The sequence below is a fragment of the Hakea prostrata genome, chromosome 2 (assembly GCF_041222555.1).
Source record: "Hakea prostrata isolate BN-2017 chromosome 2, UWA_Hpros_2, whole genome shotgun sequence".
Lineage (NCBI taxonomy): Eukaryota > Viridiplantae > Streptophyta > Magnoliopsida > Proteales > Proteaceae > Hakea > Hakea prostrata.
In genome coordinates, this window is record NC_142601.1 from 12,701,187 (window position 1) to 12,844,292 (window position 143,106).

At 37.1% G+C, this 143,106-nt stretch overlaps 13 protein-coding genes across 14 annotated transcripts in view; 9 read left to right on the forward strand and 4 right to left on the reverse strand.

Moving 5' to 3' along the window:
• Window positions 1-9,629: 9,629 nt before the first annotated feature.
• On the forward strand, window positions 9,630-14,132 carry LOC149023802 (putative CoA ligase CCL7). Its single transcript, XM_089144292.1, has 6 exons — window positions 9,630-10,683; window positions 10,883-11,072; window positions 11,169-11,314; window positions 11,437-11,504; window positions 11,596-11,698; window positions 13,756-14,132. Exons 1-6 carry the CDS (start codon window positions 9,664-9,666, stop codon window positions 13,867-13,869), a joined length of 1,641 nt encoding a protein of 546 aa, XP_089000418.1. The 5' UTR covers window positions 9,630-9,663; the 3' UTR covers window positions 13,870-14,132.
• Window positions 14,133-31,954: 17,822 nt separating this feature from the next.
• ABCB1 (ATP binding cassette subfamily B1) lies at window positions 31,955-39,241 on the forward strand. The gene is given in 11 exon segments (XM_089144293.1): window positions 31,955-32,863; window positions 32,947-33,001; window positions 33,095-33,270; window positions 33,363-33,563; window positions 33,769-34,028; window positions 34,117-34,433; window positions 34,560-34,783; window positions 35,820-36,193; window positions 36,318-37,032; window positions 37,134-37,235; window positions 37,237-39,241. Coding segments are annotated over 11 exon segments (4,080 nt in total). The 5' UTR covers window positions 31,955-32,410; the 3' UTR covers window positions 38,440-39,241.
• A 1,670-nt stretch (window positions 39,242-40,911) lies between these two features.
• On the reverse strand, window positions 40,912-46,360 carry LOC149023804 (zinc finger (C2H2 type) family protein). The gene is made up of 3 exons (XM_089144294.1): window positions 46,079-46,360; window positions 45,924-45,986; window positions 40,912-41,157 (listed from the first exon to the last, which is right to left on the reverse strand). Exons 1-3 carry the CDS (start codon window positions 46,270-46,272, stop codon window positions 41,055-41,057), a joined length of 360 nt encoding a protein of 119 aa, XP_089000420.1. The 5' UTR covers window positions 46,273-46,360; the 3' UTR covers window positions 40,912-41,054.
• A 5,197-nt stretch (window positions 46,361-51,557) lies between these two features.
• LOC149023805 (glycerol-3-phosphate dehydrogenase SDP6, mitochondrial-like) lies at window positions 51,558-70,804 on the reverse strand. Its single transcript, XM_089144295.1, has 7 exons — window positions 70,276-70,804; window positions 67,628-68,101; window positions 60,612-60,943; window positions 54,541-54,701; window positions 53,939-54,197; window positions 52,319-52,616; window positions 51,558-52,231 (listed from the first exon to the last, which is right to left on the reverse strand). The coding sequence occupies exons 1-7, from the start codon at window positions 70,640-70,642 to the stop codon at window positions 52,224-52,226; spliced, it is 1,899 nt and encodes a 632-aa protein (XP_089000421.1). The 5' UTR covers window positions 70,643-70,804; the 3' UTR covers window positions 51,558-52,223.
• A 7,697-nt stretch (window positions 70,805-78,501) lies between these two features.
• LOC149023806 (uncharacterized) lies at window positions 78,502-84,397 on the forward strand. Its single transcript, XM_089144296.1, has 9 exons — window positions 78,502-78,798; window positions 79,680-80,034; window positions 80,114-80,207; window positions 82,106-82,228; window positions 82,317-82,365; window positions 83,281-83,380; window positions 83,515-83,576; window positions 83,738-83,796; window positions 83,926-84,397. The coding sequence occupies exons 2-9, from the start codon at window positions 79,883-79,885 to the stop codon at window positions 84,028-84,030; spliced, it is 744 nt and encodes a 247-aa protein (XP_089000422.1). The 5' UTR covers window positions 78,502-78,798; window positions 79,680-79,882; the 3' UTR covers window positions 84,031-84,397.
• A 4,916-nt stretch (window positions 84,398-89,313) lies between these two features.
• Window positions 89,314-91,729, forward strand: LOC149023807 (heavy metal-associated isoprenylated plant protein 3-like). Its single transcript, XM_089144297.1, has 5 exons — window positions 89,314-89,424; window positions 89,521-89,674; window positions 89,956-90,179; window positions 90,543-90,630; window positions 90,974-91,729. The coding sequence occupies exons 1-5, from the start codon at window positions 89,416-89,418 to the stop codon at window positions 91,348-91,350; spliced, it is 852 nt and encodes a 283-aa protein (XP_089000423.1). The 5' UTR covers window positions 89,314-89,415; the 3' UTR covers window positions 91,351-91,729.
• Window positions 91,730-100,018: 8,289 nt separating this feature from the next.
• On the forward strand, window positions 100,019-109,735 carry LOC149023808 (vacuolar protein-sorting-associated protein 33 homolog). Of its 2 annotated transcripts, XR_016171569.1 has the most exons (6): window positions 100,019-100,211; window positions 101,731-101,925; window positions 103,507-103,571; window positions 104,348-104,459; window positions 108,883-108,938; window positions 109,036-109,735. XR_016171569.1 is itself a non-coding variant. In XM_089144300.1 (4 exons), the coding sequence occupies exons 1-4, from the start codon at window positions 100,116-100,118 to the stop codon at window positions 104,361-104,363; spliced, it is 372 nt and encodes a 123-aa protein (XP_089000426.1). In that variant the 5' UTR covers window positions 100,019-100,115; the 3' UTR covers window positions 104,364-108,693. The 2 variants fall into 2 exon arrangements, 1 of the variants encoding a protein (XP_089000426.1); XM_089144300.1 differs by lacking the exons at window positions 108,883-108,938; window positions 109,036-109,735 and having other exon boundaries at window positions 104,348-108,693.
• A 15-nt stretch (window positions 109,736-109,750) lies between these two features.
• On the reverse strand, window positions 109,751-111,404 carry LOC149023809 (Ribosomal L18p/L5e family protein). Its single transcript, XM_089144299.1, has one exon. It carries the CDS (start codon window positions 111,298-111,300, stop codon window positions 110,923-110,925), a length of 378 nt encoding a protein of 125 aa, XP_089000425.1. The 5' UTR covers window positions 111,301-111,404; the 3' UTR covers window positions 109,751-110,922.
• A 167-nt stretch (window positions 111,405-111,571) lies between these two features.
• On the forward strand, window positions 111,572-118,353 carry LOC149023810 (ABC transporter F family member 1-like). The gene is made up of 6 exons (XM_089144298.1): window positions 111,572-111,801; window positions 111,944-112,172; window positions 112,741-112,814; window positions 112,891-113,101; window positions 113,777-114,011; window positions 116,834-118,353. Exons 2-6 carry the CDS (start codon window positions 111,948-111,950, stop codon window positions 117,886-117,888), a joined length of 1,800 nt encoding a protein of 599 aa, XP_089000424.1. The 5' UTR covers window positions 111,572-111,801; window positions 111,944-111,947; the 3' UTR covers window positions 117,889-118,353.
• Window positions 118,354-118,441: 88 nt separating this feature from the next.
• Window positions 118,442-119,700, forward strand: LOC149023811 (acylphosphatase family). Its single transcript, XM_089144302.1, has 2 exons — window positions 118,442-119,098; window positions 119,194-119,700. The coding sequence occupies exons 1-2, from the start codon at window positions 118,796-118,798 to the stop codon at window positions 119,458-119,460; spliced, it is 570 nt and encodes a 189-aa protein (XP_089000428.1). The 5' UTR covers window positions 118,442-118,795; the 3' UTR covers window positions 119,461-119,700.
• Window positions 119,701-120,039: 339 nt separating this feature from the next.
• Window positions 120,040-124,658, reverse strand: PUB14 (plant U-box 14). The gene is made up of 4 exons (XM_089144303.1): window positions 123,901-124,658; window positions 122,519-122,635; window positions 121,870-122,283; window positions 120,040-121,785 (listed from the first exon to the last, which is right to left on the reverse strand). The coding sequence occupies exons 1-4, from the start codon at window positions 124,174-124,176 to the stop codon at window positions 120,691-120,693; spliced, it is 1,902 nt and encodes a 633-aa protein (XP_089000429.1). The 5' UTR covers window positions 124,177-124,658; the 3' UTR covers window positions 120,040-120,690.
• Window positions 124,659-137,115: 12,457 nt separating this feature from the next.
• LOC149023813 (protein SMALL AUXIN UP-REGULATED RNA 54-like) lies at window positions 137,116-137,529 on the forward strand. The gene has a single exon (XM_089143358.1). It carries the CDS (start codon window positions 137,116-137,118, stop codon window positions 137,527-137,529), a length of 414 nt encoding a protein of 137 aa, XP_088999484.1.
• A 5,524-nt stretch (window positions 137,530-143,053) lies between these two features.
• LOC149023814 (protein SMALL AUXIN UP-REGULATED RNA 54-like) overlaps window positions 143,054-143,106 on the forward strand; it is a 414-nt gene continuing 361 nt past the window's right edge. The window contains exon 1 of the mRNA XM_089143359.1: window positions 143,054-143,106. This exon is cut by the window's right edge and continues 361 nt beyond it. Coding sequence (XP_088999485.1) covers window positions 143,054-143,106 — 53 coding nt within the window.

Below are 143,106 nucleotides of genomic sequence, written 5' to 3' on the forward strand. Positions count from 1 at the left end.
ATATAAGATTTTAAGGATATAATTGACATTCAATATAATTTCTAAAAATGAGGGTAATGTCATATTTTTTAACTTCTTAATTTTAATGAAGGGCAAAATAGACATTACATATTTGATGTTAACAACCACTTAACACCGTTAGAAGTGAGGGGGCAGCAGTAATTTCATAAAGAAAGAGGTTTGATTAGTAATATAACCAAAGTACAAGGGGGCAATAGTAATTATCCCTAGATAATATCTAGGTGCTATTCTAGTTGAGTTAAGGATTCACCTGAGAAACAAACATGTTAGATCCAATCAAAAAACAAATTGTAACAAGAAACATGAATTGCATATAATGTCCAACTTGAGTTTCTAAATCGGTATAAGTATTAAACATACAAAATATGTGGAATTAAAGATTCCAAAACAATGACAATGAAATAGAATTTTATTATTGAGCTTTACTATCAATACAAATATAATGAAGCCATGAAAATGCTATCCTAACAAATCAATATTACTAAGAATAATAACCCCCCTCTTCCAAAAAAAACAAGAAAAGAAAAAATCCCTAACGTGACATATATCTACCTCTTAAGACCTCTTGTTCGCCATAGTGAACCTTAATAAACTGAGAGAATTTAGAAAAAGAACTATTGACTAAATGGCTTCTCTACTTGTGTGAATCCATATGATAAGACCCAAGTCAATAGATAAGTTGCAAATTCCTACAAGAAATTAAAAGGGCTTTTAGATATAATTTCAGATTTTTGAGAAATTTTTATCAACAACAGAAGCAAATAAATTGTCACAACATACCATGAAATCATTGAGATGGATGAAGCGGATAAGTTGTTGATCCTTGTGAAGAAGCAAATGTCTACATCTGTGACAATGAAAACATGATATTGATGATATTAAAAAGTTAATGTTAAAAAAAAAAAAAAACCATAAAATCCAAAGAAGTGTATTGAACCGTGTTAAAGCGACATGAACGGTCCCTGATAGTCTTCCATTGCTTGTAGAGTGTCATGTGTATTCCAAGTAGCCATTGAAGATGGTTGCTTTGATGTATATTTCAATTGAATGTTGACTTTCTACCTGCTCATTAGACTTCACTTTTTTCTTACTTTTGTCAATATTTTTAGTCCAACCCTTGTGCCTTTTCTTACAAGCTTTCTGACTTTTTTTTCTTCAATATTATATTTATATTATCCTTATAGTTTGCATCCACTTAAAGCTTTCACATTTTGATTATTTTCAATTAAATCTACTAGTTGTATACGTAACTGTTTTGCACATTTTTTGGCAATCTCAGAATCTTTTGTTGAATTAGAGGCATGACTTGTCAACTTAACCAATGTTTGACAAAAAAACTTGTAACGCTATGTGTGACTCAAATTAGTATCTTCTATAACTTATTTTCCTTTATTGGTGATTATTGTCCTCCACCAATAAATTTCTTCCTCCCCCTTGTCCATCTTCTTAAAATATACTTCTTAGGAATAAACTTTATTTCTAGTATGTCAAATACTTTCAAAACATGACATCAAAGAATACCAAATGTCTCAAATTTTTTATAAGTGCATAATATTGATTATTCACCATGATTATATGTAACTGTATATTTTCCTTCTATAAGATTCTCAACTTCATCTCTTAACGAATTGTGTACTCACTAAAGACATCATCTCCATTACGAAGCACTAATGAGCAAGCACCCTATCAGTTATATTCGTCTTCAAACTTTTCAAATATATTAGGGGTGTAAACTTTTGCTACTTGTATCACAATTGGTGCTTTTGATTTCAATCTAGGAAGTGAATTCATTACTTGAAATTTATCATTCAATTCATTGATATATTTGTCATCCACTAACTGCTCAAAATGATTAAAAAATTGTACTAGATCCAAATTTGTTCTCAAATACCTCTTCAAATCAACATTAATACTTTCAAGTTGTTTGCTCCTCACACCTAGTGTGAAAGTATTTTTCATATAACAAGCTGCCCATTTTTCTTTAATTCCATAAAGTCAATCTAACCATGAATTATTTTGGACTTGATAATCATCTTACAACTTTTTCCAAGCATTTTCAAAATTTTCTTCAATTTTATAACCATAAATACACTTCGTAAAATCCTTGAAAAATGATGATCCATTTTTCATTAGATTATCAAGACAAGTAACCCATTTTTCATTATGTGTCATGTATACAATCCATGCCTTGTTTAAGGTAAGATTTCACTAATAACTTTTGACATTGATGCATCTTGATCAGTAAAAATAGTTATGTGTTTTTTTTGACAATTTGCTTTCAAGAATGCCTCAAACAACCATTTGAAAACTCAACTATCTTATCGTATAGCAGTATCGCTCCAAAAATATTCACACATTTACGATGATTGAGCCCACAAAAATACCAAATGGCCTACACTCTTTATTTGTGGAAAATGTTGTATTGAATATAACAATATCACCAAATAATGTGTAATCAATGATCATCCTTGGGTCTGTTATTTGTTCTTTATTATCTAATTGCAAATCATATATAAATGATGGATTAAGTTCAGTATGCTTTTGAAAATATGCTAACAAACTCCAAATATTACCTAAGCCAAATGTTGTTGGTGTTTAGTTAGAAAATAATTTTGTATATCTTCCCTAGTATAACCTAGGTTTTCTTCCCCCCCCCCCTCATCTTGCTTGCTTAATCAAAAGATTATAATTTGCTTTGGTTCTGATACCAAAGTCATCAGCCAAATCTATTGCATATGCAATGACATCTGTGATTTACTTGGGGATTGCATTAAATGAGTAGTAACAGGTTTATGAAGTAAATGATTGTGATTATCATAAAAAAACTCGACATTCATAAAGCCCATTATCCAACCTAGAAATACACATTCTTGCAAGACATTCAGTTCTAGTTTATGCACGAGGCTTGATTGTGCAATTATCTCTCTTGTCCTTATCCTGATGTCCTTCTTAATTACATGAAAATCTCCTTTACTTCTACCAAGAAAAAAAGAAAAGAAAATCTCCTCTACCCAAAAAAAGAAAAAATCTCCTCTACTTTATAATTGTTTTATCTTTATTACTCTTATGTGCATAATCTCTCTTAATACTAAACCAAATATTATTCCATATTGATTGTAAAAATTGTATGTCTCATTCGTTGAAGTGAAAGTCAAATCTATCCATGACTTATAATCAACATAATTATCTTCAATAGGTGAAATCTTTGGATTTTTCATATCCAATGCAATTTCACAAAAGCTACAAAAGTAATATTCATTTAGCATTATATAATTAATATTTTAAATAAAATGAACTATTTTCATAAGATACTTGTTATAAATTAATATAAATAAGGGGGTATGCATAAGAAAGCTTAGGTTATATTTGGATTATCAAAATAGTAAATGAAAAGGCATGTTCTACCTGAAAAAATAACAATGGCATATGACTAAGTTTTAGTATATATTTTATAAAGCACAAATATTGTATCACCAATCCAAAAAATATTATTATTTAAAAACTAACAAAAACTAAAATAAAATAAAAAAGAAACTTTTCCCATTTAATAAAGCTCCATTCTCCACATAGAGGTTGTTAAATGTATACTTTTATTTAAAGATTTTTTACATGTGGGTCCCTTAGTGGACCATATAATGTTGGGTCCCCTTAATCAGTATTACGTGTGGGTCCTAAGTAGACTAACATTGTTAGCCGCTGTTAAATATATTCAAATTTTAAACATAAAATAACAAAATTGGCCCTCATGTTAGTTAATACATTGTGTTAATGTATGGTTTTAAAAATAGATAATTGATCATTAAGTATTAATTATATGGTTATTCCAGAAGAAGAAAAAAATATACAATATTGAACAATGTATAAAATACACATGAGGGTCATTTTGGTCATTCACAAAGCTTGAAATTTGAAAATACTTAATGGCAACTAACATTTGTTACGACTTGATGAGGACCGACACATGATATTGCACTATTAGGGGACCCAACATTTAATATTTTGAAACATTTGGTGGACCCATCACTAACGAAAACATATTTATAATATATATTTTTTTTATACATAAACGGGGTATATAAAACCCAAATCAATATATGAGTATGATTTGGTTAAACGATCCACTTGAAGGAACTCCTCTATTACTTGAGGGGGTTCTGAAATATGATGTTTGATGTGTTAGGAGACTCCAATGTTGTTGTTCTCTTTGCCATCCAATCGGCATTACCATATTTGAATCTCTATTAGTATGAGTAATGATGATATTTCCATGCAAATCATACCAACTCTCGAATCGCATTCACATTTAATCCAATTTGGGGAAATCATCCTTCCTTGATGTTGAAGGCACTAATTTCAATCAGTCGGTTGCTTATGAAGAGTGGATCCCTTAGTGGACCATAAACTAATATTGGGTCCTCTTAATACATTGTGTTAGCATATGCCTACTCAGTAATAGTTATATGGGCTTAGTTCCAAAAAAACAAAAAAATTGTCGGCAATGCACAAAACCTCCGAAGTACACCATCTGAGGCATTTTGGCCCTCCAATTTGATTGAAATCTTCTTTACCAACTTTAGCATCTACAATGCATTTTAGCCACCATTCCGTTGGTCTTTTCCACTTTGCCTTTCTTCTAACACTTCGTGATAATGATTGTGGATTTTAGTCCCCTGTGGGGACCCCATGTAAGTTGCTTCTATTCAAGTGAGATTTTGTTAGAATAAGATGGGGAAAGGCCACAAACAAGGAACTTGTGGTAAATTTTGTTCCTTTGGCGCCCAGGTTGGGGTCTCAAAGTTGCAGCTCTATGTGTTTCTTTGAGAGTTCTTACTACCTTGGTCTTATCAGAGCTGGTAAGGTCAATTGATCATTCTTCTCTCATCTACTCTGTTTTCTATCTTTTTCTTTTGGTGGGTCTGAGTTTTGATTCTTTGTTTCTTCTTACAGCACAACAAATATGTTAGGATTCTGTCAAGGGAATGGAAATTAATCTTGTGGAGATTTCACAATTCCTTCTTATGAATACTGATCTCGAGACTAATGGGTCTTAGCCTACAATGGTTCAGGATTTCCGTCAGAAAATTCTCACTTCCAACAACATTCTTTTTGCATCACCGGAATACAACTACTCATTTTCTCATAATTCTCTGCTCTTTCTCTTTCTTTATGAACCTTAGCTTATGGGTTTTTCTATGCTTGCTTTTCTTTTAGAGCAGGAGATGAATCTAGACGATCAAGAAGGGCTGAATGGCTGGTTTGGTTTGGGAACACTAGATTGAACCTAGCTTGCCATGGGCTATGGAGAAGTCACTTGGGATTTTTTGACAATCCCAGGGCCGCTGAGTGGGAAAGTGAATGGAGCAGTGCAAACTAATGGTAAAGCTCAGTAATAATTTGCAACTTTGAAGCTCACTTAGTGTTGATGCCTTGGTGTTCTTTCCCCAGTGATACCATATGTGTTTGGTTTTTTTCTTTTCTTTAGAATATTTTGTTTGACAGTGGCTGATTTCAATTTGGCATGGAATGTCTTGGGTTGAAATTAAATGAATCCAAATTACTCTATAAGATTGGAGATTAAATTTATGATTGGATTTTGCCCCAAAAGTATTTTGTCCTCTAAGTTATTCTCATAGTGCTTTTGCTAGATCATGGGTAAGTCTTCCAGTTTCTACAGAAATCATTGGGTTTTAATGAAATTTCTGTAACTTTTTCAAATGTAAGAGAACTCATAATTGAATATTGTGAATTGATATGGTGGTGGCTTAAATACGTTACAATGAAAAAAAAAAGTATGATATCAAAGCCTTTAAACTCAGCCAAGGTGTATTGCATGTTTATGAAGGACAGAACTAACAGGGCAAAGCCTTCCAGACAAGGACGAATTGGTTTTAAACCATTAGATCTGCTCAACTCATGTGACAATATGCTAGTTCATGAGGATATCTCTAGATAGATAAGTGGAGCTGGTAGTTTTTGTTCAACCCATTTTAAGCATTTCTCAGTGGAAGGCTATTGAAGATTTTCACTTTTGTTGGCAAACTAAATAGATAGGCTTTATTGTGCTCTTATTTCCATGAAAAATTAGTAATTACCTATCATTCTGCATTGGGTTGCATATATATTTTGATAGGTGATTGTTTCTTTCTGTCCATATGAATCTTAAAAATACACATTGGCATCACTTTATCCTAGAATCTCAAAGTGCAAGCTAACCTATCAATGCATGGCAATGGTAAAACAATTTGAGCATTCTTATCTAAGTCTATATAACAACTTAAGGATCAATCAATAACAAGAAAAAAAGAAAAAGAAAAAAAAGGAAGCAATTTCTTCAACCGAAGATGCTTTTTAATCTATACAGAACAATAAAAGGAATGCAATCAATAATACAAGAAGGAAATTCTTTCATACCTGAGGATTAAACAATCGATAATGACAACGACCTTCACTCCGGCAACTGAACATGACGACTCCGACTCCGGCAATTGAATATCTCTTCGTTGACTACGGTATAAAAGACCGAGAGACCAGAGCCCTCGAGGAATGTTGTTTGTAAAATAAAAATAACTCAAAATTCTTAACTAATTAATTAAACTAAATGAGCGGTCCTAATACATACATCTAAAACGATCGAATTGAGACTAAAAAATAAAACAAACATAACCTAATCATTCATCATCTAATAAATAAATAAATAAAAACACATAAATAAAATGAAAAAAAAAAAAATGCGAACAATAAATAAATAAATAAAAGGGAAGTGATCCGAGTGTCAGTTCTGGATCGAGGGAAGGGAAGTATAATTATGATGACTTTGAACGTGGACCCTTTACCGTAGCTTACAGTCCACCGATCAGGGGAACATATATTAAAGAGAGAAAAATTGCATAAAGTAAATAACAAAGCAATAAAAAGAAAAGAGAAACCTTAACCAAAGAGAGGCACGACTGTAGGCATTTTCGATCAAGGATTCAGGGGGAAAGGAGAACAATAAACGAATGCTGAAAAAAATTGCAGAAAGCAAATAACAAAACAATAAAAGGAAAATGGAAACCTTAACCAAAGAGAGGCACGATTGTAGGCATCTTTGATCAAGGACCCAGGGGGAAATGAGAACAATAAATAAATGCTGAAAAATAAATCCCAAGTTAAGAATATAGAGGGGTATACAAGCAGGAATTGAGGGGGGGGGGGAGAAGATTATTGGTGAAGACTTGCATCTTTGAATCTCGAATAATAAAAAAAACTTAAACGAACAATTTGAATCTCAAACAACCCTAACAACTAGATCTAGAATGATCTAGATCTGCAATTGCTAGACCTAGAGAAAAATGAATCCTCAAACTTGAACTTGAACTTGAAATTGAAGTTGCATTACATAGAAAAATTGAACCTAAACATTCAATCTAGAAACTAGAATCCCACAAGCAATCAAAGAAAACTAGAAAAAGCTTAAGTAAACTAAAGAGAAAGAAAAATATAGACGGCCTAAAATAAACTAAAAATAAAAGAAATGTATACTTCTCCAAAGCTCCAAAAACATTTTCCATTGGAGTATGCTTTCTTTTTATAGAGTAATTTCCTAGATTACATGGGATATGATTCTTGACATAATTTGAATTAAACTTAGCGTTCCTAACTGACTCAACCAAGGAGGGTTTTGAACGAATTGACTTAGAGAGATCAAATGCACAATTCCACCGTTGGATTTGAGGATCAAGAAGTCGTGAAGCTCGTCTCGATAGATCAGCTTGATTGGACACCGGATGACCATTCGATGAAGGGCTTGATCAAAACTGGACAGAGACACTCAAAAACGAGATTTTTCCCTCTTCTTTCTCTGAATAGGATTCTTTTTCCTTGTTTGATCAAATTCCAAATAGAAAATAAAATATTGAAGCATGAAATGATTCATTTTCTCCATGTTTTTGACTTGAAGAAGCTTTAAGAGTGCACTATAACTTGATGAATAAGACTTTCCTTTCTGGAGTGGAATACAATCCAACTTGGTTCCATTAGGACTTTCTTTACAGAATTTTCCAATAGTACCTCTGTAGATTTGATTGATAATTTATCATCTCAACTGTAGATCAAAATTTGCTTATTTATTTCTAAAATATTTTGAAGTTCGCCTATTATCACATATTTAGCCCATCATGCTCCAGATCAAGCCCATTTTGCACTTGAGAATTTGAACGGATCTCTAGACGTGTAAAATTGTATGTTTCAACTCCAAATGTTTGTTTAAATTTTGCAAAGTCCTAAAGCTACAAAAACAACATAAAACCCAAGGTAACTCCAATATAAGTGTGCAAAATGCATGTTTTATGCCCTAAGATTTCACACATAAATGTGCTCGTCAAAGGTTATGGTTAAAGAAAGTGATATCAAGCTAGATATATATTGTACTTGGTACTCCTAATTAGAGATGGAGTTGGAGTTGGATTATGTACTGTAATCCTAATTGTTTTCCTTGAGAATTCGATAAATTTAGGTTTTCCTTCATAACGTTAATGATCGAATCCATTCCTCCCTTGAAAATCTTAAGTGGTGTAGACGAAATCAATTGTGCAATAAAAGCTTAAATCTCAGTTTAGGTTCGAGATAGAAGAAGAAATCGATTTTCAACCGAGATAGAAGACGATGCAGAGAAGTTCAATAGATTTAGGTTTTCAATTTTTTATATATTTTTTTAAACTGAGTACAAGATACCCGTTTTGGTTTAACTATGTCGGTTCATTCATCCAGACCATGATCATCGTTAATGGTTTATAAAAAATAAGCAAAGAAAGATTGAACAACTGTGATTTAAGATAGTGACATGTGGCGGTCATCCAGAGTGGCCGCTCGATCGCCATGAGGTTTTGTGCTACAGAGGATTAAAAATCCGTGCTTTCCCTAGTGACTTTAGATTCAAATAATCTTATTTTTTTAACCCAAAAAAATATTATATCTTTTTCAATTTCCTTACGTTGTACGGATCCTTGCCTGGATCTTTTGCATATATATTCAACTAGACTTGTAAACGGATCGGATTCGGCTCGGATACATCAGTATCCGAATTCGAATAGCAAATCCGCTATCCGAATCTGGAAAAAAATTTAGAGAAGACATCCGAATTCAAATCCGAAACTTTATCGGATATCTGATAATAATCCGGTCCTATAACCTATCCGATTATTGATTGATAATTGTCACTTTTTTATATTTTTTATTAAATTTCTAATTCCGATTACTGAATACCGCTATCCGAATCCGATTACCAGTATCCGAATACAATTATCATCAATTTTTAAAGAAAAAAATGTTAAATGCTTTACTCTATCCGATAAATTTTTATCTGGATATTATCCAATCCGATAAGCAATTATCCGAATCCGATTGCTTAGCGGGCGGATACGGATATTTTCCGGTAAGAAAAATACAGGATACGGATACCATTAAACGAATATGAATACGAATTTGGACTTCCGAATTTGGACTATCTATTTACATATCTATATTCAACCAAATTGCACGAGGAAAACGACAACACTAAAATAAATTATGAGATAGTGTCTGACTATTAGAGAGAGTGTCAATGTCAATCTTCTGTAAATAAGCTAATTCTCTTTCTCAGTCATTCTCTGCGTTCATTGATCAATGGAGAAATCGAAATCAGGCTATGGAAGTGATGGGATATACAGATCTCTTCGTCCTCCGGTGTTCATTCCCGATGACCCAAACCTTTCAATGGTTCCTTTCCTATTCAGGAACTCCGATTCTTATTCCGGCGAGCTCGCACTTGCCGACGCCGATACCGGCGAAACCCTCACATTTGCTCAGCTCAAAACCATGGTTGCCAAGGTCGCTCATGGTCTTCTCCATCTAGGCATAAAAAAAGGCGATGTTGTTCTCATCTTCGCTCCTAATTCGATCCAATTCCCTCTCTGTTTCCTCGGCAGTGTTGCAATTGGAGCCATTGCCACCACTGTAAATCCTCTCTACACCACCACAGAGCTCTCCAAGCAGGTCAAAGACTCTCATCCCAAGCTCGTTATCACTGTTCCTCCTCTATGGAACAAGGTCAAGGGCCTGCGTCTGCCGACGGTGATGTTAGGTCCTCTCAATTCCTCGCCGCCGAGTTTCTCCGGCGCCGGCATTTCAACTTTCTCTGAACTTGTCAACATGGAGAAAAATCCCAACTTGGAATTGCCCAAAGCTTCGATCAAACAGACCGATACGGCGGCGCTCTTGTACTCCTCCGGCACTACTGGGACGAGTAAAGGCGTCATTCTTACTCACCGGAACTTCATCTCTACTTCTGTCATTGTCACAGCGGACCAGAATTTCTTCGGCGATGATCATAAGATATCTCTCTGCTTTCTTCCGATGTTTCATGTATTTGGGCTCTCCGTCATTGTTTTTGCCCAGTTGCAGAAGGGCAAGATGGTGGTCTCTGTCGGGAAATTCGATTTGGAAAAGGTTTTGAGAGCAGTGGAGAAGTATAGGGTGACCAATATGTATGTTGTTCCACCAGTCATGATTGCTCTGGCCAAGCAAAATTTGGTCAGGAAATACGATCTCTCCTCTCTCAAGCGCATTGCTTCTGGTGCAGCTCCTTTGAGCAAGAAAATAATGGACGAGTGTTCCATGAACTTGCCCCACACCACTGTTTTTCAGGTAGTACATTTGCGAATTCCCATTCAATTTGCGAATCTTGAAATTCTTTAGGATTGCTGCATTTTACTCTAATCAAGAACATAGGATTCTGATCGGAATGAATAGAAAAGCCTAAAACTGAAGATCAGAGACGATTCGCCACCGATTTTAGAATGAAAATTCTATTTTGATATGAGTTTCTGATGTGATCTTTGAACAGGGTTATGGGTTGACTGAATCATGTGGAGCTGCAGCACTAGAGAACCCAAATATAGGAACTCGCCATTCTGGTTCATCTGGGCATCTTGTTTCAGGAGTTGAAGCAAAAATAGTTAGCATGGACACACTGAAGCCTCTTCCTCCCAATCAATTAGGGGAAGTATGGATCCGAGGACCAAATATAATGCAAGGTATTGTGTTGAAGCCTCTTCTTGTGCGTTTTAATATTAGCTTCATTTCTTCAGAAATCCACTCATTTTCAATGGTAACTTTACGAAAACCTTCAGGTTATTTCAACAATCCTGAAGCCACTAAGGCAGCATTAGATGATCAAGGTTGGTTACATACTGGAGATCTTGGATACTTCGATGAAGAAGGCGGGTTATTTGTTGTTGATAGGATAAAAGAACTCATCAAGTGTAAAGGGTTTCAGGTGAGATCTATTCTATTACTTCCTCTACTCATTTTAAGCTGTAATCAAAAGGCATTGCAAAAGAACTTATGAAAATTATGCATACGTGTTTTTGTTCTTGATTATATCTTTGATTCTGTTAGGTTGCACCAGCTGAGCTTGAAGGAATTCTTCTTACGCACCCGGGGATATTAGATGCTGCGGTTATCCCGTAAGTTGTAACCATTGATGAATTCTGAAAGATCTGTAAGGATAATTTTATATGGTGATTATTGATAGTGGATATTTTTGTCACTCCATAGATTTCCTGATGCTGAAGCTGGTGAGGTCCCAGTTGCATATGTTGTCCAGAAACCCAAAAGCTCATTAAGCGAGGAAGATGTTCAGAGATTTGTTGCAGAACAGGTAGGGGAAAATATTATACAAGTGACTAGTGCGGTAGTAATTAAATGGCTACAGGTTATTTGGTGGCAATTTAAAAAACCATCACCAATTAAGTAGTACCGGATTCTCACACCTTCTTTCTCTTTCTTTTTCTTTCTTTCTTTCTTTCTTTTTTCTTTTTCTTTCTTTTTTTTGGTACCGGTGCTTTTTTAATATTGTGAAAAACACTTAGGAAATAATGACGTCGAGATGGTCAATCCCGCGACCTCGATTCCGCTGAGGTGTGCGCATGGATCTTTACCACCCAAACAACTGAACCACCACTAATAGGGCACTTTTTGTAGGGTCGCCTTTACCTTCCTGGCTCTATTTTTAGATGATTTGTTAGGTTTTGCTTTGGTGTAGGGGAAAAAACGTTAGGTTGGACCGTTTGGGGAGCACTTGCTGCCCATTAATAACGGTTTCGGGCCGTGCGGTTTGGGTCGGGTTGACTAACGGTTCCGAATTGGTCTACAAACGGTTGGGAAAACACACTGTTTGGAAATAAATGGATCGAGATCTGAAATCATATAGCATTAGATTCTTTTCAAATCTCGTGTTGGGTGTTCATCAAAACTTCTACAAAAAGTAAAAATTATAGAACTAATATACAAAAGAAAGCTAACACTTGATGAATTTTAGAAAGCTAGCACTTGATGAATTTTAGTGTGTTGTATTTGCTTATTCTCCTTTCCCTTTTTGGCTGTAAAAATAGCAAATTAAAGATTTCAAAGAAAACACTGCTAATTTTATAGCCGCTTCTAAATGGTGAAAGCTTTGATAGCTTGTTGTTTGCATATTCCAAAGCAAAACAATAAGAAAACAAAATGGAAACTTAGGGGTTTCTTGCTTTTACTTGAAATTCATTGTATGTATTTATGTATCAATTGGTGTGGTCGGGTTCAAGCGATTTCAGAAAATACATCGCAGCGGGCCCACACGGGCTAGCGGCTAGCCCAAACCACGGGCTGAGGTTGTTTAGCCCAAACACAGCCCATAAGCCGGGGGGCAGTGGGTTATAACGGGCCGGTCACAGTGCGGTTTACCATGTCTTGGGGGCATACATGCAATTAACCATGTCTTGAGATGCTTTTCTTAAATCCCTTGTAGCATATGTTTAATTTGTGTAGTTGGGATTTAAGAGATTTAAGAAAAATACATCTCATGTCGCGCCAATGGCGCGTTAATTGTCCTTGGGAAGCAAAATACTTATTCGCCACAATGCTACCATGTCTTGGAGCTCCAATGGCAACATGTCTTGGGGCTGCAATGCCACCATGCCATGCCCTTAGATCTTTCTTTCATGTACAAAGTATGAATTCAACCATTTACTATCTTACACCAAAATAATAATGATGAACAGAGTTAAATAAAATAAATATGGTAATTTTTATTTAGACCACCTAGTCCTAGGGTTTGACTCATGTCAATTTTAGTTAGGAAAAAAAAAAAAACATTTTTGCATTCTTACCCTTATGATATTTAGAAAAAAAAAAGAAAAAAAAAAGATACATCATATTTGTATGAAATGTTATAATGCTATTTTGATTTTCTTTCTTCAACTTACTCCGATTTTGAATAGAGGTATGCAATATCAATAATTTAGCATTGGAGTAAGCTTTTGACTGATTTTATTACCAGTTGAATAAAGAGAATTAAAAAATTAAAAAAATATTTTGATCATAAAAATGATAGTACGTCCTTAATTGAAGTTTTTGAATTACCATAGGAAAATATTAATTTTTTTTAAATTAAAAATGACTTACACAAAATCTTAGGGAGTCTAAATAAAAATTACCAATAAATAAATAAAGAAAATCTAACACTACTAAAGAATCGCAAGTTATTTTGTTTGCCTATGGAAAAATCTACTCTTAAAGCAAAAAAGAAGTTGGTATTTATAAAGAAAGTAGTTTCCGTTGGAAAGTATAGCCTGCTTAGCACTCTCATATATCTTATTTATTTTCCCTACTTTTGAAGCATCTTACATTTTTCCATCAGACAAACATGGCCTTAATCAAATTTGTTTCCTCTTGCAGGTTGCTCCCTTCAAAAGATTGCGTAAAGTAACATTCACAAGTAGTGTTCCGAAATCAGTCTCTGGAAAAATACTTCGCAGAGAGCTTATCCAGAAAGCCAGATCTAACCTATGAGAGATGTCAATAATGAGAAGAATTTGAGAGTCTCTACATACCACTCAGCTGTAATGTATGGTATAACTATACCAAATGATTTTATTAATAATATTTAAAACAACAGGGAGTAATTAATATATCTTTTTCATTTCAAACCCAGGGAGAGGATTGCTCATATTATCCACATACGAGAAAATCCTAGACATCAAAGTTCAGCATATCTTTAGAGAGGCTAACAATGTGGTAGATGTAAATAAGAGGATTGCAATCTATAATATGTTTTCCAGCAGCATCATTACAAATGATAGTTTCCAAACCATGAGGTAATCCTCCTGAGTCAAATTGTATCTCACTAGGAGTTTGGAGTAACCCTACCAGTAAGTCGGCTTCTTGGTTCAACTCATGGACATGGTGTAAGATGAGGTAGTCCCTGCAACTCCGTTGAAGCGTGCGAATGTTATCAACCAAAGAATTAACATTACCAGGGAACTCTATGGGAACTCAAGATCATAAGAATGGCCTTGCGAGAATTAGAGCGGATTTGAAGTCTCCGAGCACCTCTTTGTAAAGCTAGCTCTAAACCCACATTTATAGGAGTAAGCTCCATAGCTAAAATTCGGTCCTCATGGACAGCACCGGCAGTAGTGAAGATGACAACACCATTGTAGTTCCGCCACAAGCAACTAGTACTCCTCGCATAGACCCATCACAGTCCACACTCAACCAACCAACATCTGGCAGTTTCCATTTCAATACTTTAGGAACCAAAAGTTTCAGATTGACCACAATGCTCTACTTATTAAAAAAGTCTCTATTTCGCGTGTTATCAAGAATAGGCTTAGAGATGCTGGTGAAACGTTCCAATAATCCATAGTAATTTGCCGAATGATGCCAATAATTAATGTTGTGACTATTAAGTTGAAATATACAATGGTTCCTTTCTTCCCACAACCTGTAAATGCAACAGTAGAAGGAGAATTTTCTAATGCTACTAAATAGATCACTGGCAACAAAATGATCCACCGCCCACTACAATTCTTCATGCCAAGAAGCTTTGGGTTGTAAGGAGAAACCATTAAGAGAGAGGACTAACTTCCACACCTCATTTGAGTACACGCAACAAAAAAACAAATGCAATTGAGATTCAGCCTCATCACCCCCAAAGAGCACAAGTTGTGTCAATGGGATTGTTCCACGTTGTGATCATCACCTTGGTGGGTAAACAGCCAAGGGCAGCTAATCAAGCAATAAAGCTAAAGCGAGGGTGGCAATGAGAACCCCAAATAAGACCATGCGAAGGGACATTATTATATCTTTTTCCCATTCCTTATTTTGTGCATATAATTTCCGCCTAGGGTTTTAGGGATACATTGAAGGAAGGTATGGCCATTATCCTTTCCCTTGGCTCAATGATGCATGTTTGATGCCTTGTGTCTTAAGAAGCATAATAAATTCACTCTCCAAAAAAGAAAGGGTTTTCTTCCATACCCTAAGGAAAGTCGTTGCACTGAAATTAACCTTATATTTGGGCCTTGGAGTTGGCCTCTTGGGCTTAAGCCCAAATTAAGGAAATGTGTTTCAAAATTTTACTTATAAAACACATGATGTGAGAACATAAATAATGGTTTCCATTTTAATAATGGGCCACTAATGGATTGGATCAAACCAATCCAAAACCAATAAGTTTTTCATACACAAGCCAATTAGTCTCGAATTGATCTGATTCAAGTCTTAGATTTGAAATCTCTGGATTCATATAATCAAACAGGCCCTAAGAAAGTTGAGTTTGAAAATAAGAAAAATTTTCTTGAGATTCTTAATTTATAAATCCTCATTAAATCCCTTACAAATGGTTCCTCTTTTCGTGGCACCATTCACGTTTGACATGCTTTTTGTATTAGGTTTTTATCATTTTTTTTTCCATTGAATTCTTGGTACCTTTACATTTTATTTTATTTTTTTAATTACAAATTAAAAAATCAAATCAAATAAGTAAAGAGAATTTTCAGAGAATTATCCCCTACAATCCTAAGAAAATCATAAATTATAAATAAATAAATAAAAGATTGCAAAATCAAATGAAGAAAGGAAATTTTCACACACTGATTTCATGAAAATCACAAATTAGAGATCACCAATCAGAAAATGAAAGAAAAAAAAACCCAATCTAAACTTGCTTTTATTTAGAGATCATAAATAGTTACTTTCATATTGTAAACTAGAAAATCTCTATTATAGGAGTATCCTTCAAAATTTCTTAAAAAAGATATATAGAATATCTTTGTATATTCTTTTCTTCCCTCCATGATCTTTGCTTTTATTTTTATTATCAAAATCTTACCATCTCCCAAATAGTTTCTCACCAGTTACCAAAAAAATTCATGTCGTGTTCTCCTTTCCTATTATTATACTGTTTGGCCTTTTTTTTTTATTATTTCTCTTTCTATTCAAAGATCTAAAATATTTTAGTTATTAAAACTGCTACCAAACCTTGATGCTTGATATTCAAAATGCTTGATATTCAAAATAGCAAGCAGTGCCTTAAATCTTATCATTCTAATCCAATACCTCTTTATTTTCAATTCCTAGCAAAGATATATTATCCAATAATAATCTTACAATTGCTATACAAGTAGAAAGTCATAACTCGAGAAAAAAATAGCTTTGAATTTGGCCTTGTTTCTTGCTCTATGATAGTCCTAAATTCGGACCGGTTTGATACCTGAAAAATTATAGTTGTTTGAGGAGAGCTCTTCTAATGTCTTGTATGATCTTCATCGTCTTCATTATTTAGTTTTTCAAGGTTCCTGTGATCCATGGAGCCCATTCGGAAACTGAATTGGTTGAAGAATGGTTTTAGAAAATGAAGGTTGGAGATCATTGGTTGTATGCTGTGTCATTACAGTCACAAAGTTGAGTCAAATTTGCTTTTTAAACAAATTGAAAAAGAAAAAAAAAAAGGCTTTTTGCTTGTTTGGCATTTTCAATTATAGTTTGATGTCTTCCCTTGTAGTGAGTTTTTTCCTAATTTTTTTTTTTTGCAGAGACTAAATGCATGTTATGTAAGAAGTGAGAATTTCCTATGTGATTAGTAGCTATATGGTTACTTTCAAAGCTTTACAGAGACAATTTCAAAGGTTGCAATATCAAAATCAATATGGTCAGCCAATCCAAATTACTTTTTGGGTTGCTACCACCCTTTGCGTGGATGTTGTTTCTAAGCATGCAATCATGTTAGTATTTTACTTCATCTAAGAGTGGCTATAAGACTAAAATTGGAATTTCAAGAGATCTATTTAGTATTATACTTCTTCTTCCTTCCATAACAGGTATTTTGTTTAGATGACCTAATCGAACTCTTGCTATGAAGAGTACTATAGGTGAGGTATGGTTGGAACCCTAATCTTCGACTTTATTTCACCCTTTCTTGAATTTTACGGTTTGTGGGGCCTCATTACTTTTAATTCAACATTATGGAGTTAGGATGTGTAGATTACAACTCATCAAGGTCATATATGAGGCTTTGAAGCTTTAACAAAGTGAGGATACAATTTGCATTTGATATTTATTAATATTAACTACATGAATTGTAGGTGGATATGGCCTATGCTTCGTTTATTGAAAGATTTCAATGGTTACTACTGAATTGAAGAAGTATGACCTCACAACAGCAAGTTACATGAAGAATCCTTTAAACCACAAGCTACGGCATATTTTGAACCATGAGTTATAAAAGAAAGTCATTTTTTCCTTGATAGGCTTGCCTTGTAGATTATTTATTTATTTTTGTTTCTTTCTATAACTTTTTTCCTTCTTTTGATGGCAGGTTTGATTATTTTATTGGTGTACTTTTCCAGGAAAGATCTAACGAATTGGGCAAGATATACATACAACAACTTAAATATCTATGATAGTAATTAGTAAGTGCTTACTTGCTAATGTTGGTTGATTATGACTGTCATATGTGAATTCTTGTGTAGAAGGAAAACATTTCTACTTTTCTTATTGTAATTAGCAAAGGAGAATGATGGTTAATGTTTCAAAGGAAAATTTTATAATTCTTTAGAATTACAACAAAAAAAACAGATATTTTCCTATTAAATAACCAACTTGCTACACTAAATGCGGAAGATTGATGTACGTAGAAGATGGCATAATAACAATAAAAGGTGAAGTTAGATTCACCATGAAACAACCCCCAGTAATAAAATTTTCATAAGGATGGCTGAATCTTTTACCAAACTACATGGTAATTGGTAAGTGGTAATTATTTTAATAGATTAAGTTTAGCTAAAGATATAAAATAAATTTCAAATTATTGACAATTGATAATGGAATTAAGTAGAATATTGTTGGATTACTAGAGGCATGACTCCATTAGAAGTTGTTTATGAGTTTCTTTTGGGAGATAGAGGTTATTTACAGTTATCAACTATGAAAAATTAGGATCCATGCATATAAGGATCTTTATTTATTTTTTATTTTTTAGGCTTTAAATACAAGACACATATAGCAATATTTTGGCATATTATCAGTATTATAAATACATAAAATTTGACATAATTATCAATTATTATCATACATTGATCAAATAACGATTTTCTAACCTAAAAATTTAAATTTCAAAGTGTGTTAGTTTCATTTTTAGAGATTATTATACTCTAAAAGTTGATGACAACAAATAGTACCATTCTAGGTGTGTACATGTAGCAAACAATTTTCTACATTGTCGCTGAAAAACCCACTTGGTTAAAAAATATTCAATATCTCTGTTTGTTGCACATGTTTAAAAATATATGGGATCATGTGCAATTTGTAAAACCAAATACCTAATCACATGAACTTCTGGTGAATAACATATGTATGCAACCCTACATGCCATAAGTTTCGAAATTATAAAACCTTCAAATACAATAAAACAAATAAGAATACTAACAAAGACACACCTGACACTCAATACATGTAGAACTGACATAGGATTCCCTTAGCTGTAGACCAATTGATCAACAACCAATTAAAAGAGTAGAAAGAACGACGTGCATTTGCACGTGTGAGTTCTAACTATAAATATACATATATAATTTATTTTTTATATTTTATTTTGGGTACAAGGTGATTTCATTCCAAACGGCGAGAAAAACAAAACGGTTCTTGGAAACAGAGCTCCATTAACCATTGATCGGTTGAAGGACAAGATGTCTTGCTTGCCAAGGACACAACCAAACTAGCTAGACCATCTGCAATAGAGTTAGCAGATCTAGATCGATACATAAACCATAGATCAGGACTTAAACTTATAATAGGCACATAATATCCTCTACAATGGGAGCTACATCCAAAGGATAGGGGAAGTTCCTATCATTGATGGAGTCCACCAACGAGGAGGCATCCACTTCAAAGATCACATCCTGCATCTTCAAATCCATCGCAGCTTTAACACCCTTGCGCAGCGCTCAGGCCTCACCTAGAAAAATTGAAGGACAGTTGACAGGATCAACAATAGCAAAGATGGGTTCCCTACATGATCTCTCAAAACGATACTGATGCCACCTACATGAGAGTCTTCATGGAATGAAAAGTCAGAGTTGATCTTGGTGACCTAAGGCGGAGGGGGTATCCAGCATTGATATCTAACATTACCACTGCCCTCAACAACATTTCTCCCACGTTGATTTGGCTCGATGGCTTAAGGTACTCATTAAAAGCTCGCTGAGCATTGCAAACACCACATTTGACTCTAGCTTCTCCCCTTTAAAGATCAAACTGTTTCTAGCAGTCCACAGAGCGCAACATACAAAGCAAAACAAGCCAAAGCTTTCCTTTCTAACCCTCTTATCCTGAAAATGCCAATTCCTCCAACCACATAAGACCTGTTGAATTGAAGGTTGTGACTGAAAGGGAATGAGGTGAGAAAGACCAATCCCAAACCAATAGGCTCTAGAGTAGTCACACCTAAATAAAATGTGATCTATTGAGTCCTCCTCAAACTCACTACGCCTGCAAAGAGTATTAACCGGAACCTGTCTTTTAGCCAAATTCACCCATGTAGGAAGCCCCTCTACAGCAACCTTCCACATAAAATTTCTGATCTTAGGGAAGCATTTACCATTCCAGATCAACTTCCATATTTGAGAATCCATTTCCTTCCATTTTTGCCTTCTCAAAGAGGATGCTTCAGAGTGCTCCAGGAAGTCTCTTCTATTACACAACAAGTGATAAGCCCCTTTGACTGAGAAGATTCCATTTTTATTGGCCCCCATCCAACTGAGTCCACCACAAGCAGGGATTTAAGCTGAAGCTTGAGAATGGCCTCAGCCTCCAAAGAAGAGAACAATTGGTAAACCACCTCCCTCTTCCACCTATGAGAGTTTGAGTCAATGAGATTAGCAACCCAATGTATGTTGCTTGGGGGAATGAATCTGAAAATCTGGGAGGCTGAGGACACAATTAGAATCCCATATGAGCGTATTACAACAATCCCCAATGTAATGAACAAGTCTCATTTCCAAGACATCTCTACCCTTCAAGATACTATGCCATGCCTAGGATGCATTTCTTCCTTTTCTTGCCTCAAGAAAGGATCTGTAAGGGAAATAGATGGCCATCATAAATTGGGCCTACAAGGAATGAGGGTTGCTCCATAGTCGTCAAGCTACTTTGGATAGTAAGGCTCGATTGTGGAAATCTGGGTCTCGGAACCCAATCCACCTTTTTCCTTCGACATACACATCCTCGTTCAAGAGATCCAATGCATTTTCTTCTTGTTCTCTTTTTTGCCCCAGTATAAGTATGTTAAATTTTTCATCACTTCATTATGTAGACTGGCTGGGAGAGCAAAGTGAGACCCTGCATAAGTAGACATAGAAGACACCACAGATTTGATTAAGGTCTCCTTACCCGCTAGAGATAAAAGTTGGTGTCTTCAACCTTGCACCTTCCTGACCACCTTGTCCCTTGCTTCCTTAAACAAAATAGATTTCAAAACTCCAAAATCTGCAGGCAGACCCAAGTATTTGGACCGATATATATAGAAGCTTATGGTTTTATTATCAAAATTTGCATGGTCAGGAGCATTTCATTTTGAAGATGGATGGAATCATCTGACATGCTGACATAAAAAGCTGCTGAGCATACACACAATTTGCATATCCAACACTTTTTCAGTTCTTTTGTTAATCTAAAAGAAAAAGGTGGAGGCAATTTAGAGACATGAAAATATCTGCACAGTTTGCCCAAGTTCCTGCTTCACTTTCTCTTTATTCTTACTGATCTGCAACCATTTCTGAGATTCCGGGAACAAGGAAGAAAGCTTTGTTGGAGTATCAGCTAGAGAAGGTACTAGTAAACAGCTAGAAGATGCTTATATTTTGAGGATTTAAGTCAGAAATAGTAAGTAAAAAAGCTGGGTAAAATGTCTCTTCTGCTGGAGAACAACATTTTCATTGCTTCTTAGCTGTATTTGGCCTTTAGAAAGTGACTCTTCATCGTGTCCCCCACAAACCTTTATGATTTCATGTCTGTTTCTGCAATTGCTTTTACTTGTACATGTTAAAAGATAGAACTGGAGCACCAATGTTCTTCAAGGCCTTCCCCTCATCTCCAGAGAGAAAGATGCTCTATCTCCCCTACCCTACTCACTTGCCCATTTTAAGCTCTGCACAGGATTGCAGAAGTTCCCTGTCATCTTTTATCTTTTATCCACCAAAGTTCTTCAAGGCCTTCCCCTCATCCCCAGAGATAAAGATGCTCTATCTCCCCTACCCTACTCACTTGCCCATTTTAAGCTCTGTACAGGATTGCAGAAGTTCCCTTTCATCTTTTATTTATTATCCACCAAAGTGATTGAAATGTTTTTGGGAGTTTATAGTCCCACATCCGTTTCTTTTATCCACATCTGATTTCGGGAGTTTATTTACTGCTTGCATTTTCCATTGGATTATAAAGTTTGCATCAGCTTGAATCATCCATATATATACACTAATACACCCTACTGATATTGAACTAGAAACTCATACTCTTTGAATCATGATCCCAAATAGTTAACTGGGGGTACTACCAGTTTCTTTGTGTTAGCAGAAAGATATGAAGCATCTGAAGTTCTGAATTATGGTCAGAAGTACTCCAAGAAAACTTTATTAGTAATCTTTGTTCTGGTAATTGAGATAATACCTAGTATGGAACCTTCAAGGTTTAATTTTGACACCCAAAAAAGGTCCATGCATATGTTTGAGATTCATAGGATTTAATTATATACTCCAGAAAATGGCTTGTCTGGTACTTACGTCGATCAATTTATGTGCAATTTTCCTTTTGCACAAACTCTTTAAGCAGAATCACAATTTGCATCTCAAAATCACTTAAAAGTCTCTATCAAGAATGAAACTTCATTTGCACCTCAAGATATGTAGGTTAAAGCTAGGTTTTTCATCTCGACTAGGTAGATGCTGGTTCGTGACCAAGACAAGAAGTTAGGTGTGTTTCCACCTTTGCCCAGCCCTAATGATTCCTCAAGCTTTGATCTTACCCACTCTCTATCTCTCTCTTTGCATGATTGAGCATTTTTCAGCACATGCATGGGCCAATGCCTGCTTCTTCAATTATCGTTCCACTGGTTGTTGACTTGAAATGGGCTCTTCTAGATATATAGAGAAGGTCTCAAAACCACTACCTTTTTTCCTCTTTGGATTAGCAAAACAACAATTTTGGAGTGTTCAAGCACATATATTATAGTTCACGAGCACATCAGATGTTGCACCCAGAAAGCAAAAACATGGCACAAGGTTTTCATGCTTGAATGGAAAGGTTGTTTAAAGTTTCATTCATTATACTCTGTGAGTCGTGAGGATCACCACTTGAATGGGACCTACTATGTTAAAGGTGATTTCTTTTCCAACTAGGAGGAATAAAGTGACATACCAAAGGACTTGTTTGGTTGAGTTCTGCGGTGTTGCACAGATTGAAATCAGATTCGAATCAATCAGACTTGGACAGAAGTACAGAACCCTGGAAGTTGAAATCAAGAAGAAGAACAAGAAGAAAGACTGGGTTTGTGATTTTCCTCATGAAAATTTGAATTTTAGATCTTGTCACAGAAACATAGAATCTCACAACCTGATTATTTGTTATTTATTTATTTTTATCTAAAGCTATTGGAAGTGACGTATAAAGAAAGCCTAATAGACCATTTGCTATTGTTGGAGGTGACCCATCAAGCCCAAGTCGTCATCTTCCTCAAAGGCCCTGTTTTCTTCTTTCCTTCTCTCATCAGAGAAACAACTGTTAGCTAGAGATGGACTATGATGAGTTGAATATTGCCTATTGGTATTAGTATTACTGCTCATCCAAAAAGGAGGTGAATAATTTAGTATGGCCGGAGTGGTTGAGAGAGAGAGCTATGGGTTGATCATCGCATAAGCTAGAAAGAAATATTCGAGGGTATTTATTTGGCATAATAGTCAGTGGACCACTGTCATAACCTAAGATTAAAGCATTCAAGCAATCTGTAAGTAAAAATTATTAGGGTAAGGTAGTATAGAAAAATTGTCTATCTAGACTCTGCGTGCGTAGAAGCCTTCAGCACTAGGTTCGCCACATTTTTGTACATATGGTTGTTATGATGATGTCGCAGGTCTAGCCAAAAAATTGATACTAACCTGCAAAATTAAAAAACTTAATCCAGTTCAGGGCTAATTTGACCAAGGGCTACTCGATGCGCAAGCAACAATACCAGACAACGGATCAGGTTAGGGTCGTGGGTCTAGTGCATGATTGCTAGCTGGACTTGCACTAATTTTATTGTCAAAAATACTTTATATGATGAGGACAATTGGATGGTGATGAGCAATGCTAACCAGGCCATCTCCAAGGAAAGCTAATTTGGTAACCTCCCCTAAACTATAAACCCTGAACTCTTACAATGGGTATAAATACCTAAGACTAAGGCCAAGCAATGGTACACACTCCAAACCCTCAAATTCTCTAATACTTCATTGTGATTCCACATCTTTTCATTGTTGCTCATTGCCTAACTTTACCATCAGAGGTGGCCCGTTGTTTATCCTGATCAGCATGTTTTGACGTTTATTTGTGGTTCTTAGTAGATTCTAGGTCTACCTCAAAATCAATTCATTATGATCTTACTGTAACCCAATTAATAGGAGGGTTTGACCAGCGATCCAATAATGTTTTGTATTTCTTCTTTTTATTTATTCAGTTTGTTCATATTTATCACGATGGTTTCGTTATGACCTAGTGATGGTAAGTTCGTGATGTGAATCAGATTTGCCATATAGTGAGGGTATACGAAGGTTTGGATGCTCGGCCGCTCGGGTGTAAAGGGAAAACATCTAAGCAAATTTAATGTGTTGGAAATGACAAGGTATTTTTGAAAATAAAGAAATATCGTTTGAGATACTCAAGACAACTTATCAATGGCTTGATGTCAAAAACTTCCACATAAGTAGCATCTAGGGAGTTAATTTTCTGCACAGTTTTATCCCAACATTTTTTGCAAAGAGACTATTTGGATATGTTAATCTTTGGCTATCTACCAACCATTGCACCAAGATCCGTCCTTTTTTATGGGTTAAATAGAAACTGAAGATGACTTATATGTTTTTTTTTCTTTTTTTTTTTAACTTTTATGACTTTCAAATAGAAGTGTTGTAAAAGTATAATTCATGTAGCCAAGCCATTTGTATGGGATAAAATAGAGTTGTAGTTGTATCTATGATAATGCTTGCTCCAAGAGATATCTTTGTTTTCCACTAAATAGGAAAACCCACTAAAAAGATTTATAAATTTTGAGGGAAGGAATCATTTTTCACCCTTTGAGAACAAAATGATTTCAACTTTATTTTCAAACCAAACAAATTATTAAAACTTGAAAGAAAAGACTATGTGATCCGACAGCATATGTTACACCATCATATTCTCTCCCCTCCTTTCTCTCCTCCATTGAAACCAAACTTGATTTCTTTTTTCACTTTCACTCCACTTAGTCACTATGCTATCCTCCACCATAAACATAACCTGGGGAACAAAAATTCAAATCCCAACTCCCAAACAGTGACATAGAGGGGTGACTAGGGACCTAGAGAGGTAGAGAGCAGTTAAACTCAGTTTGGCTAGCTTATAGAGAAATGTGTCACTACTCTATACATAGTTGTAGCTGATAGCCTCTTTGAAGTACAGGAGAGAATTTTGTTTTCTCATTTTCCAACTCTAGAAAGTGAAAGCTTTCTCACCTTTCAAGTGTCTTTATTTTGGCACTATTGCTTTCCCAGTTTCCCTCTCCATGTGTCCAACCAAAATGGGTTTGCAAATCTTAAAGTTTTAAGTCTCAAGTAATGCAATTTTTTCATTGTTTTATTCCCTTCTTTACAGCAGAAATCTGTAGTTAACATTAGAAAAACAAAAGATAAAAGAAGAGATTCGAATCGTATTTGTTAATAATCCAGTTTTTTAGATAAAGAATGAGATCAGAAAATTAATAAGAATGAACAGGACAAAAAGATCATGGGCCTTTTCTCTTTCTCTTTTTCTTTCTCTGTACATTTTAATAGAAGATCACAGGTGGTTAGAACTTAGAACTCACTCACAACTTTACTTCCTCCACTACCACCAAATCACATAATCATTCATCATTAAAGGTAGCACAATCTTTTTGTCATTAGCATTCCACCCACTCTGTGTTTGTGTTTATGTGTGAGAGAGAGAGAGAGAGAGAGAGAGCAAAGAGGAAAAAAAGAGTCAACTTTAATAATATATCAAAGGAATATTGTATTCCCATGTCTTTTAATTATTTTTTTCAAACTTCCATATCAATTGACTGTATACAGATGTAAATATCAATTATGTTGTAAATATAATTGAAGTGTCATTAAACTGTGGCTTTAAATAAAAATATAAATGAAATCTTCATTATCTATAAACTTGAATATACTAACATTGAGCAGCAATTAATGGAATTTAAACAATTCCCAATTCCTTCAAAACCCTAATTTTATTTTGTTTTTTTTTTTTTAATATATAACAAATCTTGGAGAGTGATGCCCATAAGGGGAGAGGAGAAAAGGTGTGATGGGCCATGGAGGGGAAGATACCATGTGAAGAGCAAGTGGTTGTCTGCCTGTGAGAAAGCCCTAATGTTTCTGCATTGGAAGCAACTGAGAGTAGAAGTTAAGCTTGACAAAGCAAGCCCTAATGAGATCCAGCGAAAGTGGGGCTTGCATTTGGTTTGCTTTTTGAAAATTAAAAATGGATGATAACAAGAATTAGTTCTTGATCCTGGCCCAGAGAAGGAAAAAAACAGATGTTTGGTGAGCCAATGCAAATCAGGGTAGTTGCAGAGGTCAAATGGAGCCCAAGTTTTGTTGAATAACTAGAACTGACCCACCCCCTCTATCATGTATTCAGTAGCTTGATCTTCCTCCACAATTGTAGAAAAACAGAATGAAAAGAACCCTCCAATAATTTAGGATGGTTAAAGATAGAAAAATAAATGTATTTTTTAGTAAAGTTGTTGAAAATAAATAGTAGTTTATTTATTTATTTATTTATTTTTATCCTATGAGGATGAAAATCTTGTTATTTCAAAATGAATTGTATGATTCTAATTTCTTTCCGCAAAAGCATAGGATTTTTTTTTCCATTCAAAATAAGTGGTGAAACCTCTATTTTGAGAGATCAATTGTTGTGAAATATCGTTTTTACATGTTTTTATGTTGAGAATCAGTTCTTTTTGCGGTAAGATATTTGATAAACTTATTCTAGAAATATTTCCAAATGGGTTTGTAGTATAAAAATCTAGTTTTCAAGCAAGGTAATAGGGTTTGCGATTGCTTTGTGTCGCCGTGTCGATGGCTGGCGACACCATCGACACGGCGACATATCGCTATATGTCGTGTGACATTTGGAGGGGTGTCAATGAAAATTTGAACCCCAGTTTCAAGGAGTATTTGAAGTCATTTTAGTCTATTTTGTTGTGTAACCTAACTTGAGGCCAATAAACACACTGAAAGCATTATTTTGACCTAAAATATCGCATAAATTAATGTTTCTAATCGACACATGCCAAATTGTATGCGAGTGAAATTAGAAGTTTGGAAAACTCGCAAATTTGCATGATATCCCACTTGAGCGATAACGAAGCAAGATGTATTCATAAATGTTAAAAATTGAAGCAAAATATGGTTAGAATGTAAGAAATAAGAAAGAGAAGCGACATTGGCGACATTGGCGACATATTGGTGATACATCGTCAACATATCAACAATATTGGCGACATATCGGAAATATATGGATTAAGTTGTTTCAATTTGTGATTCCGTGTCGCCTATGAGCGACATGGCGATATTTTGCCATGTGTCAGCGATATATTACTAACACATTGAACATTGCTTTCATCGTTGAAATTATTTTATCAAGTTTTTGTTCTCCCTTGAAAAAGATTGTTCTTTAGACTATTTTTTTCTCATCAATTCATTATTATAGAGCAAAAGACCAAACTATTTTACATTTTTGAAAAGCAAAAAAAACACTAGAACCGATAAGCATGTTACAAGACGCATCATACTAAGCTTATCTTTCGAAGTCCAAATCCTCAATCCATTAGGGTACTTTTCTTAACATTTCTTCACCATATGTTTAGAAGGAAGGAATTCAAAGATGGGTCCACTTGTGATGCATCTAAAATCTGTTCAGCCCTTGGATCATTGATGAATGACCTGCAAAACAAGGTTAGACATGGCCCGACCGTAGGAGTCGGGAGGCCACCTTTGAAGGCTAAGTTAGTTAATGAACTGATCACAAAGTTCTGGCTAATTGCAAAGCATAAATTTGAATAAGATTATTGGGAATACGATTCAGTTACCTTCTTTGTACGTAGGTTAAGGTTATATAGTTTTTATCTTCCAATCCCGACCGTTAGATTCGTTCAAGCCTTTTCCTGGTAGCCATCAGATCTTTACAGTTAAGCTTCCTTTGCGGAGTAGTGGGTGAATTCCCTTATTTACACAATCTTGCCCTAAGTGCCTGGCAGTTACCATGTTTTGCACGATTGCCAACTTCCGTGAGCGAAAACAATTCTTTCTTGATTCGTTATCCATCCCGAATTTTATGGGTTCATGACTACCTTTTGGACGTGCGAGGTTCCTTCCTTATCACGCTATCATTTAATCCGGTTCATTTGAACCCATCATGGTCGGGCCGTTCTCGACCAGAATCAAGGATTGAACCCATCATGGTCGGCCAGTTTGATCAAGATTTTCTCGTATCACCTTGTAAATATATAGTGAAAGAGTAAAATAGAAAACACAATCTTCTACACATCAAAGATGAAAATCCCAACTCTTTCAAGTAGGTAAGATTTGTCATTTTATTTTGTGCCCAAGTGGTGACTCAACCCATAAAAAACATCTGAATGGCATCAAGTTGTAATGCACTGACATCTGTATATCAGTATGGGTCCCATTATTACACTATGCTTAGTGTTAATTAAGGTTACATATGAAGGACACATAATAAAACCACAACTAATTAATAAACTTATGGATTCTTAATGATCTAGTTTTGTTTGATCAGTTAACATCATTCATATTTATTTGTATAATTTTACAAGTATATAAACACAGAAAAAAGACAATGGAATGGCATAATGAGTGTCACATGCATCACTTTTAAACAAAAAACTTTTCTAGGTTTTGAGTGGCCATTGAGTGTTCAGAGAGAGAGAGCTTGCTTTTGACTTATTCCAAGTTGCTTTAAAAAGAACCCTAAAGTTTGGCAGGATTATTTGCCATCAAAATAAGTAACAGATATAATAAGCATTAATGATTCCTAATTAGCACTTAGTTTAATTTGATTTAATTATGAAAGTCCTACTAATGCTACTAAACCCATCAATCAAATATTCTCTCTCTCTCTCTCTCTTAATCTGTCTTGAGCTTTACACCTAATTCCAACTGCCTGATTGATATATTTGAAAATTGATCAGCAAGGGACACTATTTTTCTTCCCTTCTCTGTTGACTTTAATAATCAATTCCCTGCAATTGATGAGAGACCCTAACCCTAAGGCACCTCCTCCCTCCACTCCATCCTTAATTTGTTCTGTACAGTCAAAGAGAGTACAATTTGACCATAGACCTCCCCCTCTTTTCCTTTCCTTTCCTTCTTATGAATTGAAAATAGTAATCTTTACTTACAACTCCAGTTTCAACTTTCATGGAGGGATCATGTTTGGATGTTTTGTAATTAATGTGTAACACTGCACGGTGTAAGGTCGATTCGAAACGAAGATTGAGATTTCGATCTCCACTGTTCGTTTCAACGAGTGTAGAAAACAAGTTTTGCGAAACGAACAGAAGTAATTTCAATTTTGACCATACATTGCTACTGTGCATTAATGCGCAGCACCCAAGCAATTCCTTTCAAGAAGAGAATAATTATCTTCAAAGCCTCTTCGTACGGTTAGCTTATACCTAAAAGGGAATACTTGAGTTGGAAAAAGCATTATGTTTAAAAAACCAAGGGTCTAAATTCAATTCATCTCTACCTTTGAGTAAGATTGTTAATTGGGATTGTTCCTATTATTTTGATATTATCAATCTTTTCTTTTCAAGGTAATTTTCACTTGGATCCATGAGATTTTGACCTTAAGTCATTTTTTATCGAAAGAAAAGGACATTATACATTTACTTTAATCATTTTTATTATCCAAATACCCTTATGCCCTTCTTATCTTTTTTCTCCAAATACCCTTATGCCCTTCTTATCTTTTTTCTTCCATCTATTCAGATATCATAAAGCGTAAATAATTTGGTAGTCAATAATTTGATTGTTCCTGTTTGGTTATATGAATCTAGAGGTTTAAAATCTCTGGATTCATGAATGCGAAATTTATACCCATTTGATTGTGAAAATCTTTAGATTCATGAAAAGTCAGGCCGATCGGGTGTCTTCATTCAAGCAACGGTACAGAAGAAGAACAAAACGAAGTGAGAGGCCGGGGGCAGGGAAATAATATCTAGATGTCCCAAAGATTCTTTCTAGAGCTAGCCGTCCACTTCAAACATCGCCTAGAGATTCATCTTTTTACACTAAAAAAGTGAATCTGTAGATTTATGAGTATGGGGTGAAATCTAGAGATTTCTTTCCTACTATAAAAACGCTAAACATTTACGCATTCACAAAAACCACTGATGAATAATTTTATAAATTATGACTCAATAGATTTGAAATCTATAAATTTGAAATCTCTAGACTCATGTAAATAAAAAAATATATATACCCCACAACTATACTAAAGTGACAATGACCCTCAAACGGTCTCTTAAATTTGTTTAACAGTTCATCCTTTCAGCAAATTTTCTTAAATCATAGTTAGATAATTTTATAATTTTAAATTATCTTTAATCTATTGAACATTATTGTCTTTAGTAAAATAAAATCTTAAATTTCAGCGTCCTTGAGTCCTTCTTCTCCTTTCATTTGTTATTTTATATTATAATAAGATATAGAATTAGGGTTCATTCTTCATTTCATCTAATCAACTAACAATTCTAACGGAAATGAAGATGATTTCCAATTTGATAGTTCATAGTAGCTGCCTATGCTTTTTGTCAATTAATGTATTGGGATCCACCTCCTTTAACCCAAAAAAAAAAAAGGGTTTTTACCTTTTATTAATTTTTAATATTTATCAAATGGACCCCATTTATATTGTCACGGGAACTTTGGGTATCTTTAAAATTATTCCAAAATTTTAACCAAAAAAAAAAAATTTATTCCAAAATAATACGGCCATTTATGATTTAAGTAGATCTAGAGTCAGTGGCATTGGAGTAAATATGCTTGCCAATGAAGGTTCTTTTTGTCCGAGTATACCTGCAACTCCTGCAACTTTGTTATCGACTCCAAGGTAGTCAGCCCAAAACGCGTGGAAACAAAAGGAGAGTGGAATGGCAGAGAAACTACAGTTTGGGTAAGAAACTAACTAAGAATAGAAATGGAAATAATAACCTTCAAATTAATTTCCCTTTCCTGTTTTCTTTTTTTTTTCCCCTTTTTGTTCTTACTGTTAAAGACTAATTACAGCCTTTTGATTTGTTTAACAGAATTTAAAACTCAATGATAAAATATCTAAACGATGGCAGATTGGCAGATCTCATTCTTACAAGTTTCTGTTTTTTAAACTGAATCAGAAGTTGGAGTAGAGCTGGAGTTAAGAGTTTTAAACTGCAGAGGCGTGAATAAAGTAGACTTCTTTGTTTCAGAATCTTCAGATCACTCCAAATGTGAAGCATGTTCAGTCTCAATTTTAGTTAACTCTCTGATCGTACGAAAATAGGTTCCATTTCCCATTTGAAAATAGGGAAAGTGTGGAAAGAAGAAAGATAGATCTGAAACCTGCAAAAGTTTTTAATAATGGAAGAGCTACCATAGCTGACTTTGAGAGTAAAAGGGACGTTTGGAATCGTTGTATCACTCCATTTGGCCTCCATATAAAAATTTATTAGTGGGTTTTATCTAGGGATCATTTCATGAGAGCTCCAATTGAAATGGGAAATGGGTAGTTTCTGACAAGATGTGAAGATTTCCACTATTTGCAGACAAGAAATAGTGGAGATATTGGGAGATCTTGCTGGCGTGAGCCTGACAATCTTAGCGGAATTCTCCACTTTCTTCACTTCTCCTCCTTATTCGAACAAAGTCAAGTCTTGGGTCATTAATAAATTTAACAAAATCCAGTTATAATCCTCACTGATGAATTTTGCAGAGAGTTGCTGATAAAATAGTGGAAGTTTACTGGGTTTTGAGTTCTTTACTGCTATGAGAAAATGGTAAATTCAGAGACAGGGCCCAGATTCCCGCTTCAAAATTGAAATTTTTTTATCAGAAACATCTTCACTGCTCTTTTCATTACAGTTGTCTTATACTGAAACTGAAAGATGAAAAAAAAATTGAATATGTAACGACCATATTTAAAGGAGATAGGGTGGTGAGGGTGAGGACATAGATGTGGTGGGGTGAGGTGGGATGAGGTGGGTTGAGAGAGAATGCATGAATTTCATCGGCTTTATGGTTTAACTTGCAGAGAAAGCTAAAAAACTAGAAGATTGAAATTGACGGTTATTAAATTCAGATTCAAGGGTTCTCGCCCTTATTTTATAATGAAAATTGCTTCACATACTCTGTTTTTCTATGGTCAAAACAACCATTCGTAAGTTTTCACACTCACTGTGTTCTTTTGTCGGAGAAAAGTTTCCTTTACTTCTCTTCCTTGTCTTATAATGAGAGAAGAGAAACAAGCATCTATATTTGCTTCTCGGGTCTCATTTCAACGCAATAATCTCATCATCTGTCCTTTTCTCTCTGTTTTTCACAGAAGAACTGTTAAAGGATTAAAACAGTTTTTGCCTCTGAAGATGTGGAACGACGAGAAAAGAAAACCAAGGAATTATTAAATAAAAAGGGAGAGGAAAGAATAAAAGACAGAGAGAGAGAGAGAGAAGGATTAAAGCAAAAGGGGTTTTCGTTTTGTAAAGCGAGAATTTGAAATGTCACAAGAAGCTGAAGAGATAAAGACGATTGAGCAGTGGAGATGGTCTGAAATGCAGGGTCTAGAGCTCGTGGCAGCTGAGGCTGGAGGATTTAAAGCAGAAGGCGAAGGAACCCATAAAGGAGAAGCAGCTAATGAAGCTGCTGAGAAGGTAGAGAGAGGAGTTGGTGAAGCTAGTGACGACAGAAGTGGTGGGAAAGGAGGAATGGAAGCTTCTGAAGCGAACAAGGATGCAGGGGAGAAGCCCAGTGCTTCTCCTTCTTCGGTGGCATTCAAGGAGCTGTTCAGATTTGCTGATAGGTTGGATTATATTTTGATGGCCATTGGAACGGTTGGAGCCATCGTTCATGGATGCGCGTTGCCGATTTTTCTCCGGTTCTTCGCGGATCTTGTGAATTCATTCGGTTCAAACGCCAATAACATAGATAAGATGACTCAGGAGGTCGTTAAGGTAATGACTGAAGAGTCGACTTCATTAAGTATAGGTGGGAGAGCTTCTTTCTGTAACAATTTGCTTTGTCTGTGAATTTGCAGTACGCTTTCTACTTTCTCGTGGTGGGAGCTGCTATTTGGGCATCTTCCTGGGCTGGTACGTAGTTTTTTTCCAGAGAATGTTGTTTCTTCCATTTGTCTTTTGATTCCTCTGTTTCATTCTGTTTTCAAAAATTAAAACCACTTGCAGAGATATCGTGTTGGATGTGGACGGGAGAACGTCAGTCAACAAAGATGAGAATCAAGTTCTTGGAAGCTGCTCTGAACCAAGACGTGCAGTTCTTTGATACGGAGATTCGCACCTCCGATGTTGTTTTTGCCATTAACACAGATGCCGTGATGGTACAAGATGCCATTAGCGAGAAGGTAGAGGAACACCCACTAATTATTTTTCCTCTGGCTTCCAATTAAACCATGAATAGACTGGTCACTGGATTAGTTCCCTTGTGTTTCTGCAGTTGGGTAACTTTTTACACTACCTGGCAACATTTGTGTCTGGATTCGTGGTGGGTTTCACTGCTGTTTGGCAATTAGCCCTTGTCACGCTCGCTGTTGTTCCTCTCATTGCTTTGATCGGAGGCATTCACACCACTGCATTGGCCAAGCTCTCTTCCAAGAGTCAAGAGTCTCTGTCTAAGGCAGGGAACATCGCAGAACAGGTACAAGAGACATTCAAGTTGTTTTTCTTGCCTGGTTTCTGCAATAGGGAAGAGGGGACAGGGAAGATTGTACGAAAATGGTGGTTATATTTACTGATAAAAGGAAATTACAGGATTAAGTGATATTTTTCTTCATTTCCTAGTTTAATCTGTTTTGGTGTTCTGGGTATGACGCGTGTGACTGATCTGTAAAGCTAAAGTGCAGACAATCGTTCAAGTCAGGACAGTTCTATCATTCGTCGGTGAATCAAGAGCCTTACAGGCTTACTCGTCTGCGTTGCGTGTGGCTCAGAGGATCGGTTACAAGACTGGGCTCGCCAAAGGGTTGGGTCTGGGTGGGACGTACTTCACTGTTTTCTGCTGCTACGCTCTTCTTCTCTGGTATGGAGGATACCTCGTCAGGCATCACTACACTAATGGAGGTCTCGCCATAGCCACGATGTTCTCTGTTATGATAGGTGGACTGTAAGTACTTCTACGCCTGGGTATCTCAGTTCTAACTCAATCGCTTATCATTAGGGTTGGCTAAATCCCAATTTGGATTCATTCTCAGGGCTTTGGGACAATCTGCTCCAAGCATGGCAGCATTCGCGAAGGCCAAAGTCGCCGCTGCAAAGGTCTACCATATCATTGACCACAAGCCAAGTGTAGACCGGAACTCTGAAGCGGGTTTAGAACTTGATTCTGTTACAGGCCATGTTGAGCTTAAGAATGTTGATTTCTCGTACCCATCTAGGCCAGATGTAAAGATCCTGAGCAACTTCTCCCTGAATGTTCCTGCTGGGAAGACCATAGCCTTGGTTGGGAGCAGTGGCTCTGGTAAGAGCACTGTTGTCTCCCTTATTGAAAGATTCTATGATCCCACTTCAGGTAATTGATCTATTTCCAAGGATGTTTGTGAATTTTATCTGGGTTTGGTGGTTCTTGCCTTTTACCTTTTTATTTTTAGTACAGAGAAGTGTATTTGAAGTTGCCATTAAACCGAAAATTTTGCAGGAGGAATTCTGCTGGATGGGCATGACATTAAAACGCTGAACCTGCGATGGCTGAGGCAACAGATTGGTCTGGTCAGCCAAGAACCTGCACTGTTTGCGACGACCATTAAAGAAAATATGCTCTTGGGCAGATCAGATGCCAACCTGGTTGAGATCGAAGAGGCTGCTAGAGTTGCTAATGCCCATTCTTTCATCGTAAAACTTCCTGAAGGCTATGATACTCAGGTGAGAGCATCATCTTCCATAATTCCAATGTTCAGGGTTTATTGTTAAGAATATAGATTGAGATGAGTGTTCAGCGATCCAAGGTCCTAAAGCTCCAAAGAATCTAGATCACCTTCTTTATCTTTCTTTTTCAGTTTTGGAAATTGGATTGTGGCTCCAGGGGAGCTGCATTTAGAGTCAACAAGTGGGGTAGAAATTAGAATTCGTTGTTAGCAATTCTTATTGATAAATTTCACTCATCTCCTGGCTTCCTTTGATTGGATTTCAAGCTAGGCATGGCATCAAGGTCTAGGGCCTTCATGTTTTACAAGACTCTGGATTTCATGTTCATATTATAAATTATTTCGTATATGGTTCATCTGGTCAACTATCAGAGCCCAACTTTATTTAAATTCAATTGATCTATTAATTTTATTTTAAAAGCCAATCCGAGGAGTGTTTGGGTCTTGGATTAAAAAAAGGTCACATGATTTCAGTCAACAACACCACATGTGCAGAACTAAACATGGTCTTATTCGTTCAAGTGAATTGCTGACCATATGAAATAAACAAATGCTGCAACAGAAGTAAACATTTAGCAGTCTAGGTCACACCCTTCAAGGAAAAAGAAAATTTACAGCAGTAATGATATAATAAAAATTATAATTATTCATATTAATAGCAACAATTATTATTATAATAAGAAGAAGAAAAAAAAAATTGAAATGGTCTGGATAACAGAGTAGTGGAGACCCTAAGCTATGAGAAATAAAAAATGGAAACAGAAGAAATTTGGGTATACACTATGATGTACTCTGCTTGAATTGAAAAAAAGGTGAAATTTCCTAGAAAAGATTGATTGGATGAAACAAGGGCAGGGATCAATACAATGCTAGTTTTGGATGAAACCTCACACCAAACCACTTTGAGCGTGAGAGGGGATGTCTCATGGTTCGTTTTGGCGATTGATGACTCACATGTCAGGTAGGATTTAGAGAATGTCATGGAATGGTACCAAAATATGATCTTATTTGTCTAATGTGGTCGAAATTGACAGGTGGGAGAGAGGGGTCTGCAGCTCTCTGGAGGTCAGAAACAGAGGATAGCCATAGCAAGAGCAATGCTTAAGAACCCAGCAATCCTGCTTTTGGATGAAGCAACAAGCGCACTGGATTCGGAATCAGAGAAACTAGTTCAGGAGGCTCTGGACCGGTTCATGATCGGGAGGACAACTCTTGTCATTGCCCACCGTCTCTCCACCATCCGCAAGGCTGACCTTGTTGCAGTCCTTCAGCAGGGAAGTGTCTCCGAAATAGGGACACATGATGAGCTCATGGCAAAAGGTGAAAATGGTGTCTTTGCCAAACTCATACGCATGCAGGAGATGGCGCATGAAACTGCACTTAACAATGCTAGGAAAAGTAGTGCCAGGTATCCCTTCTCTATACTACTATAAACTCTTCTTTTAATTTCCTTTGCAAGTTAAAAATCACAACTCTTGGCAAAGCAAAAAACTTGAACTCGTGACATTGTTGTCTATTTCTTTGTGGCTCAGGCCTTCTAGTGCCAGAAACTCAGTAAGCTCCCCGATAATTGCCCGGAACTCATCATATGGTCGATCACCATACTCACGGCGACTCTCTGACTTCTCCACCTCGGACTTTAGCCTCTCCCTTGATGGGTCACTTCCCAATTACAGGCTTGAGAAGCTTGCATTCAAAGAGCAGGCCAGCTCCTTCTGGAGACTTGCTAAGATGAACTCTCCTGAATGGGTCTATGCCCTCCTTGGCTCTGTTGGCTCTGTTGTTTGTGGCTCATTAAGTGCCTTCTTTGCTTATGTACTCAGTGCTGTACTAAGTATCTACTACAACCCAGACCATGCTTATATGATTCGTGAGATTGGAAAGTACTGCTACCTTCTGATTGGAGTTTCATCAGCAGCTCTTCTCTTCAATACTCTGCAGCATTTCTTCTGGGATGTTGTTGGAGAGAACCTTACTAAGCGGGTGAGGGAGAAGATGCTGGCAGCTGTACTGAAAAATGAAGTGGCATGGTTTGACCGTGAAGAGAATGAGAGTGCAAGGATTGCAGCCAGGTTGGCACTTGATGCCAACAATGTTCGATCAGCAATTGGAGACAGAATTTCTGTGATTATGCAAAACTCAGCCCTCATGCTTGTTGCTTGCACTGCAGGGTTTGTACTACAGTGGCGTCTGGCTCTTGTCCTTATTGCTGTATTCCCTGTTGTTGTTGCTGCCACTGTTCTACAGGTTTGTTATATTGTGAACTTCTAATAGCACCTCATCAATTCATTGTTCAGCAAGCCAACTTTGGGAAGGAATTAATTCTAAACAAAACTGTTATGTTGCAGAAAATGTTCATGACAGGCTTCTCAGGTGACTTAGAAGCTGCCCATTCCAAGGCTACACAGCTTGCAGGTGAGGCTGTGGGCAATGTCAGAACAGTTGCTGCCTTTCAATTCAGAAGCAAAGATTGTAGGCCTTTTCTCCTCAAACCTTGAGAAACCATTGAAACGATGCTTTTGGAAAGGCCAGATTGCTGGAAGTGGCTTTGGCATAGCCCAGTTCTCACTTTATGCCTCCTATGCACTTGGTCTATGGTATGCCTCCTGGCTTGTTAAACATGGCATCTCTGATTTCTCCAAGACAATTCGAGTCTTCATGGTTCTCATGGTGTCTGCAAATGGTGCGGCTGAGACACTGACTCTTGCTCCTGACTTCATTAAGGGAGGTCGTGCGATGCGGTCTGTTTTTGATCTTCTCGATCGCAAGACTGAAATTGATCCTGATGAACCCGATGCCGCTCTTGTCCCTGACAAACTTAGAGGAGAAGTCGAATTCAAACATGTAGATTTTGCATACCCTTCTCGCCCTGATGCACAAATCTTCCGGGACCTCACACTCCGTGCCCGTGCAGGCAAGACACTGGCCCTTGTTGGCCCAAGTGGATGTGGTAAGAGCTCTGTCATAGCTCTAATACAACGATTCTATGAGCCATCGTCTGGACGGATATTGATCGATGGAAAAGACATTCGGAAATACAATCTGAAGTCACTAAGGCAACACATGGCAATGGTGCCTCAAGAGCCTTGCCTTTTTGCTGCAACCATAGCTGACAACATTGCATATGGGCGTGAGTCTGCAACTGAGGCAGAAATCATTGAGGCTGCCACATTAGCAAATGCCCACAAGTTCATATCAGCTCTTCCAGAGGGATACAAGACTTGGGTGGGTGAAAGAGGTGTCCAATTATCTGGTGGGCAGAGACAGAGGATTGCCATAGCTCGTGGGTTCGTGAGGAAAGCAGAAGTGATGTTGCTAGATGAGGCAACAAGTGCACTAGATGCAGAGTCTGAGAGATGTGTACAAGAGTCACTCGAGAAAGCTTGTTCAGGGAAGACCACCATCATTGTGGCACATAGGCTGTCAACAATAAGGAATGCTCATGTGATAGCAGTGATAGATGACGGGAAGGTGGCAGAGCAAGGGTCGCACTCGCATCTCTTGAAACATCACCCTGACGGGTGCTATGCACGCATGATACAGCTGCAGCGGTTTTCACATGGGCAGGCAGTCACAATGGGAATGGCAGCAGGTTCTACTTCGTATACCACCACCACCACCACCAACCCTGCTCCAAGAGAGGAGCAAGGTTGATTTTAATTCTCAATTCCCAACCCAAATGAGGCTCTTGAGTATTTGAGTAAATTTGGATGCCTTGTTAGTTCTTCTCCATCTTTTCTATTCCTCCCTCTGTTTTTTGGCTATTTCTTGCCTAATTGGGTAAAAATATGGAATATGTGTATTATAAGTTTTCACCCTGTGTCGTCACTAAATATATGTCCTATTATATCCATTAACCTTTCTTCCTTTTTGAAATTCACAAACACCCTCATGATTCAACTAGCCCCATCAACTAATTTTGTGAGAATAGTTCATTAAACTATCAGTTAAGGAATTCTCCTTTGGCCGTGGGTGAAGAAAATCCACCTTAAATAACGTGAACAAGAACATAAATAAGGATATTACTAAGTTAAGAAAAGGGCACCCCTCGTGCATATGATTTGTCTTTGTCTTAACAGGGAGAGATGGGGATGTGTTCTGGCAGCTGTTGTCACCAAGTCATGAGCATTGTCTGGTGGCCCAAGATAACCGTGTGGAGGGTTTATCTTAAAATGATATATGTTCGATCCTTTTCCCTGAGTAGGCGGCCCCTTCACTTTATATTGTATCCAATCATTCACGGGAGGAGACAGATTCCGGATGATGATATGACCATGTGGTTTTGAATAAAAATGCAGGTCAGGGTCAAGATCAAGTAGGGTCCAAGGTCCTGACAAGCAACAAAGTAAGATTCAACACTGCACAAGCCGAGAGCTAAATCTGGAACTGTTGCCTTCTGATGAACTCAATCCTCCCACTGTGCACAGGGTGGGGACCTACGGGTAGTTTCTAAAACTGGAGAATCCGAATCAGCCATGATTGATGCAGATCCTACCAATTCACGTCCAATTAACAAATTCTTGAACGATTTAATTGTTACAATACAGTAACAGAGATTCCCTATTAAATAGAGATTATCTCTCAAACTGCTTCTTAAACTAGTGAAATTAAGTTGGGCTGCCGCACAGCAGCTGTGCAACCGTATTCCATCAGTCATCTCTGTTTCCAGCTCAGATTAGTCCATATCTGACAAGAACAACCACTGAAAGCCATGAACGCTAATCAGATGACGCTGACAATCTTAAAATGGCACAGGTGCTGGCGACTAGTACCTGAGCAGGGCAGCTTGGGAGTCCACAGCAAAATAGATGTTAAGAGTCAGGCTGGCTGACTTAAAGCATAGTTTTGAATGTTCAGTGTTAAGGAAAGAAACCAAGATCAGGACGGATTTTTATCCGCTCCGGTACTGACACGGTCCAGTTTCCTACTGTTGACCGTTAGATCGTGGACATCTGTTTTATTCTGATCGTATGGTTACGATTCTTTTAACTCTTAACCACTTCATCCTTACTTTTCTCTCTCTTGTTTTGGGTGCCTGCGGTCTCCCTCCTCACCTTTGGCAACGCCGATGACGGTCTCTCTCTTCAGCTCCGGCAACACCTATTGATTTTGAGCACTTGAGACTCGATCTAGGAGGGAGAGAGTAGAGCGACGATTTGGGCGAGAAAAGAGATGGAAATTTTTTTGATTAACTTGCTTGGATTTGTGTGGTTTGAAGGGGCATGTTTTGGGGTTGATTTGTGCATACCAACCCTTACAGGAGTTCTCTTTTGATGCATGGGTGAAGCAGAAACAACCACATCGTAATGCTTGGGAGGGAATGTTGTGCTAATTTTTCTTGCACTGTAGATCTGAAAATTTTGGAAACAAAGACTAACCTGGCATCCAAACTCGAGAAAAACTCCAAGAGGAGCAGTCAAGCGAATTACGGGGAGGGAGATCTGGAACACTAAAATCCTTTTTCCCTATCAGTATTTTTCTTTCCTCCATCTCCATGTTTGCTGAAAACTTGGGCTGCGTGTGTTTTTTCCCATAAGTAGCCCATTTTTACTCTGGAAGCTGAGAGATTTTGGTTCTCAAAAATGGGGTTTTTAGTTTCTTCTTGACTTGCTTGTGTTTCTGGTTTCTCTGTTTTTTTCTTCAGATTTGGCTTCTCTTTCTTACTTCTGCCCTTCTATTTACTTCTCCGAATTTCAACCGAGATTTTCATTTTGTTATGACAAAGAAGAAAACCCAACAACAATTTAAAAAGAAAATCTACTTTCCCTGCATCTTCATCTTCTCTATTTGGAAACCCTCCGCGGGTAACTATTCCAACACTGATTTGTTGGTTCCACCACAATCACCACCTCCTTCCCACCCAATAATCTATGGTACTCATCCCTTGGTGTCCGACGGTGGCAACGGTGGTCGTGCGTTGGTTGAATCGGTGTTGCCGGAGGTGAGGAAGGAAACCACAGGCACCCGAAACAAGAGAGAGAAAAGTAGGGATGAATTGGTTAAGAGTTGAAATAATCGTAACCATACGATCAGAATAAAACAGATGTCCACAATCTAACGGTCAACAGTAGGAAACTGGACCGTGTCAGAACCGGAGCGGATAAAAATCCAGATCAGGACAGCACATACTATGGAAGAGAGTGCAAATAGAATTAAAGGAGGACCACTCTGAGCGGTCCAACGAACCATTATCAAGCATTGTACAGTGCATTGATGGACTATCACTACAAAGGCCAAACATCTTCAACTTCAAAAACAAACTGAACCGCTCACATTGACATCAACTTTGGACCATTGTCCGGCATTCCCATTCCAGCAGCCAAGTCTGCATCTAGTTGTGTATGTGGCGCAGGTCCCATCATTAGCTTTAACCTGCATGATCAGTGTAAATGTACCAATTAGTCAAGGAGACAAACAATTTACTGATAAAAAGTATCGTATGGTTGATCAATAACATTCCTTTACACCAGGTGAGATCTGACAGCATGCCTGCCTACCTAAATTTTCTGTTTATTATTAATTATTATTATTTTTATTTTTATTTTTTTTTAGGGAGGGGGGGGGGGGTTGGTTGGTTAAGGAGTCATTAAAAGTCTTATGGATTTGCCTGTAGACCCAAGTGGCAGTTGGAATGGCTGTTCAAAATGATCACACAAGTTTATTACCTCCCATGATCTGGCAAATTTCAGCCCAACAGCTAAGATGTTGAGAGACAAATATGTACCCAGACACTACATGGAAGAGAGTTATGGCTCTTGATTTCAAGCCCTAAGAGGATCAAGAAGAAGGTAGGGAATGCATGGGTGACTAACATAAGCAACATAAAAGTATTACATCAATTATTTTGCTACAACACAAGCCTTTAAAGCTAAGTATCCAATATAGAGATCCGACCATGGTTGTCAAGGCGGCAAGGCGACCAAAGCGGTTTGGTTAATTTTTTTCAATACAACTACTTTTAAACTGAGAAATTTCTATTATAAGCTAAAACAAGGTTCAAGAATTACAATCATCCAAAAAAAGCAAGCATACAAGAATCATAATTATAAAAGATCATCAAAAAAAGAGCACAAACATAAGTTCATCTCATCAAGCATCATAACATATGACTATGAACTATATCAAATTATAAGTATGAAAATGAAAGTAGTAATTTTACATTTTTATTTACCTCTAATAATGTGATGCCAACTAAAGTGTCTTGTCCATCTAATGACTCATTGATTCTTGATTCCGAAATGATTAACTATTAAATTCATATGTGGCTTTGTATAATAAATTTGATTCAAATATATATATATATATATACAAAATGTCGAAAAAGCGACCACTTTGGCGTTTAGGAGACCAAGCAGCAACGATTAGGAGAAAAAGCAGGTTGAAAAACTGCATATCAACAAAACAGTGGCAAATAAAGCGGTTGAAAAACCACCTAACCACCTAAGTGAACGCTTTGAAAACCCTGGATCTGACTAAATTCAATGAATATCAATCGGAAAAGTTCCACGAAGTAATGTTCATCCATATACCAACTCTATAATTCAGGTTATTTGAAAGGATAAGCCATATACACAAATGGATCAGGGAAAATACCCACAGAGATACACCACATAGAAAGAATAAAAAATTATTTTCTCCATTTTCCACACGACAAATTGACGGGTCAGATCAGGAGGGAGAGAGAAAGAAGGGGGGGCTTATTCATTGCCAGCTTATGGCTGAGCATGTGTAACAGGCACCTACCTTTGCAATGTTATAAATGAAAGAGCAGCCAGCCAAAGGGGAGAGTGGGAAATGGTTTGTCAATCGGAGTCAAGAGAAGATAGAGTGCTGACATAGCCTATGCTGCCAGGTCAGATACTAATATAACTTATTTTCCAGGCTAACTTGAATCAGAAGGGTGGTAACCAAAGTCAAAGTCAGAGCCAAACTTTATTAGATGAAGAAGCTTTGCATGCTTACGTGCAGAAGTCGATTTTCCCAAAGGCCTAGTTGGTTTCCAGTTGTAACTACTAGGAAAAGGGCCTTACTTTAAAACTTTAATTTTATTTTTATTTTATTTTTACACATAACTTTATCCGGAAATTTTCCCTTCAGAAGTATTTCTCCTTCCCCCACTGTGGAGATATTCCTTTGCCCTGGGCATTAAAGCGGGTGGATGGGTGTGATACATGAGGAAGGGGAGTAAGGGACCCTCAACTAGTAGAGAGGGTGTATAAAAATGATGGTAAAATGATCAATTCACTCCATTCCACATGGAAGGCAAGCTTTTCCTTTTTCTTTCATATGATTTTTACCTGGAAAAAGACAAGACCCTAAGGAATCTCAATTCACTTGTACTTATTATTTGAAAACCGTGGTGCTAGTACCCAAAAGAGTGAGCCACATACCTGCTCTAGGCCAAGCAGCACGGAAAAAACATTAGAGAATGAAGATTGTTGAGAATAGTAAACATACTGAAAGAAGACCTATCAGCCTATATAACCATGAGTAGCTAAAATATTGCAAGTTTCTTCCTCTCTACCAGAAACTTTCATTAGGTCACATAAGCAAGTTATGTAGGTCGCACCCCAACACAATCTGACCTGTTTGCTGCAAGTCTACAATCCATGCTATTCATGCCATCCTGACCCACCTCCTTCTCTACTCTGTCCAGGCAATGGTTGCAAAGGCTTCTACTAGGCTAAACCACACTAAATAAGTAAAGTATCCGGTATCATTCATTTAAAACCTAAGTGAAACATCTGGCACCAACCAAAACACATGAAGATCCATAACATATAAAAAACACCTAAAACACAATATGGTCCCATCATCAAATGGAGCTCTATGTGATCAAATGAAGTTATTGTCGGCTAGGTGGGTAAAACATAATGTTGTTATCAAACAAAAGCATTGCATCATCAAATGGATAAACAGATAACTCATCCAACACTAAGTGACCTTGTGTTTGGATGCATTACAGTCAAGTCAAAACATAAAATAATTACATAAGCATGCGCTTTTCAAAAATAAAGAAAGCTGATAATTCAAAACTTAAAGAGAGATCTAAAACTATAAACTAATACTACCTACTTTGCTAAAACTGAATCTAGAAACTACCCAATGTCCAACAACCAAACAACCGACCAAAATAGAAACAGGATAAACTAAAACAGCTAAAATGGAACAGGGTAAACCAAAATAGCTAAAATGGAACAGGGTAAACCAAAATAGCTAAAATGGAAACAGGGTAAACTAAATTACCAAAGTAAAAATAGGAACAATGTTGTCCATATGGTGTACTCCATCAAGCTGTCCCCATATTCTGTCTTGGATCCTTCTCTCCAACAAAACTTGCCACATCATCTGACCAGCCTGCCTCATGGGACTCGTTCTTGCTGCTACACATTGATCTGTTGTCTAAATCAATAGTAACCATGATGGACTATGGACTTTGATTTAAATTTCCCAATACAAGGGTTTCCCCCCCCCCTCTTCTTGTGCTATGTTTGTATGGGAAATCTATGGAATTTACTTTTACTCAAGAATCTATGAGATATTGGCTCAAGGAATCATTGATCATAGCCCTTCCAGGCTTGGGTTGTGACAATCTTGCATGAATCAATAGATCACATGACAGTTATATTGTGAGAAGGTGGCTTTTAATTAGATTTGCAGCTTCGCAACATTAATGCACCCTGATCCGGGGCGGCGCCAGGCTAGAGATGAGACTTGGGCCCACCCGCCCATCTTCTTCTTCCTTTTCTCTCTTTTTCTTTCTATTCTCCTTTCTACATCTCACCAGCCTATCCTGGCCCCTACATCTCCCTCCTCCTTCCCATGGTCAGCACCAACTAGGATCAGCCCCTGTTCTGACAGCAGGTCAGTGTTGGATCTTTTAGGCCTCGAGACAGGGTCAGGCCTCAACTAGGATAGATAAAGGGGCTCACAGTTGGGCTGGTTGATCCAGCTTATATACAAGAATAGAATCTCAGATTCTACGGGTTGCAGTCAGAGATCAACAAATACCCTGTTGCTCTAGGAATTTTAGAAATTTACTTCTTTTTATTTTTTTTAAATCTCTTGACAACAACAACAAAGCCCCCAGGGGCGCGGCCCGGGGCCGCGGGCGCCCCCCGGTGGCCCCGGCCCTTGGTTCACTCCCGGGGCATTTATAGAATTGACAATAGATAAATTCCATTTTTTTTGGGAACATCAAATACACCCATAATTCTGAGCTTCATGTTACTCCTCCCAAACAGTTGGAGAGAGAGCTTCCAAACCAGATTGAATGGGATGATAGTTTTTCATTCTGTAAAATCATAAATTTCACTACAACCACATATCACAAAGATTTTGACTTCAGGGAGCAACCAAAAAAAAATAGTTGCTCAATCTAATGGTGTCACTATCAAAAAGCAACTGGGGGCTATATATCTTGATATGGGCTAATGCTTACTGTTGTGCAAGTTAGTTACTTGAGATCAGAATGCAAAGAGGGACAAATAAGATGTGAAATGTGAGGGATGTGACCCACAATCACAACCTAGGGCTAGGTTGGTTCTGCGACCAACATCTCACTGCTTCACTAGAGCAACAAACGTTCTGAATCATAACAGAACCACATAAGGCAGAAACGCACTTCTTCATTTAACTAAAAACAAAGGGAAACTACTAACATCCCTTTCATGTATAAGGCCAGAATCACTCTTGACCAGTAGAAACCACCTCTTGTCCAATCCAAAGCTTGGGAAAAAGGAAAAAAACGAGACCTTCTACAGTGAGGTCAAACAGAAAACTAGAAAACTATTCAATACAAAATTCAACAAGTTATGGACTTAAAAGAGTTTTCCAAACGCATTTCTAATCCAAGATAAAGTTATGCCAGTGACTAAATACTTGATTGTCGCAGTAAGTATCCAATTACATAGATAAAAGCCATCCATTTTCTTGTTCTCGAATCCTCTCTACTGGGAGCTATCACGGTACTACTGGTATTCACAATCAAGGAATAGGGTTTGCAGCCATTACAGTAAAACAATAAACACGCCAGGGAGTATGGTTTTGCCCTAAACGATCAATTAGATTCGTGGTTCATACAGGAAACAAATGAACAAAAGATTTTAATTCTATCAATACTAATGAACAGAAGTTACCGTTTCCTGTGGCGTTTTGTTTTGAAGTGCTCATCCCTAACAGAGACACTTGAGAAGTATCGGCTGAGAAAGCAAAGGCGGAAAAGTTTAACACAGTAAACAAAACCCACATCACATAATCAAAATCCCAGAAACAGTAAATAAATTCTACTTACTCGCAGTGCATACAATAGAATTGACCCATCCCAGGGAGATCTTCATCGACAGGCATAGCTTTCTGCTCCCCATCTGTCTTCTGAAGCTCGTCATAGACAGCATCATCGCCTTTGATTTGGAACTTGGTTCGGCGAGCAGATTTGTGAGAAAGCCTTCTCTTCTTCACCTTCCTGTGAGGACATTTTCCACCCATGATTTTCTCTGCTTTCGCTCAACTGCGCCGGATTTCGTCAAGTTTCAACTTTGTGCAGCTAAACCCTAGCAAACTCTATCCAAGGAAAAAAAAATTCCCGGGCTCCCAGCGCGTCATAAGGATGTTTATACGTTCGGTTCAGATGAAACGGTTTGGTTTTGATTTGGTTCACCATAAAAACCGAACCTTCATTATTATTATTTTTTATAGCGGGCATCCCCCGCCCGCCCCGAGAGTTTATTTATAGCCGAGGGGGCGCCAAGCCCCCGGAAAGTTGAATCTATAACCTTCATTTCTTTTTAAAACCGATAAATGTGAAAGCCGAATTAAAGCCACTCAATCTATTTCTCTTGAGATACTTTACTAATGTTCCTAGTGGGGGTGTCAATTTGCAGCTCGAATCATTAAAACCGAACTGCATCTGCCGTTATAGCCCAAATCAACCTAAATGAACCTTAAGGGGCTGTGTTTGGGCTAAAGATGGTAAAGTCTGCACCAACCCAAACCGCAACCAATTATAAAGAGTCCGGATCCTCACCCCGTCGGAGGAGCACAGACTACTCGACGGCTTCCCAACCACACAAATACATGGGGCTCACAGGTGAAAAACACTTTTTGAAAAAAATAAAAAATAAAACTTCAAATTTTCATCTGTGGGCCCCACGTGTTTGTGTGGTTGGGGGGCCGTGGGGAAGCAGCGTGGGGGGGCGGGGGGGGGTGAGGATCCGGACACCATTATAAAACATTTTACAACCGGTTTTATAGTTTTACATTAAATATTATTTTAATCATCATATTATCATTAAGTAATTGGTACAGACAATCAAAAAAATTGAGCATGAATTCAAAGATCAAATATTTTTCTACTACTTATAAAGGACAATTAGAAGGATTAAGTATGAATGTTCAATTGAAAGTACTAAGTTTGTTTAAATTAAGTAAATATTTATCCAAGCTAGAGGTATTTCTTTGCATATCAAGCTAAATACCAACTCAAAAAAAGAGACATATTTCATAGAATAGGAGAAAAATCAACATTCTCACAAAACAATAACTCAATTTCAAGACAATTAATCATAGCACAAGTTAGAATTTAAAATAATTTTTTGTTTGAAGATTTGTTTTAGGAAGACTATTCATTGGAGCCTAAGGACTGAGCTTGCAGTTTCTTATATGTTACTACTTAGTATCTGAATTCTTGATTTATATAAGATAGGTGAAATTTTTACCATGTGGAATGACTTTTTACTTTTTAATGGGAATTGATCAATAGCAATTTTGCTTTCCATAGAATTTTGATTTTTGTCGCAAGATGCTCAACTATTTCTTTTTGTTCTTTTTCTTGTATACCATAAAATGTTAGCCCAAAGCATTAGTCAACCCGAGTATGGACCATTAGCCCAAATCCAAACCGCACCAAACACACAAACGGGCCCAAAACCGGTAGTCGGGTAGGGTGTTTTTTAACCTGAAACTGTTAAGCCCAATCGAAACCGCGTGCCATTGACATCCCTAATCCTATATTATAGCTTAATAATTGATCCAAATTTACTCTATATAAAATTATTATTGTCCACTTTATTCTAAAAAACGACTAAAGTTGGATATATAATATTTATTTTAGCCTTTGTTGACAATTAACAAACCAAAAGATTCATCTAGAAAAACCACTTAGAATGTCACTTTTAATCTTATGTTCTAGTAATTGTGGATTTCAAATAGCCGGATTATAATGAGATGACATAAACAAGTAAATAAGTAAAAATAAACAATAGGTATATAGTCAAATTAATTTCTAAGATTAGATTAATAATTGAGTAAATATCATTTATCTCCCCTCTTAGCTGGACAAATAGCACTTACACCCCCTCTTAGTTGGATAATATCACTTACCTCCCCTCTTACCTAGCAAATATATCAAACACCTCCCCTCTGTTAACTTTCTCAGTTAGATTTAACTTATACCGTTAAATATTTTTCTAAAATCCCAAACTACTCTTGGCTAAAAATATTTTTTTATTTTAAATCATAAATTATCGTAATCATCGTCACAGTTAAACTACTAAATTACCCTCAATTAAAATAATTATGAAAAACCAAAGCACTATAGTTAAAACCTAAATCTTTAATAAGGGTATGTTGATAAAATACGTACTACTATTCTGGGTTTTTTTTTAATTGTTTGAAAAAAAAAAAAAAAAAAAAAAGGTATGTTGGGCTTTTAGTAATTTAATATAATTTAAAATTTAACTATGGTGTTTTGGTTTTAATAATTATTTTAATTGAGGGTAATTTAGTAGTTTAACTGTTAGGGTGATTACGATAATTTAGGATTTAAAATAAAAAAATATTTTTAGCCAAAGGTAGTTTGAAATTTTAGAAAAATATTTAATGGTAAAAGTTAAATTTAACCGAGAAAGTTAACAAAGGGGAGGTGTTTGATATATTTGCTAGGTAAGAGGGGAGGTAAGTGATATTATCCAACTAAGAGGGGGTGTAAGTGATATTTGTCCAGCTAAGAAGGGAGGTAAGTGATATTTACCTAAGAAAAAAAAAAAAAAGATAATAATTAAAGTATAGTATAAGAAGGCATAAATAATTTTTCCGATTTCAAATTGGAAATTCAAAACTAGAACTATGCATGCAAGCCAAAAGAAAATGAAATAATAACTAATTTATGTACTAATGGGTTAGCCAAATGGGAATTTTGCTTGGGTTCAGTGCAATAAATGTGATAAACCACTAAGCAATACAACATGGGCCTTTGGATCGAGATCTCGGTAGAGAATCGAGATCGGAATCTCTGCAGAGATCTCTATCATGATGATATAATATAATGCTAGGTAGTATGTAAAAAAGTTTCAAAAGTTTTTCTCCTTTGTGAGTTAGAGTTTCCTCCTATGTGAGTAAAAGTTTTCCCTTGCAAGTGTCTCTCTAGCGTAAGATAATTTGGTGGCTTAGAATATTAGATCAAGATCTCACAATGTTCTACCCTCAGAAAAGGCCGTGTTGAGGGTGACATCCAAATCCTAATAGAGGGGATCGGAGACGAAGATTTCATGAAGTGATACTTTTGGATGATGAAGGCTTAGATGTCAACGATGAGGTAGAAAATCAAGCTAATGAAGCCCACACCAATGCTCTAGTAGGTTTTTTTATTAGCAAGTAAATTTTACCATCAACAAGCAGTGTATGAAGCACTCGCCCGAGCATGGAATGCAGTGATAACTGTTGAGGTGAGTCCAATGGAGGACAACAAACTTATCTTCCAATTCGAACATGAACAAGATATGTTTAATCTTATAGAAGAATCTCCATGGTTAGTTTCAGGAAATATGTTATTGTTAGAACCCTGGAGGGACAACAGGGCTTGGAATTTTATTCATGCTAACTTCTGTTGTCAATTTCATGCCATACCCAATGACATTCTATTTTGGTTCCTAGTTGGCTTTGAAGATCGGAGGGATTGTCACATCTACAGGGGTTATCCGTGGAAGAAGCATCACAGTATCAGGAGGAAATGCTGAGTAAGAAGTTAGACGAATTACTAAAGTGTGAAGAGGTCTTTTGGAAACAAAAATCCAGACTACAATGACTACATATAGGAGGGAAAAAAACACATCTTTTTTTCATGCCTCAACAGATATGCGGAGGAGAAGAAATAGAGTGTTAAAAGTTCAAACTGCAACAGGGGAATGGAGCTCTTTAGAAGCAGAAATTTATGATACTTTCTCTTATTACTATGCTACATTGTTTACTTCCAAAGATGTTACAGATGAAGATCTTAATGAAGTACTTCATGATATGATGCTATAGTGATGGCTGAACAAAATGAGACACTATTGAAACAACCAAATAAGGAGGAAATTAAGGATGCTTTATTCGCTATGAAGCAAACAAAGAGTCTGGGTGTGGGTGGTTTCCCTCCCCTATTTTTTCAAAAATTTTGGGATAGTATGTGTATATTTGTTTGCTTTTGTGCACAATTTCTTTTCTACAGGTGCTCTTCCTGAAGGTAGCAATGACACCTTGGTATGCCTTATACCGAAAACAGAAAGCCCAAAAAACGGTGAAAAACTTTCGGCCTATTAGTTTGTACAGTTGCTGTCAGGGTTGTCACAAGATAATTGCAACAAGAATGAATGATTTGCTACCTACTATAGTACCTTCTTCTTACTCAGCATTTTCATGGAAGATTCATATTTGATAATGTTTTTAAGGCATATGAGGCATTTCATTATATTAGAAAAAGGAAGAAAGGGAAGAAGGCTTTGGTGGCCTAAAAACTGAATATGAAAAGAGCATATGATCGGATGGAGTGGAGATATATGGTTGCATTATTATCTAAACTAGGGTTTAGTGTTGAAGTGGTGGACATGATTATGAATGCGGTTACCTCAGTCTCATACACCTTCTTGATCATGGAGCTGAAAGGTTTTCCATGGTTTCTGAGAGGGAAATTAGACAAGGTGATCCCCTCACACCAGCCTTGTTTGTTATTTGCTCTCTTGGCCTAGTACAATTGAAATCGAGTGAGGAAAGAGAAGAAAGGGTGAGAGGTATCAGGATAAGAACAAGATATAATCCCATTTTCACAAGTGAGATTGTCTAGTGTGTATAGTATTAAGGAGTGCATGCCAAGCATCTAGTCAAACAATTAATCATATGAAGTCCTCTCTATGCTTCAACCCTAACATACACACTAGAATCAAGCGATGGTTTTTGAAAACTCTCAAGGTCTCTTATGGTGCAGGACCTTCTAAATAATTAGGCCTTCCCACAGGTATGGCAATGCAAAACTCTTCCAAAAATTAAAACCTTTCTCTAGAAGGCATGCAAATAAGGATTAGTAACAACAGTGGACTTGAATGCTAGAGAAGTCAAAATCCATCCTAAATTCAGTGCTTGTGATAAAATGGATGAAACCTTGCCACAAAATTCATTGGACCCATTTGACAATCCTCCCTGTTGGCGATTGATCCTGAAATCAGCTCCCATAATCAACCCATCCAACAACAAAAATTGTCCATCAAGAATCACACGGGAGATTTTCTTTCTTTAAGAGTTAATTTCATTGATCTTCAAGTATAAAAAACGAATTCCAAAACAAGTAGCCCTTTACAAGAATAACAAGTGGAAAACAAAAACAAAGTAAAACCTAATAATTTGTAGTTCTTTATTCTTTTCCTGATCTAGCTGCTGCTTCTTCTTCTTCTCCCCCCCCCCTTTTTTTTTGTGTGGATCTCCACCTTTAATACTGTGTTCAACTGTTACTCTCCAGAAGACACCATGAAATTGTATCGATTCCAAAATTAGCAAAAGTACAAGTCAAGTCCATGTCTTCCGAAGTTTCAGGGAAGAGAAGGAACTTCCTGTCAATAACAACCTTTACATTGCTAATTAAATTATCTACCTTTACATTGATAATTATTTGACTTCAAACAGGGCAACACCGACAATAAACTCTAAGCAGCAAACTGGAACATGTTACGAGAGAATCAGGTTCAGTCTATAACAAGATATGAGGGTAATTAATCCATTCCTTCAGGGTTAAGAGAATTACTTTATGGATACACCATTGCAGTTGATTGGATGATTTGGTTCACAGAGTGCATCTACAAGAACCCTAAAATGCAGAATGAGAACAAATGGAATATCAATCTGAGCCATGATATTTAAGACCCTAGTTTGAGAGAATAAAATCTTCCAGGAAAGGCATCAAGCAAAGCTGATCACTCTGTTACCTAATAGCAGGGAATCTCAAAAGAACAAAGCAGATAATGAGAATGTGGTACACCCAGTTGTCGCAGCAACCTGAGTTATGGCTTCCAAGAAAAACAAACCTGTCTGCACCAAAGGAGTTTGATGATCTCTTACCAATCAGATGTGCTAGGAACCAAATCATACGGGAACTAGTAACTCCCCTCCGCTATGGTTCATCATAATTCAGTTCATGATCCTGATAAATCAATACAAGTGACCCATCAGTTCTAAGTAATAAATATTGAAAGAAGGAAGTCAGTAGTAGTCAAATGGTTATACTTGCCTGTGAGTTTTCCATCATAGAATTGAGCATTTTTAGATGATTTAAATGTTTCCAAGAATTCTTTAGCCTTCTGTAACTCAACCTTCTTCCTCGACCTATCCCACTTGTGTTCAGTAGCCAGTATCTGAATTACACGCGGCAATGCTCGGCCTGCTGCATCAGTGTCTAGAAAAGCAAGTCTACATCTCCTAGCAATGAAATCAACAGCAGACTCGCAGTACTCATGCCTAGCACAATATGCAACCTCCGCTTCTAGAAATGGATATCCATGAGCAAGTCTCTTCCCTAGACTTTCATTCTGGAAAATTGAAAAAATTGTATGATGAAGCTTAACCTCAGAAGAAATTAAGCTCCCAAATTCAACAACCACAAAGCATTATCCCAATTAGATGGGTTGGTAGATGGATCCCAGAATAAACTTGAAATTAAAAATATAAAGGCAAAGAGAACACAACAAATACAAACTCTATGGCATCGACCCAACTTAGCTCCAAACTTTATCTTAACTGCTCAACAATGACCACCAGGCCTCGAGAAAGAAGTATATTACAAAAGCACCAAAGCAAACAAAGCCTAACTATCTAGGGTCAACCACTGGATCTTTGCTTTTGGCTCTATTAGAAATCAGACAATGATCAAGACCCAAGATAAGCATGTCTTTCTTCACCACTTCTCTTTTGTCATCTTAGGCCAGCCTCTAACTCTCCTAGTACCCTAAATCAGGACCAGGCTGCTCCTTCGAGCTAGGGCATCCGATGATACCTGTTGAACAAGGTCATGCCCACCTCAAACACCTTTTTCTAAGAAAATCGTATAACCAGAGCTGTTACCAGCCGACCTCTCTCTAACTAAATCAAGACCCTCATCTCATTTTTAGTAATCCGATTAATGCATGATATAAAATTAGTAAATTAAGTAAAAATATAAGGCGTACAAAATCTTGTGTATCAGATGAAAAGAAACCGGTCAAGTGAATGACCAAAAGTTTCATACAGAGTTACAGACCAACCCAGGGCACACACGGTGGGAAAAGTTCAGGTGCGTTCACCAACCAAGCCCTTCCCTATTAAATTCAAATCAAGAGAAACCCACCCTGGGTTATGTAGCATGCAAGAGACTAGCAGTTATATAAGAAGACAGTGACACCTGCAATGGAAGGCAAAGCACGCCAGGAGCCAAAGGGTTCTTGCATATGAGAATTAGTCGTAGTTCTGTATGGTTCCAATACAACCCTAAATCAATAGTGAAGGCAACAGAAATCATGGATTTGACTCACCCCATTGGGCATCCCTAGTTAAGACAGCCAGAGTTACAAAAATAAAGTTAGGATTATTTTATCTTACTGGATTTTCAGTTGCTATGCCACTCAGATGCACAATCTTTTTCATTAAGCAACAGTACAACACAAATATTGATGTTTCCAAAAGAAATTAGGAAATGATAATTTCAATTAAGAAATGATTGCATATCAATCATTCAAATGCTAAACTAAAAATAATATGCTGTTACCTGTATTTATTCTGTTACCTGTGCATTGTTGTCTATTCCTAGTATCTTGTGCAAAAAACAATCATATGCAGCTACAACAATCTAAAGAATAAAAGAGGTACAAGGTGAAACCTGAGCTATGGCAGCAACCTTTAGTGCCAAAGTACCATAAGAATGAGCTAAATGTTTGGCTGTAGCACTGTCCATTTCCCCAGGAACAACTTTACCACCAGCTGTCCTCTTCATACGAACAAATTGTTGAGCAAGCACTGTAAAAAAAGCTCGATTCCACCCATCTCCTCCAACAATCTTTAGGTTGTTGGTCAGACAGCCATTGGTTGGGCTCAACTTACCAGACTTTACAGCTGCATCAACTGCAGCTTCTGCCATGCTGAAACAGGTTGTAGCAAGCGTATCACAAGAAAATGCCAAAAAATAATAATAACAATAATAAATTATGAGCAGTTCTCTAGCTGAAATGTAACCACAACAAAAGATTACAGGGAATAGCATCTTTGCACAACAATAAAATTTTATAGGAATGCCAGATAGCCATGAAAGCATGAGCCATGAGGATAAGAAAAGGCCCCTATACATGTGACATAAATATTTCCCTGTTGACACTAGTCATCCATTATTTTATGGTACTACATCCAGATTTTCTCTCCCTTTATACTCCTTCCAGACATTTCTGTAAAAACACAAAGGTAATATCACCTTCAGATTGATATTACCTGCGGTAAGTAGTCCATTTTCCACCTGTAATGGTGATCAAACCAGGGTAATCCTCAAATACAACATGATCTCTAGAAATGCTCTCTGTGTTCTTTGCTGAAGGATCCATTGCCAGAGGACGTATGCCACTCCAAGCAGAAAGAACATCCATTCTACGAACCTGAGAGTTCACGTGAAAAGACCTGGTAACAATTACCATAAGTTCTTTTTTTTTTTTTTTTTTTTTTACAACAACACTAGGAACAGATAAACCGCAAAGCTGTACATATTACACGATCAACATAAAAATATACTGCTTGTATGTTCCAATAACGAAATCAAACTGAGTACAGAATAGGTGATGATGCATTATGGTTTCAAACAATATCTATGATCAAAATGTCATACCCTAGGGGATCACAGTCAGAGGAGAAAAGAGAGCAACAACAATACAAGGAAAAAGATTAAAATATATTAATTAAAGATGTTGTTGATAAAATTAATTAATCATTTTCATTTCCTTCTTTGCCCCCATACAGATAATGAATAGCATGAGCTTTTTACTTTTCCCGATGTAGTTTTGAAAATGGATGTTTAGCTGTCCCTTAAAAGTAGGAGAAAAACATAAGAAATCAGCATTCCAACACATGGTCAGACATACACACAGGCACCCCCAAAAAAAAAAAAAAAAAAAAAAAGACAGGAACCAAACCAATACAGTCCCACCAAACCCCTCTCCCTTCTCTTCTTGCTGCAACCATTAAGAGAAGACCATTCATCAGGGAACATCTTAGAAACAAAAGACAGTCCTACCAACTTCTCCAAGGATACCAAGAGCTAACAGAGAAGAATCAGGGAGCAAAATGAAGCAAGGAATGTTGCACTGACACATGACACACATCTTAATTAGGGAAAATTCCGGGACACCCCAAAAGTTTACCCAATTGGCAATCGCTGCCTCTACTGGTAGAACTGTTAGTTGGAAAGAAGAAAAGACCATTATACTCTTGATGGTCAAAATTGCCATTATAACCTTGTATATATCTTCTAACTGGAAAAGACTACTATACCCTTCAATTGATCTCCCTTCAACATAATAAATCATGATTTCCCTCCCTCCTTTTTCTCTTCTATTTCCCAGATTTGCTCATCAGGGTGCAACTCCTTTCTCTTCTCTTCCATTTTACTTGGCCATTTTACCCTTATATCTCCACCTCCCTACTTAGTGGATCCCAGCCACCATTTGTCCTTCTTCCTGCAGCCACACTGGTCCTCCTCCTCCTCCTCTATACTTCTTCTTCCATGCCACTAACCCGCCCCTATCCCTCACTGCAGCTTGAACTGGCACCACGTTGTCCCCCAACCCATCCATATGCTGGTGTCCTAGCCCCTGAGTCTACCCTCAAAAGAGCTTATAGACACTTCCATTTTATTTAGCCATCTTACCCTAATATCTCCATCTCCCTCTGCTAATTCAAATTTATCAGTTCTGATATATCTTCTGTTCCAACTTTTTCCCCCATAAAAGATCAACAAAAGAGAGAGATACAGAGCTAGAGAACGAGAGGAAGAAGAAGATCTGAGAAATATTGTAAGAGATCTCATCCTAGATGTGAGAAACCTCAAAGAACAATTTCCACTATATAGAAGAAAAGTTAGATACATAAAAAAGGAAATAGAGATCTCGCAACGGAGTCTAAAGTAAACTCTAACTACCGCTAGGATCTCTCTTGAGATTTAGCGCAAGAGCTAAATCTCGAGAGATCTAGTGGATTCCTATTATGACCTCGTCTCCTAACAAATTTCCTTAACACTCCCCCTCAAGATGGAGAATAAACATCAAACATTCCAGCTTGTTACAAATATAGGTCACTCTATCTATCCCCCAAAGATTTAGTGAATAAGTCAGCTAATTGTTCCCCACTTTGAACATGACAAGTGGATATCAGTCCTTGCCATAGCTTCTCACGAACAAACTAATAGCATACTTCAATATGCCTCATACAGTCATGAAAAACAGGATTTGATGCTATGTGGATGGCAGCCTGATTATCACAACTAAGAGACAGATGATTCATGATTAATGCCAAGCTCTCCCAAAAACTCTTTAATCCACATTAATTCACATGTGGCAAATGCTACAGAACGATACTTTGATTCTGCACTAGATCGAGCAACTAGTGTCTGCTTCTTACACTTCCAAGACAAAAGATTTCCTCTAATAAAGGTACAATAGCCTTTAGTAGACCTTCTATTAGTTGGTGAACCAACTCAATCTGCATTAGATTATCCCTCAACTCTCTTGTGGCCATGATTTGTGTCAAGGAGCCCACATCTAGGAGCTTTCTTAAGATACCTCAATATGTGCATAACTACATCCAAATGAGTGGTCCGAGGACAAGATAAAAACTAACTCACAAACTAATCGAAAAGGTAACGTTAGGTCGAGTCACAAAAAAATAGTTTAGCTTTCCTACCAACCTTTGATACTTCTTTGGATCTTCAAGAGCATCTCCATCTGTAGGCATGAGTTTCATATTTGGATCCATTGGACTATTCAAAGGCTTTATACCAAGGATCCGTATTTCAAATAGTAAGCCAGTCGCATAGTTGCAGTGAGGGGGGTGGGAGATTTCCCTCCTAGGACTGGGCCACTTCAATTCCCAAGAAATACCTAAACCTCCCCAAGTCTTTAGCATCAATTTGTTTCTGCAAGTAAGTCTTTAATGCATCAATATTAGCTGAATCATCTCTAATAATAATAATGTAATCTACATACACAATCAAGAATATCCTCCCCTATACTAGAATAACATAACAACACTGAGTGATCACTATCACATCAAGTCATACCAAACTTTGTCCAACTGAGGTAAACTGGCCAAACCATACACATGGTGGTTGTTTTAGACCATATAGTGACTTCTTCAAATGACATACCAAACCATTTCCCCCTGAGCAATAGACCCTAAATGTTGCTCCATATAGACTTCCTCGTGGAGATCCCATTAAGGAAAGCATTCTTCACATCTAGCTAAAATAGGAGCCAATGGTATCTAGCAGTTGATGTAGCCTTAAATGAATAAGGGTCAATTCTTCTAGGATCTTATCAAAACCAACCTTAGCTTGAGGTTCAAATTAGGGTTTTAAGGGTTTTCGGCCAGAACGGGTTCAAGTTTTAGTTTAGGGTCAAACTACATTATAAATCAGATCTTATTTATCATATTAGGGAATCGCCCACCCCAAAAGCAAAAATGTTCATAAATTTTATTAAACCATCCATTTCACATTCTTGCAGCTAAATTGCAATGTAAAAAAATTTATCAAACACTTTTGATGCATCAACAAAGTTGTTGGGTCTATTTCCTGAAGCAAAACTGGGTGTAGTTGGGTTTAAGGGACTGTTTTAAGGGGTGTTTGGAAACAAAAATTGCAATTGCATAGATTTAATATTTCCAGTTCTTGCTTGAAAAGTTTCTATTTCCAAACAGGGTCCTTGAAGCAGAAATATTTGGTGAGTTCAGGTCCTTAATATTTCAGGTACCAAAAAGCTGGTTTTATTCCCTTTAAATGCTGGAATTTTGGTTAAGTACCAAGGGTCTCGGACTAGGATTTGAACAAATATAGTGTTAGGTTTCCCAATTTTAGGGTTAGGGTTTTGGAATCTAGGACTAGGTTTTTATGGTTTTAGACTTAGGGTTTTAAGGATCTACGGAGGGTTTGAGAATATAAGGTAGCAAACGGATTAGGGATTAGGATAGGGTTTGGGAACTTAGGGCAGCCAAGGAGGGCTAGGATAAGGTTTGGGGATTTAGGTGGTCTACAGTTTATGGAGAAAAGAAGTAGTTGAATGGGGTAGGGTTCAAAACAGAAAATTAAAAGAGTGGAAGGGGAATGAGATAAGTGCTGACTTGTCACTTACCTGTAAGATGGAGACGGAAAGAAGTGGAGGTAGGCTACAAGCACTACAGAAGGAGAATCCTTCAAAAAAGAACAATGTCCCTTACCAGTGATGATAAGTTCCACTAACACCTTGCTCTTAGGCAGCAACACACTCTTTATTAATTGTATTCTGAATTTTTGTCCTCGGTTACATGCTCAGGGCTTTATTATAGCCTTGCACAGGAAGTCCCAGTGAAATTAGGACTTGGCAACTAACTCTCTTAGTGGTACTAAACATACTAATCCAAATTCAAATAAACTCTTATAACTAAACTTAAAAGGACTCCTTATCATATCCTAGACTGACTCAGGCATTACTCAAAACTAAACTAAAATATGAAAGACTATTCTGCCCTTATAACTTCAGTTGGGCAAAAATTACATAATTAGACCAACTAAAAACTAAAATGAAAACCTATTTTCATAGTTGACCCAAACTAAACTTATGGGCCCATTGAGTAGGCCCATGACCACATAAACCTACTGAACAAAGGCCCAACATCCATATTTATCAACCCAAAGTTGATTTCAACAGGAAGTTGGCCAATTTGGTGACAGATCTGCATCAACTCTCCCCATCTTGAAAAACATTCGTCCTTGAACTCGGTAGTGGGGGGGGGGGGGGGAAGTAACATGTGTGTAGTAGCCTGGACCATTCAAATCTCACGCAATGTAGGGCCTTCTTTAGGCTAGCTGGCATTGTTTCAATCATGTCTTTGCAAGCTTTTGTAGCACCATTTTCAGCTTTGGCAACCTTTTCACCAAGGGCTTGAGTCTCATCATCATCTTCCATTGTTCCAGCCTTGCTGTCTTTAGCAGTCTCTTCTAAAGTTACTTTCACTGACATGGGCAACAGCTCTTCCATGGTCGTTTGGACTTGACTTCATGTTATATTTCAATCATTGGAGCGTTAACTGCTACGTCTTTTTCCTTATCAGAAAATCAATATTAACAATATAGATAACTAATATAAAGGAAAACCTTCTGCCCAAATCAGAAATTTTATTTGAGCAAGGGCAATAGCAATTTGGTTTCAATTTCAATACCAAATAGAAAATGCATGACACAAAGACAGGAAGGTTACATTCTACAAACTGTCCAAGGGGAACCAGGTAACAATTTAAATAATAATAATAAAAAAAATTCCCCCCCCCCCCCACAAGTATAATGATCATGGTTAGAGATCAACAATACTAATTCCAACTCAATTTTGACTTCTTTCCAATAAGCCAATTCATATATAATTATAATTAAAATTCCATGGAGGTTGATTCAGTCTTTTCTATTAGACTTAGTTGAACCATGCTTATGATTCAAACATGTATTTATTTTACCTTTTTGGGTGAATATTCATCACCAAAACCCCAAACTGGGAGAATAGACAAGGAGAGAGGGTTGTAATCATGTTTGAATAGGCACCATGTAAAATGAAAGGGAAAATTTCCACTATTTGGCCCCAGCATGACCATTCTCTTAGTTCCAGAGCAATAGAGAAAATTTCACCTCCTATTTCAACAAAATATTTCAGTTTCGTGACAGATGGTACTGCGTAGATATGCGAATGGACTCACTAGAATCCATTATTCTGGACGGATACCAGCCAGAAACACCAAAAAAAAAAGAATGATGTAATTCAACACTAAAGTTCTAAAGCAATAAAGAGCCTGCAAGTCATTAAAGGGAATATTGCATGCAAAGCAAAGCGTGAACGATTCACTGTGACTGTGTTACTTTGCAAGGAAAAAAGGTCAGGGAAATAAATCAAATTAACGGCAAAGTAAGAAATTTTCAGATCATTGTGTGATTTGTGTCGCATTATTATGATGTAACAAAATCCAAAAAAAAAAAAAAAAAAAAAGAACACTTTGGTTATTAGATCACATCACTTTGGAATCCAATTCCTGATTATAATTTAATTCACCCCAAAATACAATTCCCTTCATATGAAAAGTAAAATAAATCGTAGATATGAAAAAGAAGCTAATCGGATATGCTTAGAGTTAAAAAATAGGTTATACAATTGTGATAAAATAAAATAAATAAATAACTTATTTTTATTTTCAAAGTGGTTTCACTTCCTTTACTTGAAACCAAACAAAGCCAAATCTATGAAATGCCAACCAAGAAACATGGTTAAGAGAATTCAAACCTTGACTTTAAGGTAATCACATATTGCATCTAAGATAAATTGTATTTCATCTTCATGAGGTTCTGGAAGCATTGTGATTGTAGTACTGGAGTCTGTAGTTCCTGCAATTGTTCTTCCTAGCCATGGCAACATAAAGACCACACGTCCATCCTTAGTTTTTGGAACGATTAAACCCATCCCTTCAGGAGAATAGTAATCTGGGAGAACAACATGAACACCACTGCTGGGACAGATCATGGCTGGTGCATCTTTGTTAGCCATCCTCCGCACAGAATCACAAAATGGACCAGCAGCATTCACGACTACTTTGGCATATGCATCGAACTCTTTTCCTGATGCGCCATGATGGGTAGCAAGAATCATTACAACCAAAACAAAATTTTCCTCCCATCAAACAGACAAATGGAAAGTTCCAGAATGGTGACAAAACCAAATATATTGAGCTCTACGATGCATACACAGGATACTAACAAATATTTTGAATAATGGTAACATTGTATGTGGCATCTCATCATGCAAGAAAAAGATCCTACATGACGAGGAAACTCCATCTCATAATTCTGCTGTCCTGGAATTTGAAAATGCCACTTCAGGGTCCATGTCAAGCAATGTTACCAGTTTTTGGTACAAACCCAAATAATATTCATAGAAGGGTCACATTGGACAACCCTTAACCATGTCAGATACATAGGTACACTTATTGGCCTCATTAACTAGATGAAATTAATAACATTGTTTAGACATCATGGACACGCTGTCCTCAACTTGATGAGATAAAGTTGGTTGGCTCCCAATCCCTAAAGAGCCTGTAGCACCTTGTTGGCTTCAGATTTTATTAGGCATCATTAAGCAACCCCTCCCTTTGTCCCTTGGTTCAGAATTGTATGGCTACCTGGTCATAAACACAGTTTTGCAGATCACAGGACCCTTCAGATTTGCTTACCCACCACATCTTCCTTCTCACCCAGCATATCCCAGTTCCCTCAACCTGCATCCTGTGTGGGAATAGTTTTAAGGACATCGACCATCTTCCTTTGCATGCCCCCTTTCCCTCACCATTTGTGAAAAAGCTATAAGCACTATTTCTGATCACAAAAATTGCTGGGGTAAGATTGCGTAGGAATATTGCTCCCTCCCCCCTCCCCCCCCAGCAGGGGGGACTCTACCTGTGCAAAAGCCTTTGCCACAGGTGTTCACCCAATAAGCAGTGTTTCTGATTAGAATAGGAAACCCATTACCATTGATTGGGAGTGAATTTGGTTAAGTTGGCCTTTCTCAGGCAGTCTATATGATATATATCAGGTAACCTTATGTTCACAGCTGGATCTCTCACATTTGGATGAGGCAGAATTTACTGTAGATGGACCTCCAAATCTTGTTCCTTAGATTTGAATTGGCAAGCCATTTTGATGTTAACCCAAATTCCAGGGTTTTACCTAGTAATGATGTAGCCCTAGATTTAGGCTCAGTCCAGGATCCTCTCTCAGAGAACCAGCGGTCTTATAGGAGATTTCTTGGAGGAATTAGGGTTTAAAGTAACAAAACAGGGGGGGGGCCGTGGGGGGGGGGGGGGGGGGGGGCCCCCCCCCCCCCCCCCCCTGGGGGCCCCACCCCCCCCTTTTCCCCCCCCCCCCCCCCCCCCCCCCCCCAAGGGGGCCCCCCCGGGGGGATAACCTAAAAGGGTTCTAAAAGGGTTTGGCCAGGCTTAGAAACAAAGGGAATTGAGTTTTGAAGCTTGTATCCTAGCTCTAACTATTTCAGGTCTGGTAGTAATTGTAGGCTTAAGTTTCAGAAGTTTTAGAGCTTGGGATGAATGCTACTAGGGTTCGGCTTCTGCTGTCTTGAATTTCCAGAACTATAATTCCAGGTTAGGGCTTAGAAATGACATTTGAGGGCTTAAGTTGGGCTTGGAAAGGGGCTGTTGTTGCTATTTTATATTTTCAGGTTAGTTCTAGTGTGTTTAGGTCAGTCCAAGTTGGTTTAGGATGGGTTAATAGGTTTGAAGAGTCCTATAGGGTTTAGAATTCTTGGATTGGCCTGGAGTTAGGATCGAGTGTAGGAAATGGGTTGGAGAAACTAATTCGAAAAGGGTGAGGTGAATGGAATTCGGGTAGGAAAAATATAGGTGTTCTACGGTTAGGTAAAATTCTGGGTTTAGGTTTTCTGGTTTTCCTGTGCTGCCACAGGCTAGAAAAGAAGAAGAAAGGGGAAGGGTGAGGGCTGTATTAAAGTTTAGAGTTGGGGGAGGGTAGGGGATGGATTCTAAGAGAGCCGTAGGGTTGGGAAGAGGTTATGGATATCTGGGAAGAAGGGGAAGGGTGGGAAGACTTGCATGGGTTAGGGGAGAGGGAGAAGGAGGCTGGAATGGAGAGGGGAGGGGCTGTACTTACTTGTAGAAGAAGGGAAGGATGCTGTTATGGTTGAAGTGCTGCTGGAAATTGAAGAAGAAAAACTCTTAATGCTGTCATGCTCCTCCCAACAAAGCCATGACTTGGATTTCCTCCAAACTCAAAAATGTTATTCAACTCAACTTGTCGATTACAGAGTAAGCAAATAAGAAACCAGATATTTATAACCTTAAATAAGAAACAAAATGGGACTCAAACTAAGAAACCTAATTACTTCAACTTGACTTTCTAACTCTAATTAGGACTCTGACTTGACTAACAACCTCGAACATAAACAAGCACTCTATAATAACTTACTCTAGAGAGGGTGGTTTGGGTATTTGCTGTATCCAAGATGTAAATATGGCATCTCTCCTTTAAATCACCTGGAAGATTGCTTCAAGGCATGACTCTATTTGGGTTAATTGGATTCACTCTTACCTTCTCAAAATCTGACTCCATCTGGACTGTCCCGATCCCCCCAACGCTTCTTGGTCTGGAGGAAACTCCTCCTTCTTAGACCTCTCGCCCTCTCCACCATCTCCACCCAAATCTCCTCTAGTATCTACATTTCCTTAGATACCATTTCCCGCTGGCTTAACCCGTGGCATCCAATGGGTATCCTTTTCACCTTCTTGGGCCCATGCACTGTTTATGAGTCTCGTATCCCTATATCAACTCCCTTTATTTCTTCATTGCCCGTGGTTCTTGATCCCCCATCCCCCACCCCTATCTCACTCAAGTTTGGTCTTCCCTCCTTCCTCTCTTGGATATTCCCCATGACGTCACTATCTGGACCACCTCCTCCTCCAAAACCTTCTCCATTTCCTTGGCCTGGATATTACTTCGCTCCCCTTCTCCCTAACCCTCTGAAGAGCCCTCAACCTAGGCCTCCCTACCCAAGCTATTCTTACTAGCCATCACATCCCTGTAAACCTTAATTTGCATCCTTTGCTGGAATGGTTCAGAGGACCTTGAGCATCTCTTATTCACCTGCCCCTTCTCACGTCTCCTTTGGGGAAAAGTCTTAGCCTCCATTTGGACCCGTTTGAGACGCTCTTTTGGTTTTACTCGAGATTGGCTTAGATTTTGAGAAACTTTTCGGGCTCTTCTACTTGTGATCGGGTCAGTAAGTTGGTCTTCAGTGCCACTATTCACCACCTGTGGTGGGAGCGCAACCTTAGGAGATGGAATTCCAAATCTCGATCCCTAGACTTGATTTGGAAAGCCATCAGTTTTGATGTTTCTTCTAGTCTCCGGCCTATTCCCCCTCTGGTTGTTGATACCCTAAGGAACAAGCTCATTGTTGTCTCCTGAGGTCTTGATTCCTCTTTTTGGCCTCCCTCTGGCTTCCCCCCTTCCCTCTTTGTTGTTTCTTGCAATTTACTTTAATTATTCATTCATCCCCCCCCCCCCCCCCCCAAAAAAAAAAATTACTGTAGAGAGATCCAAATAGGATTCTAACAATAGATATGCAGTCCTAATAAATAGTAGATTCATATTAGGGGATCCCAACATAACTGGGAATCACACCTAGAAAAGGACTCTACAATAACTCACGAAATACTAATCCAAATCAGAAAACAAAAATATATCCTGAGTCAAAACAATAAATTGGACTAACTCTGCCTTGACCTAAGACACCAAGAAAATTGACAAAATTACCAAACCAACCCTATAGTTGGACAAAATTACTCGAGTCCCTGTTAGGGTAGTAAGGTGCTGGTAAACCCTTTGGGCCCTCATTAGGTGGCCATGGATTTAGTTTACATGACATTTCCTTTAAATGTTTTCACCAAACTCCACTTCTCTACCTTCAAACTGATTGTTGACACCCAAGGAACAATTCCACTGCTGTTGTGTGGGATTTAGATCTCAACCTTCCTTTACCCGCATGACTGGACTGCCTAGTGGGAGTTTGTTTCTTTTCACCCCCATCACACCCCATAAAAAATACAAAACACACTTTTCCTCCCTTAACTTTCCCAGGGTTTTGTATGCAATTACAATGAGTCCTTTCACCTCCAACTTCATGGGCTATGGATGTTTGAGTATTTAGTTTTCCAGGTTTCTTATGTGAATATGTGATGAAGGAGTTGTTGAATCTCCAACTTCTTAAGCCTCTTAATTTTCTATTTTCCTACAAGTAGTTATTATCTTTGGAAGCCTTCCCCCCCCCCCCCAAAAAAAAAAAAAAAAAAGAAAGAAAGCTCCACCCCACCCCAATCCATGCAAAACAGGAAAAAAGTTGCACATGCTGATTAGGATTTAATCAATCGAGAGTCAGCTTCCTTCATCCATAAAATGAAATCATGAGTCAGCTCTCAATTATCAAAAAAGATACTAGGTGTGTTCACAGTCACCTATACACAACATTTCTACCTAAAATACAATGTAGCAATTACTGGAGGGATGATGTTCTACTTCAAGTTCAGGGCATGCAAAGGCCCACTTCCTTAAAAGAAATGCAATTACAATTAGACATAACAAACTCATTTCAGACAGGATATGCAAGATAATGGTCACTTCAGCAAATATAATGGAAAAATTGCAAATGTAAAAAGCCTCCTATTGATTCTAATTCTATACGGCTTCAACTAAAATGGAACCACTAAACCTTGAGCACTTATTTTTTTTATGGGAAGACACTCCTTATATCTGTTGTAGAGTGATGCATACAGGGGCATATATGTCTTTTTCATTTAGATTAGCATACAATGCCTTATGTATTTGTTTTAAAGGGTAGTATGGTCCTTTTGGTGGTTTGTATAGATAACCTATTAAGGCTTTTAGGGTTTCATTCCTCTCATCTTCTTTGTCCTTGGTATTGTGCGAGTTCTCTAAAGTCTTATCTGGTTCTTGCTGCCTCTCTAGTGTTCTCTCATATGTGATGGAGTTTAGATGGTGATTTTGGCTTAATCTTGAGCATGGATTAGAACTTCTTTGCTGGTGTTATCTATGCTTGGAACAGTCACTGGGATTGGGAGTGGATGAGGTTTGACCTACCTGGTTTCTACTGTGTTCTTGTATATTCTTTTGAGAGTTAGAGAGGTAAGTTCCTTAGGGCTGTAACCTTTTCTTTGATATTGAAATGTGCATATCTAATGAGTCTTAGCACTTATCCTTGGATGTAGGTCTTAGGACCGAACCAAATAAAATCGTGGTGTCTCTCTGTGATATGTGTGGTTGTTTATTTGCTTCTACTGTGTTAATTAGATACAAGTACCTAACAATAACCCTAAAAAGCTTAATAAAATCTCAAAAGTTAAAGAACACTATGGTTGAGCTGAAACGACACACACTTCAAAAATGGAAAAGAAAACAAAGCAATATTTTCAAACTTTAGAAATTTTAGTGAAATTTTGTAAATTTCAGTCATCTCATTTCAGAATTTCGAAAAAATTTCAGTTATTTCAGTATGGTATTTTTGGCATTTTACACACCAAGATGGCCAAGGAAAACTAAATAGAAGAATACAATGTTTTGGCAAAATTTTAATCTAGCTGAAATGGCCTTCCAAAAAGGAGATCTTAGTTCTTGGTTTTGACTTTATAGAATATTAGCAAACATTTTTATTTTTAACATACTTTTAACGGTTACTTATAAGACCACATTCATCACAGATAGTTACTTCAAAACAAAAATCCATGGAATTCAAATGGACAAATTAAATCACCAAACTTTTGGAAAACTCTCCACAATTTTATTTTATTTTGTTATAATTTTTCCTTTTGTCATTGTCATTTGATTAAAAGAAGCACGGGAAATGCTTCAATATCAAGCACAAAAGAGTCACATCTTGACTATGTTGAATGGAAGAGATTTACTTAATAAAATTTTCAAGCTATTTTCTTAATTGTAAAATATTTAATCCTGAATTACTTAAAAGACTTCAAGCAGTGGTCAACCTCAATACTGACAGTCACTGAATTAGGAAACCATAAAGTTGAACAGTTTGCATGAAAATATTTTACAACAAGAAGAAGGTTTATCCCAACTAAACGGAGTCGGCTACATGGATAATGGATTATGGCCTACCAATCAGCTCTTTTTGAGGCCATACCAGATACGAGGCCTACACATATCCTTTCTCACAGATTCTCTTAAGGTTATCTTAGGTCTGCCTCTAATTCTTCTAATTTCTTCAAGCTAGGTTAAATCGCTTCTGCGCACAAGGACATTTAAAGGTTTGAATGTGGCCATGCCATCTCGTTTCTCATAGCTTATCATTTATCAGAGCTACTCCAAAACCAGCTCTAATATGATCATTATTTCCCTTATCCTTCCTTATTTTGCCACTTATACATCTTAGCATCCTCATTCTACTCTACTAAGTTTATCTATATGATGCTTCTCAACAGTCCAACACTCTGCACCATACATCATAGCTGACAATAACATGTTTAGAGCGTTATTTTAAACCTTTCAAGTATTCAGGAATTTTCATCAATATTTTAATTGATCTTAGAGAGAAAGAAACTAGAAATTGACATATTAAGACAAAGAACATTAATCACATGGAAAAAAAACTTACCCAAATGCAAAAACAGAAACGAGGAAGAGGGAAGGAGTTAAGTCAAAACTGTTGTAGCTGACAATAACATGTATAAAAACATGTACTGCTTATACCTGACAAATTGTTACGGATGCGTGCACCAATTATACGATCGGTAACCTCATCCTTAAGAAAAGCAATCACTTCTGCATAGTTAAGCACTGTTGCACCAGCTAATGCAGCAGTACATGCCAGGCCAACATTAAGTCGAGAATCATTCATCTGTCCATCATAGTACACTACTGTACCCTTCAAGGATCTACCCTCAACCTTCCTTGAAAGGGTTGGAAAGAGTTCAACTGATTCTTGTGCAGAATAATACCGGGATAAATGAAGCAAACGTGGTCCTGCTACCAGGTCGTATAATTTCAGACCCAACCAGTAGTAAATTACTTCAAACCAGTTGAAACACGGTGTCATGCATGGTAAAGCATGGCATAAGTGCGGAGCATTCTCGATAACCTGTTTACGCTCTTCAAGTGCATGAGAAACCAGTTTCAGTTGCCCATAGTCAAAATTGAAGACAGCTTTCTCCAAGTAGCGTACCCCTGCCAAGAATGAGAACAAATTTAGAACCCAAGGAAAATTAATGAAATACCCATTTTGGCCACAATTACTATCCACACCACCCAATTCTTACCCTTCCTCCTGCTCTGCTGCTAGCCCATGGCACAAATCCTTATTCTAGGTTTCATTCACCTTGTGATGGCCTGGCCAGGAAATGATGTCAGAGAAGACAGCAGATCCAAGAAAAACCTACCTCTGTTTCTCTGATAGGTAACCTAACATACCTTCAGTCATTCAAAAACCTAGTGGAAATCTCAGATAACAACAGATACCCAGCACACCCTGCCTTCCTTTTAGTCCATCGTTGTTGAGAGGGATCCTTCCTCTTCCTTTGAGCAGGCCTATGCCTTTCCTTTGTAAAGGAAGCATCTTGTAATTGGTATGTGGATTGTCCATTCTCTTCCCTTTTTCGTTTGGCAAGGAATTTTTTATCCGTCCAAAATCTATGGATGTTAATATGGAAAACCAGTATAAACTAATATACAAGTTGTAACTGAACTGGCTTGGCAATGAGGCACCAATACCATTTTGATAAAGTGAAAGTGCGGTCTGATAGCAGGCAATACCGTCTGATCTGGTTTGGAACCTAGATCGATAGAGGCTGCTCAGATCCCCAATCACAAGTTCCAAATTCTTCTGGCTCCACTTGTTCCAATTGTAAAATTTTACTTGTTAGAAAATTTCAATCTTTGTACCCAAGAGAGAAAATATTATGTAAGATTTTCGAATTTAATGCTCATGGTACATAACCTTCCATATAAGCTGCACTTATTGTTAAAGGACTTGCTAGTTTATGCATTAGGTACAACAAGCTGCATCTGTTGGTTCTACTTCCAGTGTTCCTTTGGATTTCACTGAGAAGTGTGATTGCAAGGGCCTGCAGAAAGGTTTGTGAAAGTGAAGGGATCATGAATGGCGACCGGGGTGGGGAAAGGAGAGAAACCAAAGTTGAAGGATGACAGTTTCCTCCTCAGAAATCGAGTGACTGAGCAAAAGTGATTGCTCAGGAAGGAAAGCACACAGAACAACCCTGGGGCACGAAGCATTTGCAAGGAACATTTTACTCTGTTTTTCACAGTAAAATTTTTCATCTTACCTTCCTGATGTTTACTCCAGTAAAACTTCTACTTGAAGAAGATTTTACAAATTGCAAAGCAAATGGCAGAAATAAATTTGAATGTAAAATCATTTTAATGTCAAAACAAAAGGAGGCTCCGGAAAATTTAATAAACATCAGGTAAACACCTAATAGCATCAGATATTTGAATCTTAGAGTAGATAAGCTGCAAAACAGCTACTGGTTGTAGTTTTCCATTACCATGGGGGGGAACTATTTTCAAACCTTTGACCTTTTTTACCAGAGTCCTGTTCTACCTAATTTTTTTAATTTGTTCCAAGGCTATGTTTGCTTTGGTGTATTTTCTGAAAAAAAAAATTTAGTCTCCAGAAAATCAAAATGAAAATTTTAACTAGTTGAAAAATGTTCCAGTACTACTTAATGGAAGAAGACATTAATTGTTAAACATACAAGACTTAACATTTACAAAGTGAAATTTACCACAGAAAATTTTCCAGGAAAAATTACATGCTGAAACAAACGAACCATACTAAGAAGGACAGGTCCACTCATTTAATGGAGGCATAAACAAGGCTGGAAATTTTTTATGAGGGTGAGGTGGTAATTTCACCCCACATCATGCCCAGGCATAGGGGTTCAAATTCTCGCACAGGGTCCCTTCTCCCAAAATGGTTTTCAATCTGAGGCTTCTCAACATCTTGACCTTCTTCATTTCGTAATAGTAGGTTTGATCTCCCATGGCAGCTTATATCATAATATTGTACCTTTTCAGAATGTTATTATTTATCGGAAGCATTATTAGACATTTGCGTTAATTTTCATCCCAAAAAACTAATTGATTGTATCTCTTTCCCATTCAAGTACTTCTCAAGATGCTTACATTGAAACAGAACAAGGATGTGATTTACCGAAAAAAAAAAAAAAAACTGTCATCATAAGTAATATTCTCTCCATATTGCATGATTATGATATTGGCAAAGAATTTCAAGTGCAAGAGAACGATTATCAGCTAGAAATTCAACCATTCAAGATGTAAGGAAACAAACCAACAATTGAGGATATCCAGATATGAGATACCTCCATGAATGAGCTTGGTGGACCTAGAGGAAGTCCCAGAAGAGAAGTCCTCTCTCTCAACAAGCCCAACGCGAAGGCCCCTGGAGAGAGCATCAAGAGCTACACCGCAGCCGGTAGCGCCACCGCCTACGACAAGAACATCAAGAGGATTAGCAACACTTGTACCTTTCAAAGACGATTCTTGGACTTCCCTGGAAGGGACGTTAGCGTTAAAGTCAGAAATTTTTCTCCTGAATTTCTCAATGCTTTCTCCTCTATCGCTCTCAACCAAGTCTGGAATTGGGTCTCTGAGCCCCATTACACCATAGGCTCCAGCAACAGCAACGATGGCAGCTCCGAAACCCCTCACTCTAATTGCGTTTGCCATGAAAGAACAACTTCTTCTTCTTTCTCCTTTTCAGATTGGTATTCAGTGATCAAAGAGAAGTATTACCAGCTTGCAGGGATGGAAAAAATGGAAACTGCAGCTGACATGGGTCCATACATGAACACGAGTCACGACCCCTGTGAATGCGCTGGGACTCAATTCAAAAGAGTCGAGAGTAATCAACTAATTCCTCACTTCACTCTTAGATTTCCAAAAAAGGCCCTTTCTTTATGAATTTTATCACACGCCAAGCATGAGGGGTAAATGGTTTTGCGGTTTTTTAACGCATAAATAGAGGGCATTTATGCGATTCCATCTAGGGTGCGGTAGAAAATAGAATAAAGCGCATTCATGTCTAAAGCATGATTGATTCTCGGGATTTTTATTTGCAACAGTCGATGCTGGCTATTGCCAAAGGTATAGATCATGCCACATCATCATAAAATGATCTTACGATTGAGAATCAAAAGGTAGGGATGTATTTGTAAATAAAAATTTTTATTTTTACATGTAAGATATATTTTTTTGAACAAATTGTATTAACACCCCAAAATAAAAATCTTAAAACATTGACACTCCACTTTATGTTTAAAAAGCACAGAGACCCCAAAATTGAATTTTTAATTAGATATATTTGTCAAATTTATCACTGAAAACAGTTTAATTACTATTTATTTTTAAAAATATCCCTATAATAAACAGTATCTGGAAGGTTTTCAATGATAAATTGGACAAATATATCCAATTGAAAATCCAATTTTGATGTCTCTGTGCTTTTTAAACATAAAGTGGGGTGTAAAGCCTCCATTTTGGGGTGGCGGTGCAATTTGCTCTATTATTTTTTATAAATTTACAAAATAACTCCTTGATCTACCCAATTCATCTCCTCCCTTGAGCCCTCTTCTCCATTTCGATTTCCTTCGCCGTTTTCAATTGAAAGTTTTGATTCCAAGGTCAGTTCTTCCCTAGTGCTGGCCAACAGCAAACCCTTGTCCATTCATATTCTGTTCTTCTACCCTTCACTACAATCACCAAAGTAACATGGTTGACACTAATCATAAATATCTTTTTTCACAACTTGAAGCACAAAAAAACCAAGACTACAAGAGAGGTAGAAGAATCTTATACCCATCTCTCTCTTCTCGAAAATGAAAAATATGTACCAAAGCACCAAATAAGCAAGAAATTTCAGTCACTTGGAACATTGACAGTTGAAGCAAGCTCAAACCTTTCAAGCTTTTCTCAAAAATATCAAAATTTAAAGGGCTAAAAGTGGGGAAATTTTCAATCTTGTGTTATATTTTGAAGAAATGATCCACAAAATGGACAGCAATGTCCGTTCTTTGAGGAGCTACACTCGATTTTCGTTGAAAGGGAGAAAGTATGCAGAGAATGTTGTTGGAATCAAAGCCTAGGAATGTGCAAGCCAAGAAGAAGGCGAAGAAGTTGAGTGGGGGAGATCAATCTTCCGATGATCTTTTGGAAGAGGAAGAAGAAGATGAAGATGAAGATGAAAGTGAAGAACAACGGGTTATGAGGAGTGGAAACAGCTAGAAGAGGAAAGCTAAGAAGCATTTGCAACAGCAGCAGGGATGGATCAGTGAGGAATAATGGTGGGAGCATTTACTAGATATTGCAAGACTTCTTTAATCAACAGCAAAAAATGGAGATGCAGTTGTTGTAAATATGTTTAAAACTTAATTAATAGGGATAATTACTGTTGGCCCCCTGTACTTTGATTTTATTACTACTGTATCCCCTGTAATTTTCAAAATTACTGATCCAACCTTCAACTTTGTCTATAATTACTTTTGCCCCCTTACCGTTAAGTTCTGTTAGTTTACTAATGATGTGGCATCTTTATATTTTCTTAAAAATTCCAAAATACCCTTATATTTATCTCTTTACTTATTTATCCTTTTATCATGTTACAGTAGTACCCTTAATTAACTGTGGACAACAAAAAAAAAAAAAAACTATAATCCATTTTATTCTAAAAAAAAAACCACAAAATATAGAAAGAATGATTAAATAAAACTCAAATAGAAACTGAATATCCTAAAATATTTTCAAAATAAATGAAGTTTAGTGAAGGTGGGAAACCAAATTGGATTTAGATTTTGTCCATTTCTTTAATTGAAAATAAATGAAGCTTAGTGAAGGCGGGAAACTAAATCAGATTTGGATTTTGCCCATTTATTTAATTCAAAATATATGAAGTTTAGGGTAAAATTGACATTTAATCTGGATTTTATAAATGGGGTAGCATCGTTTCTTAATTTTAATGAAGGGCAAATTAGACATTACATATTCAAACTTAACGGCTACTTAACACCGTTATAAGGAAGGGGGCAATAGTAATTTCATAAAGAACAGGGTTTTATTAGTAATAAAATCAAACTCTAGGAGCAAGAGCAATTATCCCTAATTAATATATATATATATATATATATATATATATATATATATATATATATATATATGTTTTAATCGTGTCTTTTATCTTATGGTTTTATTTAGTCCCACATCGGGTGGAGAGGAGCTGATTTTATTGTTTATATATAGTAAGGGCCTATGTAATATTAATTTGTGCGACACGAACTGATCCTAAACCCTGTTATGACCCTAAGATATATATATATATATATATATATATATATATATATATATATATATATATATATATATATATATATATATCTTAGGACTTAGGACTCTGGGCCTTAATCTAGAGTGTCCATTTTGTCATGGGCTCTGTTCCGGAAAGCCCACTGCTGGGTGAAAACGTGGAGATGCCATTAGAGAGGCACTATCTTGCTCGAGAGGTACCTCCCTGAAGGGAATTGAGCTGAATAGGTACCCTCACAAAAAGAGGTGATCACCTTACCCTTTCACCCATAGCATTTGGGGTTCTATATAAACCTATTTTCGAGTTCATTCTGGACACTAAATTTCCTCATATTTCTCTCTCTCTCTCCCTGTTGTTATTCTGTGAAGCAGTGAACATAACCTGATTACATCTTAAGTAATCTTTTTGGGGTACAACCTTAAAGGTTTGGGTTGACAGATCTTGGGGTGAAGACACTTTTAAAACATCTATTGCACAAATTGGGGTGTCTAAATACCTTAAAGAAAGTACCACTGGTATGTTTCACCTTTGAAGGAGTACTGTGATTATAATAACAGTTCAAGTGTGTGTGCAGATTCCTCAACAAGTTTCAACAACAGTAGAGGGAGACGATGGAGAAGAGGGCTCAGGAGAGGAGATGATGAACATTGTGATAAGGTAGATCCAAGGAATTATTTTGTAAATTTATATAAAAAAAATCTTGAATGTAAAAATAAAAAGTTTTATTTACAAACAAACCCCCACTGTTTGATTCTTAACCCTTGGATCATTTTATGATGACGTGGCACGATCTATACCCTTGGCAGCAGCCAGCATCGGTTATTGCAAATAAAAATCTTGATTCTTGGGCTGAGACTAGAATGTTGCGCAACACCTGCTGCCACCAACCGAGACTAAAATCAAGATCGAGACTGAAATCTTGATCATTGGCAGCATAACACTGAAGTTGAACCATGATTCTTGTCCTTATAAGTGAGAATTGTGAGACGGTGCCCATGAGCAACCACCCATTTGTGCAACTCTGACTCTCAAGATTAGGTTAAAAAAAAATCTCAATAATAATTCTATTTTAAAAAGAGAAAATAGATATGATATCACTCATTGAAGAATCCATTTTACCGGGAGGGATAGATGTTCGAATTCAATGATTTATTGGACTTATTGCTTCTACCAGTGAGGTTGCTATTATTATGCTAGAAACACATCCACCTTAAAATTTTGGTACCCCACTTCTTTTTATCTTTTTATCTGTTTAGTGCTATGAGGTTGAAAAGCTTCAAAATTCGTAGTTTGAGTTTGTTTAATTTATTATGGTTGATTGATGGTTGTCTAAGATTTTGAGATGATTAAACAACACTATTAGAATCAGCACGTAGAAACTATTAGAAGAAATGAGGTTCTACATTCTACAAGACCTTGGGGGAAGAAATTCATTATAAAGGTATTTTGGAATTACATTAACGAAGGTAATTGGGGTAGTTTGAATAGTTTAGGGTTTTACACTAAAATATTATCCTAATTAGGGTAATCTGGTGTTTGAAAAAATATCGAATGGCAAACATATAATTTAATTGAAAATGTAAATAGAAGAGTGGACCGGACTTTTACGGATTTTTATTTGCAGCAGCCGCTGCTGGCTGCTGCCGATGGTGTTGATCGCACCATGTATTGAAAATAAGATCCAATGGTTAAAAATCAATTAGTGGGGGCTTATTTGTAAATATTAATTTTTATTTTTTCATTTTAAAGGTTAAACGTTTATTAATTTACAAACTTACACCTCTCATTTATCCGACTCCTCTCTTCTTTCTTTCCCTACTTCTTTCTTTCTTCTTCTTCTTTGCCTTTTTTCTTTATTCGGTAAAACGTCTCCTCCCTGGCTCCCCTCTTCACTCCTGAAAATCCTATTAGCAACAACCGGTTTGGGTTTCATTAGAAAAAGGAGGTTGAGCAAAGGAGATGGAGAACAAATTGAAGATATGGCGTTGGGAAGAAGGATCTAAAACTGTCGCCCTCTTCTGCTTCTAACGGCAGCCTTATCACGGCCGGCAAAGAATAATTTCGTTGAGAACTAAGTGCAGAAAAACGCAGAAGAAAAGAAGAAACTAGTCATTCTGAAAGGAAAACAAATGTAAGTTATGAAAAATTTGATATATACTCCAGTCAGATCAAACTTCTTTTTTCCAATCAATCGGGAAAGAAGGTTTACATTAGTTGATTCTTCTTTTTCGATCAAAAACAGAACTAAGAGGTTTACCTTTTGTAAAGAATGGGAGGTGATCCGTATGTGGGCATGACTCTAATGACGAAAATTGCAAAAGAAGAAGAAACAAAGAAATGGAGTCCCGTAAATGAGGGGTGTAAGTTTGTAAATTAATAAAATTGTAACCTTTAAAATGAAAAAAATAAAAATTAATATTTACAAATAAGTTCCCTCCAATTGATTCTTAATTGTTGGATCTTATTTTGAATACGTGGCGTAATCACCACCATCGGCAGCAGCCATCAGCGGCTGCTCCAAATAAAAATCCCACCTTTACTTGGTAATAATAAGAATTCAAATCATCATCCCGTTACACTATGCTCACAGCACCACAACTTTACCACCACAAATCCTGTGGGATCCACAAGTAAAAAATAAAAAAATAAAAAAAAAGAACCCATCACCCAACGGATTTTTGTTTTGCGCAGGCACAATATGTTTGACACCTGTAAGGGTGTAATCTAATGGTTCCCAATGCATTACATTTAATCTTTAGGTTTGAAACCCCTTAGAATTTACAATTACACATCCTTAGTTTAATGCAAATTTACAAAACAAGGCAAACTTTGGGATGATTCCAAAACCGATTCAGATTGAGCGATACCCTAGCCCCATCAACACAGAGATCTACAAGCTTAGTCTTATCATTGCAAATCTGCAACTCCTAGATCTAACAATGGAACTACGGATCGAATCCTTTGCAAGCTAGACAAAATTTTCACCAAGAAGGATTTTTCTTGTAGTCCGAAAGGATAAACCAATTGAGTGATGGAAGGAGAAGAGGGATTGACTCGATAACCAGAAAAGAAGTGATGCATCTTAAGTTTAGAAAAATTAGAACCTTCCCAAGTCTGAAACTAAAACTTCAATTATGTTCCGTTCTGTTCCGCAATATTATAGTTTGGGGAAAGAAAAAAGAAACAACTCCAAAATCCATCTTCGTTTCCAAATCCCATCCTCGTTTTTAGTTGAACCCGAGTTGCAAAGAAATGCCAAAGAACCTAAGCCCAAGGGGTTTAAACCCTAGAACAATTAGACTTGAGTTCAAACCATTTCGCTGGTATTCTAACGAGCAAAATACAATACTTCTTAGACTTCTTTTACAATCGATTTTCAGGTAAAATATCAGTGGGTATCATAAAATTGAAGAGCTTACAATTGTTCACTTGTTTCTCACAATCTCTTCGAATCTGATTCCTCTAAATCGTCTTCACTTTTTTAGCAAACCCGCACCGTTGCAACTCCATTGCAACTCAGACGATGGGCTTGGCTAAAAAACTCAGACGAGGGTTTTGGGTCTAACACAGTAAATTCGATAACTTTTGGGGTTCATTTTTATAATTAAAAGAAAATTCACTAAATCAATGCAATTATCGTCTTGCCCTTTTAGTCCACCGTTAGATTAATTGTACACCATATGTCGAAAAGTTGTGCCTGCGCGGACGATATCTGCGTAGGCGCGAACAAAAATCCATCACCCAACCCTTCGGTCCCTATATTTATGGTGGTAAAGTCTATGCTCTCGGGTTGCAGATCCCGACTCTAATAATAAGGGGCTCGCTGGAGGCTGCAGCAACTAAAAGTCCGTAATTTTACCCAAGAAAAAAAAGAGTCCGTAATGGGGGAGACGTATGTCATTATCGAACTATGTAGGGAACTAAATGGCATTTACCCAAAAAAGGGAGTTAACGAAAGAAAGCCTTGTTCTTCTTCATTCTTCAAGTTTGGCGATACTCAAATCTTAGCCACTCTGATAATGGATTTTTTTTCGCGGCCGAGCGGATATCCTCCGCTCAGGCCCGGAATGCTGACAGGTGTCTTCAGAAAATCAAACGGTTGAGAGGTGAGGGAAAATTGGTAATTGGGTTTAAAAGTTTTCGTAAATTACAGAAATCTACCCATATGAATTTGAATTTGCAAAAAAGATCCCTTTTACCATATTGTGAAGACTTGAGTAAAACCCTACCGTCATTTATCTGTCTCTTCTCCGGTGAAGCAGTGTTTGGGAAATTAAGAAACGCTCACGAACTACTTTGACATCTTATAGAGGAGAGGTGTCAGGAAATTGGATCTTGAAGTCCTTGAACTTGTTGTCAAGTCGAACAAGGCAATTTCAAGCTTTCGTCTCGCGTCAAGGAACTGACTTGACAAGTATTTTCAGTCCAAATCTCTCTTCTATTCAAGTTTAGTCACGACTACATTTTACATTTATTCCGCAGTTTCATCGGGCATCTTGAATCCAGATTGATCTCTCTTCTAAAAGTCTTGGTTCTCTCGTGAGCTTATCTATTTTTCTTTTTTGCCCAAAATGATTCAATATTGAATCCATGTATCTTGAAAATTCAGATTAATCTCCGTTTTGACGATTTTCACAAATCTTGAACTTAACCTACCTTCTTCAAGATTCAAGCTTAATCATGACTTCCTATTAGGTTTTCCTCTCTACTTCACGAATCACAACCACGCCTTCAACTTCATTATGAATTTTCCTGGTTTCTTATGGCGGGTGTTCTGGAGAGCAAGGATAAGCCGTTGTTGAGAGAGACTCAGGGAGATAAGCCGTTGTTGAGAGAGACTCAGGAGGGTTTCGTCGCCACCGGAGAAAAGGCTGATGAGCGATGGCTAGGGTTTCATTCAAACTTGTTTTCTTAATTTGATGAAAGTGATCTTTCTGCAAATTCTATTTCAAGATGTGTGGGTTTTTGTAATTTAAAAAAATTTCTAAATCTAACAAATTAAATTACGAATTTACCCATACTTCTCAACCGTAGAATTTTTTAAGAGACATGTGTTAGCATTCTGGGCTTGAGCGGAGGATATCAGCTCGGCCGCAAACAAAAATCCTCGGGCTGGCTGCAGCAATAAAAGTCCGTAATTTTACACAAAAAAAAAAAAGAGTCCGTAATGGGGGGAGGTATATGTCATTATCGAACTAAGTAGGGAGCTAAATGGCATTTACCCAAAAAAGGGAGTTAACGAAAGAAAGCCTTGTTCTTCTTCATTCTTCAAGCTTGGCGAAACTCAAATCTTAGCCACTCTGACCCTTTAACCAGCGGCACCGAACTGTAACAGGCGGCAAGTTGCGGTTCTGTATTCGCTTGTGAGCGGAAGAACTTGAAATCTAAAATTGCGGCTAGAGTCTAGTTGGAAACTGTGCTTTGAATCCCCAGGCAGAACCAATAATTCTTCCATTATTGTCGTCTCTTTTCTGGGCTTAATTTATCGGGGGTAAATCGTGCTGATCTATTGTTTCGAAATTTGCAGGTATTTTTTTATGTATGGATTCTTCAATTTCCTTGTGATGCACTGTGCTTGTTTCTCTTGGTTGGTTCAAAACCCAGTTCTGTTTTTTGATTATTAATTCCTCTCCATGGATCTACATTTTAATGATAACTGTGTGTTTGTCAATAGTTCAAACAAATCCAGTGTGTTTTCATATACTAGCAACCTTTAATTTTATCCCTAGCAGGAAACCTCGTTAGGTTTGAACAGCTATCAGTATGCAGGAACAAATGTTCTCATATACATTTGTTAGGTCTACCTGGCTTCACGCTGGGATGAATCTAGTATTTGGCGTTATTTCTTTTACCATGAATCTAACAATTGCCACAAAAATGTCCCTTCTCTTTCTTTTTTTTCTTTGATTGCCTACACAAATGGCATCTGGAATGAAATAATTTTCCCGGTTGTTTATTTCCACGGAACAGTTAGTCTCTAAAATGGGACAGTCAGTATCGTTGTTAGATTTGGAATTGGATGATTTGCAATCAGTATTGTTAAATACTTTCTTTTCTCTAAAAAGGCTGATAATCAGATTTGGAAACCGATAATCGGCAATCAAGAATCAGAAATCAGAAATTGATAATTGACAATTGGCAATCAGTAATCAGATAGTTTAATGGATCGGATAATTATTGGATATCCAATAAATTTTCGGATTTGAATTTGGAAACATTCTTTAAATTTCCGTCAGATGGTGTATTTAATTATTGGATTTGAATATGGATAGTGCTGTATTCGAGCTGAATACGTCCACTTACAGGTCTAGTTTGAACAGAGATCTACTTGGGTTTTCAAGGGAAATGGGTTTTAGACAAGTTAAAAATGGGTGAGGAAATACTAACCATTGGGTTAATATATTACAGCTGGCAGAATCCAATAGTTCATTGGGCAATCCTTGGGTGTTTCCCTCCAAGGAGAGGAGCTGAACCCATATTTTCTTCAATTGCATCATCAATGAAGAAAGCACAGGGGAAGAAACATTGAAGAAGACCAGAGATACTTTTTCCTCTGAGAATTGAGAAAGCTGTCGCGGAGGATCGTTTACGAAGCTTGAGGTTCTGTTTTGATGGCAAATGATCTGGTCTTAGACACTGCCATCAGAGATTGGGTTCTAATCCCTCTCTCCGTGGTCATGGTTCTAATTGGAATCCTTCGCTATTTTGTTTCGAAACTGATGCGATCTTCTCAGACGCCTGACGTCAAGATCGTTAAAGAGGGGTAACTACTACAGGAAGAATCTAATTACAACTTTCAGTAACATACTATTTTTACTTATTTTGTTTGTTACTGGTTCCAGACAGGTCATTATTCGGGCTAGGAACTTACGGGTGGGTGCGAATTTGATCCCCTTGAAGTCCTTTCGTTCTCGAAAAGCATATTTCAGCAATGAGGTCAGAACTTTCTTCCTGAAACTTTTTCCTTTCATTGTTCTTCTCCATATGGGTTCTAATGGGAGCTACACAGAGTCGCAAACTGGTCTTTTTTCTTGTCAATTGTAAGTTGCATAGCCATATGGATTCAAACTATGCTTGGTTTCTTCATTGTAGTGCTTTCCGCTATAGATAATCTTATTTAGCTCAACTGTATTTGGATGAACTTACTACTCTCCTTGCTTTGTAGAAACCACTTTCTGTGCAAGGAAACAACAAAAGTTATCGTTTAAAACCAAATACTTATTTGAATTTTCAATTCCCATTAAATCTGACTACATCCTGTAGTTCCTTTATATATTTCATATGAATTCGGTATTGTATTCCCAGCAAATGTTGTGGAGTTTCTAAGGTATTACTTGGATACATTGTTTGCAATATGTTTCATAAGTAAGGTTTAATTTAGCTCTCCAAATAAGGATATGGTCTGAATTTAAATATGAAACACATTGTACTTTTGCATTAGAGATTTTTTTTAGAGGCGGTCGACATGCTTATATATTCTCACGCCACAGGGCATCGAGCTTGTTTGGTCTGTCCCCCTCCCCCTTCCAGTGGGTGTTGCATGGATGGGTGTTCTCTTCGCATTAGAGGCCTGTCAGTGATTTGGAGGGATTACATTAGCTACATACATATGTGGGGTTTGACAGGTGAGGTTGATCCCTGAGAGCTGTAACTCTTGCTCCAGGGCCTTTATTTCAAGATTTACATGAGCTTATGGGATACCATTATAGACGCTGATAGCGCTAATATCTAACTTCATGTGGTGAATGATGAAAGGAGTTAAAGGATCTTCATGCATCTCACTATGTTGCATATTGTGCTGGACTCATAATCTTTTCTTTTATTCCAAAGAATTCCTAGGTTGTCAAATTGGTGAGCCTATGAGAACCAAATGGAGACTTGTTTGCTGTTGTTTCAGTTCTTTACTTCTGTCTGATTATTCCACATATTCATTATAGACTTTAGGATCGAGTAATGTTGGTTTTTACTGTTGTTGAGTTCAGCTGAGTTAAGCCTATGGGGGCATACATCAATAAACAGCCAGTTACACAAGGGGGATTAGTCTTAGTCTCTCCTTAGGCTGAGCTGATGGTTATAAACTGTCTTCTGTTAACAAAATTTTGAAGCAATTAGAACTCTTCCGCTTAGAGAAAATGTGGAGAGGAAATTTTGGGAATCAAGCTGGCTTAGCTTTTTTTGTGTGTCAAATAAAATGCTATATGATATATTGGATGGATAAGATGTGAACTTCAACTGGCTTTTGCATATCCATTAGTTCAAAGTTACCAAGTTTGGTCTTCAGCCTGAGAGTTATCATTTAGGCAAGGGGTTTTTACTTTCAGTGAAGTGAAGTAATAACTATGTGTTAACCACTTAGATCGCCTTACTTTGTCTGTTTGAACTTGGTTCAGTGAAGCCACTCTTTGGGTGTGGCTCATTGAAATGGTTATCTAACTGTTTGATTGGTGGATAGTTGAAGGTAGTGTTAGCGAGGATCCCAGATGTGGTGTTTATTAGATACACGATACACACAACATTGCTGCTAGCAGTTAGACAAACTAGGTGGAAATAAAATAACTCTTCTACATGTCTAGGTTTGTTCAACTTGCAAATCTGATTTAAAGCAAACAATTCCATACTAAATGGAGCTTCGGTTTATGTAACCTGGATACGACAGTTTGTTGTTTCTCAAAAAAGCCTGCAAAGGTAGCTGATTAGTTGAAAGTCAAAACTTGTGAGATTTCCACCCCATTTGTTGAAGTTAGTTTTTTATACTACTCTTTACAATTGGATTGATCCATCATGATGTAATGTCCCATACATGGGGTCCTGAAAATTATGTTATGCTGTGGCAGGAGAATGGATTACTTTATGTCCCCAAGGGACAGGCCCCAAATAATGCCCAGGCACAAATGTTCTCTGATCCAAATATGGCCATGGATATGATGAAGAAGAACCTCTCAATGATCATACCCCAGGTATCAAAATTGTGTAATCTCAGACCACAATGCTGAAATTCCTAAATGTAACCACTGACAATAATGTGATCTGCTGTTCATTGTTCAGACTCTTACTTTTGCATGGGTCAACTTCTTTTTCTCTGGTTTTGTAGCAGGTTAGTTTGTACATTACTCTAGCCCTTTTCATTTGGATTTATTGATCTGAACACCTCCACATCCCCTTGGGGCGACCCGTTTCCACCATGCTATCTCATCTATAAAGAGATAAAGGAAAGAAAGAAAGAAAGATATAAGCAATGACTATGAAAAAAAAAATCACCATCATCAAAGTAACAAGTGGAGGACTATCTGAGAAATCAGATGGAAGAATATGTTCAGAGGTTGAGTAACCACTAGGAAAGCAAAGAAGGTAACATCAGACAAAGAATTGCAGAGGAAGACTTGCCCCTTGGTAAATTAAGAACTGATAGCTCTTCTCTGTAACCAGCTTATCTGCTGTTCGATTGTCCTTTTAGGCAGATGTTGGAGCAAGGTGTTGATATCTGCTAATACATTCACTTCTCGGATCGGCTGAAATATTTTTGCTGATTCACCCTAATCTAACTGATGATTAAATCCAAGTGTTTTCTTCTGATTCAAAGCCAGTAAAGAGGGCTGAGGATTCCCCTGTAAACTCACCTCCTGGACCAGTGCATCACAGAGGGCAGAAACTAACACTCTTCTGAATAGAATGCCTTTCTGTGATGGCCACAGTTTTCCCAGTAATCCATTCAGTTTCATGATCTTCATTGCGGTCCTGGAAAGGGTGGCTTCTGCTTATTCTTGTAATGTTGAGGTGGCATATATCCTGTCCCTTTCCAACTTAACATGCTATGGTCTTACTTGTAAGAAGCATGTTAGCTTGACTTTCCTGATAGTGTTGGAATCCAATGACACTACTTGTGAATTCCTTGTACCTGTTCCTTATCAGTAACTAATTTTTTCTAGTTCTAGTTGAAAAATATGTGTATGGACTTGTGGTAGAGGTCTTATTTTTATTATTATTATTTATTAATATTTTCCACTTTCAGCAAAGATACCATTTCCATTGACTCAGAGGTTCAGATCAATGTTACAAAATGGAATTGACTTGAGCACAGTTGATGTTAGCTATGTCAGCAGTCGTTCATGGTATGTATTATTTTCATGAGCAAGAAGAAATTTACTCACTTCACTTAAAAGTACTTTAGAGTTGATCTCAAAATTCATCTAAGCATTTTCTGATTATTCACCCCCTTTTTCTCCTCCTTTCTGTTGCCTTATAGGTATTTTCTCAATCTGTTTGGATTGAGGGGTCTGTTCAGCCTCATTCTGGGTGAAGAAAATGGTGGGTTCCATTATCCTTTTGTCATTTGGAATTTCTTTCTGTTCATGTGCTCTGGGAACCCAGAGAGATAAGTAAAATGTAATGATATCAAAAAGGGATTGCAATAGTTGATAGGTGGTGTATCTAGATATATGGGAACTGATACATAGTTGCCAATGCAGCAACCGATGACACACAACGGATGATGCAAATGAGTGGATTTGGCTTTGACCCTACAAAGGTATGTTATGGTTGGTTAGTTATTTTATAGGGTGATCTTTGAAATAGTTAAACTATAGATCGTTTATTTTTGTTTATTCTCCATTACTCTATTTGATTGGGTATTTTGTGGTTCTCCCATTTTCCTTAGAGTTTAAGTGCTGAGAAAGACAGTCTTGACATAGTTCAACATGAGTGGGCTTTGCCAAAAGTTGAGCAGCGTGCTGAAGCAGTCTTGAGGAAATTTGTGAGCTGAGCAGTGCTAACTTGACTAGCTAGTCAGTTATTCAGTCCTCACTCGTGCTGTTTAGGCAGTGAAATTTGCTACAGTTGAGAAAAGTTAGCATATTCCAGAGACACCCATTTGCAACTACAAAACCAGGTTCTGGGGTTCGGATGAATTTTGGTTGGCTTGAGAGATCAATCACTTGTATTATGCATGTCTTATTAGTTGTTAGAAGGAAACATTCCTTGTTTAACTTGTCACAATTAATTTGTTCAGGAAAGTTTAGAACAAATTTACTCTTTTAAGTCAATGTTGATTGACAAATTTCATCGTGTATGAACAATGAAGCGCATTTAGGATCACCAAGAAGTTATTTTTCTTTCTGTGTGCGGGGGGTGGTGGCTGGGGTTATTGGTTGAGAGGAGCTTTGGGGTTCTGCTTGTCCTTGGGTGTTCCCAAGCAAGAGTGGTTGACTTGCAATATAGTGATCACTTGGTCTTTCATGGGGCTTTTGGTTTTGAGATCCCAAGTATTGTGAAGCTTTGTTTTGAATAACCTGAGGAGAGTTGAATTCATGACCAAAAAGGTGTCCATCCTTACCAACTGAACTATACTGCTTGAGGCATCATAAGGTTTGATACTCATGGGGTGGTAATTGTCTTTAGGTAGAGTTTGAAGTTATAGTTTTGATAAAAGGTTTAAATGAAGAAGAAAATGATGACAATCAGTTTGAGCTGCCAGACCAAACTCATAAACCTAGATCCAGAATTAGATGGTTCTTATAGGTTATACCATAAGTTTATACATATGAAGGCTCTGAAAGAACTTTTCAGAGTCCAATAAGAAAGGTGATAAACACTCAAAACATGAGGCTATTCTTTGCATGGAAAATATTTGTTGTGGCATATTCTTCAAAGTTGAGCAAAGGAAGCTTGAGTAGCTCTTCCTTGTGAGGGGAATACTTGATATGTACAATTATGCAAAGCTGTTGGAAAGAGAAACAAATGTCTCCTAGTTTTCCATGCTTTAGACTGAACTACCAGCAGGAAATTCATGAACCAGTGCTAATGCTGACATGATAAGGAATTGTAACTTGTTTTGCTCATTTTCCATTTCTCAGAGCCAGGAGCATCCATTCCCACATATTGAAAGATGAATGTTTCTGCAATAAAGGTCATTGTTGCAAATGTATCCTGTAACTAAAAAATTCTTTTGACAATCTAAAGTGTAACTTGTAGATGGAATTCATCAACTGAAAGTATCACAACTAAAAGTGTGAGCAAAAAAAGAAGGAAAAGAAAATAGTAGCTAGGATTTACCAGATGATGTGAAAATAGCACAAATGCATCATCAGTAAAATCTGTAGTTCTTGAATTTGCAGTAAGATTATGCCAAATGCATGATGTGACATCACAATTCACAAACCCCACAAAATTACAACATGAGAGAAACACGACCGATTGAGATGCTGTCCATTTTATGCAACTTGTTAAAACTACATCAGCTGAAGAAGATATTATTGGGGGAACACTACAAATAGTTTGACATTAGTGGATGATTTGTTTTGTTTGATGAAGTAAAGAATGATTTGTTTTTGCTGATAAGGAAATGGATGGTTCACCATGCGAACAAAAAAGACATCTCAGGTTTGAACTTGCGTATATATTGGACCTTTTTTTCATCTGATGAGACAAAGTCACCAATGACACTAAATTCTTCCTCTCTTCTTAATTTCTTTACATCTTGAGACTTTTTGAGCCACTGACAAAGCAAAAACAGAGAGAAAACGAAAGGTTGAAAAAACAAACAATTGAACAGTCCACAAAACCTAGCTGAATCTTTCATCAACACAATTAAGACTAGTGAAGGAGACGAACGAAGTCAAGCGGTGGATGTTCAAGATGTTGTTTCTTCATATCTATGGCATGTCAGTTTCTGCTCTTGTGGCGTGTTTTTTTCCTATTCCGGAGCTTGTAATGGAGGATACATATTTCATATCTTTTGAGCTTAATGGTTGCTGTTTTAATTACAGTCTTTCTTCTAAGGTTTTATTGGGCTTGATCCATGCTTTTCGCATAGACGATTCTGCATATATGACAATTTAGTCAATTTCCTCTTGGTTCGGATGTTTTTGTTCAAATCCTATGTTTCATGCGTCTATCTTTGTGTATTTCTTTATTTTGCTGTTTTCTATACTCTTTAACGTTCAATGATGGAGTTTTCAACTTCTTACCAAGAAAAACATAAAAATGAAGACTAGTGTATTAATCCAAACTGGGTAGTTTAGTTGGCAAGGGATGATTGCCCAAAAAAGCACAAGGTCTCAGGTGTAGATCTTTATGTCTTTATGGCCAGTGTTCTTTATTGTTTTCAATAAAAATTGAATGATTATCTTGGCATGACTTAATTGATTTGATTGTGAGGTTTTTAAAGGCTCAGAATCCATGTTTAAAGAATGGAAAATGAAAATAAATTTGTTGTTTCTCAACTTGTCCATGTCTTGAGGGATAAAAGTATTGATAATTTTGAGAAGATTGACTCATACATCTTGGTTAAAAGTCATGTTCATCTGGGTCAAGATATAATCGATTACAGCTGATTTAGATTCGATGGAGATGATTTTCTTTGGCCATTTTGAAAGTGAATACTTTAAGTAGGTTTCAGTGTTCATAGATGGAGACATGCATAATTGAAGTCCAAGTTCCCTTTTGAGGCTTGGTTCAGTGTCACCCCTAAATAAAACCTCAAATTATTTTTGGTGAGGGAGGGAACAAGCTTTGAAATCCTTAACAAAGATGGAAATATTTATCATCTAGACTATAGTACAAGCTTGTTGATAATGAATTATTAACTAAAAAAAAGCTTGTTGATAAGGAAAAATTAAGTGGCAATCATCATCAATCAATCAAATGTTTCTGATACTGATGATCGGATATGTCAACATCATTCAATTAGGTCGCAGCCATCTCTTATTAAGTGACAACTATGTCTTCTTCTATTTCTAAATTTTAACAGAACAGTGATGGATATTGATATTATATATCTCTAATTGTCGGTAATAGATTTTGGGTTAAAAAAGAGGTCATAGCAAAAGACTTGGAAGAGAATTGTTGATTAATTAATTCATAATTTTAGGGCCTGTTTGGTTATATGAATCTAAAGATTTTAAATCTCTGGATTCATGAATGCAAGATTTATACCTGTTTGGTTGGGGGAAAAAATCTAGAGATTCATCTTTTTACACTAAAAACGTGAATCTGTAGATTTATAGGTATGGGGTGAAATTCAGAGATTTCATCCCTATTATAAAAACGCTAAACATTTGTACATTCATGAAAATCACAGATGAATCCACAGATTTCATTCAGCATATTCAGTTAACCAAACAGTTAATTTTATAAATTATGACTCCATAGATTTCAAATTTCTAGATTCAAATCAGGAGATAAAAAAAAGAGTGGGGGAGGAAAGGGACACCAAAAATTATTGGCGACGGATGGAAAGGCAAATATAAGCTTGAAACGATCACCCCCCATAAACCGACACGTTAGGAAAGGGAATCTCTGTTTCATGAATCTAGAGATTTTTAAACGAAATTCATGAATCCAGAGATTTGAAATCTCCGGATTCATGTAACCAAACAAGCCCTTAAGTATTAGTATATTTATCACATATAGGTTTTGCATAACAAGATTTCTATGCATGTATGCTGTCTAATGCAAGAAACAAAGGAGCAGAGGGATTCGAATTTGGGACATGAGATTTACCAAACCACTTGGGAGTGAGCTTGGGACCACTAGACCACCACCCCCGGTGATTATGAACAATGGGTTTAAAGGCCCAGAAGTCTACCATATTGAAATAAAAATTTCAAAAATGGACCCAGAGGGAAAATTTCTAACATCGTGTCAGAAATGGACCTAATAAAATTCAATATGATAGTGTCTTTGATTCTTGGAATGACAAATTCAAAACTTGAAAATACTTACATTTTCTTGTCTAGTGGCCGGTTTAGCCACCCAATCTCATTTCGTACATATCCACCCAGAACAAACCGATTCAATCAAGGGCCGAGACTGGTACAGTCATGGACGGGGAAGATTTTCTACAATTCAGCCTAACCATTTGATGCTTGAGTCCCTTTGGATAACTTTGTCGGGACAATTTGGAAATTGTTTTGAGTTTGGCGAGGTTAGAGGGAAAGCCCGAATATGGCAGAGCATGAGTCTACGTACAAAGATGGCATAGTGGGTGTGTCCAAACTTCGAACCCTATTGGGATCAAGTAGCATAGTTTGATAATGAAATTCCCCACTACCCAGATCCCACGGAGGAGAGAAAAACAAAGGAACAATGCAATTTATTTCTTTTCTCTCTCTTGGTGCAAGGACGTGTCTATATATATATAGGCGAGGTTTAAAGTATCCCACGATACCATACGATACTAGCCGATACATATCCATATTTGACCAAACTGAGACGATACATCTCGATACGTCTCTCCATTGAATTACACTAAAATACATTAATCAGAATGATACAATACTCGATACAGGACGATACGTCTCTTAAAATCACCTGACTGATACGATACTCGATATCGATACTTTAAATCTTATATATAGGAGATGCTGATATTATGTATATGATCTACAAGCGAACTTATGACGTCTCCATTAAGAGGTATCTATAGAGTCAAGAAGAGTGTGAATGATTTAAATCTACAGCCCCAATGTATTGCTTTTTGTGGGATACTAATGCCCCAAGTTTTGGAACATATGATTGGGATAAGTCCCTGGAGGCATGGATTCCACACCCCCAGGGGCGCCCCCACCATTAGATTTTTTTTTTTTTCCTTTCTTTTTTTAATTAGTTTTTTAAGGTGTAACCACTGGAAAAGTTGTTTGGCTTGAGTGTGCGTAGCGTGTAGGAACTGCTTCCTAATCCCCTTTTTTTCCGTGTTTCGCCCTGATCATTGTTGTCGGCTGGTTAGATTAAGGAGGGCAAGGTCGTCATTTCACAACCCCAACCGCCATTGGCAATTGCCACGATGGTTCAAAACTGTCATGATGATTTTAAATGCGAAATGGGCTTTGAGTTCGAGGCTTCGAGCCTTCGACGAATTGCCGTGGTGGTTTCGCAACATAAAACCTAGGAGCCCCTTATTAGGTCCAAAGCGGCGGCCGAAAGTGCTGACTCATCACTCATCCACACATGGATGTTATCATATAACATCATCAAGGCATCATACATACATGACACATGGGCTTCCCACGACGCCTCACATGCATAACATAACCCACTACAACTACCGAACTGCTGCTCTGTTGCCTATTTAATCCCCAACCCCCGTGATACCTCCATTTTACTCTCTCCGAATCATTCACTCCAGAATCAGAAGAGGAGAGAATCAGCGATGGGTGAGGTGTGTTGGTCCCTTTCTAAATCTTCTCTGGTTTCTCACAAAGTTTTGATAACGTTCAGAGACTGACTCTGTTTTCTTTGCTTTCTCTGTTTGCAGAAGAAGGGGAACCAGAAAGAAGGCGGCCAGAAGAAGGGCGAAGACAAGAAAAACGACGGTGGAAAGAAAGAAGATGGATCGATTGTTTTGAAGGTTGACTTGCATTGCGAAGGATGTGCAAAGAAAGTGAAAAGCGCTGTTAAGGGTTTTGAAGGTTAAAACCATTTTCTACGTCTTTCTTTCTTTGGGATTGGGATTTGAGATTCAAACTTCAAAGTTTTCCTAGTTTTAATCTAATGATACAGAATTAGTAGTTGTTCTCTCTGAAACCTTGATTTGTGTTTGTGTTTCCTCATTGGATTGGTTCTCTGTTTCTCTGGTTCTGGAGGTTTCCGGAGTCAAGTGGTACCGAACCGTCGTTTTGATTATCATTCTAGTGGCGCACGTTAGCCGACGTACTGATTTCGTCTCTTGTGTTGTTTTCTGTGGTTGAAGGTGTTGAAGATGCGAAGTGTGACTTCAGCAGTAACAAGTTGACGGTGATAGGGAAGGCGGACCCAGTGAAGCTTCGGGAGAGGGTGGAGCAGAGGACAAAGAAGAAGGTTGAACTCATTTCCCCTCTGCCTAAGAAGGACAAAGATGGTAAAGACGCCGGTGGCGATAAGAAGCCGGACGGAAAATCCGAGAAGAAATCCGATGACAAGAAAGAAAGCAAGCCGGTACTGCAATTTGTTTCTTCTTTTTCAGAAAAAATTAATGCTCACGTACGATTCCTGCTTACATTAAGCCTGGACTCTCTGGTTCTGGTTCATCATCGCGTTAAAATGCGCCATGATTCGTGAGGGTCCCCTCATCTCTGTCAGGGCGTCAGTTGACTACTCTGGGAATTCCAAGGGGAACTCACTTACTCCACCTGAGATTTATGAAATTACACGCTTTCAGGTGTCCTGTTGTGTTCTAGACAACCAGTCAAGTCTCTGGGATCATTAATTGCTTAGTAACAGTTGCATTTGGCGCATTTAATTAGAAACTTAATTTTTTTAGAACTAATTTTGGTTTCTTTGATTTGATGTTAATAATAGCCTCAGGCAACTACAGTGGTTCTGAAGACCAGATTGCACTGCGAAGGCTGCATCAAGAAAATTCGCCGGATCGTATCCAAAATCAAAGGTGATATGAGTTTTAATCGCTAATGCCACTTGTTAAAATCTGTTACATGGTTGAATCTGTTTTGAGTTGCAGCAATTTGTTTTTGATTTTCCTTTTTTTGCGGTTCACGATACTGATTTCAACTTCAGAAATCCCAATAAAAAAATGATGAAGAAGATGACAAAGTTGAAAAGATCTTGCTTAGGGTTCTCGAGATCCTGGAATATCCAATTTCCTATTTGAAGAACAGAAGAACTCCAGAACTTTACGCAATACCTACTTTCGCTGTTTGTTTCCAGTTGACTTGCTTTTCTAGGGTTTTAGTGTTTCTGTAACTAACGGTGGTGGTTGTGAATGTGTACAGGTGTTGAGAGCGTGAGCTTTGACTTGGCGAAGGATTTGGTGATGGTGAAAGGAACAATGGACGTGAAAACTCTGGTTCCTTACCTTAAGGATAAACTGAAAAGAAATGTAGAACTCGTTCCGGCGAAGAAAGACGATGGCGGCAAGAAGGAGAAAGAAGATGGAGAGAAGAAGGGAAAGAACGGCGGCGGTGACGGTGAGAAGAAGGAGAAAGGTGGCGGAGGAGGAGGGGATGGTGGGAAGAAGGACGAGAAGCCAAAGGTTGAAGAGAACAAATACGACTACTACGGTGCACCGCCTCCTCCGTACATGGTGGAATACGTACACGCTCCTCAGATTTTCAGTGACGAGAACCCAAACGCATGCTCCGTTATGTGAACGTGAACGTGACCCAGAAAGTATTTGACGGACGACTTTTGGGGTGGGAAATGGGAAATATAATGTAAATAAGTACAGTGCAGCAGCAGGAGTGAAAGGGGAAATTGGATAGTACATACTTCTTATATAGTCAGTCATCTCGACGGACGGTGAGGTTTAGCTAACGAACCGGTTGAACCGGACTAGGGTAGATCTCTTATCGTGGCCGTTTACTTAAAAAAAAGGGAAATTAAGGTGTTTGTAATGTTTTTTTGTTTCCATTTTGTTCAATTTATTAGTTGCTATCTTCAATTCAAATTTGGTGAATTTGAGAGTAAACCGTTGAAAACATTTTGTCATGACATCCAAAATTTGGTTAATTTACGCTAATGGCCCCCCGGCCCTTGAATTTAAATCTCACCGGCGTCCAGGAGAGAAAAGAAACTGGGTTCTTATCTGTAGTGTATATATGTACAACACCATGTACATGTATATGTATGGTGAATGGAATGTATGTATATGTATAGTGAATGGAATGCGTTGTTCTGAAGGCGGTAACCGGTAGTGGCGACAACTGTAAGTCTGTAACCGGTAGCAGAGCAGGATGGGTACCGGCTAGGCCGGGTACGACGCGTACGTGCAAAAAACCAATTTGTGGAGAGCAGGGGAGGGCAGAGAGTGAGTGGGATATCGTGACTTAGTTGTAAGTTGTAACGTGCAATGCGAAAGTGAGTTTTATAACAGTGTTTGCGGAAATGATGACCCACCCGATATATATCTGAGAACAAAAAGAAAACAAGAGTGAGGAGAGAGAGAGAACCAACCAATACATACATACATAACCATCTGATTCTGATTCCCTTCCCCTTGGCAAGGGCCTTGGGTAGGTTCTGTATTTACTTAAAAGTTGGGGAGGGAGGGAGGGAGGGAGGGGGGGCCCACATAGCAAGCCTTCCTTGTGTACGGGTACGGCTACTACTACCAAAGGCAGTTAATATAAGTATATAACATTATTATTATTATTATTATTATTATTATTATTATTATTTAGTTACTTAATTAAGCCGGTACGTCCACTCCCCAGGCATTCCCCACCCAAGTCACGCTGACGGAGGAGGGAGAAAATAAAATAATGTTTTTGAAATTGAAGCGGTTATTAAATGCGTTTGACTGGTAAGTAAGCAAGGAAGAAGAGCGGTTGCAGGGTTTTCTTTTCTATACATATATATTGGAAAGCTACAAATGCCACGTGTGATTTCGCTGATTTGGTGGTAGCGGTTGCAACTTGCAACTTGCAAGCAGGCATATCTTTATTATAGTTTATTCAACGCCGCAATTTGATTGGTCATCCTAATTATACAATACTAGTTAGTATTTAATGGAAAGCAAGCAAGCCAGCAGGAACGTCGATCTGCGTCAGCGCATGTCCAAGATTTTGATTGGGTAATGGTTCCCCTGATAAAATAGTTACGTATTTATTTATTTATTTATTTATTTACTTCTAATGGAACATCATCGCTAGTTTCTGAAGGATATTTTTAAATGACGGCTTTAAATAAACATGACGACGTGATGAGGACATTTTAAATACCTACCGACAAGGATATTTCTGAATTAACCAAAGATAATAATAAGAATCCATTTTAATAATAAAGGAACACATATAGAATGAGGTAAAAGAGGTAACGCTTGAAATTTTGACCTTAGGGCATTATCATTTATCAGGTCAAACACTCGAGTTTGACACTCATACTCAAGTAATAAAGTAAAATATAATTTCATATTATTATCTTAATTTACCAAACATTGATACAGTAATCCAAAATTTGTGGGTAAACAATAAAATAAAACCTTCCTTCTTCTGATTTCCTTTCCGGTGAATATTTTAGAATTTAAAACCTTCTTTCTAATTGCTTTGACAACAATTCTTACTAACTTACATTCACTCCCAACCATTTATTCCATGCCATCTCAAGTCTCAATTATGTGAAAGACAAAGGAGGGAGAGCTAGGTGGGTTGAAGGGTCATCTCGCTCACTCACTCACTCGCTGTGGTCCCATAAAGATAGATAGATGGAACGAAAAAGACAAAAGATGTATATGGAAACGAAAGGTTGAGACAATTAGAAAATGCACAAGAGGCAATAGCAGAGAGAATATTCTACCTAATCAATCCAACCTCGTCAACGCATGCAAACCGTTGATATCATTTACTAATTTGTTTTTATTGTTCTTGCCTTACCTAGCTCTTCGCTTCACTGACAACTCACAGAACCGTGACAGCTCAACTGGCGCGTGCTATTATTAATTCAATATAATTCACCAAAAAATATAAAAAATATTTTAAATTTAGATGTATTATATGCTTATAATATATATATATATTTTTTCCTTCCTTCCTTTGTTTTCTTGGAGAGCTCTCCAATGAGTAATAGCATTCAGTCGAGTTAAATATTCTGATTTATGGGTTAGGATAAACTCAACAAATGTCTTTGGATTTGGATTAGTATATTACACATTATTAAATCCTATAACTTTTTAAACACTCATTGGGAGAGCTCTTCAAGGAAAAGACCCAAATAGCTCGAGAAAAGAAACACTAAAAAAATGTAGGATCCTCTGCCCTGAATGATAGACGCTTATAGCTTCCTACTCTCCTTATATCTTTTTTATCACATATATTAACAGAGGGGTTCGAACTCTGGGCATCGACAAGCACAGTGGATAAAAAATGAACCCTTTGAAAAAAAAAATCTGTAAAGAATCTCAACTCATTAGTAAATATTCAATAGTCAATTTCCTAACTTTTTAGGGGTTTTCTTCACTTTAACATTTAGAATTCAAGTGTAGTTATTAATAGAAGCTCCCTTTTATTAAAGATAAAAGGCAATTCTAAAGTTGTTGATTGGGCATGTGCCAAATTTACTAGCGTGACTTTAATCATGGAATGACATTTAGTAAGATTATTCTCTCGTGTACTTTTAACTAGTCCACTTGTTTTCAAATTAGTGCTTTAAACCTTTTGGTTATTTTTTTTTAACCTTTAGGTTATTAAATTAAAAGTAAAAATATGTATAAAGAATGAAAAGAAAAAGTCTCAAACCAAAGTTGCCAAAAGGTTTGCAAATACAATAAGTGTACAAAATTTATATACCAAAGAGCTTTTTCAGACATAATTTTTATGGGACATGCAAAAGAACCCATGACCCACCAAAGCTATCTTTTTCAATTAAAGCCATAATAACTCCATGGGAAGTAAAAAGAAATCTGCACTGACACCTTAGTTGGATATGAAAACACTTTTAAAAGAGAGACATGGGACCAATTACTACTAGTGTTGTCAAATATATTGACAAGTAAAAAAGATGAGTTTTATACTGACTCATCTTTAAATAGAAAAAAACCTCATCACTCACTCACTCTCAGGCTTCTTCACTCTACTCTTCTCTATTTTATTGTGGTTTTTGTCTATAGCAATTAATAATCTATTTTTTGATGACAAACAAACTAATGAGGTTTAAACACTAAAAGAAAGATCTTCTTTAAAAGCTTGACTAGTACTAAAGATCCCAATACTGCTAAAGCAGTTCTGATTTTCAGGGTGGAAATGGGGTTGAGGAGGAGAAGAAAGGTGCATAAATGCCAAAAAGCCTGACTTTAATGTGTTTTGTGGATAAATTTTTTGAAGGAAAGTGATTATTTGATTGGAAGGTGGGGACATAATGAATTTTGTGAAAATGGTGAGGGGAAAGTAGGGGAAGGGTAGGGTTGGAGAGAGGGATTAGGGCTTTTGTGGGACCACGGAGTAAAATATGCGTGTCTAATAGTAGCAGTCATTTGGGCTGCATTTGTTTGCAAAGGTGGATTCACATCCTCTGTAATTCATTTCCCTGCGATTCTCTACAATTGCCTCCTAAGATTGTGCCATGTAGCATTTAAGTAATCCAACAGGTTATCCAATTCAAACTATAACCGTTGGATTATGCCACATAACACAATCTTAGGAAGGAATCGTAGGAAAATGAATTACAGAGGATGTGAATCCCTTATAATTCTGGTTTTTTATTTTTATAAATTCACCTGCAAGTTTCATAGAAATTGCTTCATTGATTCAAAATTTCAAATCCAACACCAATCGCCGAGATCGAAATCTCGATCTAGATTTCAATCCGACAGTCAAAAATGCTTTGACAAGGTCCCTAAAAATTAGGTTGGCTGTTGAGAGCTGTGATTGCCTCCAAACAATCCAATGCAAATATATTCAACTGTAGAGTAGGGGGGAAAAGGGAAAACCAAAACCCCCCCCCCATCCCCCCCCCCCCCCCGGGAGGCGCCCCCACCCCCCCCCCAACAAAAAGGAAGGGAACACCAACCCCCCCCCCCCCCCCCTTTCCACCCCCAAAAAAAATCACCCTTTTGTTTTTCTTATTTTATATATTTTTTTTGAATATGTGGTATTTTTCTAGATTTTTTATTAGAATAACTACTAAAGTTGTTAGATTCTTATATTTGAAATCTAACCCTTACAAAAAAGGGTAAAGAAGTATTAAGAGGAAAACTGGTTTCAATCTATATTCATTGCCTTTAGAAAATTTCTTCGAAAATAACTCCCCCGCTGCATCCGAATTTAGGCGACCCCCCCCCCCCCCCCCCCCCCCCCCCCCCCCCCCCCCCCCCAGGAAGTTTCTTCAGTGCTTAATTATTAAAAGAACTTACTTTCAGGTTTCAACAACCAAATCCACTTATCTTTTCTTTTTTTTACTTGTAAAACACTTTTACTCATTCATCAACGACAAAAATGTGAATCTTTTAACTTTGTGAATAAAACTCGTGTATAAAAGAGCATACGAGGAAACCATGGCCCCTCCCCCAACTTCGACATTTGGCACCCAACACCCAACCCCAACAACAATTATTGTCTTTGAAAGTTCAGCGATGCTTCCAGGGAGTTCCTGGAAGTCACCATGAACCTAAGATAGGTTCCACATTTTTTATTTTTTTTTTATGTATTTCATTTGAATAAGGCAGTGATGGCTTCTGGTTCTGATCTCAATGATAACAAATTGTGGATGTAATTCTAGTACAGTGATGGCAGTCTCTTATAGTAAATCTAAAAAAATTATAATTAGTTGATGATAAAGACCTAGAGAAAAATTGGGGGCAGACTTGATGCACAGCATCTGTTGCCAACTGTCGAGATTTCGATCTCAATTGTCCGTCTCACATGTGGTTGGAAGCTAGACGAGAAAAAATGACCCAGAGAAAAAATGAGGGCAGACTTGAATGATGCGCATTAAATTCACAGCACCTACTGCCAACGGTTGAGATCGAAGTCTCGACTATCCGTCTCGCAAGTGGTTGAAAGCTAGACAGAGAAAAATGGGGGCAAACTTGAATGTTGTGCATTAATTTGCTACCAACGGTCGAGATTGTGGTTGATGACGATGGCCCAGAAAAAAAATGGGGGACAAGCTTGAATGTTGCACAGTAAATGCACAACATCTGCTACTAATGATCGATATTGAAATCTTAACCATCCGTCTCGTAGGTGGTTAACAGCTATACGGAGAAAAAATGGGGGCAGACTTAAATGTTGCGCATTAACTTGATGCCAACGGTCGAGATCGAAATAGCAGCATTGAAGTTGAACCCTAAAAAATGAAAAGAAATTTCCCTTTTTATACTCATATCATTTTTATTATATCGGATAATATATTTTAATTTTTAATTTTCACAAGTTAATCGTGATCAAATTAAAATTAATTAAATGGAAATATGATGTTTGGACCAAATAGAGAGATACCAATAAAGATTTTAGACTTTAGAGAACAATATATTGGAGTTATCTTCTTCCCTCCATGGACTCCATGAATTAATGATCCGACTCAGCATTTATCTTATGGCTTAGCTTTTAATAGTCTCTTACACTAATTGACTTCTAATTATCCATAATCATGGAACCCACAACATCTAATGGTGGTAGGTGTATTATAATTTGTCTTCAAAAAATATCTATTATTAAAAACGCTACATCCAATGCATGTGCATACCATGGATGACTCCATACATGACATGCTGCCAAAGTCGGTCATACATAGCAAGTCATGCACGGCAAATAATAGGCTTATGCGTAATTCTAGGGGTTTGGTCTTCTACGGTTGTTAACAACCAGGTGGGCCCGAGGAATGGTGGGGCCCTATCCACGTTCCTGAGTTGGATCATGGATGCTGGTGAAGGTTTCACCTTCTTCTTAGAAGTTTCCTGTGCGTGCTTTCGCGTAATCAGCGTTCCAGAATGTTCTTGACTTTTTCCATTGATTAAGGCTGGTGGGTCGTGTTGGGATATCAATGGGCCGTGGACCGGGTTTGACCTTAACCTTGGTTCAACCATTACAGTTTAAACCTAAACCAAGTTAACCCAGCCTGGTCTGGTCTAACAATCGAATTCAACCATTCATTTATTTTGAATCTTGACTTGATCTCTTTACAAGGAGTACAAATATTGATTGTGTCGTACAGGTATGACAGAATATAGTAATTGAATTGAATTGAATTGATTGAATATAATTTTTTTTTTTGTTTTGGTACGAGATTAGTTTCATTAGACAGAAGAAAGGGTCCATGAAAAAATCGAGGAAACATGAAAACATAATTCCTGCATCCAAGGAGAAGAGTAAGGCCAAAACGTCCTACACGGGATAGACGGAGAATCATTTAATGTGAATGGTAACTTAGATCACTTATTTTAAATTCTAGAATGAGTACAAATATTAACTCCAGCACAGGTTTGGCACTTACATCTTATATTGTTAATGACTTGAAGTTATCAAATTGAGTGAATGATCTAAATTAGATCACTTTCAAGGCTAGGAGTACAAAACTTTCAATGCTAGGAGTACAAATGTTGATTGTGTAGTACAATTGTACAAATTGGTTGGTAGAGGTAAGGGTGTCAAGTAGTTATATATCCAGGTATTTGATTTGAGTTAGGTTGATTTTCAAGTAGCAGAAAGGAAGATTTAGATGTAGAACAAGTCCTAGATTATTTTTATTGTCACCTTAATGCACCAAAAATAACCATAAAGTAGTCATGTTTAATAGCTTGACAAAAAAAATGAAAGCATTATCAATACAAACTGAGAAAGCTATTTTAGGAGTTTGTCTTTCTACATTAATGCCTAAAAAGAATAAAAAAAACCAAGCTCTATTTATATGCTAAAAGAGTTGAGAAAATGAAAAAAAAAAAAAAAAAAAAAAAAGAAGTAAGTGGGTTAAGTGTTTGTCATAATGTCATTAAATCACTCGAGTTGAAAAATGTATTACAAAAGCATTAACTCACTGAGGTCAACATAATCATAGATCGTGCATCCGTATACATCAATAAACAATATATAAATATATGATGAGATAATGAATGAATATACAAATATCTTCTTAAATTTGAACAAGTGTAGTCTTTATGGTAGACATACATTAAGACATAATACCAGCCTCCTTTGAGCGGTATCGTCACTCTCTCTCATAGACTAGTTATTTCTTTTGGGAACCCAAGACAATGAGATTATGTTATATTATACTGTGGCTAGGGCTTAGATCATTACTCTCTCACCGACATCATTTGGTCTGAGTACTAGCGCGTGTTAGGTATAAATTTAACCCAATGCAATGTCAATTATGTCTCATGCTACCTTCCCTCATGCTTAGTGTCATTTTGGTCTGTGTATCCTTCCCACCAAAATCATACATCGTGCTAGATTAACATCTTGTAACCTTATAGTTGTCCACATATGCAGAGTCAGATGTCATTGTGGCTTCTCTACGAAAATCACACATTGTGTTGAAAGTACCACAAGTCCAACATTATACATATGCAACTCTCCTAATTAAATGAAGACAGTGGGCTCGAGCCTCCCCATGGAAATCAAACATTGTGCTAGAGGACATTAGAATCCAGCCACTACCAATCATGAGTCACTCGGTTTCAATACTCATGTCGAATGGATAATAACACTTATCAGAGTTTATTAGCCAATGTATCTAAACACTTATTGACCATGCACCTAGTAAATCTAAGTGAATGCATAGACACTAGGGTAGTAGGTGAGCTCCAAAACTCTGGGTTGGTTTATATATATACTCAAACCCGGTGACGTCTTCATTAAGAGTGATGGTCGTTAACAACTAAACAAGCCTTCCATTCAATTTCATTACACATCATATTCTCAAACATCAATTGTGACCTTAAGCTTTAAGTACATCAAGTTTAATTGGGCTTACCATTGGAAGGGTTGTTTAGTTGGTAACAAGCATCACTCTTAATGAAGAGGTCACGGGTTTGAGTATATTAATAGTCCCCAACCCCTAATTTACCCAAAAAACGAGTTCTCACCTCCTAAAGTTACAAATTTTTACAAAGAAAGAAAATATTGATTGGGCTTATGGGCCTGCAGTTGATGATAAAAAAGGAATTATAGTCTATTGATAAACATTAAAATGCGGCCCAGTTCTTAGCCCGTTGAAAACTTAAAATAATTGAAAGAAAAATTATACCAAAAAATTGAAAAAGGTAAAATGGCCACGTCATCCGTTTCATCGTTGCTGTGACCGTTTCGACTTCCTACTACTGTGCTACAAGCCTACAAGCTCTCCTTCATCATTTGATCTTTTTCACTTACCAGAGAGCAGTACCAGAAGGAGCTCCTTCACATTGTAAAGAATGTGAGTTAGCTTTGTTATTTTGGTTTTCAGTTCCAATTGAAGTAACTCATATTTGATTTGCTGCAACTCATGTTTTCGCTTTTGTATTTTCGTGGTAAGAAGTGTGGTTTTGGATGCGAACTTGATGGAACACTGTGTTTGTTCGTCCCTGCATCGGTCCTTGAGGTACGTTGTTCTTCCAACTCTCTGTGCTTCAGTTTTAATTGTAGTTGCAGAATGGTTGAGGGTAGACGCAAAATCTTTTGTACTATTTACTCATACTAGCTCTTGATGAGACCTATTGGACCTCTGGAATGATACAATGATAAAACGGACGGAAAGTGGAATTTTATTAAGGGGCGTACAAGAAAGGAATTTTCAGAGGGAAGCGTGAACCACCCAAAATCATGACCTATCTGCCATGACACTGTGAAGTCAAAAAAAAATGCTCAAAATGTATTTCACATATTCAGCTGAAACTCCTTTGGGTAGAATTGTGACAACCATTTATGATTTTGCACTACTCTGGTCAAGTTAACTCTCTGTTTTGGGTCTCAGGTTCCTAATGAGCCTTCAGAATCATATAGACAATGAGTTCCATATTCAACCAGTGGTAAAAGTCGGAAAAACTGTCAGTGTTTTATGGTCCAAATGACCTTGTTTTGACTGAACCCAGATAATGTAGTTCTAGATTGGAAAGGAGCAAAGTAGAAGTCTATAAACAGGATCTGCTATGAACTAATGAGTTTGGCAAGGTCAAGAGTGGTCAAAGTAAGGTTATGACTTGACGGTAAATTAGGTTATGCTGATGTATGGCAGTCTACCAGTGAAGGTTTTAATGGTGGAAAGTGAGTTGGAAACTTGGAATTGAATTGCAGCAACTTAGGTTTAGGGTTTCTGGGTTCTTGAAAAGAGATTAGTGATGGAATTTGGGGCTTAGGATTGTTAATTAGGGTTCCTATATAACTTTGGCCTGGTTCTGACGGTTGATTTGGTCCCTGGAGATCGTAGAGTTGAGAATGAAATTCAGAGAAGTAGAACTTGAGGTATTGGACAGGCCAGTCACAAATTGAACATCAGATTTGGATATAAAGGAAAGATAAATGTTGTGTTCTATGCTCCAAATAAATCTTATAACTTGAGTTGCAGCGGCACAACTTGAAGATATCTGGAATTCAAGGGTAGGGAAAATAAATCCCAGCAAAGATGTGGTTGATTCTTCTTCAAGAAATGTTCGATTGGCTCCCCTGAGTGACTGAAACTAGTCTTCAGCTGTGTTGTTAACCCTAGAGAATCAGCAGAGAATTTCCAGCAACCAGAATGAAAAAAATAAAATCAGGACTCAGCAATTCTAGGGGGAAAACAAAACTTATTCATTCAATTATTTGCTCAACTGAGCAATTACATCTACATTTATAGCCACAATGACTGACATGGAATTCAAACTTAAACTAGTTCTCCAAACTAGGATTCAGTGCTAAAATCCAATTAGGATCACAATCCTGAATAGGACTTTTATTTAAGTGAAAATCAAGCAATCCTAAACTACTCCCATAATATTACTTCTGGTGTAGGGGAACTCTACATCTACTCTACACCTACCTAGCGTTTTGTAGGGAAGATCCCTACAGATGTGGCGGGTTTTAGACAGCTTATTTTGTCTCTTGGCACTTTTACCCTTCTGATTTGGTGGCATATTGTGCAGGAGCATGGAGCTGACCTGTGGCATCTATCTACAGATCCAGTTCAAACAGAATGCACAGGAATAATCTACCTTGTTCGCTTCCAACTTAGCTTTGTGAAATTCATCTCTTCACACACTCAACATGATATTTCCGAAGGACTTCAGAGGGAGTACTCTGTTTATTTTGTCCCTTGTTGTACTGTTGCTTGTGAGAAGGTGAGCTACTTGTTGCATTGATCGCATTGATCACATCATGTATGACAATTTTGAATTTAATCTCTGACTACATCTATGAAATATTTTTATATTTAATCTCAAACTACATCTATGAGATGTTTCAATCTAACTGTTGGAACTTTCTATTGTATAGGCATTTCTAAACTTGTAATATATTGGTGAAGATATGGTATCTCATGGCAGCAATCATATTTTGGTTTTATTTGAGGGGGTAGGGAAATATCATGGGAAGTGTTTAGTGTGTTTAGGCTTTGAATTGGGTACAAATCCATTTTTGGTGTGCAATTTAAGTTTTGTTGGTAATTTTGACCACCCGCGCCCCTCCCCCCCCCCCTAAAAAAAAAAAAAAAAGAGAAAAAAAAAAGAAAAGAAAAAGAAAAACTACAACAAAGAGAGAAGCTCTTTGGGTTGAACAAAACAACAATAATAACTCAGAATTACCCCCAACTAAATTGGGTTGGCTGTATGGATTTTTGCCCTCCAATCAGCTCTATCATAGCCAGTCATAAGATTGTTCTATTAAGTTTTTTCTTCCAAATTTTAAAGGTGTCCACTAATCAGACAAAACTCCAAAGCCACCTGTCCACCTTACCTTCTTTGTTCATTATCACTTTGTGAAATCTTCCTCATATCAATTTCCGTGACCTAATATCTGTCCTTGTATAAAACCTTTTGAGTTTAAAAAAACATTGATCTCCATAACTCTAACTTGGCATTAATACTTACCTTTGTTCATCCATAAAAACAATATCAATAGAAAACATGCACTACGGAACCTCATCTTGAATATTTCTGGTTAAATCATCCATAATAAGTGCAAGAAAATAAGGGCTTAAGGTTGATTGGTGATGTAATCGGATTGTGATTGGAAATTCATTAGGTTGGACCCCTCAATTTCTTACTCTTACCATTGTGTCATTATACAAATCTTCAATTATGTCTACACATTTACTTGAAACATTTCTCTTGTCTATTACTTTCTAAGATCCTTCTTGCAATTAGTAAATCTCTCCATAAGTCTCCTAATTAGGGAAATAGCATTTGTCATGTATCTTCTTGGCACCAAACCAAATTGGTTCTTTGTAATAATCTTTCCTTGTCTCAGGTGGGCTCCAATACCCTTTGCCATAATTTCATATGATCATTGGTTTATGTTTCTATAGTTATTGCTGCTTTATCTATCACATTTATTTAAAAATTATGTACGTTGAGGGCTTTGGTGCTTGAGGGCACTTATCAGAATTCATCTGTTCAATTGACTTAAAGAATGAAGTCTAATTGGTGACTCCTAAGTGATTCCTTCTGATATTCTAATTTGGGGAAGTTTATCAGTTTCGTAGTATATAGAGGAAGAAAATGTTCATCACTTATTGTCTATAGGGAAATACCCCTTAATGTAATTCCATTGGATGATGTGCTACCATTTGAACTTGACCTTGCTTTGAATGTATGCTAGTCTTTTACCACTGCGTCTGTTATGATTTTCATTTATTGTCTTTTTCTACTGCCTCTCATTTAGAGCTTCTAATGTCCAGCCATGGTGCTTTGTACACTTAATAGGAATTCCAGGTTGATGGTGATGCAAGCGGCCTTTTTCATATTGCAAAAGCATTCATAAGCTTAAGGTTTGTTCTGCACGTAATTCAGGATACTCTTCTCTTTAAAAATTATTTAAATAAATATTTTCTACTGCTACCTGATGACAAAGGCTGAATATTAAGAATGCAAGCTAAAATGATAAATAGATAAGCACATATATAGGTTGGCTCGAATTAAATATCTTTCAAAAACTTGCTTAAAAATTCAGTTCTGCTCCTCTTTTCTTCTTTTTCATTTTGAGATTCTATTGTTTGAACTTGTATATTTGAACATGTGAAGCTAGTTGTTTGACAGGTTCTCTGGCTTGCTCTACCCAGTCAAAACTAGCCAATGAAGGGGGTATTTGAAGTTTGTATAAGCTTAGGAACAGCAATGGTATCTGTCATTATGTTTGTTGATTGACATATATATCTTTTTTTTATTAAAAAGAAAAAATACAAAGAAGGAAAAAGAAAATCCAAAGCAACAAACGTGGGTTAGTGGCCCGATGATGATTTGAACTATTGACCTTTTACTTATGAAGTTGATTGTCATGCTTAGTTTTGCATCCATCTTTATTTTATGAAAAACAACATATAATTTTATCTTCATGTAACAATAATGCTTTGGTTGTTAGCTGTGATCTATACATATATAATAAAACAAGAAGCGAAACGGGGAGGGAGATTAGGCTCAAGTGTGGTTTGCACATCTTTTTTAAAAACATCATATTTTATCTTCATGTAACAATAATGCTTTGGTTGTTAGCTGTGATCTTTACTTCTATTATTTCAGTGTTTATCTGGTCATTTATATGTTACAGATCTCCTTTGGGTTAATTCCCAATGTAAGGGCCAAACAAAGAGCAGAGGTAGGGGTGCTGATCTTCTGAGCCACATGCAAGGGGAAGAGCAGAGCCACTTAACCCATCAGATGTAATTATATATGTATCTTTTAGCATTGAATTTGATTTTCAATTTGCCTGCTTTGATTGGTAAACATGTACCTTACAGTTATATGTGAATAATTTGTCTGTTACTTCAGATGGGAGCTGAAGAGGTTAATAGATTTTTCCTGTTGGATAGGAGTGTAATAAATGTTTCTTGCTACTTGGTACTGTTCATATGGCAGATTGGCAATTCTTTTTTGGGTGAATTAATGATTTAATGAAACAAATTCCAAAGGAGAAACAACAGCCATACAGGCTATACATCAGGGGGAAAAAGGGGGTTGGGGGTTGGGAGGGAGAGGTGCCCCAGGAGGCTAGAATGTGCTTATTCCTGGGGGTATCATTACAAGAGATAGCCTTAGTTGAACATTTTCCTTTTACATCGAAGGAGATGTGAGTCCCTGATCTGACAAAGGGCTCTAGATTTGGAGGTCCATTTTCTGAGATTACTCTCCATGCAAATCTGATTTATGGTGGTAGAAAATGCAAGTTTGCCAATGAAGTTGCAAAGGGGGAGCCTTGGAAGGTCATGCCCACCCAAATCCGTTCTCTTTCAAAGGGGAGGATTCTTCTTGGTCTACGCCTGCATTTAGCAAGGATCCCCTTCCAGATAGAGGCAGTGAAGGGGCATGCATTGCAGAGATGATCCAAGTCTTCAATGGCATTCCAGCAGAGAGTGCTGTTGGGGGAAAACCCGATGTGCCTAGGGAGGCAATCAGAGAAGACCCTCTGGATAGTGAAGCTGTGCCTAGGCATGTGGTTTTTGAAACAAACCAAATTCTTCCAATTGACAGAGGGGCTTTCTTATGAGATGCGAAGCTTAACTGAGGGTAAAAAGGCCAGTGGTGGGGACTTGACATGTTAGTTTATCACAAGAGCCAGAAGGGGTTTCTTTGGATAATGAGCGGCATGCTTCAAAGGTCAATCATTGCTGGATGTCTAGAGGGGTGTCCCAATCACCATTTGGACCTATGATGTTTGCAACCTTGGCAATGGAAGGAATTTGAGCTGACCGAGAGAAGGATGTCTTTTGGATGCAAGTGATCAAAGCATAGGTCAACGCTTCTATCATTGGTCTAATAGACAGGATGTTACGCCGTACCCAAGAAGCATCAGTTGGGATAGGAGTGGTTCAGAGATGGATTCATTCTTTAGGAGTAGATCCAGGTAACGCAGATGCTATCCTGCTTTGCAATCTTCCAGAGGAGCTTTAAAGTATATAGCCCATTAACTGTAGGCCCATTAACATCTAACTCATTATTACAACCATTATGCAGCCCATTAAGAGTAGGCCCAATAACATTTAGCCCATTGTTAAATCCCTGATGTACATCTCTAGCATAACAAGGTAAAACTACAGCAGGTACAACATTAAGCCAATCAGTAGCTTCAGGCAGAGAAACAGAAGAAACCATTCCTTTGTATGGAAACACCTGTTCAAAAAATTCAACATGTCTCGAAACATGAACTCTTCCAGTAGTAGGCTCCAAACAAAGATACCCTTTATAAGAAGAATGATATCCTAGAAATACACATGGTTTAGATCGAACATAAGTTTGGATTTAGTATAAGGCCTAAACCATGGATAACAGAGACTACCAAAAACCTTCAAAGCATAATAATCTGGCTTGATAGAGAACAAAAGCTCAAGTGGAGACTTATAACCAAACTTTACCATAGATAATCGATTAAACAAGTAGCCTGCAGTTTGAACACAAACAGTCCAAAATATTTTAGGCAAACCAGCTTGATACATTATAGCTAATCCAGATTCCAAAATGTGCCTATGCTTGCGTTCTGCTACTCTGTTTTGAGGAGTATAGGGATAAGAGATTCGAAAAGTAATCCCATTAGCAGCCAACATGCCAGACATTACCTTAAATTCAGTCCCTCCATCACTTTGCAAGCAACAAATCTTCAGAGAAAAATAGTTTTCTGCTAAAGCCTTAAACCTCAAGAACACATCATGCAAATCAGACTTATTCTTCAAAGAATACAACCAGGTATATCATATAAAATCATCCTACGAAAACAACGTAGTATTGAAATTTGTCAAAAGAAGTAACAGGAGCAAGTCCCCACACATCTATATGTATTAGATCAAGAGTCCTACAACTAAAAGTTTGAGACAATTGAAAAGGTAATCTGTGATTGTGAGAACATTACAAGCATCACAAACAGCCAAACTAGAAGTGGGTAAGCCAAGACCTCGAAGCACAACACTGGTTCTTTGAGGTGCGGGATGTCCTAACCTTCTATGCACCACAGAAGCTTTAGAAGAATACAGTCCAGTAAACATCACACAATCTTGATTAGTAGACTTTAAAAATTGCTGACCAACAACATCTTTATGCAGCAACAAAGAATCACTCGAAAACACCACAGTGTAAAGCCCATTAACCGCCTTTCCCTCCAACAAAACTAATTGAGTCGTCAAATCCTTTACCACATTAGAGTTGGAGAAAAATTCAAAACAAACATTGTTATCCAAAGATAACCTTGAAATAGAGAGGAGGCTATACTTAATATTTGGAACACATGATACATTTGACAAAGCAAAGTAATGACCAGAAGCTGCAACAGTAGCACTACCAATGTGTAAAATCATAACAGAACAAGCATTACCTACAAATCCATTCTTTGAACTAGTATAGGGCTGATGAACAGCAAGATGAGCAAGATCTGCAGTCAAATGACTATTAGATTCAATATCCAAAATCCAAACCGAAGAATGCTTAGATGATTTAGTAGACAACAATTTAGAAGAAGAAATCACAGAGGCACAATAAATCTCACCAACAAAAGCATTGGTGAATCTCTACGGACATTGAGAACATAGATGTCTTGGAGTGCGACACAATTGACACATAGGGCAATTTTCATTCATAAAAGATGGAGAATTATAATCTCCAGTTCGTGACTCATTACCAACACAATCAGAGTTAGTAGCATGCCTCCTAAAAAACCTACCACCAGAAAATTGACCATAATTCCTCCTATAGGAGTGACAAATCCAAGGCCTTCCTTCTCTGCCAAAACGATTACCATTATTACGAGCAACAAACCGAGGATCAGACATAGAGGAATGAGAGCTGCCTTTAGCACGAACAGATCTTATATTAGCAACATTCATAGTTGCAAGATTCGCCGTCAAAACCGAACTAATAGAAGGCGAAGTAGAAGAATTCAAATGAAGCTCATGAGTTAACAAGAAACCCGAAAGATCTGAAAAAGAAATCATAACTGCACGCAGTCAAACAAAAGTGGAAAAATCATTCCAAGATTCTCCAAGTCCCCTCAACATTGAAAGCACGAGATCTTCATTAGAAACTGGCGAATCTACAGCAGCCAGAGCATCAGCAAGACTTCTGATCTGAAGAAGATACTCAGACACAAAAGAAGATCCTTGTTGAATATGGAACAACCGATCTTTGAGATCAAGATTCTTGCTTTCGAATTCGACGCAAACACACGATTGAGAATCTACCATGCATCACGAGACGATGTCGCAGACACGATTTGAGGCAAGGTACTTTCAAACAGAGAAGAAATCAACCAGCCAAGAATGAGCTGATCTTGATGATTCTAGAGTATAATGAATGAGGAAATCGCTACCAGAACTTCAGGAGAAGAAGATTCAGGAAGAATCGGACATGGAAACGAGCCATCAACATACCCTAAGAGATCATATCCTCGAAGAAAGGGTAAAAACTGGGTTCTCCAGAGAGGAAAATTTGTGTCATTGAGTTTTATGGGAAGAGAAGTAGCAAGGTTCGGTAAAGCCACAAGCGACGAAACCGAAGACGAAGCAGAGGTGATGGACGCCATAGCCAAGATTGAAACTAAACAGAGGGCAGAGACCCTAAATCACACCTGATACCATGATATAATGAATATTTCGTATGTTTTATTAAGAGTAAGTACACGTATTTATAGTACATAAAGATAGAGAGTACAAAAACATATACAACTAAGTCACTTGCTAGGTCACCTGTTGGGACTGAGTTGAGGACTCTCTAACACCTGCACTTGTTGAACATCTCAAAGACACCTCATTAACAGCTGGAACAACCAAAACATGGCCTAATTCCTTTTGCCAAACCTAAAACTCCAACTTTTGGATTTTACAGACTCAGTCCCTATTCCAAAATTCAACTTTTCCAGAGATCGTGCGGTATTAGACCTTGGTTGATCCCTATCAATCTGGGCCCACATCAATTATTCTGTCCTTATTTACTTGTTTTCAAAATAGATTGCATATATGCGTTTATGTGTTAACATCTCCTCGCTGGTGCTGTATTGAAAAAGAAACTTTGAAGCTTATTGGTTATTTTCAAGATGGATCCAATTTATTTCACCCAAAAAAAAAATGGATCCAATTTCTTTTAATGTTGTAAATTGCTTCTCAGGCCCCTATCAAAGAAATTTGAAGCTTTTGCCTGGACAACATTTGGATTCCAAGAGAGTGAGTACTTCATCTTTCTTTGTCAAATTTATAGCCGATGCCTAGTGTAATGCCTTCAAGAAAAATCTAATACCAGTCTCTCTGTTCTTCTTAATAGGGTGGACATTCAAGCTCATCGATTGATGCTATACCAAGCACCCTGGGGGAGTGTGGACAAGTATGCATCAATAATTGAAACTTAGCAATTGACTTCTGAAGCAACCTTATTTTTCTTTTGATTCTAATTCTTGTGAGTGTTTTACCCAAAAAAAGAAAAATAAATTATTGTGGGTGTAATTTCTAAATTTGTGGCAAAATGGCATGGGGTACAAGGTAAGTGCTGCACATGCACAAATATTAGTGGGAAAAATCCTCCATTTCAATTTCAGAGTATCAATGACAACCATACAACACTGATTGTTCCGAGGAAATATTTGTTTGAAAAAGGGTTTCTTGTTCATAATTATAGCAATATCTGGTAATTATGGTTAACAAATTTATGAAAGTTCTAACATTGTGTAAGTTGTGTTGATATATTTTTTTTCAATAGAATTTGTGTGGTTTTCATACTTCTTCTGTAGCCGGGTTGCAAGGAGAGCTGGGGTTCTTTTTAATCTGGGCTTCCCTTTGTTCCTTGGTTTCCACATATCAAGATGTGATATTCGATATAGACTTCATCTGGCTCAACTTAATTAACTTTGACTTTAGTTTACTTCCAGCTTTAAAAGTTGAGGCCATTCTTCAGTTGCTTTGGGCCTTTGGCGTTTGTTATGTGCAGGGTAGCAACATGGACAACGTCCCTTGTCCTGGCTGTATTTATTGTAGGAGCAACTTTTGCAGAGATATCCACTCTTGGTTTTCTGAGCTCTCAGGTACAGATTAATGCATTGCATTTTCGATATAAGTCTTCTCTTGTTGGTTATGTTGCCTATTCCCTAAGATAAGGCTTCAAAAGAAGCCAATTAACTGAATTGACTATGTGTACTTTATGATTATCACCTCCAAACGAACACATTGTTATGACTCAGGAACCAAAGTGAGTATCCCAAAATTTGAAATCAAACATCTGGTTATGAGCAGGGCATCTTCCCATCTGGAAAAATCAAACCTGTGACATCTTCATTAAGAAACGTTGGTCATCATTTTGATGGTAAACGAGTATTCATCAAGTATTCTGCTTTGTGCTTTTAAGGATGGCATATTACTTGATCGTTGGGATAACAAAAATGATAAATGGTCGCTCGGTGATTGAAACATATGTGGGAAAACTGAAAAAAGGGTTTATTATTTGTCCCTGGAAGGCAGTGTTCCTGAATAGTTTTTTCCAACTTTTACTTGGTCCTGCGTGTGGAAACTTTTGTATATAGAAGCATACCAATCAGGCTTGGGGAAGATGTGAACTTCCAAGATGCTTGTAGTTGTCGAATATCAATTGGAGTTTGTTGGGAGTGCTACAACAATGTTTGTTTTCCCCATTAATAAAACCCACTGGTGTGCTTTCCCTTGTTAATTACATCAATATCAGCTGTTACGTTCTTAGAGGAAATACATTGTTGGATCAACAAAGGCTGGAGATATTATTCTTTCGTGAGCTTGCCGTGCTATTGCTGCTTATTGTATCCTTTCATTCAGACCAGTCTGTTTGCGACTTTGCTGACTGTTGTTATGACAATAGAAATCCTGTTCTGCCCATCAAGGTTGCTAGTAGAATAGCGTAATTCATCAGGCAAAACATGCGAAGGAAGTCACTGGACGCGGTGACTATTAGGAAAAGCATCTTCTGGATACAAAATCAACTAATTATATCGTCATCAGTTCACAGAAGAATTTCATCGAATACCTTCTGTCCATCTTCTTATTTGGGAATCGATTAATAAAATCATCACCCAATTCATAGGAGAATTTCATCGAATGCCTTCTCTGCACCCTGATATTCCGTTGATATTCCCTTTGAAGCGGATGCGACGCTTAAGGTTCTCACGTTCAGCACGAAAAATACTGCGAACTAGAAAGGGCGATCATTATCGCCATCGTCATCAATTATGAGCTTAACGCCGTTGTTTTTGAGTGCATTGAGTATAGCCCAGATTTTGGTCTGGTTTTTAAAACCCTTCTTCTCAATTTCCTTGCGAGCGTCGGTATGGATCCCACGACCTTGCCCCTGATCCAGCCCTTCCACTTTGAGCCTCATGGCCAACACTTCACCCACCACTGCCGCTGCCTTGGCGTTGCAGGACCTCCCACACTCCATCGTTTCCTTCAACGAGTGCTCCACCGTTGACGCTGTTGCCACAATCCGACCATTGTTTCTGTCCACCACATTCGCTGTTATGTGCTTCAACGACATGAACAGCCGTAGCACGTATCTCTTCATCACCGTCATTACTCCACACACTTGATCCAGAGAGAATGAGAATGAAATATGAAATTAGGATTCTCTCCACCTCGATGCTTGTAAGATTTTCCAACTTCCAATCGAACCTTACAACCGTGTTACTTTCAAATTAGGGTTTTTAACGTTGAATTACGGTTTTACCCTTCAATTTGGCTTTAGTTGATGCTCAGGATCTAAACGGAATCCTTCTCCTATCCGGGCTGTGCTTTCAACACGTGGACACTGTGGATCTCTTACATATAAATATCTACATCTCGGCTTCCTTGCAGTCTCTCTAACCCTCGCTTTGTAGGGTTTCTATTTGATTTCCTCTTCGTCATTCTGGAGAGGCACCAATAAATTCGATTAAAGGCGATACCTCATATCGATCGCCCTAAAACACGATTCTTTGTTGCGGGAAACACGGAAAGATAAATCTAGAGGAAAAGAACCCTAGCTCTCATCGATCCTTACCTTCACTGCTTCGTAGATCTTCGTATTTCAATTCATGTAAGTTGATTTTTTTTTTAATTTTTATTGAGTTGTTTGGTTTCTCTACCTGGATCTTTTTGTTGGAAGAAACCTCTCTCTTATTGTTTTTGGTAGTCTTGATTTGTAATTTGAGCGCGACATTAACGAATCTGTGTTATAGAAATATGGTTTCTGACGCTAGCAAGAAGAAGGCAGCTCAAAAGAAGGCCGCTGCCGCTGCTAAGAGAGGAGGAAAAGCTACCGCTGCAACGTCATCTAAGGCAGCAGCAACAGCAGATGCTCAGGATGGTGCCGTAGATAAGTTGGCCAATGGAGCCGGCTCCCTTCACATATCCGATCGGAATTGCACCGGAGTGCTCTGTTCTCATCCGCTATCTAGAGATATACACGTAAGTCAAATAGACATTGTCTCGTCATTCATGGTTTTTTTATTTTTATTTTTATTTTTATTTTTATTTTTTTGGTATTAAACTTCGACTATTTGATGAATGTAGATTATTATAAAAAGTATATAGTAAATTTCTTGATCGGACTGTAGTAGTTATGAGAATGTCTCAAATAATGCTAGCAGGTTGGGGTTCGTTTACGTTCCTCGTTGGATAGTTGTGTTAAACTTGAGAACGACTTTCCGCTTCATCTATGGCTTTTTTCCATGGTTATGAGAACACAGTCGAAACCAAAACTCATTAACAATTCTAGATTCCATATTGTGATGTAAAATAATTAGTGGCCTTTTGATAAACCCAAGATGTCTAAGAATGAAACCCATTAAGCCAGCAAACAGCAGTGAGCCTAAAGCTACCAATCAACTAGCAATTCTTTGAGTTAGCACAGTGATGTTTGTGTGCAATAACTTATATTGGCTTTACTACTGCAGGTTTCCTTGCTTGTCGTTCACTACTGTAGCAGTTCTATATTTCATGGTAATGATGCTAACTGGTTTATGTTATGTTGCAGATAGAGTCTTTAACAGTTACCTTCCATGGTCATGATCTTATTGTGGATTCGGATCTGGAACTTAATTATGGCAGGTTTGTTCACGAACATGCAATATATGTTTCTTTGAGAGCATTTAGTGTATGCATGTCACTGATTCTTCCTTTTCAGGCGTTATGGTTTGCTTGGACTGAACGGATGTGGTAAATCTACCCTCCTTGAAGCGATAGGAAACCGGGAACTTCCAATTCCAGAGCACATGGATATCTATCACCTCTCCAGGGAGATTGATGCCTCTGACATGACTTCTCTTGAGGCTGTAATAAATTGTGACGAGGAGAGGTTGAAATTGGAAAAAGAAGTTGAAGTCCTCGCAGCAGAGGTTTGTTTTTAATAACTTGTGTATTATCTTAATGGGGACTCTATGGGTGTGTTCCCTCAGGAAGGAATATGTGGTTGGGAAAAGGGTACTGCCATGGAGGATGGTTTGGTCAATCTAAATGATTAATAGATGGTACACTATTTTGAAGTTTGGATTGTCAGTGTAGTCTACTTGTTAGATTTGGTAGTCCATTTCATTTGTGTGGTTCTCCAGTTGGTAGATGGTTGATTTGGATCTTAAAGTCGTTGAATAGATGGAGAGATTGAGGCCAATGGCATTTGATCATTTGTCAGGTTTTAAAGCCAAATCATACATTCCGCCAGAATTTTGACGGCAACTAGACGACAGTGAGGGGGGGGGGTCTGGAGCCAACTTGGCACTTTGACAACTATGCAGCCTTTTATGCCCTGAACATTTCCTTAGTTTTATTTATTAGCTATCCGCATCTAGTCTAAATGAACTTGATAGCTGGAACTTGGTACATGAGTAGTAGTGATGTTCCCACCTGGGCACCAGGTCTGAACACCACCTCCCATGAGGTGGCAGGTCTATGCACCGAGGTGCCACAAGAGAGACCAAGGGTTCTCGCTGGAGGAACCGTGTCGATTTTCTAGCTCTTAAACCTTTAGGTTGTCAATGTTCATAACAGAATCTTTTTCCCCAATTTGGTTTCAGGATGGTGGTGGTGGTGAAGCTTTGGACCGCATTTACGAACGCTTGGAAGCTATGGATGCAGCAACTGCAGAGAAGCGTGCTGCTGAGATCTTATTTGGCCTTGGGTTTGACAAACAGATGCAAGCGAAGAAAACACGCGATTTCTCTGGTGGCTGGAGAATGAGGATTGCTTTAGCACGTGCGCTGTTCATGAATCCAACCATTCTTTTGCTTGATGAACCCACAAACCATTTAGGTATGTCTTATGAGTATAGTCTCTTCTTTTTGATTCAGAGCATCTTCCATCAAACATGCAAATTGTCTTTATCAAGTCTTGATTTCAATGCCTCTAGTTTTAAGGTTGAATTTGTTCTTTTTGCATTTATTACTTGCCTCATTGTTATGTATTATGTGCTTCATGATGGTTCTCAAAGCAACCCATGTAAATCATGTGCGCTTGGGATTCTATTGCAGCCTTACCCCAATGTTAATGAGTAGAAAGATAATCATTTATGCAATTACACTATTTGGACTTGTCCAACTCCAAGTGGGTGTCGATATGGAGATGAACCATGTTGAGAATTTGGATCTATTAGGATACTGGGAATTTATTGTATTTGAGATTTAAGGTATGCAACTTTTGATTTCGAGTAGCTATTATGCAAATTTCCTATTTAAGTTTTATCAAGTTTCTATCTCATGTTTTAGGAAGAAACCCGGATGCTTCATTTTTTTGGGTTCATTAATGATAAGCTATGAGAAAGTCGAGTGGCTCGGCTGTGTTCAATGGAGGCCGTTACTTGTACGGGGAAGTGATTTACTAGATTGAAGGAATTAGAAGAACTAGAGGTAGACCTAAGATGACTTTAAGAGAAGTGTGAGAAAGGATATGCATAGCTTAGTCCTTGTGTCTTGTATGGCCTCAAATACAGTTGATTGGAAGGCAAAGATCCATGTAATCAACTCCGTTTAGTTGGGCCAAGGCTTTTTGTTGCAAACAGATGTGTAGCCAACAATTGAAGTAGATTGAGTGTGAGTCCTTGGGAAGCCTGTTTGGTGTATGTGCACTAACACATCCCCCCCCCCCCCCAGCCCACCGGGCCAAAAAAGGGGAAGGAAAGAAAAAAAACCATGGTAGATGCAGATCTGGAACCAGAGAGAACCCCCTTCCCCCCCTCTCTCTCAGAAAATAATGTCGGGTTTGGTAGGTGTACGGTTGGGCCTCTGTTGCTTGGGTTCTCCTTGTAATAGACCAACTTGATAGACCTAAAACATGGGTAGTTAACAAGGGTGAGAATCCCATTACTTTGGTTCTTATTTACCCTAGTCTAGTGCTACAAAATTTTACTTGTTCTAGAATTCCTTAAAAAAGGTGGGGTGTTGGTTATGATTAGACAGGGGACTCTGCTTTCACACAAGAGATCCCTTTCGTGTTTTGATTTTCAGCCCTTGAAAGCCACTTAACCATATGAGGCTTCATAACCCTAAATCAGCCTCAATTTTGGGAATCAATTTCCCTTGGTTCTGATTTTATAATGATCCTGTAGCACTTGGCCCTTGGTTGAATCCTCAATCCAAGGCTGCATCACCCTCTCTCTCTCTCTCTCTTTTCCCCTTTCCTCCTATCTTTTCTTGATTTTGATTCTTGGAGGCTTCCAGTTCACCAAGCCGTTTCCCACCATTTCAAACCAGAGCCGCAAGGATTCTATTTCCTCCCGTCAATGCTTCTCATCCCTTTTCTTTGCTTCCCTTCCCAATTTCTCCTTCCATTTCTGTTCTACTATACAACCAGCAGTGGTGGGGAAAAATATAAACAAAATCTTCCTTCTCACAGCCTTACGCGGTCCCTTCTCATTGTTGCACATTACTCTAGCAACCCGTTAATCTCCCCCCTCCTGTTTCTGGTAGAAAATCCATCCGAATGGCATCCAACCCTGATGTATGACTTATTTCACCAACTCAAGGTACTGAAAATCTGGCTGAGCCGTCGGTTTTGTTGTGACAGTTTCTCCAAGGAACAGACTATTCCAATCAGCTCTTGAAGTATCCCTATTTGACTGAATTTCCCATGGGAAAAAACCAAATTCTGTAAGATGCCTAACTTTATTGTTGATATATTTAGAGATGAGAGGAGTATCTATGAGGCAATGCTGAAGAAGGCGGGTGTAAATGGATAACAGAAATCCGCTCCCGAATTCGCATCCGCATCTGTTTAGTGGTATCCAAATCTATCCGATTACTAATAGGATGTGGATATGGTATACCCCTTTCCTACTGATTATTACCTGTCCTATTAAATTATTCGATTAAGTTACTTATTTGTATTTATTTTTCTTATTTTATACTTTGTTACTTGAGATATATGACTATTTTTCTAGATTTCTACTAAAATAACCCCCGAAGTTGCTAAATTCTTAAATTTCAAACCTAGCTTCACAAATAAAATGGTAAAAATGTCTATAGGTAGTCGAGAACTTGTATCAATCTGTATTTATGCTCATTTAGAAGAATTTACTTAATAAACTAATTATTCGATTATCATCCGAATCTGACTGAATCTGTTCGAAAATCGGTAGGATATTTTCCAAATCCAATCTGTTTAACCCCTAGAAAAAGCAGGATATCCTTACCTGTTTTATTAATCACGTGGTTTTTCTTTGCTGGTACAGAAAAACACATACTGGGGTCAAAACCTAACACAGTTATTGATCTAGTTATTCAGTTTTACCTTCATTATTGTGTTGATCCTGGTTGCAGTTGACCTCCCCTGGTTCCTCTGGTTTGAGGTCAACTTTTGCATTACGGGTGGTTATGCTTGCCACTCTGGGGGTTGGATCTTTGTTGTTCCCTGCAGTATTAACTGCTTTTTTGGGGGGTTCAGTCTTGTAAATTCGAATACATTCTTTAAAATCTTGAAGGATTGGGAGACCTAAGGGAAACTTCAATGAGAACCCAACAACTCTTGCTATTTGATGTTATCATTGTGTTCTATGGTATACGTGATTGGCTGACTTTGTGTTATATCAAACTGTGTTATTCCATCTATTCATAGTTCTACTTTTTTAATCCTTGTAACAGATTTAGAAGCCTGTGTGTGGTTGGAGGAGATGTTGAAGAAATTTGAGCGAATCCTGGTTGTCATATCTCATTCACAAGATTTCCTGAATGGTGTCTGCACAAACATCATACACATGCAGAGCAAAAAGCTGAAGCTCTATACTGGTAACTATGACCAGTATGTTCAGACCCGTTCTGAACTTGAGGAGAACCAGATGAAGCAATACAAGTGGGAGCAGGAACAGATATCATCAATGAAAGAGTATATTGCTCGGTTTGGGCATGGATCAGCGAAGCTTGCACGCCAAGCACAGAGCAAAGAGAAGACACTGGCAAAGATGGAGCGGGGAGGTCTGACCGAGAAAGTGTCTAGAGACAAGGTGCTAATATTCCGTTTCACTGACGTGGGGAAGCTGCCTCCACCAGTACTTCAGTTTGTGGAGGTTTCATTTGGCTACACCCCTGACTATATGATCTACAAGAAAATCGACTTTGGGGTGGATCTTGATTCAAGAGTAGCTTTGGTGGGGCCAAATGGGGCTGGGAAGAGCACACTGCTGAAGTTGATGACAGGGGAGCTAATTCCCCAAGATGGCATGGTCAAGCGACACAACCATTTGAGAATTGCACAATATCATCAGCACTTAGCAGAAAAGTTAGACTTGGAGATGCCGGCTCTCTTGTACATGATGCGAGAATATCCTGGTCATGAGGAAGAGAAAATGAGAGCAGCTATTGGTAAGTTTGGATTGACTGGCAAGGCTCAGGTGATGCCAATGAAAAATCTGTCAGACGGGCAGAGGAGCAGGGTGATATTTGCATGGTTGGCATGGAGGCAGCCGCACATGTTGCTCCTGGATGAGCCAACCAACCATCTTGACATTGAGACAATTGACTCCCTTGCTGAGGCACTGAAGGAGTGGGATGGGGGCATGGTTCTTGTTAGCCATGATTTCAGGCTTATAAACCAGGTTGCTAATGAGATATGGGTGTGTGAGAAGCAGGCTGTGACCCGGTGGGAGGGTGGCATTATGGACTTCAAGGAGCACCTCAGGAAGAAGGCTGGTCTTTCTTGATTCTGTGGTTTCGGATTAGAGGCTTCTCCTGGGTTTCACACTTCCTCGACAATATTAAACTAAGATTCCTGCAATTTATAATTTCACATGTTAGTCTAGGATTCTTTAATTTGCTCTATCCGGTGCATGTCTCGCTTGAAGTTAGACCATGGTGAGAGATTAGGGCAACGGTGCAGCAAAGTGGAGTCCCGTCCCAGTGATATTGTAAAGCTGGGTATGATTAATTTGCTTTGCCCAGATAGGAAATGCCGTGTTTAGGCCATTCTTATTTGTTATCCATTTATGTCAGTAATTTTGGTGAAATATACATGCGGATTTATATATTCTGGTAGATGATGCACTGCACTGTCCTTGATTTTCTTTTTGATTCTTAGAGATTGTACTTGAAGAAATCAAGAGAGATATTTTTGTTATTGTGATCTGTTCATCACAGAAAGGTTGCTTATTGATCATGTTTTGAGTTGCTTTTTGGTGGTTTGGGAACTCATTTGGCCAAATTTACTTTATAGTTGTGTACATACGGCGTGTACATACGGCGTGTGATTGTCTCTTGTTTCTCCCATTTTAATAGCTCTTTTATGATACGAATGACGGAATGAGGTTCAGCGTCACAAGCTTGTCACAGCTTTAGTAACAATTATCTTCAGAAGAGCAGGACGTATGGTTCTCTTTCTGATGGGGCTATGATTCAGGAAAGGTGGGTGGGTGGGAACCTGTGCTTTTACACTGCTTCATTCGTTCGGAAGAATCTCGTTTTTTGGTTAGAAAGAAAGAGTCAAAAGATGATGCAGATGGTTCTCTCTGTCTCTGGCATTTCATCCACCATCGTGTATGAGGATCCAAGCTGAGTAGGTCTTTTTGACTGTTCGTTATCCCATTATAGGTTCCAGAAAAAGAATCGAAGCAAATGACTTGGGGTGGGAGCGTCACAATCACGGCAAAATTGAGCAATTCAATTCGAGGTTTGGTTGGATTCAGGAACCATCCAAAGACAATGAGATGTCTAGGGAGGACTCAAACGATTAAACCCCAACTCTTTTCTCTCCGCCGTTCGGTTCATAGATCTCTTCCTCTTCCACCTTGTCTTCTTCGGCTGCATTCTTCATCCTTTCCTTGTTCTAAGTCGATGTCTTCCGTCAACACCAATATTGCAGCCGCCGCCGCCTCTGCTTCGGATCCGTCACCACCGCCATCGAAGCCCACTAAGACGGTAGGAACTTTTTTCTCCCTCTCCGGCCAATTTGAAGGAACTGGGTTTAAGAGATGATTATTCAATGACACCTATTAGATGGGTTTTGATTGCAGGTGAGGGCAATGATAAAGGGAAGGGTGCAAGGGGTGTTCTACAGAAACTGGACGGTGGAGAACGCGAATGAATTGGGACTCAAAGGATGGGTGCGGAACAGGAGGGATGGCTCCGTTGAGGCCCTCTTCTCCGGGGACCCTGATTCCGTTCAAGAGATGGAGCAGCGTTGCAAGCGTGGTCCACCCAATGCCATGGTCACCTCTCTCCAAGTCGTCCCTTCTGACGAGGATCCTGGCCAAGGCTTCGAGCGCAGACAAACTGTTTGATAATATTCCTCTCTGTTCTCTCTTTCATTCCATCCGCAGACAGATGCCTGGTCCGTCTGTCTCATACACCATAGAGCCATATCAATCACCTTATTTACAATAACCTTTTGTTGCAATAAATATATGATATCTATTTACGACTAGTTTTTGAAATTTCCCAGCGATTCCATTTTACGACCCAAGTCCCAACAGTTTGTACAGCTATCAGAAGATTCAAAACTAAAGCGATAACCTAAGCAAACCAGGGGAAAACTTTAAGGCGTTGCTCACGAGCAAAGATAATTAAAATCTCTGCGTAGGTTGGTGGGAAAGATCGGTTTCAAACCAGAGAGGTTCTGTTGGCAGCCAGCAACAGAAATGCTTATTTATGATGCAATACAGAGCTGCCAAAACCAATAAACAGGAAGTTCCACGTTATTATCACACCTAGAAGGAATCGACTCTTGCACTTTTTAATCTGTCAAGAGTCGTTGAGTTGATTTCATCTGTGATGGAAATTTCCTCATCCAGTGAATTGATGCTCAAGATGAAGCTAAAGGAAATTTATTTTGTATATATGACGGAAATTCATGAGCATTTTTCTGGGTTCCTTCTTCACTGACTTCAGAATAGAGAGTGACAGCAAACGGGAAAAGGCACAAGTCTTAAGCTGAACCTATCACCATGAATTTATCTTAAGAGGTGATCCTGAGCATGCTGTTAGCATGCCTGTATAACAGCATTGCCTACAAAACACAAGGCACACATGATTCTTCTTTAGCATTCTGAAATTCTGGCTGTCCATGTCTTACAAACTTTGTCCTCACGTCCGAATGATATCAAAGAAAAACAAATAATCCCGTTATGATCCTTAGACCTGACCGAGCTGGCCCCAACAGAAGGATGACCTGCACACTACATTCTAGAGGCTTGATTCAAGATGCATGTAGTCAAAAAATGGGCTTTTTCAAAAAACTAGAGATAAGTAATCCTAATACCAAGGACAAAAGATAGTATCGCCAGGGTATTCTAAGTTCTGGTAGTAATTCTTTTAAGCCTGGAGCAGTTAACATTATATTTACAGACTTCTGATTAGCTAATATCTGCAAATTGGAAGCTTTGAAAACACCATTAACAACAGCTGCAAATATGTCTCCTTGGATTAACCCACCGACTTTACTCACAAGGCAGCATCCATTTTGTAGAGGGCAAAAACTAATATCATGCTCCCAATGCTGTCTAGTATTCTGGTCAATCATTGGCAAGAGAACTACAAGCATCAATGTAAGCGTGTGCCTGATGAATGAGCTCTAGAAGATTTCCAGCTTTCCGTTTGGCCCTGTCTGTGCCATTACCTGTCAGATCCTTAAGTACTTCTTCTGCTGCAAGCTCCCTTGAAGTATGTATATGCTGCATATCACCAGAGCAGAGAGACCACAAAACAGAAACAGCATTCTCTCGGTTGCGTGGTGATCCAGTCCTCATCACCTCTATTAGGACTGGGATTGGTTCTGCCTGACCAATTGCTGATTTCCCTTCCTGATGACTTGCAAGGATGGCTAGTATGGCAAGTGCTTCATCCACCATTCCACCCCCAGCATCTTTCAATAGTCTCATTAGTGGTGCTACAATCCCTGCCTTCACTGCCTTCACCTTGTTTCCCTGATAGATTGAGAGGTTAAAAATTGCGGTGGCAGCATCCTTCTTACCTCTTGGGCTTCCATTGCAAAGCAAATCGATAAGAGCTGGGATAGCCCCTGCACCACCTATTGCAATCTTGTTCTCATCAATTACAGATAGACTGAAAAGGGTGGCAGCAGCATTTTCCCTAGCCTCCATGCTTCCATTTTTCAGCACATCTACTATATCGGGAATTGCTCCCGCATTAACAATGCTTCTCTTGTTAGCCTCATTTATAGAAAGGTTGAGAAGTGCTGTGACTGCATGCTCCTGTGTCCTAGGGTCTGACGAGGATAGTAATTCTGCAAGAAGAGGAATGGCTCCTGCCTCTGCAATACATACTCTATTATCTGCATTCCTTTTTGCCAGCAGCCGAATCTCACCAGCAGCTGCTCTTTGTTCCTCTGTATTCCTGTTTATCAATTTTTGCATCAAGACATTAATAGCTGCCCTATCACAGTCCGAACAACTGCTGCCTGACTTCTGACTCCTACAGCTCTCTTGTTTCTTAGGTAGCTCCACACTATTGCTCTCACACCATTGTGCAATGAGACTCTTCAATACATAGTTTGGTGTGAGGGATGCGTTGACCAGCGTCTGCTGTGTCTTCGGACAAGTCTTGTGCCCAGCATCCAACCATTTCTGAATACAGGACCGCTCATAAGTCTGCAAAGCAAGGCAAAAGAAGCGGTGAGTGCACATGAAAGATAACAAACAAAACAGCACTTCCATGACAATGGGAGGTTAAACCTGTCCAGTGGATACGATGACGGGATCTTTCATCAATTCAAGAGATATTGGGCACCGGAAATCATCTGGAATCACAGGAGATCTGTGTCTCACCAAGCTCTTTTCACTCTCAGTGGTGTCTGCTTCTGGGTACCCCATAAGTACATGGTCCTTAACTTTCTTGAGCAACCCCGACATTTCCCCAAGTAAATCCCCTGGATCGCCGCCACAGGAGATAACTATTTCATGCAGAGCATATGATTCCTTCTTGAGGTCATTGATGGTCCTGAGCTGCAGCTTTTCTGAGAGCCTTCTTAGAATGGCTGGATCAGGCTCTTTTTCTTTTAGTGCCAATGACAAATCAAAGTGCAGCTGTAAATCAGGAGTGTCCCTTCTGTCTTTTGCCCTCTTGAATTGAGCATGCACTAGTTGAGTCTAGCAGGTGACAAAACAAAGCTAAAGTGAACCTCAGAATTTTTAAATCAGAGCAATCCATGGTTTAATTTTAAATGATTGCTTTAGAGAAGGTTTAAAGACGAAATCTTAATGTGAACTAAAAGCTCTCAATAGTAGGATTCCTAGAAAACTTTGCTGGAACCCAAAAGGAGAAGAATAACTGCAGCAGAACAGCAGGTCAACATAATTGAATAACCAATATATAAAAACTTACTTGTTCTAGAACTTCCTCTGATAAATTAAATTTGTCATAGGCAATTTTGCTTAATTCTTTCTCAACTTTTTCTGTCACCTGGTGGAATTCATCTGCAATCTTATTGCTCTCCAAAGCCTGCAACATGTAAATTATATCTTGCAAAGTAGCTCAAATTGAATTCCTCAAGGGACTTGGGAAAATATTGTATGTGTGTGTCAGTGTATGTGAGTGAGAGGGACAGAGTGTGTGTGTGTGGTCCTGAATGCTTTATGGGGGAACATCTAAAATGGCACATAAATAGATGTATGTGAAATCATTAGATGACACATACATAGAGTGAGCTTGTAAATGGATGGTTTGAAAGTTCAGAAGACACAAAAACAATCAACTTGAGAACAAATTTATACATAAAAATTGGAGACAGCCCCAAGAGCAGATACAGTGAATGAAACAGAACTGAGATCATTTAACCATGTACAATGGAGATCTAATGACTGCACTAAAAGGCATAGCACCGTGCAGTTTGAATGCAAAAGGTGTTAGGAAAGCATTCCACATACATGATTCTATCACAGATTGGTTATTTGGGAGAACTAGCAATGTAAACATTAAATTTCACAGCAGCTAAGCAAATCTATAAATATGGCTTTTTTTTTTTTTCTCTTTTTTTGATTCCACAAAATTTTTTAGGTCTGCTTTACTATCATTTGAAATGGCAACATGTAGCTTGTTCAGCTACGAGGGCCCCATAGTATATCATCCAGATAATACTCGACTGGAATTCTTCCAAAGAAATACATCGTTGTACAAGCCAAAATAAATTCTAAGATATTAAGATCAGAATAATGTTTTAGAGCAAAATTTGGAAGATTTTAACTCTTCCTTCATTTCATGGTGGTGGATTCAAACCCTTTCTGCATTTGCAACAAAAACATTCCAACAAACTGAACAAAGGACCCCGGAATTTCGGAACTTTGGTCAACAACACATCAACACCTTAGTCATTTTCAATGCCACACCGCTATAGCAGCATGGAAAATTTAAGGCAGATGTATCATGTTAAGATTAGTGGCCCGAGCAGCAAAATCGTGTGGATTATGCCTAATATTCAACCATAATTCCTTTTAATTGAGTGGAAATTCACAACAGTTCGAAAAAAATACCAAGTAGGAGAGGAATCAAGTTTCATTAGCCCAAGCATGTCCTAGAACAGCCTACAAGTCACGAACCCTCAAACCTGATCGTTGAACATTAGTTATAACCACCACCAAATCCATGTACTGTTTTCCAATTTCCTAACCAATTTTAACAGTAGGCGAAAATAGCGGGGAAGTCCAAGAAATTTTGGGTTGACAGGATCACAGGAATAACAGAATAATGAGGTAAAGAAGAAGAAGAACCTGATAGAGTTTGCTGCCATCGTTGACAGGTCGAAGAAGCTCCTTAACCGAATCTAAAGCAACCTTAAGCGATGCAAGTGTTTGAACTTCTTCCTCTCCAAGCGAAACCTCACTATCCTGCAACTCCTCAAAAAGTGGACTTAGCAGCTTTACCCTCCTGACGAGATTATTGTACATCTTCTTCGATGTATTACGGCATTCAGGAAACTCAGATATTTCTCTGATAACCTCAACCACTTGATCCACCACGTCCGTCGATTCTTCCATCGGCCCCATTTTAGGGCACTAAATTAGGCAACAGATACCTACAAGCTGAAGCTGAGAGAAAGAAAAAACCTAGTAATCTTTTTTACTGCCCCCAAATTGAAGGTGACACCACCAATCCAGATGCGGAAACTACCCTAATCAAGAGATTCACTTTGAGAACACCTAATGGATTAACAGAAGAAAAAGGAGATTCTTGAAGAGAGGAACAACGAGAAAGAACCTGTCAGAAAACCATGTCAGAGGGTTGGGAATGAAAGCAAAAAATTTGAAGGAACAGAAAACAAATTTCTAATGGATTTACAGAAGAAAAAGGAGATCCTTGAAGAGAGGATTTAAATTCCGTTACAAGATAAAAACACAGAGAAACATCAGGGATGGAGAGAGAGAGAGAGAGAGAGAGAGAGAGAGAGAGAGAGATCTTTGCTGCTAAATCCTTCTGAAGATGTGAACTAGAACTCCAAATGACTAGATGACTGCACGCATGTTCTGACCAAATTTGCCAATCTTGTGAGGTCGAGGGTATTGTTGGGATGTCACACGGTAGTTGGTGGGACCTCTATTTTATTCTCCACAACCCTACGAAAACGCGGGAAACAATCTTGGCTTACTTGACTCCTTCTTCAGTGGAACTGTCCGCAGAAACTACAGTAGATAGGTGAAGCAGGTTATAACACGGCAACTGATTTCAACTGTAAAAATTGACGGCGTAGACTAACGGCAGGCGGCAGCTGCAGTTTTTCAATTGGTAATATTCGTATCAAGTATGGGATCAAGTGATCTCAAGAAACCTGTCGTTTTGCATGGAGGATTATGTCGACCAATATACGGTATTTTAATAGAGAGACGTATATGGATCGGTTGTATTCAATAAAAATACGTATTGAATGTTATATATATACGGTATTGTACAATATTTTAAACTTTATTTTCTGACACAATGGTGACGTGAACTGGTTGCTTGGTAACGAAACTAAGCAATCAAAAGACCGTGTAGACTGGTACTACAATGCGTGAACGGCAGCTAACCCTCAGCGGGCTGGTGTGGCGCGTCATACACAAAGCTGAAAGATTCAGCTTTTCGGCGGGGCCCACTAAATTAATAACGGTCAAGAGGTGACGGGACGGTACGGCTTCCAATCATTACAGCTATTATCCAATCTGCGAACCCACCTACCACTTCACCAACTTTTGTACGTGGGAAGGATGATGTGTACTTAATACGATGACCGTCAGATTAGAATATATGTGTATGTCTGATACCTCTGTTTATTCCAGATTAACGATTATTAGAGACGAGAGACAGAGGAGGAGGAGGGCCTACACAAGAGTGGGAATCTCTCCAGTGTCATGACTCATGAACAACTACTATCGTGGTGTCATGCGCATCACCGGATTCACCGCGTTAATATGAGCTGGTGTCTCTCCCTTTGTCTCCCATGCATGCATGCACTTTTCCCCCTTTTTTTCTTTCTTCTTTTTGTAGAAATTCAATGCATACACACCAACTTCAAGGGATGAGAAAAAGTCCAAATTTCTTCTCCCAACCTGCCCGTTCCCCTATGATGTATCTCACTCCCTACATTGAGGTTTAAAGTATTTGTATCGAGTATCGTCTCGGTCAAGTGATTTTAAGAGACGTATCGTCCTGTATTGAGTATTGTATCGCTCTGGTCAATGTATTTTAGTGTAATTCAATGGAGAGACGTATCGAAATGTATTGTATCGGTTGGGTCAAAAATGGATACGTATCGACTAATATCGTAGGGTATCGTGAGATACTTTAAACCTTGCCCTACATTGCTGTGTCTGACATGGGCTGGTTTTTGAATGTGAATCCTACAATATAAACTATTAAATCACTTTTTATTTTTTTTCCTTCATATTTTTGATAAGGAAACTTTGAGAGTTTGAATTTCCTCCCTTTCAGGAGGGAATAACATGATCTTTTGATGCTTCTTCACAACACAATGGTGGTACAGTCCACTTGTAAACATTAATAAAAGAATTGCACTGGCACCTCAAAATGGAAGTCTTAAAGTATTGACACTCCTATTTTATGTTTGACAAATACAGGCATTCCAAAATTAGATTTTTATTGGACACATTAGTCTAATTTGTTACTAAAAACAATTAAATCACTTTTTATTGTTTTTCCTTCATATTTTGATAAGGAAACTTTTGGAATTGAAAGAGTGATCTATCGGTTTTTAGTGATAAATTGAACTAATGTGTTCAATGAAAATCTAATTTTGGGATGTCTGTGTTTTTTAAACATAAAGTGGGTGTTAGTGCTTTAAGACCTTCTTTTTTGGGTGTCAATGTAATTTTCTCTATTAAAAAGAATTAAAAACAAAAATTTCAGTATGTCCTATGTGAGTCCACCTTTATATATGGTTCAAAAGCATCAACAAAACACATTATTCTCCATGATGGGTTCAACTTTATTCTCCCTGATGGAGAGTTGAACCGACCTCAAAACTTGAAAGTGTAAGAAAATGTAAAGAACTTGTCTTCTTTCCCATTTCTAATTTTTTTAATTTACATTTACTAATTATTTGGTGAATTTTTTCGAAAATAAATTATGGAATGAAAAATAAATTTGGTCTCAAAATAAAAAATTATTAAGAAATGAAAAAAAATAGGAAAAAAAATATGGTCTTTAAAAAAAGAAAGAAAGTGTATTGACTATTTTACCCTCATCTTAACTATAAGACTTTAATAAGTAAACATGCGCATAAATGAAGATAATGAAATTCTCACCATAATCCATAATAGATAAAAAATCAATTATGGATTTTGGAGGTTTTTCTATTATTTCAAATAAAAATAAAATTGATAATAGATGCCAAACAATTTAAAATAATGAAAAATTCTCATAAATGAGAATGATAATTGACACAAAAAAGAGCTGAAGTCAAGGCTTTGAATACATTTTCGTTTCCCAGGGTTATAAACCTAAAGAATCAAATCAAAAGTAAGAAAAACACATTTGGCATACTTAACTTGAGCATACTTAATCTACCCTAGATATATGAAGTCTTACTCCTATTTTATGTCTTGGTAACGATATTTTTTTTCTTCTTCTTTTTTTAAACAAAATATGCAAACACTAGGGATCCGTTTAATAATCTATTAAATGTTTTTGCTTCAAGAAACACTAGAAGCAATTTTGGATGTTTCTAAAAGCTTAGGTGTTTTTATAGGCATTTGATAAAACTTGCTTCTGCAAGTAAAAAATAATATCAACTGATCGACGTTTTATCGTAGTAAAAAAAGATAAAGAAGACGAAGAAAGGAATCCCTTTCACAAAGACAATGACTAGGTTAGCAGATAAAGTACACGAAGATGAACTTTGATCACTACGAGAGAAGATGAAGAATTGAACCCATCTCTAAATTGAGAAGCTTACCCCATGGTTAGGGTTGTAAAAGCAATGAATGGAAGAGTCTCATTGCAGTATGAGAAGGGTTTATAATGCTAAATTTCATGAATACTCCTCTCCTCAATTTCACTTAATCCCAGAGCACTTAACTTTTGCTTTTGAGAAACAGAAATAACAACAAATTGTTGTTTTCAAAACTCTTTCTTAAAATATATATATATATATATATATATATATATATATATATATATATATATATATATATATATATATATATATATATATATATATATATATATATATATATATATATATATATATATATATATATATATATTCCAAGTTTATAGTTTCGGGGGAGAGGGAATTCGTGTGGTGAGAAAGAAGGGAATGTGCGGCGCGGATTTGAAACCGATGCCCATTACTGGGAAACGCCGTGTTTGTGGTGAGAAAGTATTATTCAATAATTGTGAGGGGGTTATCGGAGGAGATTTGTAGAGCTTTGTTCGGAGTTGTATTACTCCTTTGTATGAGATCTCGGATCATATCATCTTCGGTAATCATAAAATAAAGGTGGTTAACCAGGGTCCGTAAAATTTGGTGTATCCTGGATAGTAAATCGCAGTTTGTTGTCTACACCTTTTATATGTTCAATTGTAATTTTATATCCTCTATTATAAAAATGGTTTCTTAAAAGAACCCATCTCCTATGTTGTATTTTCCTTTCATTTAAATTATTATATGCCTTGACTATGGCTTCATGACTGTTCTAATTGTAAATGGTCGATTTGTTAAGAATATTTCCATACAATCAAGTCCTTTTAATAAGGCCTCAATTTCGTATTCAACGGAGGTCAATGTTTTTATACTAAACTTTCTGAGTTATACCTACCGATTTCTTCGATTGATTTAGGGTGTTGTTCCGATGGTTTAATTTTTAAAATAGCTCCACCCGACTTCACAACCATCGGTCTATTATTCGATAATCCTTATCTCGAGGTAATCTTAATGAGGGAATATTTAAGAAAGATTTTTAATTTTTGTACAAGAAGAATATCTTGATTATTCCATCGTGTTCGCCATTCGATGAAGTTTTATGATGTAACGGTCCTAAATATTTTCCTAAGTTTTGTATGAAAGGTCTAGCTTGATTAGCTAAGCCTAAAAATGATCGAATTTGTGTTATAGATGTTAATTTATCGGAAAGTCATGTATTTTTGTGGCAATATGGGGTTGTAACTTAATAGTACCATTGCCTAATTCCATTCCTAAGAATTTAATGTATTGTTTACCAATTTCCATTTTCTTTTGAAATAATTATACCATTATTCATAAATTCGGCAAATATTATTTTCAAATGACTTATATGTTCTTGAGGTGTTTTACTATAGACTAAAATATCATCTATATAGACTATAGCAAATTTCTTATGTTTTAAAAATATATCATCCATCGCTTTGAAAGCAGATGGAGCGTTTTTAATCCAAAGGGCATTACTAACCACTCGAAATGTCCTAAGGTTGTAGAAAAGGCTGTCCATTCTATTGAGTCTTTATGCATTTTTATTTGGTGGAAACCCGATTTACAATCAAATTTGCTAAAATTGTACAATCTTGTATATGACTTAGCAAATAATCTCTTTCGAGTATTTTATAAGAATCTTCATGTGTATTATCATTTAATCTTTTATAATTTATTACCATTGGTTTTCCTCTAATTTGTTCGGCATGATTATTTACAATGAAGGGCACTAGAATGTCGAGAATTTGATTTTTGTATTAATTTATATTCTAATAATTCTTTCATGTGTAATAGAAATTCTTCATTATCTTTAGGTGTATATTTCACTTTCCTGTATCTATTCGCATTTCGGGATTAATTATTTCTAATTTACAAATTGGTTTTGTAACATTCCAATGTTTAAGTGGATTATCATTTGCTATGATTTCTAATTTTTCTAAATTTCTAATTATCGTTGGATTTCATTGTTTGAGTCAAGACTATAATATAAAGATTTACCGTGATTAGATGTTCAAAATGTTCGGGTTCTATTATGCGAAGTCATTCATTGTTCCTTTTTCGAAGTTTCTGCAATATGTTCATTATATTGTAATTGAAGTGGAGGTAATCCACATTGATTTCGTGTACGGCGCAGGTGTTTGAAGAAATGTTAATGGGTTTTGTTTTTTGAGTTTTGGAAGTCGGCAACGATTCCACCACGCGAAGTTGCCGACTCGAGTGGGTGATGCGACGGCGTGACGCGCGATATTCATTGGTAGAAACCGTGGGTGTAAGGGTAGAACCATCAAAGAGAAGAAGGGCCTCTTTGGTGATTAGAAGACCCGCATTTTGATTTAAAAGGAAATTTAGGCCTAAAAGCATATCGATAGAAGGGGGCATGTCGGTTTGATATAAACGAGTGTCAAGGGGGTAGGAAAGAGAATATTGTTTACAATGGTTGCGAAAAGCAATTGTGGAAGGTTTGAGTTGATGAGTATATATATGGGGAATATTATCAATACCATAAGCGAGCGTAGTTTGTGGGTCGGATATGGGCTGAGTATCATGTTCGGGAGATAAAATGGGAAGAAAGGAGGTTTTTGTACATCCGGTGTCAACATGGGCTATAAGAAATATCTCTTTGTTGGTGGAAAGAATTGTTAGTTTGACTTTGACCAAAAGAGTATGTAAAGTTGGGTGAGGTGAACATTGGAAAGTGGGAAAAGAAGCGGGGGTCGAGTTTGTGGAATATTCCGTGTTGTAGAGCTCGGTAGGCGGGGATTGAGAATGTTGTTTTAATTGTAATAATTCAGGTAATATATTGGACCTTGGATGTTAAGGTATGTAGAGTTGTGTGCATGGTTTGAATATCGGATTTAATAGAGACGATGATCAGATTCGAGGGCTGAAACGCGAGTTTGAAGTTGTGCATTATTTGATTCAATTTGTGTTAATCGAAGATCGGAAGGTCTGTGGGAGTCTCAGTATAGCTGGTGTGTTTTGGGTTGAGGTAGGTGAGAGAAGAGTTATATTTGAATATTCGGGTGTGCGTAAAAATGGAGAGGTTTTGCCCTGAAGGCAAGAGTTACGAGCTTCTTTATAACATTTGTTACATTGATACCGGTTTTGTAAAGATGGCCAAAAGCCACGAGTAAAGACATCCTATTTGTAGGTTGCCTTTGTTGTTTATCCAATTATGAGAACAACTTGTCATTTAATAAATATGGTTTAAATTGATGTTGTGGAATAATTCTTCTATTGGTTTTTGTTCAAAATCTTCTTGTTCTATATCTTCCCTATCATGGATAGTAATTATACTATAAATGCTTTCGGTGTCGAAACATCTTTATCAATTTCTAATAACGCTTGATTTGTATTTTGTACTAAATAAGCATTACGAGTATATGTATTTTGTAGATTTGGGCAATTATTACTAAAATGTCTGTATTGCCAGGTATAACACTTTAATTGTTGTTTATATGTTCTTCTAGGGTCATATCTTCTAACATGTTTATCTTGAGATAAAAATGGTTTTCTAGCTGTAGATTTTCGGATAGAGTAATTGGAATTTGTTTTTCGAGGTTTACTAGTATAGCTATTTTGGCTTTTAGTGGAATTTGTATTGTATTTAGAATTCTGGAAATTTCTATTTTGTTTAGCTTGTTTTCTATAGAAGGGTATATTTCTATTGTATTGTTGTGGGACATACATTATATCGCAATAGCTATTATCTCCCTTTAATTGTTTTTGTGCTAATTGGTCAAGCACATTTAGCTTTAAGTGTTTCCATTATAAATTGTACTTTTATACCGAGACCGTGCATATCTGCTTTAGTTAGATGCTCAGCCTTGTCTTTTAAAAAATTATTCCAAGCTTCGAGTATTTGTTGTCCTAATACTCAAGGTAATTTTAAAAATAGTTTGTCACTTATTTCTTTATTAAAATATAATCCAGATTTTATTCCATGATACATGTAATCATTACAAAATTGTTTAATATATCGATAATCTGTTAAAGACATTTGTTCTAATGTTTTTAAGGCATCAGCCTGCTCTGTGGTGTTTCCTAAATTTGGGTCTTTTCCAGTGACTAATTGTCCTACATAATTTAAGAAATTGAAGGGATTATTTCCTAGATTTATTAAATATTGATATGTGGGTTGATATTCTTGTTTAAATTTTTCCCATATCACTTTAACGAGTCACCTAAATATGTTTCTAATCTAGCAAATAATTCTTCTGTTGTTAAATTTTCTACATTAAAATTTTTATAAATATCATTAGTAACTCTTTGTTTCCAAATAGCTATAACAGCATTCCATTTTTGTGGATCATGATGTGTTATATTTAATATAGCTCCTTGCTCATGATTCTGGAATATTATCGGTTCATCTGTAGGGTATCTTTGTCCTCTAGATTTCCACTGTGTATCATGATTAAAATTGTTGGTATTTCCCGGTAACCAAAATATATCTTTATGTTGTGCAGATGGTCTAGGTAGATTCATTCCCGATGATCCATCTTGATACTCATTCTTTGTATCTCGTATGTGAGTATTGTGAGGTTGATGTGAAGCACTAGCTCTAGATTCTTGTGGTTCCATATATTCATTATTTATATTATCTATAATTTCTTGTATATACTCACGTTCGGATCTACAACATATTCCGTATTAATAATATTTGATATTTACGATTCGAATTCTATGTCGATTCATAAGTGATATTTGTATCGGGGTTATAACAAGTTCTTTACGGTTTTCTATAACCTTAAATTTGTTTTCTTGTTCTAACTTATCTTTTTTACATTGTTCTTCTACTAATTTGGTAATTATTGCTATATTATTTGTTAATTTATCTATTGATTGGTGCATTTCTTTTAAAGTATTTTTGATATCCATTTTGTTTTGTTTAATCACTAATTGATTCAGTATCAGTGTCTGTCTTAGGTTGGGTTAGGGTTGTATAATTTGTGAATTTTATTAATGTCTCTCCTTTAGCGGTTTGATACATTGAGTGTTCAGATGGAGTTATTGTCATTTGTGTATCGTTTTGCACTATTTGAGAAATGTTCCATGGTAATCCTGCATATTCAAAAGAGTCTATTTTAGGGGGTGTTATGGCTTTACGCCTTTACTAGCCATACTTTCTACTATATCTTTTATATTTATTTTATAATTAGTGGTTGAATTTTGTATTCGGCTCCTAAAAATCCAGTACAAATTATAAGATTGTTTCTGTAAATCCTTCATATCCTTTAGTTTGGATTCCTATCTGTATATTGTTTATAAAAGCTTCTTTATCAATTAACATATCAGGGGTGAAGAATACCAATCCTACATTATTGTTCATGTCTATTTCCATTAATTGTATTATTGAATTTGTGTTTTTCCATCTAGAATCATATATTGTTACCGGGGCTTTAGTGCCTAAGTGTTTCGAGTAAGGGATTTTATTCCAACTACAAATATTCAGTGTGTATTAATTTAATATGCTTTGGTTTTAATAATATTTTTAATTCTTTGTCCACCATTGGTAATCGGATGGTTTGTCCTTCTAAACAACTTACAATTTCTTCGTTTTGTGTCTTATAAATACAGTATCTCTTGGGAAGTTTTTGTATTATATAAGGTTTTAGGGTTTAATAGATTTAAAGCATTATTCCTAAATATTTCTATATTTTCATTTATATCTACAATTTCGTTATTTTATTTTCTTGTGGGCTTTGAAGTTTTGGAGGATTGTCCTACTAGTTGTCTATTCGAAAATTTTCTTATCATTTTACTCATGATTTTTGCACGTAAAATTTAGCTAGGGGTTTTGGTTGTCTGAGTCTATCTATTCCTGTTGTCTTGTTAATATTTAGATTTTCCATTTGAGATAATATATCATTTACTGTGGTTTTCTTTGGTATTAAATCTTGTACTAAAAGCAAATCTTTGTGTAATTGTTCTAAGTTATTTAGGAGTTTTAAATGTAATAATATAATTACATTATTTTGTTTAAGGAGTATTTTATCGGTGGGTTGTCCTGGATCATATTTTGATAAGCCTTCCGTTTACGGGTGATATTCTTTGGCTTGTTGTAAAATTTGTTGATATATCGGGTTGTCTTCCATAGCCTAATATCCTATTTGTTTAATTATCTTTTCTAAATATTCTAATTTTTCCATTATTTGATCACACCTAATATTTACTTTATCACATCTTTCGTTCAATAAATTAAATATTTCTTTATGCTTTATATGTCTATTTTGCTCTTGTTCAAAGAAAAAGATTAATTTATGTATATCCTCACTTGTTGGTAATTGTTGTAATTTTAATTGGTTTGTTCGAGACATAATTTGTTCTAATTCACTTTTTATGTAATCTTGATTTTGTCTAAGTACTATTAGTTCATTTTTATAATTTTTATTTTCTTGGTCCATTTAGTAATATTCTTGAATTATGATAATCTTCAAATAGGCTGTCATTTTCTTCATTTACTCTAATTATTTGTTCAAATTGTTTTAATAATATTCCAATTTCTTCAAATAATTCATAATTTTGTTGTCTAAATTCTTTTAGAAGTTTCTTTCTTCTAAGGTAGGGCCGCGTGGTCCTAAATATCTTGGAGCAGTTAATCGATGTATACTATCATAATTATTTCGATTTGTTGTTTCAAGATTACTATCTCATCACTTATATCTTTTTGTTTTGGATTTCTATTTTCATTTCTTGAGTTTTTATATTTATTGTTTCGATTAAAGTTAAACTTCTATCAAATGGTTCATATCCGTAAGATATAGCTAATTTCATTTTCATATTTTCTATATTTTTATACCGGGGAGGTCTTGGCAGGTTGATCGAAATAACTCGAAATCCTATGTATACAATATTTTTGTCTTATTGATCTTGTGTCTTCTTTTAATTGTATATATTGTGATAATAATTTTGAATTTGTAGATTCTATGGATGATGCTAATTTATCAAATATCAGTTCTCTTATTTCCGGGTAAAGTTATTCCTTGACTAATAGTTTCTTCAGGGAGTTCAATAATATTTCTTGCATGTTTAAAATATTCTAATAAGCTACAAAAAACCACTCTTTCCGTTAGTTGTTTCACTAAGTTGTAAAGCGAGATATGTATCGTGTATGTTTCTACTAGTTTTTGCATAATTATTAGAATAATTTGTTACCAAGATGACTCATGATGCAAATTGTGCTAATTCTTTTGTTTATATTTTAAGATAGCCTTTAATCTATCTATTTGGTATATTCTTATTAGTATTGGTTGTTGATTATCTATTCTCCAACGTAAATAGTCCGGGATATTATCAAAGGGTTCATTATGATCTATTTCTGCCATTTTTCTTCTAAAATAATTAACTTCATTTAGTTTCTTTTATTTTATCTCTTAAGTTTTTATTCCTCTTAACTGTCTTAGCCTATCTTGAGAACTCATGTTCCAATTAATGTTATTAAATATTAGAGTTTTTCTATTAAATTTTGCATAATTATTCTATTTCGTAATTATCACTATCTTCAATGTCAATTGCGGTATTTAATTCATTTTGTTTAAGCTCCATATATTGTTTAATATTTCCATAAATTTTTACTAAATTCTTAATTTGTTCAAATAATTTTTGATTATTTCTTTCAATTTTATTCATATGTTTTCTATCTTTTTTACTTATTATGCCATGACCTTTATTCATAATATTATGGATTACGTTATAATTTTGTTGAATTTTAGTTCTTATACAAACAAGTTCATCACCAATATTTCTTTGGTGTAAAATTTCTATTTTAATTTCATGTTTTTATTTCTAGAGTTTCGGACATGAGTAATTCATATGTATAAGGATCAAATCCCATAGATGTGGGACTTTTATATTTTATTCCTTTTATAAGATCATACCACGGTAATCTGTTCTTTTTATCAAAATGTTTCTGCCAAATATATCACATATTTTTGTCTTTGATTTTTAAACTTATTTCTTAATTGTTCTTTTTGTACTACGAGTATTGGTTGGTTTAATAGAAATTGCTAACTTATCAAAGATAAGTTCGCGGATTTCTATTGGAAAAGTTAATCCTTGTTCAACATATGTTTGTGGAAGTTCTATAATATTCACAATTGTTTTGTAATATTCAAGTAAAGCGCAAAATACTTCTTTTATTTGTGAAAAATTATTACAATTATGCAAAAGATGAATATAAACGAGTAAATTTATCTACTACTTCCTTCATTATATCAAGTTTATAAAGACAGAAGGAAAATTTATTAGAGTTCGAAAAGTAAATTTACTAGCGAGAAGTGAACAGTGAATAGTGAATAGAGAACGATGAAGCTGGATACGCGAGTGATCAATAAAGTTGTATATCCTACTCGGACTACCTTCGTAGTTAAGACTTACTTATCTTGGCCGATGCAAAGTTATACTATATGAATGCAAAGATATCGAAGGAGTGGTTTCTCGTGGTCTTCGGTATTGTATGGTAAATTTCGTTTGGCGCAAAACACAAAGCCTACGGGCTCCATCTAATTATCGAGGCGAGACTTATAGCCAAGCTCGCTCTACGAAGTTCGGATAATAGACTTTCCTTTTGGGCTAGGGGATGCATCCATAGAAATTGAACCAAACCGAATTGGTGCGAGAAACGTCCTACATAATATCCGGATGCAAGATGGATGCATGAACCACGCTCCGAAAGAGTGCGTGGGTGACATAGCGCGGGGGGGGGGGGGCCCGGGGGGGGGGGGGGGGAAAAGATAAAATAACCCCCCTTTTTTGGTGTTTTTTTTTTTTTTTTTTTTTTTTTTTTTATAAATTTTTAAAAAAATTTTAAAAAAAAAAAAAAAAAAAAAAAAAAAAAAAAAAAAAAAAAAAAAAAAAAAAAAAAAAAAAAAAAAAAAAAAAAAAAAAAAAAAAAAAAAAAAAAAAAAAAAAATCAAACGATATTTTCAAAATTTTGGTTTCTAAAAGTAAGAAATACCCAAAACTGTTTTAGGAGGAATTATTAATGACAGATTTGTGGGCACCCCATGATGGGATTTCAAACCCATGGTTAAAACAACATGTTTCATGCTTGATCAAGCCCTCACTCTCACTTTATAATTAGGACGTCACATATGGATTGCTTCATGCACAAACCTGAGTTGCTTCAACACCTAAAAAGCTCGATCATGCCCATGTGAGCAGTGGAGTCATCATAGACAGAAGAGGAGATGACATGCAATTAGAAAATTGACGATTCAAGAAATTATCTAACGGAAGCTAATATGATTTGATAGAGAGCTGGTTCTCTTTAGTTCCTCTCAAAAGAAATTCCATTGCTAAATCCGGAAACTGCAGTTGACGCATCAAAATGGACTTCTAGCTCAAAAAAACTTGAAACACATGCCTTGGTCTCATCTACAGGACCAATCTCATGTCCCTGATCATTTTATGCACTTTTTCATGATCTTTCTTTCATTCTCGTCTATAAATTGAAGTGGGTTCTCAAGAACTCTTCTCATTAGTGGAGAAATATTTCCTTTTTTGGTAGATTTTGGAGAATTATTACTTCACTGGTCATACGAAGATGATCACCAAATCAACATCAGTGCAGGAAATCTTCAAGCTTATCAAGAAGAAGATGAAGAGGAGTCTATCTATGCCATCACTAACAGAAAAAAGAGATGCTGACGATGATGGAACAAAAATGGGTAGTTCCATGGAAGTTCCACAAGACGTGAAGAAAGGTCAGTTTGTGGTGTTTGCAGTGGATGGTTGTGGTGAACCAAAGAGGTTTGTTGTTGATTTGGGTTTCTTGACTCACCCTGAGTTCTTGAAGATGCTAAAGCAGTCAGAGGAAGAGTTTGGATATGAACAAGACGGAGCTATCTCTGTTCCTTGCAGACCTGAAGATCTGCAAAAAATTCTGAAAGAGAAGAGGAAATACAGTTCCAGCTATGGTGCTTCTGATGCGAAAAGGAAAGCAGTCGTGGTTCCTTGAAATTCTGAGCTGATCGAAGAATGGTTTAGAATTCAAGTCTTGTATCATGTAATTAGTACGAATTATTCACGATTCTTGTAGTTTTGGAATCAATAGCTACACCAGTTAAAGGTGTGAATTGGTCGGTTCAGTCGGTTTGAGCCGATTTCAATTCTGTTATTAGGTGACCGTTAAGCTACGGTTTATGCAGTAATTTTGATAGAAAATAGTTCTAGAAGTGTATTAGTTGTCGTGGAACAGATCATTCTATTTTTTGCTTGTGGGGCTTGTGGAATGGTTTCCATAAATAAACTGATTCTGATTTACATAATTAATTCTCGCTTTTATTTTATATTTTTTTGGTAGAATACTTGTATTAAACCATGTAAATTTCATTGGCGACGGTTTTTGAAAAACTGCCATTATATATTTGAAAAACTAAAAGTGTAACCAGTTATGCTTTTTCTTGTAGTGATAGCAGTGTTGGTGAAACAATTTTGAAGCCTGTAGAAGACGGTATAAGCCATCTTTTAAGCATTCTCTGAAGAAATGTGGTCCTCCTTTGTGGATCCTTCAAAAAATAACAATGAGAATGGAATTCTAACACAAAATTGTTAGCAATTATAAACTTACTAACTGAGAGTAGCTTCTTTGTGATGTAAGGAACATGCTACACATTATTTAAATTAGAAATATGAGAAGAGGTTGATACTCTAGAGTAGGGGTGCAAGTTTGGCCCTGGAGGCCCTGAGCTGCCCTGAGTCCGAATAGGGCTTGGGCTAAAGATTTTGGCCCTAAGGACGGGTTAGGGCCAAAATATTATGATTATGGCCTTGAACTAGGGCCAAGGGCAGGCCTGAGATTACTCTCTGGCCCGGCCAGCCCATCCTAGACCCGTCCTTGATTTTGGCCCTAATCTTGGCCTTGATCTTGGCCCTGATTTTGACCCTGATCTCGACCTTGATTTTGGCTCTAATCTTGGCCTTGATCTTGGCCCTGATTTTGACCCTGATCTCGACCTTGATCTTGGCCCTGATTCTAGCCCTGATTTTGGCCCTGATCTTGCCCTAATCTTGGCCTTGATCTAGGCCCATGATTTTGGCCCTGATTTGAGTCTGGACCCTCCACCCATATGGAGAGGAATTAATTATAATCCACATGGGTGAATATTTGATACGTGTCAAATTTAAAAAACATGACCCTCTTCTATTTCCTTTCCCATTTCTCTTTCTAATCACTCTGACTCATGGTTGTCTACTCTTTCCTCAACGAATAGTTTTTACACTAAATTAGCGGCCCAAGCCATGTTAAGCAGAAGGTTTCCGACTCGCAAAATGAACTTTTGAAGTGGTGGGGAGTATGTTGGAAACTCCCAATCCATTCGAATTCAAAGTATTCCTTTAGCGTTTACTGAATGTAGGTTTACCACTTCGAGATACCTTATCTCGATGAACACAACAATCTGAGGTATGTCTATTCGTCAAGTTGGCCCAAAACGGACTTGAGTTCGAGCTGAGGAAGAAGTTCATGGGCATGGACTTCCGTGACTTGTTCGAGCTTATGTAACCATGAGAGAGAAACAACATGGCATGTCTTTATTTTATGCAGCTAGACCACTTGGACTGCGAACGAAACATTGGCATTTTCAATCACTCCAACATTTTTGCAATGCACTCACCTCCGATCATCATATGGATAAGGAGACTAAAAATTGGTTTTTTTCTTTATTTACAATAGCTTGCTATTTTATGTGGAAAGAGAGGAATGTTGTACTTTTCAAAAAAAAACTCAACCAAAACCCAATAATGTCTTAATACAAGTTTTAAGGTGGATAATGGATCCACAACTCCTACCATCAATGGATGACCCCGTAGACCCATATGAGGAATTGCTATAAGACCATACTCAATATAAACTCAACCTTTGTATCCAAGACTAATTCATCTATGTTGCTTTGTGCATGGATATATAATAACAGGTAGGAAATGCAGAATGGAGTATGGGTATCTATAGAGATGGACATATTCAATATCTTAGTTATGGAAGCATAGCAACTGCAAACAAAGCTGAGGCGATTTTGGTGGCAATTTGAACAGGACTGAACAAAGCAAGACAGTTGGGATTACAGATCAAGATTATTTGGTGCAATAGGCCCATTATTTTGACCTTTTTGCCTAAACCTAAGAAACCTTGGCCTGTTAGTCTTATTAATATTTTGGTTGTAGTTGCGGAGGCAACAAAACATGTTAACTACTCTGGGTTTCAATCTACCATGCTCCACGATAAATTTGTTAGTATAGCTAAGGTAGCATCTAATAGTAGTCTTGTATGTATGGAACCACAAACTCCCACATGTCAATGTTTTTAAGTCTAGTCTTCTCCCTTTTTATCATAAAAAAAGACAAAAAAAAATCATTCTTGAGAATAAAACTTACCAAATGTCGATTTGTTCCACAAGCGTTCTCAAACATTCTTAGCACAAATTTTACCAAACGATCAAATTTGTATTCAGACCATCATTCTCTGATAAGAACACTAAAAAACGATTATCAAAAAGAGTACCGTTCTCAGAAAAAGGCCTTTACCAGAAGCATACTAAGAGAAGAGACAATTCAACTAAGAATAATTTGGTTTTCTATGGTGGGCAGGGGTTTCCATCAACAAAGCCATAAAGATCATTAGCATTTAGAAGAGGGAGACATTGACTTCTCTATAGCAAATAATTTGTTCGATCTAACGTGACCGGCAAGAGGGAGATGACGTTGCAATAGGAGAGGATGGTGGTGGAGTTCGTAGAGTTGGCCATGGCAAGTTGCATATTTGGATGTGAGTCTTTTGGTTCATTACTGTGAAGGACTTGCAGGGTTAATGAAAGTTTTTCTCATCTGATTGTGCGACTTGAACTCTATGTTTATAATTTAAAACACAAATTTTGATTTTTGAATTAACTGTATAAAGTATAATATACTCAATTACAAAATAAAACTTTCTAGGAACTCTTTCTTGTCAGGACTAGATTTTCCCAAAAACAAATTCTTGACAAAATAGGACTTTTCTTATCTTTTGGAGCCACCTCAATACCTTCTAACTTTGACAAGACGAATTCTCAAATCTGACAATCTAGACTAGAGTGCCAAAAGCCTCGAAGCTGATGGCAACAACTGGTATAACATATCCATTTTAGCCTATCACATACTTAGGTTGACTCAATCTAGTGTCCATACACCAAATTGGGCCCCATTAAGCATATAATAGCAAATCTAAACTAAATCAAAATAAAAAATTCTTAACATATTGATTGTAACAAAGAACCTTCCACCCCCCCCCCCCCAAAAAAAAAAAAAGAAAAAGAATTTGCAAGCCAAGCATATGCCAATCGAATATTCAATCTAAATAACAAATTACATGCAGGTGTTGCAAGTAGAGTAGAGAAGAGAAGAGCAATATGTCACAACAAGCTACAATTTGAAGGGAAGAGAAACACGCTAAAATGAGGCAAACTTGCCAACTTGACTTCTTCCTCGTTTCTTTTTTTTCCCCCTCTTTTTTCTCTATTTTTTTTTTCTTTTTTTGATTTTAAATGTCATTATTTTACTAGATGGGACTGAAACTTTCTAAGTTGAATGATAGAAGTCAAGGCTTTGAGAAAAAATATATTATAATATTTTGAAAATTTTCAATGATACTCCAAAATGAATAGCAAATAGCAAAAAGCACAAAGACCCAAAGAATATATCAAATTAGTAGAGACACCCCTAAATGTTTCTTACATTTACATTATGGTACATTCCGCTAGCAAATTCCGTTAAGTCATTGTTATATAATCTCATAATTCCTAAATTGCCCCTAATGTTTTGAGTTTATTGTAGGTTCTACTTAACAATTCTTCCAAAATTTATTATAGGTTTGATAAACTCCAAAGAAGTTAAGGATAGTATAGGAATGATGAGATTATCTAACCATGAGTTAATAGAATTATTTTGATGAAGTGTACCATTGTGCAAATTTAAGAGACATTTTGAGGTGTTTGCCAATTTGATATATTCTTGGGGTGCTTATGCTTTTTGCTATTCACTTGGAGTGTCTCTGAGACTTTGAAAATTTCATTAATTTTTTGCCCAAGGGTTATACACATAATAATGTATCAAAGGTATATATTTGGTGCACCTAACTTAAGCACACTTAATATTAAATCTTCAATAGATGTATCAAGTCTTACCCCTACTTTATGCTTGTGTAAAAGTTCCTTCTTCTTCTTTTTTTTTTTTTTTTAAATGGAACATGCAAATCATCCAACAAGTGTTTCTGCTTTGATAAACACCAAGAATAGTTTTGAGTGTTTCAAGAAGCAAAAATACTTTTAAAGGCATCAAATAAAACTCACCTCTAGAAGCAAAAACAAATCAATAGGTGTTTTTATCATAGTAACTGAAGCTAGGGAAGATGAGAACATGGACCCCTTTTACAAAGACAATGGCTACGATCTCAATGGAGATAGAGAAGATGATGAGGAACTTTGGTCATTGTAGATAGAGTAGATAAAGAATTGAATAATCCCTATCCTTAGGATTGAAAAAGCAGTGAATAAGAGTTCTACTGCAATATGATAAAGTTTTAACGGAGTTTTTATATTTATATTGCTAAATTCCACCAGTACTCCTCTCTAAAATTATTTCACTTAAATCTAACATGTCCAACTTTTGCTACGAGAAACAGACCTAACAACAAATTGTTATAATGTCAAAAGTGTTTTTCAAAGCAAAAGTTTTCATAAATTTCAATTTATGTTAAAAAATCACCACAAATAAAAAATTTTAATCAAATTATTTTGAGTCAAATGTTTTTTATTTCTCAAAAGCAAGAAACATTAGAAATTGGTTTTCAGTGAATTATAATTGTATATACAAGGATGAACCTGATACCGATAATGAAGACTTTTGTATATGTAGAGTTCGGGGGATAAACTAATTAATATCTAACAACTAAATAAAAAATTAAGACAACTTTGTGGGCTCCACATGATGAGAACTTCCAAATGGTTAAAACAACATGTTTCGTGCTTGATCAAGCCTACTCACTCTTAACTCTATGATTTGAATACCACATATGGATTGATTCTTGCAAAAATCTGACTTGCATCAACACTTAAAAGCTCATGTGAGTCATCATAGACAGAAGAGGAGATGACAATCAATTTGAAAATTGACGATTCAAGAAATAATCGAGGTAAGGTGATTGATAGAGAAGTACTTGTTCTCTCAGTGTCTTCGAAAAAAACAATTCTCCATTTCAAACTCTGGAAGACTTCAGTCGACGCATCAGAATGAACTTTTAGCCAAAAGTAACCTCAAACACATGCCTTGGTCTCATCTACAGTGCCAATCTCATGTCTTTGATCCTTCTTTGCACTTTTTCATGATTTTTCTTTCATTCTCATCTATAAAATGAAGAGGGTTCTCAAGAACTCTTCTCATCAGTGGAGAAATATACTTCTTTTTTTTTCGGTAGACTTTTGGAGAAGTACAACTTCGCTGGTTATACGAAGATGATCACCAAATCAACATCAATGCAGGAAATCTTCAAGCTTATCAAGAAGAA

Bases quoted from the DNA above. Each gene is read 5' to 3' on its own strand.
- LOC149023802 (XM_089144292.1), top strand. From the start codon at position 9,664: ATGGAGAAATCGAAATCAGGCTATGGAAGTGATGGGATATACAGATCT. The intron at 11,073-11,168 runs GTATTGTGTTGA...GAAAACCTTCAG, and splicing joins AGGACCAAATATAATGCAAG to GTTATTTCAACAATCCTGAA. The intron at 11,505-11,595 runs GTAAGTTGTAAC...GTCACTCCATAG, and splicing joins TTAGATGCTGCGGTTATCCC to ATTTCCTGATGCTGAAGCTG.
- LOC149023804 (XM_089144294.1), bottom strand. From the start codon at position 46,272: ATGGGTGGAAAATGTCCTCACAGGAAGGTGAAGAAGAGAAGGCTTTCT. The intron at 45,987-46,078 runs GTAAGTAGAATT...TTGCTTTCTCAG, and splicing joins TTCTATTGTATGCACTGCGA to CCGATACTTCTCAAGTGTCT. The intron at 41,158-45,923 runs GTAACTTCTGTT...CTGATCATGCAG, and splicing joins ACAAAACGCCACAGGAAACG to GTTAAAGCTAATGATGGGAC.
- LOC149023805 (XM_089144295.1), bottom strand. From the start codon at position 70,642: ATGGCAAACGCAATTAGAGTGAGGGGTTTCGGAGCTGCCATCGTTGCT. The intron at 54,198-54,540 runs GTAATATCAATC...AACCTGTTTCAG, and splicing joins AAATGGACTACTTACCGCAG to CATGGCAGAAGCTGCAGTTG. The intron at 52,617-53,938 runs GTTTCACCTTGT...TCAATTTTCCAG, and splicing joins AGGTTGCTGCCATAGCTCAG to AATGAAAGTCTAGGGAAGAG.
- LOC149023806 (XM_089144296.1), top strand. From the start codon at position 79,883: ATGGCAAATGATCTGGTCTTAGACACTGCCATCAGAGATTGGGTTCTA. The intron at 82,229-82,316 runs GTATCAAAATTG...TTCATTGTTCAG, and splicing joins TCTCAATGATCATACCCCAG to ACTCTTACTTTTGCATGGGT. The intron at 83,381-83,514 runs GTATGTATTATT...GTTGCCTTATAG, and splicing joins TATGTCAGCAGTCGTTCATG to GTATTTTCTCAATCTGTTTG.
- LOC149023807 (XM_089144297.1), top strand. The intron at 90,180-90,542 runs GTACTGCAATTT...TGTTAATAATAG, and splicing joins ACAAGAAAGAAAGCAAGCCG to CCTCAGGCAACTACAGTGGT. The intron at 90,631-90,973 runs GTGATATGAGTT...GAATGTGTACAG, and splicing joins GATCGTATCCAAAATCAAAG to GTGTTGAGAGCGTGAGCTTT.
- LOC149023808 (XM_089144300.1), top strand. From the start codon at position 100,116: ATGTTTTCGCTTTTGTATTTTCGTGGTAAGAAGTGTGGTTTTGGATGC. The intron at 100,212-101,730 runs GTACGTTGTTCT...CATATTGTGCAG, and splicing joins TCCCTGCATCGGTCCTTGAG to GAGCATGGAGCTGACCTGTG. The intron at 101,926-103,506 runs GTGAGCTACTTG...TACACTTAATAG, and splicing joins GTACTGTTGCTTGTGAGAAG to GAATTCCAGGTTGATGGTGA.
- LOC149023809 (XM_089144299.1), bottom strand. From the start codon at position 111,300: ATGACGGTGATGAAGAGATACGTGCTACGGCTGTTCATGTCGTTGAAG.
- LOC149023810 (XM_089144298.1), top strand. From the start codon at position 111,948: ATGGTTTCTGACGCTAGCAAGAAGAAGGCAGCTCAAAAGAAGGCCGCT. The intron at 112,173-112,740 runs GTAAGTCAAATA...GTTATGTTGCAG, and splicing joins CGCTATCTAGAGATATACAC to ATAGAGTCTTTAACAGTTAC. The intron at 114,012-116,833 runs GTATGTCTTATG...TCCTTGTAACAG, and splicing joins TGAACCCACAAACCATTTAG to ATTTAGAAGCCTGTGTGTGG.
- LOC149023811 (XM_089144302.1), top strand. From the start codon at position 118,796: ATGACTTGGGGTGGGAGCGTCACAATCACGGCAAAATTGAGCAATTCA. The intron at 119,099-119,193 runs GTAGGAACTTTT...TTTTGATTGCAG, and splicing joins CATCGAAGCCCACTAAGACG to GTGAGGGCAATGATAAAGGG.
- PUB14 (XM_089144303.1), bottom strand. From the start codon at position 124,176: ATGGGGCCGATGGAAGAATCGACGGACGTGGTGGATCAAGTGGTTGAG. The intron at 122,284-122,518 runs GTAAGTTTTTAT...GTCACCTGCTAG, and splicing joins CAGAGGAAGTTCTAGAACAA to ACTCAACTAGTGCATGCTCA. The intron at 121,786-121,869 runs GTTTAACCTCCC...CTTGCTTTGCAG, and splicing joins TCATCGTATCCACTGGACAG to ACTTATGAGCGGTCCTGTAT.
- LOC149023813 (XM_089143358.1), top strand. From the start codon at position 137,116: ATGATCACCAAATCAACATCAGTGCAGGAAATCTTCAAGCTTATCAAG.